Raw genomic sequence first — 116,324 nt, 5'->3', positions numbered from 1 at the left:
TGTAACTGCATTTTCACTAGTAGAATTTCACTATGATCTGTCATCCACTCCTATTCAAAATGCTATTACAGATATCTAAAATTAATTTCTTACTAGTTGAGATTCCAATTTCACATATCAGCACAGCACTTCTTACCAGTAAAAAGTATAATTTTTTATATCGATAATTACATTGTTACTAGTGCAAATATCCATTCCAATTGAATTACGACTGGTGAAAATGCTCATTTTTGATATCTGTAATGTGTATTTCAGCATGTTAGATTTGGTATTTCAGATATCTGGAAATGGATTTTGGATAACAATAAATTGGAAAGTAATTAAAGATATCTAAAAAAGGCTTTCTTACAATCACATTACAGGTATCAGAAATTAACATTGCGACTAGTGACAATTACTGATACCAAAAATGAGCATTTTTACTAGTTGTAATTAGAGCTGTCAAAATGAATGTGTTAACGCATGCGATTAATTCAAAAAGTTTAACGCATTCATTTCTCTTAATCACGATTAAAACATTTACCATTAATACAGCATAAACCAGCATAAACACTGGTTGGACCAGGGCGGAACCTTTGGGATGTGTCGATGTGTCTGCCAGAGTCTTTACACTGACGGACACACCACATACAAAACAATCCCAGATGGGTGACGGAAATCAATTACTTTGCAGCCACTTTTATGTGCAATTTAATTACCACAAAAGCAAGTCAAGTCTTTACTATCACCCAAACGTTGTCTGCAGTGCTTTTCATGTGAAGTTCAAAGCGCTTATGATGCTGGCATTGACGCTCTCACGCAAATCATGAATGCGGCTTTACGACTGCTGTAGCAAAGTGGATAGCCACAGTCTGCCAGCTGATTAGTATTATGGATGATGAGAGTTTGTGAGATTTAATGCCCATTGCAATGAATATGCAACCTTTGGAGGGGCTAGTTCTTTCAATTAGTCAAACTCCCACTTAGACTTTGGAAAATGTTTAATGTTACCCGAGTAGCGCTATTTTAGTGCATTTCTTGTGGAAGGCTTTGATTGGAAAATGTTAATAAAGCATTATATTGTTGCATATTGTTTTGTTTTCTTTCCAAAGAAGCAAATAAATGCATTTTGACAGCAAAAAAGGTATAGATAGAGTCAAATTTCACTGCTTTCAAAATCGGATTAATCATGACTAACTATGAACAATTATGCGATTAATCACAATTAAAAATTGTAATCGACTGACAGCCCTAGTTGTGGTCAAATTTAAGATCCCAAGAATGGACATTTGCACTAGTAACAATGTAATTATTGATTTCAAAAATTAGCATTTATACTAGTAAGAAGTGCATTGCTGATATGAAAGAAAATAATTTTAGATATCTGTAACTGCGTTTTGAACAGGAGTGGATGACAGATCATAGTGAAATTCTGCTAGTAAAAATACAGTTACAAATATCAAGAATTACAGTTTTTATAGTTTACATTTAATTATTGATACCAAGAATGTGTATTTCTGCGATTGATGATGTCATTTTTTTATATCAAGATTTAACATTTTTACTAGTGCAAATGTAATTACTGACATAAAAAATTCATGTTTTTACTAGTAGTAATTCCTTTCCTGATATCAAAAATGTGCATTTTAACTAATGAAAATGTAATTGTTGATATCAATAATTCATATCCTGCATGTGATTTAAAGTCCATTCCGATTGCCATACCTTTAGAGATGTTATTTGGCTAGCACTGCATTATACGTACCTGAATGAAAGTGTCTGAATGTTTATCAGCATCCTAAACAACTATTCTATTTTTTGTTTTTTGTTTTGTTTTTTATGACAAAGATTAGAGGCTGATGAGCATAGACACTAATTGATGTGAATGTCTCTGCCTACTGTCTATCCTCTTAGCAAAATAATAGCCTGAGCAGACTGATGTTACGAGAAAGTCTGCAACAGGAGGTTGAGTTTTTGTCTGCTAAAACTGTATGTGCTTTCTGAATTTCCGGAGGTGGCAGATCAAGACGCAGCCATCTTTGCTTTTACATTATTCCTTATGGTTTCTTCAAAGAGCTTACTTCATCAACTGAAAATCTAAGTGCCCTTGTAAATGAGTACTTTCTTCTCTCCCTTGTTTTTCACCCTTCAGACCATTATTTGAGGAGCATTTATACCCTTATTCCACTGCAGCAAAAGGAGGAAAAGCATTGTTGAATCTAAGATGGAGGAGGTCATTGTGTTATTTGGGTGACGTGTTTGGTTGGTAGGGACTCGTAGCGAGCCAGAGGCTCCGTAATTTCATTTGCTTCAGCTGTGATTCTTTATTATTGGTGTGTTGCCTAACATCCATGTCCCCAGCCACACCAAAAGAGGATGCTGCTTATTGCTTTTTGAAGTAGAATTCAATAAAGTGAGATTTGGATCTGAGGGAATAGTGACATGGAAGGACCTTGCAGGTCATGGACTAATGAATGTATCTCCTCTCATCTTGAGGGTTGTAAGTGCTTTTGCATCCTGGTAAGACTTGTTATCTGCCCACACAGTGAATGCTTCATGATTCAGACCTCCAACACCTCACTCCACTGCTTATCTTTAAGGAGTATAAAACATCAACATATCTTAGTAAGGTTTGAATTTCTGGGTTTGAGAACTATCTCTGGTTTCAGAAAAATACATCTGAGATGTATGCTTTCTTTACTTTTTCTAATCCTTCATTAGCTTGCATTTTTGATTTTTCCAATAAACTCTTCAATTGCATTATAACAGTGTGTAATATGTTGACTTAAACTTGGACAATTATGAAGCCTATCCAAGTATTTTAAAACATGTTTTCTGCATTATATATACAAATGCATGTACTCTTGAGTTCTAGCTCAACAGTAATGAAGAAAATATATCACCTCGCACCCTCATGTATTGTCCTGGGATGTCTGTATTGAGTTTACTTATTGATTTAATTAGTTCTCCTTGCTAATTCAAGCATTACTATTAGTACTGTTCATACTTAGGGTTAGGGATTTTTCAAAACCCCTAAGCCTAAGTATTAAACTTTGCAGTATAATTCATCCTGCACATATTTTCTACGGACATGAATGATACCTTAAATCATGCGACTAGTTAAGGAGGGGTGTGCTAGTATTTTTCTAGATGATCTGACTTAATATTTTTGCCTGGCAGATAATAAAACCAGCAAAAATCCAATCAAATTACATTAAAGGAGTGAGCCGAGCCATATCTAGGCACTAGAATAGCAGTGAGACCTGGGAGTGGGTTCTTTTGACTTGAGCCAGTAAGTAATCACCTAGTAAATACCCAGAACACTAATGTGACTGCATTGCAATGCATTAACAACCAACCAGAACACCCTAAATCATAGCCAGAGTGTTTTGCACAACAAAACACCACTTAAATTTTCTTCAGAAATTCTCAAATTCTAGTTTTTGTGTTATTCTATCATATAGCTGTGATCTCTGAGAACTTTTGATATATGTTCAAAATGGAAAACAAATTTAGTGACATATCATTATCCGGAGCTCACAGAATCTTAAATTAACTGCATTAATTATCAAATCATTTAGCTTTACAGTAATGCAGATGTGTTGAAAGGACATATCTTGTAGAGACATTGTAGGCATCTCAAAGCCAAAAGCATGCTAAATTTGGTTTAATTCCAGTAGTACTCTTATTTGTCTTTATTTATAAATGTATTTTTTCATTTCTAGATTAATCTAAGCTTATCTTATTAGCCTTGACATCTGATGCGTTTTAGAGTGCAAACTGGCTTTCACACAGCGCAAGATAAATGTAATACAAACTGTCACACTCTCCAAATTATATGCTCATGCTATGCCAAAAATATCTTCAGTCCGTAAGTAGCAAGAAAGTTGGCACGCATTCAGAGCAAACATAATTGGCCAGTAATGCACTAATGATACTGTAAAAAAACAAAAGAAGGGGAAAGTGGAGGGGAGGAGAGAAAAGGAGAATTCTCCTTGTCTTTCATCAGATGCCTCACACGGCTGCAGAGTTTCAGCTAATCCTGCTCTCTGGAAACTGGGGGTCGATGCAATCAATGCACGATGCCTCAATGCAATCAGAAACAAGCAGGGCCTTCGCTTTAAACATGCAGGGAGTGCTTTATGATTACACTCTCTGACAGCTGCTGTGACAACTCACTGCCTCTGAACCAGGCATCTGAAACTTGCGCAGTATGTACTGTCCCACACAACATGTATGAGACCCACACAGTACAAATACAAGCTTCTTTCAAGCCTACTTCTGAGGTTTACATTTATAAGGTGTAATCTTTGCACCACTTGTGGCACCAAATGGAACTGCAAAAAATAATGACTGTTTTCTAACAGGCTTCCCGAACAGTACTATCAAGCTTTAAATAAATTAAACTTACCTCCCTATCCTAAACCTAAAAGGTGCAATCATAATTTTTTCCTCATTAAAAAAGTTTAACTCCTAAGGACATGAATTGTAATTTTGCAGTATATGTAGGAAATCATGAGCACTCACAATAAAATGAAGACTCCAGTCATATCAGTAACCTTATAAAAGCTGTTTTATTCTATATGGGGAGGGTCCGCACATGGGGGCAGCCATGTTGGAATCACATGACCAGCCGAATACTACTGGCTCAATGTCAGTAACTGTCCCGTTATTGGACACTTTCACTCATTGATTAAAGTAAAAGATTAAAGGCTGACTGTGTATATTACATTTCTACAATGGCATCTGAAAACTATTGATTTAAAATATGCTACATCCAAGCCGTTAGGTGTCAGTGTAAGTCCAAGATGACACAAAGACAAAAGTTACTGAGTGCAACTTTAAAACCTAAAGCTAACCGATAGTGTCATAAAAGCAAATATATGAGATGAAAAATGCAATTGATCATTTTGACTCATGTGTCTTTTGACTCACGTGCTCTTCAGGACTCCTACACCGTTCCTTTGCATCACAAGTGCAATGCTCTATCACTTGAGCTATGGTACAATTGCACTGCATTTGAACAAAATAAATGTAGTGGGTTATGTAATGCAAACTTTACAATGGCCTTACAAGTCATGCACTATTGTAAAAGCCGACTGATCTCATGAAATTTACGTGACCATCAGGGCTGGATTGCTAATCTGGCATACCGGACATTTTCCCGGTGGGCCGACGCACTTTGGGGCCGATCAGGGGCTGACTGGCCATCGGAAGAACCAGGCGGGCCGGCCGCGAAATGGGCCAAATGGGCCGCGATAAGCTGAAATGAGCCACTGCGTTATGCAGAACGGGCCACAAAACAGTGCCGTGATATGCCGAAGGGGGCAGCGATATAAAGAAAAGGACAGCAATCCAACCGTTAAAATGTATCGTTTTTAAAAGACGCATTAGAGCAAAAGTGTTTTGATATAATAACATAGCAGGGTGTGTGTAATAGAGTGAAAAATAAGTGTTTATAAAGTCATAAATAGTCATTCTACCCGTGATTTGAATAAAACGCACAGTTGTTGAAGCTACTCTAGTGTATATTTCACCAGGAAACTGCAGTAAAATAGTAGAAAGCTGCATGTAAAACTCAGTTTGAAAAAATGTAGTTATAATAACATTCATTCTATGAGACTAGGTTGTGGAAAAGTGTTTTGATGTCATAAGATAGCATTGTGTGAGGAACAGGGTAAAAACTGTTTATGAAATGATAATCTACAGTAAAAGTCTGTTGTTGTTGTTGTTGTTGTTGTTGTTGCACCTCTAGTGTTTCTTTCACCAGGAAACTGCTGTAATACGTACAATAAACCATATGAAAATTATTTGGCGAAAATGTGGTACGTGATTCCGTGAGGCCAGTTTGAGATTTTGAAATTGTTTTAAGAAAATGTGAGCGGTGCTTGCCCGTGTAAACATCGCTGCCATGATGCTGGGGTGTTGTAGATGGTTGCTAGGACATTGCTAGTTGGGTGCTTGGGTGTTTATACTGTAGCTGTTAACTTACTGGCCCAAGTCAAAATATACCTTGTCCAAGTTTACTGTATATGATATTCTGGTCCCTAGATATGGCTCGGCTCCCTCCTTCAATATAAGTTTATGGGATTTTTGTGCTCATCTTATCCACCAGGCAAAAACTGTAAGTCTGAATGCTTATAAAAGTAACTATACTTCTATACAAGCCAGAAGATTTAAGGTATTATTCATAAACCATTAACAGTGCAGTGTGAGTTGTAAAATCCCTAACCTTAAGCATGAGCAATCTTGATAGTGATGCTTGCCTTAGCAAACACCACTAATTATCTTATTTTAAGATAATATACCACCCACTGTTATACCACGCACCAATTATTTTTATTTGTCATCATGACAGACAACACTGATACTTTATGAGTGTATCCGTGTTGTTGTCAAGACAGGAATGTTCTCACCATCTCAGGGCCAATGTTCCTTCATGATTATGCCAGTTAATGCATTTTCAGTTGAACGAAACCTGCATCCCTGCCTATCCGGGAGATAAGGAAATGAATTAGTAGTAGGGGTTTGGGGCACATCATTAACGGAGTTCCTAGAACATATTAAACCTGAAACATATCTGAGTCGAGTGACCTGGGTGAGAACAGGCTCAGAAATCCATATCTCTCCCGGTCTGAAGTTAACAGTGCACAGACCCTCAGGGTCTCTGCTCATAATGAAGAGCCACCTTTTTATCTCCCAATGCTGAGACATATTAAAATGTCTGCTGCATGCACTCTGTCTTGTAACTCATAAAATGCTTGTCCTCAGTGGTGGTTTTGTTACATTTAAGATTTTGAATTGTAATTTATTTTCTAAAGGTAATGAGAATGAGGTTAGTTGAAAGGATGGTTTGGAGTTTATTTAATGAAAAATCAGTATTTTTATTTTGCTTTATAGTAAAATATCTGAACATCCTTAAAACAAGATACTGTAAATTTATTTGAAATAGTAAAATGAACTTCAGAGAATATATAGTATCTTGGGGTTTGTTTATTTTTCTTCCCCATTGACAACTTTTTTAAAAATAACTTGTTAATACTTTACAATAAGATTGTATTTGTCAATATAGGTTAATGCAATAGTTAACATGAGCTAACAATTAACAATATTTTTACAGCATTTATTAACCTTGTTTAATGTTCATTTCTTCATATAATAATATTTTTTTACATTAAAAGTTGCATATGTTAACATCAACTAATGTAATATGAACTAACATGAACAGACAATGAGCAATAGTATTTTTTATAAATGAACATTAACCAAGATAAATAAATGCTGTAAAAAAATATTTATTGTTAGTTCATGATTCCTAATGCATGAACTAATAACACAAGTAAGTGTTACCATAAACTTAATTAAAATGTATTCAAAATAAACTCATATATTCTCTGAAAGCAAGTCTTATTACAGTATCTTACACAATTTTACTTCTAAAATAATTTTCCTTGCTGCACCTTTTTTTTTTTTTTTTTTTTACTGGGAAACAATGAAAAATATTAATAAAATATTTTTTTGCAGTATAGATAATTTATAAATGTGCATTTTCTACAACCATGAAATCTGTAATTTTTTTCTTTCCACAAGGAATAAATCACAGCTATAAAGTGAGAATTATATTTTGTACCCTCAGACAATAAATTACTCTAACATTATGAAATGTATATCTGACAAACTGGTAAACATTCTTGCTCAGATAAGCATTTCACTGTCAAGATTTCATAACAGAACAAAATACAGTTTTATAAATAAATTCATCACTTGCCCTTTGCTGAAGATAGTAATCACACTTGAGAAATGACCAGCATTCTAAAAGCACTGGCTGCAGATGACACCAACTACAGATGCTCAGATAATTGCCCAGTGGAGGCCTTGCTATAGCAGGGTGCCTAAAATTGAGGCATAATATGTCATATAACTTATGATCTCACATGCAGCACTAATCCTATGATTCAGAATAATAATATACTTGGATGTGTGAGCACTTCAGTAAATTCGCAGACCTACATCCTGAAATTTTTTCCGATGAAACTAAAGACAACCTCAAAGTCTATACTAAATTACTATTGATTGTAGTTTTTGTTCCTTTGCAGCTTTTGTCTATTGATGCAAAAGGGAACAGATGTTTGTATTGAGAGATAAATTAATAAATAAATACCTGAGCCCTGGGATAGGCTCTGTTTAAGCATTCAAGTTATTTTTAGTATATGCCACCAATCTCTCTCTCTCGCTCTCTCTCTCTCTCTCTCTTTCTCTCTCTCTCTCTCTCTCTCTCTCTTTCTCTCGCTCACTACAAGGTGTGATTTTCTGGCAATGTGGTGTGCCTGGTGGATTAAATCTGAGCCGAGCAACTTATTCCACAAGGCTGTCACTTTATCACCTCCCGTATACCACATTTCAAGCTTTTGTTCCAGATTTTTAGCTGCAGCTGTTAATTTGTACAATCAGAGGTGACAGCTTCTTCAGCGAGAGCAGTGGGACATAGCGACAGGAGAGGCTTGGAAACTCCATTGCTTGTAACCCATCACAGGAGCACTATTCAAATGTCACAGATTGTAAGCTCTATTGTATAGCTGCAAAAGTGGTCTGATTCATACTATAATCAGTTATTCTCTAACAAAAAGACCAAAGGATTTGCTGAGACTAACGTCTTTGACTATTAGCACAAAGTTTGCTCCACTTTCAGGGTCGGAGTGGCTAATCGGGAAGATCGGGAGAATACCCGCTGGGCCGGTGTTGTGTCAAAGTCTGTTCCCCCTATGTTTCCCGGTTAGTGTTCCTCGTAGCACCATTAAACATTAAACATAGGGGGAAACAGACTTTGACAAAGGAGAAACAAAGGGGGAACAGACTTCGACAAAGGGGAAACAGACTTTGACAAATGGGAAACATAAGAGGAACAGATTTTGGCAAAGGGGAAGCATACAGGGAATAGACTTCAACATAGGGGAAACAGACTTCGACAAAGGAAAAACATAGGGGAACACTCTATGACAAAGGGGAAACATAGGGGGAACAGACTTCGACAAAGGGGAAACATACAGGGAATAGACTTCAACATAGGGGAAACAGACTTCGACAAAGGAAAAACATAGGGGAACACTCTATGACAAAGGGGAAACATAGGGGGAACAGACTTCGACAAAGGGGAAACAGACTTTGACAAAGGGGAAACACAGGGGGAACAGAATTAGACAAAGGGGAAACAGACTTGACAAAGGGGAAACATAGGGGGAACAGACTTAGACAAAGGGGAAACATAGGTGGAACAGACTTAGACAAAGGGGAAACAGACTTCGATAAAGGGGAAACATGGGGGAACAGACTTAGACAAAGGGGAAAAAGACTTCGACAAAGGGGAAACATAGGGGGAACATACTTTGACAAAGGGGAAACATAGGGGGAACAGACTTAGACAAAGGAGAAAAATACTTTGACAAAGGGGAAACATGGGGGAACAGAATTAGACAAAGGGGAAACATAGGGGGAACAGACTTTGACAAAGGGGGAAAAGACTTCAACAAAGGGGAAACATAGGGGGAACAGACTTTGACAAAGGGGAAACATAGGGGGAACAGACTTTGACAAAGGGGAAACATAGGGGGAACAGACTTAGACAAAGGAGAAAAATACTTTGACAAAGGGGAAACATGGGGGAACAGAATTAGACAAAGGGGAAACATAGGGGGAACAGACTTTGACAAAGGGGGAAAAGACTTCAACAAAGGGGAAACATAGGGGGAACAGACTTTGACAAAGGGGGAAAATACTTCGACAAAGGGGAAACATAGGGGGAACAGACTTTGACAAAGGGGAAACATAGGGGGAACAGACTTTGACAAAGGGGAAACATAGGGGGAACAGACTTAGACAAAGGGGAAAAAGACTTCGACAAAGGGGAAACATGGGGGAACAGAATTAGACAAAGGGGAAACATAGGGGGAACAGACTTTTGCAAAACTCATTTTATTTATTTGTGAATTCACTTTATTTTTGTGAAATTCCTAACATATATTTGTAAATCTCATATTTATTTGTGATTTCATTTTTGTGAAACTCCTTACATTTATTTGTGGATCTCATTCAATTTATTTGTGAACAAAGTTTCTATTTGTGAATCTCTTTCCATTTGTATATTAATCTGCAACAATTCCATCTCCATAGAAAACCTGCTTATGGGCTACTGAGGATATTCACCAAATGTTCCTGTAGCTCAACTGTTAGAGTATGATGGTGACAATGCCAAGGTCATGGGTTCAATTCCCAGGGAACACACAAACTGATAAAATTTGAATTCACTGTAAGTCGGTACATTCAATAAATACCTTGAGTGTTTTTATTATTTTGTTGTGATGTGAAAGTACCAGTGGTTTGGTATCAAGTTTATGCTAAAATATTATATATTTGAATATTAAGTAGAGCTGTGAATTGTTGAAATTTTTGTTTACTAATTAATCACACAGTTTTCTGTGGTTAATTGTGATTTATCATGTTACTGTACATTAAAATGAATTGTAAAATATAATCATAAATATATTTAATTTATAGTTTGTCTCAAAGAACTTGCAAGAAATTAGTATGTCACCATTTATTTTAAGTTAAAATGTTCTGTTTGTTTATTGTTTTTGCGGATAGAGTTTATTAGACACATTTTTACAGGTATAAATCCTTGATATAAGTATGGGTTTACATATGATAAAATCAGTGGGTGTGATGTAATTAAAAGTTTGTCAAAATCTTCTGCCATTTTCCAGTGTACTTTTTAAATAATAATATCAAATGGGCAGATTCAGTGTTTATCAAGCTTTACTGATAAGATAAACTTAAGTGTATATTCCCAATCTCTATCATGCACATGCTGGGTCTCTCTCATGCAGTTTCGCTTTTGGCATTGGTTCAAGATGACAGAGTGAGCGTTTTTGATCAGTGCGAAGAGATAGGGCAGCTTTCCCAGCCCAGACAAATGTGTACCATGAAGAAATTTAAATATGACAATTTTAGCCACAGGAAGTCAAATCAAATCAATCAAATCACTTTTATTGTCACACAACCATATACACAAGTGCAATAGTGTGTGAAATTCTTGGGTGCAGTTCCGAGCAACATAGTAGTCGTGACAGTGATGGGACATATACCAATTTACAATAAACTTCAGATTTACAAAATTTAAAATCTAATATACACATAATTACACATAACACAATATACAAATAATGACATACAATGTACAGTATACAATACACACAATATAGAATACACATTATACAATAAAAAAGTGTATATAGTATATATAAAATGTACAGTAGGTTGTATTGTACTGTATTGACATTCAGGCTGTCGGTTGATAGTAAGTTGCCAGTGTGTTGTTAAGAGAGAATATAATATAATAATAATATAATTTATGACAGTCCGGTGTGAGATATAAGAGTAAAAAAGTGCAGTGCTGATGTATTTTGATCGTGGGAGATCAAGAGTTCAAAAGTCTGATTGCTTGGGGGAAGAAGCTATCATGGAGTCAGCTGGTGCGGGTCCTGATGCTGTGATACCGTCTGCCTGATGGTAACAGTGAGAGCAGCCCGTGGCTCGGGTGGCTGGAGTCTCTGATGATCCTCCGAGCTTTTTTCACACACCGACTGGTATATATGTCCTGGAGGGAGGGAAGCTCACCTCCGATGATGTGTCTGGCAGTTCGCACCACCCTTTGCAGTGCTTTTTTCAGTTGTGGGCGGTGCTATTGCCGTACCAGGTGGAGATGCAGCCAGTCAGGATGCTCTCTACAGTGCAGATGTAGAACCATGTGAGGATGTGGCGGTTCATTCCAAACTTCCTCAGCCGTCTCAGGAAGAAGAGGTGCTGATGAGCCTTCTTCACAATGGCTTCAGTGTGGATGGACCATGTGAGTTCCTCAGTGATGTGGACACCCAGGAACTTGAAGCTGCTGACTCTCTCCACTGGTGCTCCATTGATGGTGATGGGACTGTGTTCTCTATCTCATCTCCTGAAGTCCACCAGAAGCTTCTTTGTCTTACTGACGTTGAGGGAGTGGTTGTGCTCCTGACACCAGTGTGTCAGAGTGTGCACCTCCTCTCTGTAGGCTGTTTCATCATTGTCAGTGATCAGACATACCACCATTGTATCATCAGCAAACTTAATGATGGCATTGGAGCTGTGTGTTGCCACACAGTCATGTGTGTACAGGGAATACAGGAGTGGGCTGAGAACACAGCCCTGCGGGGCTCCAGTGTTGAGGGTCAGTGATGAGGAGATGTTGCTGCCCATTCTAACCACTTGGCATCTGCTTGACAGGAAGTCCAGGATCCAGCTGTACAGTGAGCTGTTTAAGCCCAGAGCCCGGAGTTTCTCATCAAGCTTGGAGGGCACTATGGTGTTGAATGCTGAGCTGTAGTCTACAAACAACATTCTCACATAAGTGTTCTTTTTTTCCAGGTGGGAGAGAGCAGTGTGTATTGTAAATGCAATGGCATCATCAGTGGAGCGGTTGTTGAAGTAAGCAAACTGCAATGGGTCTAGTGTTCTTTTTTCCAGGTGATGGAGGCAGCACAGAGCAGATGTAATCTCTGATTAATCTCTCAAAGCATTTGCTGATGATGGGGGTCAGAGCAACAGGACGCCAGTCATTTAAGCAAGTGATTTTGGATTGCTTTGGAACAGGCAAATTGGTGGACGTTTAAAGCATGTGGGGATTACAGACAAAGAGAGGGAAAGGTTGAAAATATCCGTAAAAACACCAGCCAGTTGGTTCGCGCATGCTCTGTTGAAATGGCCCTGAATGCCGTCTGGACCCGCGGCTTTGCGGATATTCACCTGTCGGAAGGATTGGGTTACATCCGTTACAGAGACGGAGAGTGAACTAACCTCTGTAGCTTCGGCCGCGAAAGCTCTCTCCGCGAGGGCGGTGTTATTTCCCTCGAAACGAGCATAAAAAGTATTTAGCTCATCCAGGAGAGAGGCAGCGGTGTTCACGGCAGAGTTTTTATTCCCTTTAAAGTCCGTGATGATATTAATTCCCTGCCACATGCTTCTAGAGTTGGTGGTGTTGAACTGTCCTTCAATCTTGTTCCTGTACTGACGTTTCACTGTTCTGATAGTTTTGATAACTGGCTTGTTTATGCTCCTCCGTGTTCCCGGAATTAAAAGTGGAGGTCCGCGCATCAAGTGCCGTGCGAACATCGCTATTGATCCAAGGTTTCTGGTTTGGGTAGATCCGTATTTTTCTGGTCGGAACGACGTCCTCTACGCACTTTCTGATGAAACATGTTACACTATCAGCGTAAAGCTCGATATCGTCATCAGAGGCGGACCGGAACATCTCCCATTCCGCGTGATCAAAACAGTCTGTAGCATAGAGTCTGATTGGTCTGACCAGCACTGGATCGTTCTGAGGGTGGGTGCTTCCTGTTTCAGTTTCTGCCTGTAAGCGGGCAGAAGCAGAATGGAAGTGGTCCAATTTGCCAAATGGTGGGCAGGGGGAGGGATTTGTTGCCGTCCCGGGAGAGTAGCAATTGTCCAAAACCCGGTCGCCTCGTGTGTTAAAACTAATGTGTTGGTGGTATTTTGGTGCAACTGATTTGAAATCACAATGAACGCGGCCTCAGGGTGCACGGTTTCCTGCTTGCTTATAATCCCATACAGTTCCTTGAGTGCCCGGTCTGTGTCGGCATGTGTTCCCTTGATAGCCAGAATGGTCGATACAGTAGCATAAGAAATTCCAGATCAGGAGAGCAGAAAAACTTGATAGAATGTACGTTCCTCTGATCACACCAGGATTTGTTGATCATAAAACAACACCTACACCTCTGCTTTTACCTGAGAGGGCTTTTGCTCTGTCCGCTCGGTGCACAGAGAACCCCACGGGTTCAATGGCTGAATCTGGAATCTCAGCAGACATCCAAGTTTCCGTAAGGCAGATAATGCAGCAGTCCCTCGTCTCTCGTTGGAAAGAGATCCGCGCTCTCAGCTCGCAGAGCTTGTTGTCCAGAGACTGAACATTTGCCAGTAGAATACTGGGTAGCGGGGGTCATTTGCATGACGTCTTACTCTGATGAGAACGCCGGCTCTGTTTCCCCTTTTCCTTTTGCGTTTTTGTGGCCGGGCTGCCCAGACAAAGGGCTCCGCTGGTGTGTTTGTAAACAGCGGGTCGGCATTGAGGAATTTGAAGTCCGGTTTATGGTGTGTAATTGCAGAACCAATGTCCAAAAGTGTTTGTCTGTCATAGACAATAAGGCAGGCAACATCTAAGACAAAAAACATAAGAATTGTAAACAAAACAAACAAAACACTACAATGTTGTGTCGGAGCTCGCAACGCAGCAGCCATACTCAGTGCCATCTTGAGTCCATCTGAGCGGGGAAAGTGGGGAAGTGGGGAAAACATAAGTGAAGTTTCAGGAAGTTAAAAAAAAATGCATACAGTTATTAATCGCAGAAATTAACACATTAAATTTCTCATATATATATATATATATATACCCACGCGCTATCTAACTGGCAGCTGCTTTCCAGCACTCACGCGTATGTGCATGCTTGCACCTTGCGTTTGCAGCTGTGTGTGAACCATCAAAATGCCTGTCTTGGTGAGATATTGAAAACTGTGTTGACTTGGTCCATTCAGATGCAGTCAGTACCAACTATTTAGATATACAGGCCCAACTCTGAAAAATGTAATTACTGTATATGCATATGTGCTCGAGGAATTTGCCAACTTTAATTCACGAGTCAGGACATTAAGAAACAATGCCATAAACCTGACAAACTACGCCAAATCTAGCAACTATTTCTTCTCAGAAGCACCTATTTTAGCCTATTTACAGACTGCTAGCTTCTAAACTAACTTAAAACACCTGATGGATCACTAAAAGTCTACAAAACTGTCAATTGTACACAATGTGGTTGAACAATGGAAGGCCGAAAGGGGATTTTTTTATCACATTTTAAAGTACATGGTGTAAAAAGCATGCAACTTCTGATCTTTGACTGTATCTGAGGCTGACACAAAAGTTAGTGAGACCTTTTAGTTTTAGTTTCAGTAATATTTAAAGATTTAAAATACAAATGACACTTCACAGATGTAACATTTAAACTTTTATTATGGGGTGGATGGCCCCATACAGTACGTATCCACAGGGGTCTGGGCTAGGCCCCGAATATCCACTGAGCCAAGAACCGCCCCTGCCACAATAATAGACCAATGTAGGGGGGAAAACACATATTCAAAAAGGCAAGAAAGAAATAAGCAGAAAACTGTTGCTTTTGTAAATAGAATTTCTGCCCACCCAAAAGTAATTAGTACTGACTCAGAAGACAAAGCAGAATATACAGTTCTGCTCTTGATATCTAGTTGGTGTATCAAGAATCCTTACATTTTTACAATGATATACTTTTTTCACCAATCTTTTAAAGATTTGATAATGGCCGCATAAGTGACAATGGCATTTTAAATGACATGCATAAGATGGACAGTGAAAGGACTGTTTTCGCGCCATCCATGAGACTACTTCAGTACTTTCCACTTTCATGTGCAAAACTCATAATGCTCCATAACATTTAAACCAGTTTTCTACCATCGGACCGAACAGTTACTGTTGCAGAACCGTGCCATTCTGTACAATCCGGGCTCATTTGCACATATACAGTTTCTTTTTCCATTGTGGTGCTGTGAAATCAGAATTAGAATGGACTGACTGAGTACCACTAGAGCCGTTCCACCAGCACGGTTCTCTGTCCTGAGTATGGTTAGCTAACCATGCTGAGAAATCCAGGCTGGGAATGGTTTTTAATCATGCCATATCGAAAACGTGTTCAAATGGAAATGCGACTGGAACTATTACTCACTGTGCTCAGAACCGTTTGGCTTGATGGTGGAAAATCGGCTTTAGAAACCCTAGAATCCCCTTTTCCAGTATATCACATCTCTGGAAGTCACCCCACCATGCAAGCCACATGACCTTCCCCATCAGGGAGCATCTGCTAGTGCTACCCCATAAGAAGAAAACCAAGCCAAATAAAACGAATCCCCAGTGACAGATTTAAAACCTACAGCATCCCTTTTGTCTGAATTACTCCTGTTACACACACAGTATACCGATTTTAATGGGTGAACTGTGTAAGGCTACTGGTCTTTATGTCCACCTGCCTGGAAGATAAATACAGGCCTTTAATTCTACCCAAGGCTCCCTCTCTCACTGAGTCAGCCCACTTTCTGCGAGGAGAGACCACTCTAAAGTTTCCAATGGGTTTTAAAATAGCAATTTTACATTTATGTGTAAAATAAGATCTGTGGTAAACAGTTATTTGAAGAGACTTTTAGGTTTTGTTCTAACACAAATTACACACAATTATACCATAAACATGAATATTGAAGCCACTGTGTTTTTAAAAAAACATACAGTAAGTTGGATAAACCTCTTAGTTTGAAGTTTACTAGAGACTCTTAGTTTGAAGTTTTGTGTCTTCCTCTTATGTCTGTCTTCCTATCCATTGCCCTAACTGTATTCCAGGTGTTCCTTGTCTCCTTGTTAGCCCTAGTGTATATATATCCTCTTGTTCCTTGTTCCAGTGTCGGTTCATGTTTGTATGTAGTGCATTGTAAGCCAGCATACCGCTGTTGAGTTTATGTTTACTTTCTTCGATGTATACTCTTCTTTTGTTTATATTTAAAGTTCTGCGTTTGGATCCTCACTCTCACGTCTCTTCCCTTCACAAACTCTGACAGAAGCACCGACCAGGATTATGGATCCAGCAGTACAGACTGAGCTGTTCTGCTTTGGACTTAATGGCCCTGTGAGGAAGTTTTTCAGGATTTCATTGCTAACATTATAGGGGTTGAACTTCTGCTCTCAAATCAAGTGGTCCCTTCCTCGGTGGTCCCAACCACGCTGCTCCTAGCTCCGGTGGTTCCGAAGACCCCCTCAATGGAGGCACTGCTGCTTCCCGCTCCTCCTGAGACTCCTTACACGGCTCCGCCCGCTCCTTCTTCTGAGACTCTTCCTCCTGTGGCTCTGCCCGCTCCTCCTCCAGCAACTTCATCCACTCCTCCTGAGACTCCAGCAGCTCTGCCCACTCCACCTCCAGCAACTCTGCCAGCTCCTCCACCTTCCACTCTGCCCACTCCTCTACCAGCCGCTCTGTCCGCTCCCCCTTAAACTCCTGCGGCTCCACCCGCTCCTCCTACAGTGGCTCCGCCTCCTGCGGCTCTGCCCGCTCCTCCTCCCGAGTCTTCTGTGGCTTCGCCCTCCAAGCCCTCCGTGGCTTCACCCGCTTTGCCTTCTAGGACTTTTGCAGCTCTGCCTCCTGAGCCTCCTGTGGCTCTGCCTCCAGTGGCACCGCCCCCTGAACTTCCTGCAGCTCTGCCTCTTGAGCCTCCTGTGGCATCGCACACTGAACTTCCTGCAGTTCAGCCTCTTGAGCCTCCGCCTCCTGCGGCTCCACCCCCTGAGCCCTTTCCTCCTGTGATCTGCCAGTTCCATCCTGGTATCCGGATATTCCACCAACTCCGACCAAACCGCCAGACCCACTCCCTTCATGGAGCCCCCTCCCAGGGTGCCGGACACCACTCCCTTCCAAGATCCACCTCCCTGGCCTCCAGACCCCGCTCCATTCCTGGAGCCACTTTCCTGGCCACTGGCTCGACCCTGGTCCCTTAGTCTATATATATATATATATATATATAATGTGTGTGTGTGTTTCTCATGATCTTAAAAATCTTTTGATCTGAAGGCATGTGCTTAAATGTTTGAAATTAGTTTTGTAGACAAAAATATAATTGTGCCACCATATTAATTTATTTCATTATAAAATTTAAATTTAATAAAAATTTTAAACAAAATTGAAATTGATGACTTGGACCAAATAATAAAGAAAAGCAGCCAATAAGTGCCCAAAATAGATGGGAACTCCTTCAATACTGTTTAAAAAGCATCCCAGGGTGATACCTCAAGAAGTTGGTTGAGAAAATTTCAGGAGTACATGTCTGAAAATTCTAGGCAAAGGGTGACTACTTTGAAGATGCTAAAATATAACACAGTTATGATTTATTTTGGATTTTGTTTAGTCACAACATATTTCCCATAGTTCCATTTATGTTATTCCATAGTTTTGATGACTTTACTATTATTCTAAAATGTGAAGAAAAAAATAATTATAATAAAGAATACGTTTTTCAAAACTTTTGACCGGTAGTGTATATATCATCTTGTTCCTTGTTCTAGTTTTGGTTCTTGTTTGTATGTAGAGCGTTGTAAGCCAGCATACTGCTGTTGAGTTTGTTTACGTTCTTTGTTGTATCCTCTTCTTTGTTTATAATTAAAGTTCCACGTTTGGATCCCCACTCTCTCGTCTCTTCCCTTCACAAACCCTGACAAGAATGTTGATAAAGGTGTTTACATGCAGAGCAAAATCTGGGTAATGGGCGTGTCCCTGTTAGCCCCTGTTGGTAAATGCTGGAAGAACACCATTAGGTGCCAAAAAGCATGTTTCACTTTTGATGGCCATTCAAAAAATCTGTGTATTCTGCCAAAACAATTTTAACAACGTAACATAAATCGCAAGATTTTCATTATATTATAACAGATGTTTTGCCAGTAACAGATTGTTTTGGTGTGAAACTGACTTTTTCTTTACCTGTTGCTATTAATGAGCGATCAATCACGTGACACCAGGTGCCAAAACTAAGTGCCCATTTCAGCTTTCAGATCGCATTGTTTTGAAGGGTCTTGTGCACTGCCATAGAGGTGACTGGAAATGCTAACAAATAGCTCTCTCCAGGTATATTAGAATTGGTATCTATAGTTACAATGATGACAGATTTCAAGTAATGGCAACTTGACATGACATTTACTTTTAAATAAATTAACTAAACCAAGAAAAAGTCAGGCAAACCATTTACTTATTTTTTTCTCCCCGATTTGGAATGCCCAGTTCCCAATGCCCTCTAATTCCTCATGGTGGCGTAGTGACTTGCCTCAGTCCGGGTGGCGGAGGATGAATCTCAGTTGCCTCCACATCTGAGACATCAATCCACGCATCTTATCACGTGGCTTGTTGAGCACATTACCGCAGAGACATAGCACATGTGGAGGCTTCACGCTATTCTCCAGCATCCACGCACAACTCACCATGCGCCCCACCGAAAGCGAACTACATTATTGCAAACATGAGGATGTTACCCCATGTGAATCTACCCTCCCTAGCATCCAGGACAATTTGGTTGCTTAGGAGACCTGGCTGGAGTCACTCAGCACGCCCCATTTACTTAATTTTTGAAGTTCTACAAACACCTAATTTTTGACAATTCCCAAAAATTTGGAAGCATATGTTGTATAAAAAGTTGTACAGAGCAAGGAACATGTCTGCAGGATGTCTGTTTGAAATAAAAATATTCAGACTAAAACAAATTAATAAAAAATACTGATCAAATGCTTTTTCTTACCACAGCTGAGACACTGCAGCACGGTGCACCTTGTTTGAGAAGGACCCAGATCATCTTGCCTCAGGTTCACCTCTGAAGGATGCACTCTGTTGTCCAATAAGGCGTTCTGCGAGGTGAAGTCCCATAACTAGAGGAGAAATAGGTCCAGAGAGAAAATGTGGCTGGCTAAAAATGTGCCGATGTGTCCAATTTCCCGCTGCCTACGAACCAGTCAGCCAGGTGACAGAATGATGTTCTTGCTGATGAGAAAGCTGTTTAATGAGATTTTTCCTCAGTATGCTGTTATAGTGAAGATTAGTTTTGGACAATAGATGGTGATGAAAAGTAAATAATTGATCATCCTGCTGGCACATAGACAGAAATTAAGGTTTTGTGTGAAGGCTGATGGAAGACCAGTGGATAGGAAAAGCAACTGAGACCATATTAATCTGAAAATACCAGTAGAGTGTCACCAGATAGACAGACAGAGAGACAGACAGACAAATAGATAGACATATAGACACATAGACGGACGGACAAACGGACGGACGGACAGATAGATAGATAGATAGATAGATAGATTTGTATTTACATATGAATACTTTATTGTAGGTTTTTTCACTCATTCCTGAGGCGGCAAAGGAAGCTTGACAGTAAGTTAATGACTGGACACAGTGGAAAATTACTTATTACTTAAATTATTTTCACCTATCAACAGAGCTGACTACTAAATAAAGTAGCTTCAATCAGAAAAATGTCACATCATTAACACAGAAATATCTGCATTTATGTACTGAAGGCAGTTAAAGTCTTCATCAGATATCTAAGGAAATCTAAAGTAGGCCTATAAATGATGAGGTATAGAATCCAAAAGTATGTGAATTCTGAAATATGTAATATATTATTAAAATATTGCCCAGTACTACTGTCAGTTCCATTGTTATCTCTTTACCATCAAAGTCAGTGAATGGGATTGTATGTTTTATTTGTTTCATTTATAAATTATGTACATTATATGTGTACACATATAAATCAATATGTTTCATTTTTGTATCAACTTTGAATGGGATTCTTGAATTTGAATATATTTCGCAATCCCAGAAGAAAACCATATTGCTCAGAGCTCAGGAGATATAATGGAGATCTCAGTTATGTTTAATTTATGTATCAACTTCTTCGAGTTGCTTAGGAGAAATAAATGACACTTGAGACAATTGTTGAGTATAGATAGCACAGATCAGTAGTTCTCAACTGGTTTTGCTTCCGGACCCAGATTTTACATTGGACATCAAGTGGCAACCCAACATAATAAAAAACATGACCTCTATTTTATGTAGCCTGGGTTGCATTTTCTTTTATCTTGCATAGTTTTGTTCATGGTTTTCAAATATAAGTGCATATATCAAGTGACATTATTTTTGTTGATGTCAACAAAGAAAAAATATTTGCCTAAACACAGTTAGAAACTTTAATTGCAACTGCCACAGTTGTAATAAAAATGAGTTCAAGTAGATTCTACCAAAAAGATTATTTAATCTGAAATTATACTTTTTTGTCAAAAGATAAATTTTAGTAAGTATGATGATGTATAATTTGAAAAAACTTTATTTTTTAATAATGTTTGTATGTAATTAAAAAAATAAAGTATGTTTTCAAACAACCTTTGCCAACACCCCTTACTCATCACACCCTTTTGCACTCTCTGAACAAATAGTCCATACTAAATAAAAGGTGGTAAACGTTTAACATCGTAATCAACAAGACCACTATAACATATACACACCGGACAGAAAGTGTGGCAGAGGAATCAGGTCACCCATTAACATCACCGGATTGAATGGCAGTTGGTGTGCAGGGGATCCAGCACATGAGATAGAATGGTTCTTCTGGTAACTAGTACACGTAACAATACATATTTAGAGTATCTTATTCATTTTTCTGGAGCTCGACTGTAATAAGCTAGCTTGTGTGGTAATACCTTGACTGATGCTTACCTGTCGAGAAGCAACTTGGCAAGTTTGGCATCTTCATCAATCCACAGAAATTCCCTCAAACCTTGTAAATGCGATGCCATTGTTCACTCTAGTTTTACTCTGTTCTATGTCTCTGTGTCTTTTAGCAAGTCTTAAATTTTGGCAAGCTATATTTCTGTTCCTGTGTACACATCTGCCATGGATGTTAATATTTCCCTGGCTGAACTAGTAGCCATGCCCCAAACTCATGCTATAGGTTGAGCTTCAGGTCTCTTTTGACATTTTAAAGGCATTTAACAAACTATCAAAGATAGTTTTTTTACTTTTCTAAAGTAATCTCTGATTATCGACCAAAAGTATTGTTTAATACAGTTGATTCTGTTTTAAACCCTACTAGAAATGCTTTTCTGGATGCCACTCAAGAGACCTGTGAGACATTTTTAAACTTCTTTGCTCATAAAATTGAGCAGATTAAAGGTGCTATTGTTCCTTCACAATTTGATCAACCACTAATACCTTCCCCTTCCAGCTCCCTGACTCACTTTCAACCAGTTTCGTCAGCACAGTTAGCAGATGTAGTCTCCAAGATGAAGTGTTCCAGTTACAAGCTGGATATTTTTTCTCCATGCCTTCTTAAAGACATTTTCATAACTATCAGTTCCAGTGTGACAGCAATAATTAACAGCTCCTTAGCAAGTGGAGTTGTTCCAAGTAGTTTTAAACAATTCTACATCTTTTGTTAAAAAAAACATTTTTGGATCCGGCACTACACAACAATTATAGACCAATCTTCAAACTGCCTTTTATTTCCAAGATTTTGGGGTGAGTTGTCTATTCACTGCTTTACTCCTATCTAAATACATTTGACATTTTAGACACATTTCAGTCTGGCTTCAGACCCTTGCAAAGCACTGAATCTGCATTGCTCAAGGTTACTAATGATATTTTTCTCTCCATGGATTCAGGTTCACCTGTTGTCTTAGTTTTTTTAGACCTCAGTGCCACGTACGACACTATCGACCATAATATTCTTCCCACTCGTCTTGAGTGTATGGTTGGCATCCAGGGTATGGTCCTCCAATGGTTTGCCTCCTATCTAAACGATAGGACAAACACCAAGAATAAATACAGTAGTTCAGTTACAGTAAGGCAGCTGTTCTCATTTTGATCACAATTGGTGTCTGAGTGCAGTGAGTGGTCTTGTAAAGAGTGTGACGTGTCCACTGCGTTAACTGAACTCACCGATAAATCCTATTACCTCCTCAGCAAGTAATATGCTATGATGGGTTTGGGTTCAAGAGGCCTAATCTTGTAATGGTGCCACTTTTAGGCGTTTTCTGCTTGCCGTGACACTTGGTCACCCCTTCTCATGGACGAGAGTGTGACGGTTCCGTGGCATTGCCCAAAAAATTAATATGTTTTTGAAAGTTTTACGGTGAGGCTTAAAGGCATAGTTCACCCAAAAATGAAAATTATCTTTTACTCACCCTCATGCCATCCCAGATGTGTATGATTTTTAGAAGAATAGGCCCTTTCCCACTGGCAGTACTAAAGCCCGTTTTAGGTACTTTTCCCCGGGACTAGTAATTTTCGTTGCTTTCGCACCTAAGGAACTATAGTTTCTCAGAGCCATTTTGGGGGAAATTTAAGCTCCTACTCTGGAGTAAGTACTTTGTGGGCGTATAGGGACTGTGCGAGGCTGTTGGAAGTGATCCAGCCTGTGATTGGTCAAAAACCTATGACACACAAAGCATTGAGAAAGGAGAGGAGTCCACAACCTACATTTGTAAACAACTAGCTGCTAGCATACTACTCAGAGGATTTTACAATTCCCTTAACAGAAATAAAATAAAACCAACAAAGTATACCAAGAGCATCACCCATTTCACATATTCACATTTTCACATTAACTCCTTTTCAATTCATGAGTTGGAATTCAAATTGAATTGGCCGCACCCCACAGGAAGTTGAATTGGAATGAAAGGAAGTCGAATTACTGAATTGCAATTACATTAGTTCAAGACACATTTTGTGACATAAATAATAACATTATTATTTTTGACAAAGTATGCCTATTAATTCCCTAAAAGGTAAAATTATGATTTTACTTATAGACATAACATTTTTTTCTCTAAAAAAAAAAAAAAAAAAAAAAAAAAAAAAAACATTTCTTAAACTTTGTCAACTTAGTCCTGTGACAATTTCTTCCAATATTTATATGGTTTTAAACTGTTCAATATTCTAAGCATCTCACACACATTTCTATAAACATATTTCTTGCATGTGCTTGCTGTCTTAAACCAATTATATAAAATGTACTAATTTGATGGATACTGTATGTATTTTAAAATGCCATGCACAGACCTCTTGGTACATAAAACACTACAAGTTTAACAATCAACAAATTAATAATTTTATTAGAGAAACAAACTCATCCTGACATCACAAAACAACAAGTTACCTAACAAGACAACAAAGTCAACTACAACAATGTAAATAAAACCGTGCAAATGGCCAAACAATGCAACCATATTATTCATTTCCCAGTGCATGCTGGGAAGTGGGTAAATGGGACTGAACCACATAAACATTTTGTGTAGGCCAATTTGAACTCTCATTACTTGCATCACTTGCGTTCCTGAAAGTTGCCAAGTTGAAAAAACTACAGTAATCAAGTTAATTTTGTAATGTTTTTTTTTTAGCATTGTTCACTTGATCTAAGAATTTTTTTTTGTTTGTTTTTTGTTTTTTGGTAATGATTCTGGAAATACCCCATTTGTTATACATATGATAATATTGTAACATGTTTCATGTTATACAAAAAAAAAAAAAAAAAAAAAACAAAACTTAATAACAGTCATATGGATTTCTTTGAATTTCATTCCATTTTAATTCTACTTCCTTAAATTCTAATTCGAATTGCAATTCTACATCCTTTTTGGTACCTCAATTCAAATTCAGTGTAAATTCAGGAATTTAATTGGCATTCTTCATTCAATTCTGAATGGTGCACAACCCTGGTGTGTAACTTCATCAGGAGATACCCTTTGAGTTTTCATCGCATCCGTACTGTTTGTACTGTTGACTATACAGAAAATAAAGTGATTTCTGGATTACTACATCGACTTTGTCCTGAGATGTTGGATATAAACAATCAGATGTTTATCGAGAGTGGGTAATTGAACTCTATTATACACTAAACCGTCATGAATTTTAGTTAAATTGAGGGAAGTATTGCATCCCTGTTACTGTGTGTTAACTTGCATCAAGACAGTAAATGAGTGTTTCAGTACAGTAATTTATATTGAGTCACAAAAGCCTTTATTGCGCAAGATTGTGTTGATAAATAGGTTTATAGTGCTTTCAACATGCTGTCCACTAAACTCAGCGCATGCTGCATAGTGGTCTGACCGCTCGTCTCATCTCTCACTATGGCTGCAGCACGCACAGCTCTCGCACCCAGAAACTGTAATCTGAAGACACAGACTGCGTCCGAAAATGGGAAAATGCTGCCTTCGGGGAATGAGGTAGGATGAAATAAGGTGCTTTTTAAAGTGTTCAGAGACCAGTTTCCGTTAGAGTTCCATTCATCCAAAAATGCTGTCATTTAAACCATTAACTGATTAGGCAGCTGCCTATGTTTTTGGATGCAGCCAAAGCGCTTGTAAAACAGCCCAAACAAAAGTGTAACTCTGATCCCGGCGTCCTCCATCAGTGTTGTTGATTTCATTGTTGCTCTTGAATTTCGCATTCCAACCATGTCAGAAGTAAAATGGGCGATTCTGTATTACGTCACTACAGTGATAACTTTTGGCAATGCAAATGCAGCAGGGGAAAAGTCTCTTAGGGTGTTCCATTCCTCATAAGAGTTCTCATCTAGAAAGTTACTAAAGGAAAACTACCAGGACTATAGGTGGGAAAGGGCCTAATATCTCAGCTCTGTAGGTCCATACAATGCAAGTGAATGGTGATCAGGCCTTTAATGCTCCAAAAAGGAGATAAAGTCAGCATAAAAGTAATCCATATGACTCCAGTGGTTTAATCAATGTCTTTTGAAGCAATGTAGTTGGTTTTGGGTGAGAACAGACCAAAAATAACTCTATTGCAGTCTCTAGCCACAATGATGTCAAGCTCAATTACACTTTCTATAGCGCAATCTAGCACTCTGCGCAGGCGTCAAGCACTAGGAAGTATAATCTTGCTTGAAATCATGATCGCCAAGGAGACTGCTGTCAAGATGTACAGTGAAAAAGGAGTTACATTTTGACCTGTTTTCAGCCAAAACCAACTGGATTGCTTTAGAAGACATTGATTAAACCACTGGAGTCTGATGGATTACTTGTATGCTGACTTTATCTCCTTTTTGGAGCTTCAAAGACCTTATCGCCATTCACTTGTATTGTATGGACCTACAGAGCTGAAATATTCTTCTAAAAATATTTGTTTGTCTTCTGCAGAAGAAAGAAAGTCATACACATCTTGGGTGGCATGAGGGTGAGTAAATGATGAGAGAATTTTCATTTTTGGGTGAACTATCCCTTTAAACTTCATGATTTATAGCTCATGCAGATAGACATCTGCAGTGAAAATGTCAGCCTTCATGGCCTGAAGGTCTAGACACATCCTCCCCGAGTAAGACGGGGGAAGAGACGGCCAGGAGACACTGATGAGCCCCTGTGGATTCGGGGATTTTGAAAAGGGAAAAAGGACCTTTAAATGTACATTTGAATGCTGAATATTTGAAAACTAAGAATGAATGAGCAACACAGAAATTATATTTAAAGTCACACTATAAGCAAGGATCTTTTGTGTTTGTTTGCAGCTAACGAGCAGTCTAGAGTTCATTCTAAAAACTAGTATTTATTCAAAGCAGCATAAATTATTTTGTCAAACTGTTTGAATTGGAGACAGCACTTACATTTGTATTCTGTTCAAAAGTCTTAGGGATGAAAACTTAGAAGTTATAAGAATAAATCTCACTGCACACCCTTTTTTTGGACGTTCGTTGAATAAAAAATAGTTGGATTTTACATAAGATCGTCACTGCCTTTTGTACTAATAAAAATAGCCTGTTTCATTATATTTATGAATGCCCTATGGGTTTGCGTATTCTCTATTTGTGCTCCACTCATTTACTGTAGGATTAAAACAAAACAAATATTTTCTAAAGGACGCATACTGGTAAATTCTGTTCATATTTAGCAAAACAGTGCCACCCAGAGTTTATGAAAGGAATTGCATCTACTGTTGCCATATCAATAGATGGCGCTATTGCATGAGGCATGTAAACATCATTCTCATTGAATGTTTGACATAAACAGCTTGTTTGATGACATTCATAAGGACTTTAGGATTTATGCCCTGAAGATGGACTTAAATGATTTCATCACCGATATATTGGAGACCTCTGTATGTGTTTCGTCAAAGACCATAAAATTGCTTATCTGTTAAATTGAAATAACCCGAGATAAAAAAAAAATACCACTGGCCAGCATTTGAGACTGTTAATTTAAGAAGTGCTCTGTGAGCTATGCAGATTTTAGCATGATTTACTCATTCTAATGGCCCTTTAAGGAACTAATTGGATCTAGAAGCTCTATAAGACCTAAATCAAGCCCAGTGCTTTAAGACAACCAGAGATGCGGTTGGCATTTGTTCATCTGCTGAGAAATGGAGTTTAAAGAGAGGGAGTTTCAGCAAAAGACATCCTTTCTCTCTCTCTCTCTCTCTCTCTCACACACACACACACACACACACACACACACACTCACACACATACACACAAACACACATACATACATATTCTACTACTCTTTCTCTGTCTCTAACACACTCTTTGTCATTTCACAGATATTGCTCATGAGTGAGCGATTGCCTGTGGATGTGATGGATATATTAGTTTGGCTGTAATTCAAGGCAGAGGATTTAATGTGTGCAAGCGGTGTGTGAGTCATCAGGTCACATAATAATTCAGCAGCTGTTTCCTCTCGTAGATGTAGAAAGGTTGCAAAACATTAGCCTGTGGCGAAGAATCCCTCCTTGACTGCTTGCATCTCCATCTCCATATATTATATTTGGCGTATTAATAATGCCATTACACAAAAGAGCTTGTTCCAGTTGGAGGGCAGGACTGTACAAGTCATAACCACATTTGTAGGTTGGGAACATTTCTGTTTCCAGCGCAAATGTCTTTATTTAAAGCATCAAACCACACTAATGAGATGACAAGATACAAGTTGTTGCTTCACTGATTCTTAAGAAATGTGACAAAAATTTTTTACAGTTTTAAATGCCAATAGTTTTGAAAATAGCAATATTTCCTCTTTGAAACTAATCAAAGATGATCACTAGAGTGTTCTTAACACAAATGTGCCATTTCATATTATTTGCTCTTTATTTATTGACATTATGACAATACATTATCAGTCACAAGGTCTACCCCTAAAACCACCTGTCCTCAGACCATAACACTACATTTCATATTAATAAGAAAAACACAAACATAAAAATGTGTCTTTAAATAAAACATTACAACTATTTCCAGACAGAAGGAAGACATTAATTTTTATTTATTTTTTTATACTGTATACCTAGTTTCAAGGTTAACCCTCTGGGGTCTGAGGGTGTTTTGGGCCCTGGAGAAGTTTTGACATGCCTTGACATTTGTGCTTTTTTCAGTTGCTTAAAATCATATTAATAGCTAAAGTCTGATAACACTGTATTCAGCACAAACTGGGCTACAATAATATGTGAACAACATGTATGTACATGTTTTTATTTTTGAGAAAATAACGTTTATGCGTGGTTTTTGAAAAACAAAAATTTTAAGTCACTGAAATAAGGCGATATAACACATACTAAACATTTGTTCACAAGACTTTTGAGAGCTGGATCTTGTAGCCTAGAGTTTTTGCTATAAAATGATGTGAAAACCATCCTGATCACTCATTCATACAAAACAATATAGTCATTTAACTTTTGTAAGACACTTTTAGTGTTAGAAATGCCAAATGCGTGGAATGAATATTGATGTGATTCACACCTGAGAAGACAAAGACCCCTCCCCTGAGAGAGAATGAATGTGAGGAGACTTAATGATTGAATGTATTGTTTGTAGCTTATTCACAAAATCAAGTTTAAGTTAAAAGAAGTAATCTGACTATACATTTTCTTTACATAAAGACTTTACTTAAAAACTTTAGACCTACATTACCGTTAAAAAGTTTTAGATCTGTAATATTTTTATGTTTTTAAAAGAAGTCTCTTCTGCTCACCAAGGCTGCATTTATTTGATCCAAAATACAGCAAAAACAGTGATTTAAAATAACTTTTCTACTTTAATATATTGTAAAATGCTATTTATTCCTGTGATCAAAGCTGAATGTTCAGCATCATTACTGCAGTCTTCAGTGTCACATGATCCTTCAGAAATCATTCTAATATGCTGATTTTCTAATATGGGCATATTTACAGCACATTTTACACATTTACACCCGAACAGATATTTGCGAGCACAAGCTTTGTTGATGATAATGAGGCAGCATAAACACTTGTTAAAATATCATCTAAACATTCATTTTATTTTTATATCATATTACATATCATATTTATATCATACAGCATACAATTTAAATACCTGCTTTAGCCGAAAGAACATTTAAATGTAACTAAAACTTGCCTATTAGGACATATTTCAAATTTCAATACTCTGAATCCTGGCTGGCAAGTCTGGAAATAGTCCAACTAGTAAAATATGTCCATATTTATATAAAATTGTATCCTCAGCTGGATCAAGTTGCTCTTCAAAATGCAAACGTTCCTCGTCAGATTCCAGCTCTTCTTCTGAGGAAAATGTGAACTCTTCATCACTATCCAGGAGCTTCCTCACCTGTGTAGCATGCCATCTTCCAAATGCGCAGAAAAGTGAATGAACTTGATGTTTTTTAAGGCATTGTCGGGGGTGTTTACCATTTGCATAGATCGCCTCAGCACATTACCGTATGAATAGCACGCTCTGCTGGTGGGTGTGATCACATTAGCGATAATTAGCTGAGCCAGGAGAAACTGTACATCACTTTTATTACATTGCAGGAGAATATTTGTTTTAATTTTGAATTGTTTTATTTAAAAGTAGATATTTTAAGCTTTCTTTAGACATATGTTTCATGTTTGTCTGATAAGTATTTGCGGAGTTTCAGAGGTCATTCCCAAGTCTAATCCCATGTACACGACCATGGAGGTAGTTTCCGAGTCTCCTCCCATGCCCACGACCACAGAGGTCATTCCTGAGTCTCTTCCCATGTACACGACCACGGAAGTCATTCCCGAGTCTCATCCCATGTTCACGACCACGGTGGTCATTTCCGAGTCTCTGCCCATGCCTGTGACCATGGAGGTCGTTCTTGAGTCTCTATACTCACACATGCCTCTTAATAGTGCCCTTTACCTCCCTTTTAATTAGGTTCTGAAAAATAACGAGATGTTAATGAATAGTCTAAAAGCATCACTCCTCATTGTTAGATAGCCTTTAATTACTCTGCTCTCTTCTGGCTTCCTTCTCCTCCAGAAAAAAAATCCAGCTGTCATTGAGGATGCTGAACTTTCCTTCCGGGAATTTGATAAGGGTAAATAACCCACCCCACTCACAACACTTTTTCTACCATTATACAATGAGCTGGAAAATGTATACATTTCTGTATCTACACAAGGGAATCAAGCAAGTGCTAATGCAGTATCAGTACAGACCTCCATGGCAGTGATAGTGCCTGTGCATTCCTCAAATGAGCTCACAGAAGAAGGCCAAAATTCCCATTTTATACTAATATCTGCTGTTAGTTGTCTTACACATGCTACATGTTAAAGCTTATTTTTCAGTGGTTACATGATGTTGAGATAAAGCTGTGTTCTGTTTTATCTATACACTGTGGCCAAGTATTTTGAAAACTCCTAAAAAAAATTATAGATTTGATGTGCCATGTGATGTCCACACACATTTTTCATTTTTCCAATTACTTGTAACCAACCATTGACCAAGATCATTTTAACCAGAAATTGGCTATATACTTTTTGTCTTACAGTCATTTTAAACAATATATACTCAGTGCTGGGTAGTAACGGATTACATTATGTAATCAGATTACAAAAATCAAGTACTTGTAATTGGATTAAATTACATTTGAAAATACTCTTAATCGGACTACACACTGTAAAATCTAATTAGTTGACCTTACTTTGGTTTGCATGCTATTCTAAGTAAAGATAATTATTTGGTTCAAGTAAACTGAATTAAATTTTTTAAGTAACGTTAACTAGTTACAAGTAAGCTTAACTCATCTGTTGTGAGGAGGCAGGTGAGGAATGAGGATCTAAATGCATCTTTTAATGGAAACCAAAGATAAATAAAGTACTCAGAATAAAACGAAACAAAACACGATAAACCAGGCACAGAACGTGACAACACATGTGCCTGGTTTCCTGTGTTTTGTTTCATTTTATTCTGAGTACTTTGTTTATCTTTGGTTTCCATTAAAAGTTGCATTTAGATCCTCATTCCTTGCCTGCCACCTCACAGAAAGACTGACCAAGACATAGATCTAGCGGCCATCAGGATTCTACTCCTTCAGCAATGGGACCGTCCAGTTGAGGATCACGCCCATTAGTTTTTTGAGCTGGCAAATGTAGTGCACTTTCCAGACCGCTCTCTGGTGGTTTTCTTCCGGGCCGGTCTGAATAGTGCACTGAGGGAACTTATACCTTCGGCTGATCCTCACTGGATGCTCGGCGATTATGTGGAGAAGGCTCTGGAAATTAGCGGTTCCCCTTATACAGTGGATTATGGCAGGAAACCCAGGCCAAAACCTGCGTCCACGGCCCCTGTCTCGAGGCCTTCCATGGCCCCTGTTTCGAGGCCTTACACGGCCCCTGTCTCGAGGCCTTCCACAGCCCCTGTCTCCAAGTTGTATGATCTGCCACTGATGTCGGTGCGTAGGTCCATGAAGACCCTACCTCATAAATTGTCTGCGCCCACGCCTGCCACGGTCAACAAGCCAGCACCCACACCTGCAACGGTCAACAAGCCAATGCCCACGCCTGCCACGGCCAACGAGTTGCCAGCCTCATCCATCCCAGAGCCAGCATTGCCAGCCTCGCCCATCCCAGAGCCAGCGTTGCCAACTTCGGCCATCCAGAGGAGGAAGAAGAGAAGAAAAGTTTCTGTTCCCAAGTCTCTTCCCATGTACATGACCATGGAGGTTGTTTCCGAGTCTCTGCCCATGCCCACGACCACGGAGGTTGTTCCTGAGTCTCTGCCTATGTTCATGACCACGGAGGTCATTCCCGAGTCTCTGTCCATGTTCACGACCACAGAGGTCGTTCCCGAGTCTCTGCCCATGCCCATGACTACAGAGGTCGTTCTCGAGTCTCTGCCCATGCCCACGACTACAGAGGTCGTTCCCGAGTCTCATCCCATGTTCACGACCACGGAGGTCGTTTCTGAGTCTCTGCCCATGCCTATGACCACGGAGGTCGTTCCTGAGTCTCTGCCCATGTTCTCGACCATGGAGGTTGTTCCCGAATCTCTGCCCATGTCCACGACCATGGAGGTCGTTCCCGAGTCTCTTCCCATGTTCGCGACCATGGAGGTCATTTCCCATTCATCCAGGACTCTTTGTCTCGAGCCTCCCACGGCTCCGTCTTCCACGGCTCCACCCCCAGAGACTATTTTCCCAGCGGCTCCGCACCCAGAGACTATTCCTCCTGCGGCTCTGCCCGCTCCCCCAGAGACTATTCCTCCTGCGGCTCCACCCGCTCCCCCAGAGACTCCTCCTACAGCGGCTCCGCCGCCTGGCACTGCCCCTGTCCTGTGGCCACCTCCCAGGCCTCCTGACCCTGTCTCGTCCCTGCGGCCGCCTCCCAGGACTCCTGACCCAGTCCCCACCTTGGTCTCCTGGCTGTCTCTTTTCTGGTCTCCTTGGTCTCCTGGCCGTCCGCCTATTCTGCTCTGGTCTCCTTGGTCTCCTGGCCATCCGCCTGATCTGCTCTGGTCTCCCTGATCTCCCTGGTCTCCTGGCCATCCGCCTGATCTGCTCTGGTCTCCCTGGTCTCCTGGCCCTCTGCCTGATCTGCTCTGGTCTCCCTGATCTCCTGGCCGCCCGCCTGATCTGCTCTGGTCTTCCTGGTCTCCTGGCCATCCGCCAGATCTGCTCTGGTCTCCTTGGTCTCCTGGCCGTCCGCCTGATCTGCTCTGGTCTACCTGGTCGCCTGGCCGCCCACCTGATCTGCTCTGGTCTACTTGGTCCTCCGAGCCTGCAGCATTGCCCTCAACTGACTCCGGGGGCTCAAAGGGAGCATCCTGTAGACCCCAAAGGACTACAGAGAGGTCCCACAAGGGCATGAGGTGCGGTCTGGAGGTATTCAACCTCCTAGCGCCTCTCAGGAACCTGATGATCAAGTCGTGCTTCCCCAAATACTTACCATCCATTGCCTCGTGATGTGTCGAAATGGCAGCTACATACAGCCTCTCATGCAGGAAGGAAAGCACCGATCTGACTGCACATCTCTGGGTGTCTTCATGTCGGGCAGAACACCACTTAGTGAACAGACGCCACTTCAAGGCATACAGGCGCCTCGTAGAGGGAGCCCTATCCTGAGTGATTGTGTCTACCACCGTGGGTGGTTGGCCACTTAGATCTTCCATGTCCTGTCCAAGGGCCAGACATGGAGATTCCAGAGGTCTGGTTGCGGGTGCCAGATGGTGCCCCGTCCCTGAGAAAGAAGGTCCTTCCTCTGGTGAATTCACTGGGGTGGGGGGGGCTGTTGCAAGGAGCGTGAGGTCTGAGAACCACATCAGTAGGGTGCTACTAGGACGATCTGCTCCTCGTCCTCCCTGACCTTGCACAGGGTCTGTACAAGTAGGCTCACTGGGTAAAACGCATATTTGCGAAGTCCAGGGGGCCAGCTGTGTGCCAGTGCATCTATACCGAGGGGTGCCTTGGTCAGGGCATACCAAAGCGGGCAGTGGGACGATTCCCGGGAAGCAAACAGGTCTACCTGTGCTCGACCGAATCGACTCCAAATCAGCTGGACCACCTGGGGGTGGAGTCTCCACTCTTCCCTGTGCATAACCTGTAGTGACAGCGCATCGCCCGGGATGTTCAGGTCACTGCGGTGTTCAGGTCGCCCGGGATGTGAGTGGCTCGTAGTGACTTGAAGCGCTGGTGACTCCAGAGGAGACAGTGGACGAGTTGTGACATGCAACAGGACCATAGACCGCCTTGACGGTTGTCTGTCCGGACCAACACGTGCTTGCCCTGGATCAACGGCCGGAACCTCTACAGGGCGAGCAGTACTGCCAACAACTCGAGGCAGTTGATGTGCCAACGCAGCCGCAGGCCAGTCCAGGAGCTGGCGTCTGTGTGCCCGTTGCAGGTGTCCGTTGTAACCATGACGCGCCTGGAGACCTGCTCTAGGGGAACCCCTGCCCGTAGAAATGCAAGGTCGGTCCAAGGGCTGAAGAGGCAGCGACAGATCGGCATGATGACCACATGATGTGTTCCGCAGAACCATGCCCATCTCGGGACTCGAGTCTGAAGCCAGTGCTGAAGTGGTCTCATATGCATCAACCCGAGCAGTGTGGCAACCGCTGAGGATGCCATATGCCCCAGGAGCCTCTTAAAAAGTTTCAGTGGAACCACTGTCTTCTGTCTGAATGCCTTCAGACAGTTCAGCACCGACTGCGCGCGCTCGTTCATGAGGCGCGCCGTCATCAAGACTGAGTCCAACTCCAAGCTGAGAAAAGAGATGCTCTGAACCGGGGAGAGCTTGCTCTTTTTCCAGTTGACTTGAAGCCCCAGTCGGCTGAGGTGCGTGAGCACCAGGTCCCTGTGCGCACACAACACATCCCGAGAGTGAGCAAGGATTAGCCAGTTGTCGAGATAATTGAGGGTGCCTATGCCCACTTCCCTTAGCGGGGCAAGGGCTGCCTCTGCGACCTTCTTGAAGATGCGAGGGGACAAGGACAGGCTTAAGGGGAGGACCTTGTACTGGTATGCCCGGCCCTCGAAAGCAAACCGCAGGAAGGGTCTGTGTCGAGGTAAGACAGAGACGTGGAAGTACGCACGTCTACCGCCACGAACCAATCTCGCTAAAATGCGTTTTTGCATCAGCATCTTGAACGGGAATCTGTGCAAGGCCTGGTTCAGTACTCGCAGGTCCAAGATTGGCTGCAACCCACAGCCTTTCTTTGGTACAATGAAGCAGGGGCTGTAAAACCCTTTCTTCATCTCGGCTGGAGGGACAGGCTCTATTGCACCCTTCCGTAGAAGGATAGCGATCTCCGCATGCAAGGTAGTGGCTTTCTCGCCCTTCACCAAGGTGAAGCAAACGCCGCTGAACCTGGGCAGGCACCTGGCGAACTGGATCGCATAGCCAAGTCGGACGGTCCGGGTCAGCCATCTCGACGGGTTGGAAAGGGACCAAGGGGATAATCACGTCGGACATACCGGCGGGTGCAGCCTCTCGGCGGGGCGGAGCCTGAGGTGCCACGTCGAGGGGGCTCGAACCCCGTGGCCATGCTGAGTCCAGAGACATCGAAGCACTTACCTGGCTCCTGACGCCCACCATAAGATTGGTCGAGAAGGGGGGAGGAGGAACATTGTCCCTGCAGTCCGTTGGAACCAACCCGGTGTGGGAGTGCCAAACCTGCCAAAATGGGACGGTGGATGGCGGTCGTGACGATGGCCATGCGCACCTGACATGTGATCCAGAGAACAAGGAAACCACTCTTTTGTTGAAGTTTTGGGTACCGCAGCCTCTTGGGCATGCGCCGAAAAATGAAACAAAAGATTCTCCTCCCGGCTCTCCACCGGGGGATGGAGTGGTCTGTCTACCAGCTCTGTAGAAGCGGGTCTCCTCATCCCTGGGTCCCCCACCTGGGGGATCACCGAATACCCCTTTGCTGCCCCACCATCGAGGGTAGTGAGAGCGGAGGAGCTGAAAGATCGGGACCGGATAGTAAAAGGTGCCCCCCACAATCTTGTCAGCTCCTCATGCTCTTCCGGGAAGAAAGGAACCGGGGCGGGGTGTGGCTGTGAGAGGCGCTCTGGGCCCAGGAACCAATCATCGAGCCGCGAGGGTTCAGGGGAGAGTAGAGGCTTCCACTGTAGCCAGACGCTCACGGCTGCCCGGGAAAGCATGTCCATCATCTCCGCATCGGCCTGAGACTGGGCGACCACACCTGAAGGGGGAAGCCCAGCCGAAGCCTCCGCATCAAAGTGGATGAGCCCGCTCTCCGATGCTGCGCTCGATAGCTCATCGTCTTCCCGTGCCCCGAATAAGAGGTCGAACACGCCCTGAGACGAGCCAGCGGACTCATCCGAGAGCTCAACCGGGGCAAGCGAGCTTGCTGAGGAATGGGAGGTCCGTGGGGGGTTCCCCGGCGGAGGTGGTCCCATTGGATCGCCCCCAAATCACCCCCAGTGCTAACCGAAGCGGCCTCATACCCGTAGGTAGAAGGACCGAGGCGGGGAGCCGCTGGGGTGGCTTGCTTTCTTACGAAGGCAAGCCGCGACCGCAACGTTGCCATGGTCATTTTCTCGCAATGAGAACAAGACCCATCCACGAACGAAGTCTCCGCGTGGGCAGCGCCCAGACACGTAAGACAGCGATCGTGAGAGATAATGACCGCAACCAGGAATAACACACAAGCGGAAAGGCATCTTTAAAAAGACGTTCCATGTGTGCCGCTCTTTTAGAATTGAAAATATACTCTTTTAGAATATACTCTTTTTTGTTGTTGTTCTGCCGAAGCGCCCAGGGGCATTCTCTGCACTCCACGGGTGCAGAGGGGGAGAAGCCGCTGAAATGCGCCGTAAATCCAGCAGAAGAGGTGAATGAACTCGGCGGATGAATTCAGCTCAATGAATAGAACCGATCAGCTCCAAAGAGAAAATCTGAATGAGTGGTTGCATACCAGCTCCTTTTATAGCTGTATGTCGGGGGGAGTAGCATGCAAATTCCACTTACCAATTCCCGTTGGCCTTTTTTCAAAAAGCAGAGGTGTTTGGGGCTCCTAATAGTGACCCCTAGTGTCACTACATCGACACAACGTCGAGTGAGTGACAGATAGGGAACAACAAATGAAGTAATCCGGGCTGGGGAAGAAAGTACATGGGGCACAGGACCGACCGGAACGAAAAGGACCAAGGTAGGGGAACAGGACCGACAAGGAATGACCGAAAACACATACAGATACAGAAACAAAACAAAGCCGTGTGCTCTCACAAGACAACAAAACACCCGAATGGCATGAGCACACATCGACAAGACAATAAGGCAATATATCCATGGCTGAGAGCACTGGCAGCGACTGTAGAACGGCCTATGTGCCGTTCTGTGTGCATGCGTGCATTCCTCATTAAGGGATAAACCAGGAACTTGTTACAAGTGTATAGATTACAGTGGCTATGAAGTGCAAAACAAAACAACAAATCTAAAAACACAACAGCAAATCCAAAGACAAAATAACAATTCAGAAACACATCAACAAAAAAGAAAACACAACAACAAATCAGAAAACACAACAGCAAGACAGAAAACACAACGGCAAGACAGAAAACACAAGAGCAATTCAGTCGAAACGGAAAGGGTAGGTACCATAGATTCTCACTTGATTGGCTGTGAATGAGACCTAGTCCTTTCTTCAGGATTGGTTCACTGATTATATCAAAATCCATGCCAAAAGGTCACTGACTGAAAAACTAAATAATTTGGAGTGTTTTCTAACTATTTGGTAAAATTTCAGCAATTTTCTTTCTAAAATAATTTAACACTGTACTCATAATTGGGCATGCTGTCTTCAAATGTAGAAAGTGAGCCATCACGCCAGCAGTCCACTGCAACCTTTAGAATGAGAAAATGCTTTTTAATAACAGTGTTTATTATGTAAAAATATGCAAGTCAACTGAAAGAATGCTTGGACACCGGCATTTTAGCTCAGTTTGTCGAATTTTTAGACGGTCTCTTATACACTGTAGTTTTTCCCACTCACTGTTTTTGCTCTCTGTGTTATAAAATGCCCCATTACTGTTTTACTGAGTGACAAACCACTCACAATTTTCAGTAACTGAGCATTTGGAATGAATTTTGAAATAATCGTGCAAGTGGGCAGAGAACAAATCCTGAAGAAAGGACCAGGTATTCTCCACACAGCCAAACAGGTGAGAAGCTGTGGTACCTACCCTTTCCGTTTCAACTGTCTTGCCGTTGTGTTTTCTGATTTACTCTTTTGTTTTCTAACTTGTTGTTTTGTTTTCGGATTTGCCGTTGTGTTTTTAGATTTGTTGTTTTGTTTTGCACTTCACAGCCACTGTAATAGATAGACAGACAGACCGCTGCCGCACCCCCTGTCAGTGTTCCAGCCCACCCTGTGAAGTGCTGTCAAAATAGTGTATGCATGAAAAATGTATGATAATTCATTAATGTTATTTGAAAACTGTCGTATTCTGTATTAATCTCATTAACGAAAGGAATGATGACTATGGGGTATTTTTATTTCATAAACGATAACGTCAGATGACAAGAAAAATTAGATTATGACAAACATTTTATGATTTTAATTGAAACTTTTTTACTCTTTTTTACTTTTTTACCAAAATGTGAGAAAAAAATTATACTGTATGACATTAACAGTGCACTAACAATGTTTTCAAAAAGAATAATCAAGAAAGAATTTATTAAATAATCCAGACATAGTGTTCCCCGCTTGAGCTGCGTAAACTGAGCTGATCACCAATCATCTGTCTAAAACACGGAAAATTAATAACAGTCCCTAAAACTGTTAACAACACCATAACTACTAAAAGATAATACTAATACTAGCTAATACTTGGTACTTTTTGTATGCTATTATTTCAGGAGTGCAGGTTTTCACAAGGACAGTTTTCATGGCCTATGTTATTTATTTTATTATCATTAATCTAAATCTTTGTTTAGATTATGTTTATGTTCGTGGAAATGTTTCAATAAATGTTTATACATTTTTAGAAATGTATTAATAATTGGTTAAAGTTTTTAATATTTAACTGACACGTTTTTATAGTGGTTTAAGAGCTCTATAAGGTATTATAGTGCAAGTTTGATTTTATGTCTCCAACACAGCATCCCCCCACCAGTCCGCAGCACCTCCTGTTCTAAAATCATTCCAGCGGCTATAGACAGATAGATAGATAGATAGATAGATAGATAGATAGATAGATAGATAGATAGACAGACCTACAGACAGACAGACAGACAGACAGACAGACAGATGATAGATAGATAGATAGATAGATAGACAGACAGACAGACAGACAGACAGACAGATAGATAGATAGATAGATAGATAGATAGACAGACAGACAGACAGACAGACAGACAGATAGATAGATAGATAGATAGATAGACAGACAGACACACAGACAGACAGATGATAGATAGATAGATAGACAGACAGACAGACAGACAGACAGATAGATAGATAGATAAACAGACAGACAGACAGACAGACAGACAGACAGACAGATAGATAGATAGATAGATAGATAGATAGATAGATAGATAGACAGACAGACACACAGACAGACAGATGATAGATAGATAGATAGATAGACAGACAGACAGACAGACAGACAGACAGACAGACAGATAGACAGACAGACAGACAGACAGACAGACAGACAGACAGACAGATAGATAGATAGATAGATAGATAGATAGATAGATAGATAGATAGACAGACAGACAGACACACAGACAGACAGACAGACAGAGAGATAGATAGATAGATAGATAGATAGATAGATAGATAGATAAACAGACAGACAAGTATGACAGAAAGACAGACAAATAGACAAATATAAACAGACAGACAGACAGACAGACATTAGATAGATAGATAGATAGATAGATAGATAGATAGATAGATAGATAGATAGATAGATAGATAGATAGATAAACAGACAGACAAGTATGACAGAAAGACAGACAAATAGACAAATATAAACAGACAGACAGACAGACAGACAGACATTAGATAGATAGATAGATAGATAGATAGATAGATAGATAGATAGATAGATAGATAGATAGATAGATAGATAGATAGATAGATAGATTAAATTGTAATTTAACAACTGAATTGACACAATACAGCTCACATTATCATCATATGGTTGCATACTTTCATCAAGCGTTCATTCACGCGCAACAACGCGCGTGCGCGTCTCATATTGTCATGCTCTGCTCGTTGAGTCATTACGGTAGCGCACGCCTCTAGTCCTGAGCGAAACTCTGCTTTCTTGCTAGAAGTTAAATGCTCTTTTCCTGGTAAATGTGTGCCAGTCATGACTGGGTATCTCCAAATTGCTGAACATGGGCTTTGATCTGGAACGTTTTGAGAGTCCCGTGGATCCTGATTTCATCTGTAAAATGTGTGGGAAAGTTTTAGAGGATCCTCTTACCACTCCTTGTGGACATGTCTTCTGCGCTGCCTGCGTGCTGCAGTGGCTCACCAAAGCCAACAACTGCCCTGTCCGGTGTCAGAAGATCTCCACCAAAGAGCTGAACCACGTCCTGCCCTTAAAAAACCTCATTCTCAAACTGGATATCAAATGCGATCACAGCGAACGAGGCTGCAACAGAGTGATGAAGCTCCAGCATCTGCCGGTGCACGCAGAAACGTGTGACTTCTCTCCGGTTAGATGCAGGAATAAAGGATGCGACACAGTGCTCAGTCTGAAGGATGTGGCGGAACACATGCGGGATAAATGCGAGCACAGACCGGTGGAGGTCTGTCAGGATGGATGCGGGCTGATGCTCACCCTCAAGGAGAAGTCGGGGGACCACTGTTGTCTTCCAGCGCTTAAGACGCGCAACGGGTTTCTCCAAGCCGAAGTGCTGAGTTTGGAGAAGAAGCTGAAGCACCAGTCCTTGAAGTTCAGTAACAGGGAAAGATCTCTCCTCTCCAAACTCTCTGCGCTTCACTGCGAGCTGCACATGACGGCGCTGAGATTTCAGAAGAAAATCACCGAGTACAAGAGCAGGATTGAAGCGCTGTCAAACAGCCGGAGCCCTATGAATCAGGTAAATATATCATGTCTGGAGAGGAGGCGTTAATGGAGTGAGACCAACGACCTCTTAGAAGTGCAGACTGTTGACTTAATGGCAAGAGGGGAAAAAACATGCTTTTGTTTTGTGCAGAACAAAGACAAAAAGGTAAAAGATTGCCAAATTTTGTGCTGTCTGTTTATAGTTTTTATAAGTTTAAGTATCATAGAACTCTGTTTAAGTATATCTGTTTAAGTAAATAAACAGTGAGTACAAAAAAATAGAATTAAAAATAGCAGAACCTACTGTAAATCTGATAAGCTTATTGTGGTAAGACTTTACAGCAATGATCCCTTTATTAAGGGTTTATAGATGCGTTTATTAATGAATTATAAGCGTTAATATGAAGTTATAACAACAACATGAATAAAAAGGGTAACTTTCATGGAATTGTTGCCAAAAAGTGAGCATTTTTACCTCACATGTTATAAATGCTTAATAACACTTATTCAACATTAGTAACATTAGTTGGAGTTGCGAACATCAGAAACCTATGGAAATAAAGTTCAGTATGGTTTAATGGTCATGTGATTGAAAATAAAGACATGAAATGTGTTTTGCAGAATAATTTAGGTAACTAGGACTATGTAAGTTGAGGCACCACTCAGAGTACAAACCATTCTTTTGGCATCAATGTGACAAGGAAAGTGACAACACAAGTGACAACACAAGTGAGTCAAGACATTACAGTAATTAATATAAACACAAAGTGGACTGTAGCAAAATGACATAATCGCTCCTTTTAATCTCACTATAATCAGTGTATAATAAGTGTATTTATTAAGCATTTATAACATGTAAGTTAAAATGCTCACTATTTGCAAAGTATTGCATGAAAATTGCCCTTTTTTATGTATGTCACCATAACCACATACCAGTGAATTATCTTGCATTTTTAATTGTCTTATAAGTCATTAATTAACCCCTTTATAAACCCTTAACAAAAGGAACATTCATGGATACTGTTACCATTATGTGTAATAAGATTTTTCGAAAAGCTTTCAATAACCTCCACTGGACCAGAAATCTGCATTTCAAAATGTTTTTTCTTTTACTCTGAGATTTCTCTCAGTATTCTCTCCCTAAATACTCCTTCACCTTCTCCAATGTCAGTTCATTTTCACAGCAACTTCACACATGATCCAGATCTGAACAAGAGACATAAAGCTTGATCATCCTCATTCTATTTGTATTTAAATGTTTACGCATGGTTGTACTGTCTCCCATCTTATCTATCTGCCAGGGAGTACATTGTGAAGACAACAAACGTAATACACTGTATGTAAGTCTAATTAAGTTGACAGGAGGAATGCCCTCTGGACTTAAGTACAAAACAAAAGAGTCAGTTCTTATGTATGTCTCTGTTCACTCTGGTTGAAATACACTTGTACTTCACTAATCGAGAGCTCATGATGCCGTGCTCAGTCAATGTGACACATTTCTGCCTGCAGCTGCTGTTGCAAAGGGGAATGATACTAGTACTACTAGGGATTTCTGATAGATAACTCACTTAAGTTCAATTGTTATCTGAAGTCTGTCATTCGTAAAGAAGAGAAAAGTCACAAGCCTCTCCTTGCTTCTCATCCGGGCACATCTGCTTTATGACAGCTGATCAAACCCAGCTGCCAAGTTGTAGAACAGCAGGATGTGTGCAGTCCACACTGACATTTTCATGTCTGTCATAAGGAATTATTACAAATATGAATTTAATGTTACTGACTTTTTCTTCTGTACATAATAAAATCTCACAATGCAATTAACTTCATAAGTGGACAATCCTCCATTGTCTGAAATTTTAGTTGAGTAATAGAGTGCAACAGGCTAAAGGACATAAGCACATAAAGACATCATAAACATAATCCATATGACTCCAGTGATTTAATCCATGTCTTCTGAAGCGATCCAATCAGTTTTGGATTTTACATCTTGATTTCAAGCTCGATTACACTTCCTGGCACCATCTAGTGCTCTGCACATGCCTCAAGCACTAGGAAGTTGTGTCTAGAGACTGCAATGGCAAGATGTACAGTGTAAAAGGAGTTACATTTTGGTCTATTCTCACTGAAAATCGATTTTACAAAAGAAAGAAAGTCATAAACATCTGGGATGGCATGAGGGTGAGTAAATGATGAGAGAATTTTTGGGTGAACTAACCTTTTAAGGGGGGTCTTTACCCCCATTATATCCTACCTATAAACATGAGTTTTGCCAAATTAGCTGATGTTATTGCATTTACACTGATCAGCAGGAAAGAAACTGTTCATTCTTCTACACACTTCACTGTGTTCTGAATTTTGTAAACACCTGGCCACATTGCTTTTGGGATATTTTTCCAGGCGTCTCTGAGGGTGCAGTTTTTCTTCTTTAAATGTCATTACCCTGATTCTCATGTGGCTTTGCCATTTCATTAGGTAGCTAATGGAGAGAGTGAGTCCCACCTCTCAGAGGGGAGATGGTTAGTTAGATCAGTGAAGCTGTGTTGAAACCTGCAGTCTGTTGCAGGGTCTGAAACAAGTTTTCTCCTTTTTTATTCTCTTTCTGTTTTTCTCCTCTTCTCTGCCTCAATTCTAGGGAGAAGAAACAAGGAGCTTTAAAGTCACCCTTGACAGAGCATCAGGATCTCTTGGATTAAGTATTATTGGAGGAAGATTGTGTGAGGTATGTTGGTGTATTAGGCACTTAACATGCCAGGCTTTTGACAGGCTTTTGACTGAATGCAAAATAAGCTTGCAGCATAATTACATTGTTATGGCACAGCAGTAGCCATAAGGGTGCAGATGGGTTCCAGACGTTTCCATTTCATGATTTGCTGCAGAAGTCCCATCATTAGATTCAGCTCTTAGGTCTTTGTGTGGTTTGGTGGCATCTGCAAACAAATGATTCTAGGGTGAGTTTTTCTTAAAACTACCTACACTTTTTTAGCCATATTGAAATTACTTTAAAACTAGTGCTGTGAATCAATTTACAAAATTGCACAGTTTTCTGTGATTAATGAGTTAATCAGTTATTCCCAATAGACTCAATTTTGTACTCAATAGTTTGAGTTATTAACACTTAAAATCTTATGTCTATAGAGTTTTTATTTTTCACCCAATTTGGAATGTCCAATTCCCAATGCGCTTTTAAGTCCTCATGGTCGCGTAGTGATTCGCCTCAATCCGGGTGGCGGAGGACGAATCCCAGCTGCCTCTGTGTCTGAGACCGTCAACCCGCGCATCTTATCACGTGGCTTGTTGAGCGCGTTGCCACGGAGACATAGACAATGGTGGAGGCTTCACGCCATCCACCGCGGCATCCACGCTCAACTCACCTCGCGCCCCACTGAGAATGAACCACATTATAGTGACCACGAGGAGGTTACCCCATGTAACTCTACCCTCCTTAGCAACTGGGCCAATTTGGTTGCTTAGGAGACCTGGCTGGAGTCACTCAGCATGCCCTGGGATTCGAACTAGCGAACTAGCGAGCTCCAAGGGTGGTAGCCAGCGTCTTTCTTTACCACTGAGCTACCCAGGCCCCTATGTCTATGGATTTTTAAGAAAAATAAGTTCAAGGAACATAGATATTTGAGAGCCCAAAACTTGACATTTCAAGTAATGTTTAATTAAGACAACTTGATTTTTCCAGTATTAACAACATTAGGGATTACCGATGCATAATAAGACACTAAACATACAGATTGAATGAAATTTGATTTGAGCTTGTACCTCCTTGAAATTTAAATATGCCAATTTTAGACACATGAATTGGGAAAAAACTTTAGTGAACTTTCAGGAAGTGGAAAAACACAGATACTGCATTAACTGAGTAAAATTTTAGATTTTTAGTGAATGTATATAAGGCCCCGTTGCCACCTGGTATTACAATGTGTCTTGCGTGATCCGATCACATGTGGTTAGGTGAAACACATTGCTGTTTACAGGTCACTTAAATGTGTCTCCTGTGACCACCTGTGTTCGAATTTGTAGGGGAGGGTCTCTGTTTCACGACGACATACATCAATCACTGTGTCAGTGTGTTACTGAATGATAATAAAGCACATCAATTAAGTAAAGTGACACGAAAAAAACGATGCATTGTTTCTCCCAGTTGCGGTTTAAATTTTATCTATGCGCAAACGCAACATTTCGAGCACAATTATCAGTTTTTTAGTGGATTACCTGTAATAAAGGAGCTTCAGGTGTTCGTGCTTGTCATCTGTGTTGATATCAGACACACTGAAGAAGATCCATGAAGCTCTCGTGTTTGTGTATGTATCCGCTTTTTAAAATTTTCCAATTGGACGGTTAATTCCTTTTTAAATCACTCGTAACTGCCGAAGTTTAAACTCTTGTTTTAGCGCAGTGGTTGACTGACAGGTGAGGGGCGTTGCTTCACTTCTGCCGGGACGCATACAGGACGGATTAGCGTTTACACCTCAAAATGTGATGTGGTCACAAGCGTTTTTGACCACATTCGTATGTGGTTTTTGTGATCCGATCATATATATATAAATAAAAGATGAATATAGAATATATGTAACATTAGAAGAAAGAATAATGTCATGGAAAACATGGATAAAGTGGGTTAATTGGACTTTTAGCTTTAAAAGGCACTTGCACAATCATTCCTAACTCAATCAGCCCCTCCATTGTAAGCAAGAAAAACAAAATCAGCAACTGAGCCACATGTAAAGAGATAATTGCAGCTCGCACAGTATGAACTCCACACATTTCTCTCGAGAACGTTGTGTGAAATACAAGCGTGGGAGGCTTTAAATTCTCACATAGATTATGTCCAAGAAGAGAGGAGAGGCCAAGCTGGGGGTTTGGCTTTCACTAACATTGCCTTCTCTAATCTACTGAAGAATCATCACAAGCTGTTTGTCTATTTAGCACCTGTTCACTTAATTGACAGCCATAGTTAAAAATTGTATTCATATTCACACGTCTTATGAATAAAGGCATAGAGTGCCCATAAAGACCCCATGAAATCAACATTGGAGTTTTGTAGCTATTAGGCTATGCGTATTAGCTTAATATAATACAGTATGATGCTTGTATATTTCTAAAAGTTGACGAATTATCTTTCAGCGCATATAGGCCTACAGCAATTAAAATTGTGTTCTTTTTCTTCAAATAAAACAGACCAAAATATTGATGCCTCATCTTTTATTTTTTTCTAAGGAGCTGAAGCATCTCAGTGATGGGATCTATATATCCAAGGTTGTGGAAAATGGACCAGCAGACAAAGGAGGACTATTGGTTCATGACAGGATCCTAGAGGTTTGTCAGTGACAGTGAATAGAATTTTCTCTTTTTTTTTTCTTCTTTTTTTTTTTTTTGTGAAATTGTGCTCACCTTGAAATGATGAAGCACCAAACCTTTGCACAAATAGTTGAAAGCTAGAGTTTTTTTTCTCAGACAGGATGAAGGACAAAATGTTGGATGCAATAAAGCTCCAGATATCGAAGAAAAGGGTCACCAAGACAACCACTAGACAGATGAAAGCCAATGAGATAGACATCATACCGTTAGTCTGAGCTCCTCAACTGGTGCCAACGGTTTCACAGTCTGTCTGTTGGATTTGTCAGATCTAGTCAGACTAACAATGTTGGCGCCATTGTAGATTGATTTCACACTGGGCAGACTCCTTTAAAAAGGGCGTTAGTCTGTTCATACTGCACTGCTGTTTCTTTTATTCATATCTAGCATTACCTAATACTTTCATCTAACAATAGAGAAAGCTGTCTATAAAGGCACATAAGAAGCACTTTCACAGAACAATGTTTTCCCTAAATTGAACAGAATTTTCTTCCATGTGTGAACTGGACCCGTTGTCAGCTCCTGCAATTTGCCATCATAAGAGGTTGTAACTTTGCAAAAAAAGGTCTATGTTGTTCCTGCTATGTGTTAACAAAGCTGCAAGATTAACGGTTTGAGCATGTATGAGGTTAGGACGTTCTGACAAAAGAAGTCAATCACAAAGTTCTGAATGAGTTGACGCAATTACTCCAGACCGTTTAGTTGAAAGCCTTAGATGCAGGAATCAATTATCGTGATTATCTATGTTGTGGAAAGAAATGTCATCAAATTGGAGGGACGCTGAAATGAAAGCGCTTCTTTCCATTTGAGCGGATAAAGAAATTAGTTGACATAACTGGAACATTTAGACTTATGACAAAATAACTAGCCTCCTTTCATAGCAGCTACTTATTACTTAAGGTCATTTTCGGCAAATGACAGAGTTTTAACAGCATTTTGATGCTGATGTGTGAATGGTAGCAATACATATAAAAAACTGAAAACTATTGCATTTGTGAATAGCAGATGTGGTGGTTGCTAGCAGATTTATTGGAAAATGTCATAAATACAGCAATTTTACTGCAACTTAACAGGTTTCATGTGTTAAAAGTGATAGCATGTGACTTTCAAGATTTGGTAGTAGGATTGGACAGTATAACAGTAGAACTGGGTCAACCAGATTTTTCTACACAGTTTATTCCACGGTATATGTGTAATTGAAAAAATAAAGTTTGTCTGAGGTGATACAAATTTGAAATCTTTTCAAATTTAGTTTAAAATATGTGTTAAGTTTGGAGAAATGTAATTTTTGTGTCCATGTTGGTTTCATAAATGTTTTAAAAATATTTATAGCATTTAAAAAATAAAAAATAAAAATTATCGTATTTAATGACTTTAAAATGTCCAGGGGTGTAACCATCAAGTAAAAGGTATTAAAATACTTTCGGTAACACTTTCTATGAAGCCCATATTATGCATTGTAAAGGCATTATAATGCATTAGTAATGTCTCATAATACACCTTATAATATGTTATAATTTCTCATAAATAATTGTAACCACAATTATAATACATAATAATACTTCATAGTTCGTAGTTATACCTTAGAGTATATAACACAAGCAACATAAATTTTATCTGCAGAAGTTAGAATGTATTATATATATATATATATATATATATATATATATATATATATATATATATATATATATATATATATATATATATATATATAATGGGTATGTTTTAAGTGACAAAAGCAATGTCTTATTATGAACATCCATAAGATATTAAGATAATAAGATAATAAGTGGTTATAATACATTACAAGTCATGCTGGAAGTTATTTACAGTACTCTTGCACAAAATACAAAATAACACACATTCAATGTAAATTTTGAGATATTACGAAAAACACTTGTAAAGCTACAAGGTTCAGATATATCAGAAACTCTCTTTCTATGTTATATGTTGATCACACATGTAGCCAATCTTCTTGGGTGTAAACACACCCAAGATTAAAAATAAAATAATCAAACTGATTCTATACTGGACTGTTTTTAATAAACTTTAATGTTTGTGCATCTTATTTGGAGACTTCATTTATAAATAACTTCCATTATATAAGTTTGACTTGTGATGTATTGCATGTTACAAGTTTATGTTATGGCTGTTTATAAGAAGATATTGCTTTTGTATCTTTACTTAAAGTGGGCAAAGACCATTATATGACCAGGTCATAAAGCTTACACTATGCTGCTTTTGCATGACAGCATGTATGTATTATAACTGTAGTTATAATTATTTATGAGAAGTTATAACTTATTATAAGGTGTATTATGAGGCATTATGAATTCAGTATAATGATTTATAATGCCTTTACAATGCATTATAAATATGGGCTTCATAGAAAGTGTTAGCATACTTTCCTTGCACCTTGAATACATGAGAGTGTACACAATTTAATCAGTTATTTCAAAAAGGTTTTGCAAACATATATATATATATATATATATATATATATACAGGTGCATCTCAATAAATTAGAATGTCGTGGAAAAGTTCATTTATTTCAGTAATTCAACTCAAATTGTGAAACTCGTGTATTAAATAAATTCAGTGCACACAGACTGAAGTAGTTTAAGTCTTTGGTTCTTTTAATTGTGATGATTTTGGCTCACATTTAACAAAAACCCACCATCTCAAAAAATTAGAATACATCATAAGACCAATAAAAAAAAACATTTTTAGTGAATTGTTGGCCTTCTGGAAAGTATTTACTGTATATGTACTCAATACTTGGTAGGGGCTCCTTTTGCTTTAATTACTGCCTCAATTCGGCGTGGCATGGAGGTGATCAGTTTGTGGCACTGCTGAGGTGGTATGGAAGCCCAGGTTTCTTTGACAGTGGCCTTCAGCTCATCTGCATTTTTTGGTCTCTTGTTTCTCATTTTCCTCTTGACAATACCCCATAGATTCTCTATGGGGTTCAGGTCTGGTGAGTTTGCTGGCCAGTCAAGCACACCAACACCATGGTCATTTAACCAACTTTTGGTGCTTTTGGCAGTGTGGGCAGGTGCCAAATCCTGCTGGAAAATGAAATCAGCATCTTTAAAAAGCTGGTCAGCAGAAAGAAGCATGAAGTGCTCCAAAATTTATTGGTAAACGGGTGCAGTGACTTTGGTTTTCAAAAAACACAATGGACCAACACCAGCAGATGACATTGCACCCCAAATCATCACAGACTGTGGAAACTTAACACTGGACTTCAAGCAACTTGGGCTATGAGCTTCTCCACCCTTCCTCCAGACTCTAGGACCTTGGTTTCCAAATGAAATACAAAACTTGCTCTCATCTGAAAAGAGGACTTCCCACTGGGCAACAGTCCAGTTCTTCTTCTCCTTAGCCCAGGTAAGACACCTCTGACGTTGTCTGTGGTTCAGGAGTGGCTTAACAAGAGGAATACGACAACTGTAGCCAAATTCTTTGACACGTCTGTGTGTGGTGGCTCTTAATGCCTTGACCCCAGCCTCAGTCCATTCCTTGTGTAGTTCACCCAAATTCTTGAATCGATTTTGCTTGACAATCCTCATATGGCTGCAGTTCTCTCGGTTGGTTGTGCATCTTTTTCTTCCACACTTTTTCCTTCCACTCAACTTTCTGTTAACATGCTTGGATACAGCACTCTGTGAACAGCCAGCTTCTTTGGCAATGAATGTTTGTGGCTTACCCTCCTTGTGAAGGGTGTCAATGATTGTCTTCTGGACAACTGTCAGATCAGCAGTCTTCCCCATGATTGTGTAGCCTAGTGAACCAAACTGAGAGACCATTTTGAAGGCTCAGGAAACCTTTGCAGGTGTTTTGAGTTGATTAGCTGATTGGCATGTCACCATATTCTAATTTTTTGAGATAGTGAATTGGTGGGTTTTTGTTAAATGTGAGCCAAAATCATCACAATTAAAAGAACCAAAGACTTAAACTACTTCAGTCTGTGTGCATTGAATTTATTTAATACACAAGTTTCACAATTTGAGTTGAATTACTGAAATAAATGAACTTTTCCACGACATTCTAATTTATTGAGATGCACCTGTATATATAGATATAGATATAGATATATATATATATATATATATATATATATATATATATATATATATATTTTTTTTTTTAGGATATATAAAAAAAAAAACATGAATATCAAGAAGTGTTCTCATGGTTGCTCATTTGACCAGAACAAAATGTGCCTTTTCATAAAAATGTCAAAATATCTGATATTTATTTAAAAACTTAACTTACAGTCATGAGGGTCTATAGGGGTCTTTTTCTTTCTTTTATTTATTTTTTTTTGGTCACATGACAACAAAATGGCTACCTGCATGTTGGACTGCCTGACTTTGATTTGGTGAACAAATGTTTTTCAAATACTAGTAATATTTTAAAACACAATTGTTCCACTACCTATATTTAAGGAATAATTAGTTAAAAGATTATTCCAAACTACTAAGTCCCAGAAAAAATATCAAAATTACTTTGAACTCCGAAATTGAAAACATGTTCATCAGAGTGAGGTCTATTTAAGCGGTGCCTGGTTTCCTCCAGACATGATGCTTGCCATTTAGGCCAAAGAGTTCAATCTTTGTTTCATCAGACCAGAGAATTCTGTTTCTCATGGTCTGAGAGTCCTCCAGGCGGGCTGTCATGTGTCTTTTACTGAGGAGTGGCTTCTGTCTGGCCACTCTACCATACAGCCCTGATTGGTGGAGTGCTGCAGTGATGGTTGTTCTTCTGGAAGGTTCTCCTCTCTCCACAGAGAAATGCTGGAGCTCTGTCAGAGTGACAACCGGGTTCTTGGTCACCTCCCTGACTAAGGCCCTTCTCCCCCGATCGCTCAGTTTGGCCGGGCAGCCAGCTCTAGGAAGTGTCCTGGTGGTTCCAAACTTCTTCCATTTACGGATGATGGAGGCCACTGTGCTCATTGGGACCTTCAATGCTGCAGAAATTTTTCTGTACCCTTCCCCAGATCTGAGCCTCGATACAATCCTGTCTCGGAGGTCTACAGACAATTCCCTGGACTTCATGTCTTGGTTTGTGCTCTGACATGCATTGTTAACTGTGGGACCTTATATAGACAGCTGTGTGCCGTTCCAAATCATGTCCAATCAACTGAATTTACCACAGGTGGACTCCAATCAAGTTGTAGAAACATCTCAAGGATGATCAGTGGAAACAGGATGCACCTGAGCTCAATTTTGAGTGTCATGGCAAAGGCTGTGAATACTTATGTACATGTGATTTTTTTTTCAGTTTTTTATTTTTAATAAATTTGCAAAGATTTCAAACAAACTTCTTTCACATTGTCATTATGGGGTATTGTTTGTAGAATTTTGAGGAAAATAATGAATTTAATCAATTTTGGAATAAGGCTGTAACATAACAAAATGTGGAAAAAGTGAAGCACTGTGAATACTTTCCGGATGCACTGTATATACATTACTTAGTTGAATTTCCAGCAAAAATAACTACAGCATATCATGATATATATATTGTTACTATGATATAAAAATAACATAATATAAGAATCTGGTCATACCATCCACCCCTATAAGTGATGTAATTTACAATTCTGTGCTCATAAAGGATGCTGTGAGTAAAACCAGGAAAATATCATCATTTCACTGAATGTGTATGATAGTTTGTGTGTTCATTGAGTGGCCTCTTGTACAAGCAGAGAATGAAGATCTCTTTGCTATCGGTCTGACGTGATGAACATTACAATAACAGTGGTGCCTTTTGAAATCTGTGCAACGCACTCAATGAGTTCCCCAAAGAATACAAGCTACAAAAGCTCCTTTCAAACAAGAAGTCAGACATGTAGCTTTTGTGATGGTCTCAGGACACCTCTTTATAAGCAAAGAAGCTGTAGAGAAACAACAACAACTGATTCAGACTCAGATATGTTAATGATATAAAGAGAATTCTGTCATTATTTACTCACCCTCATGTTGTTCCAAATCAGTATGACTTTCTGTTTTCCATGGAACACAAAAAGAGATCTGAGGCAGAATGTTAGGAACTGACAGCCTCAGTCATCATTTGCCTTCATTGAATCTTTTTTCCATATAATGAAAGTGAATGGTGACTGAGACTGAACATTCTGCCTCACTTTTCCTTTGTGTGTTTAATGTATGAACGAAAGTTGTATAGGTCTGGAACAACATAAGGGTGAAGAAATGATGACTACATTTTAATTTTTGGGTGAACTATCTCTTTAAACGTGTTTGTGACATCCTGTATTTGGAAACACAAACTATCCGAACTATTCGAGTTAGTATGCACTGACATGACAGCTGCAAGCACGTTATTTTCGTACCTCAGGTTTTGGGGTTATGAAAGCATTCCTTCAGTGAAATTTTCATTTAGAGCACCGTTAAGCAGTGAAAACAATCGCAGTGTGCCAAATCAGAGGTTGAGACCACCAGCCGAGGAGGTCAGTGTCTGCAGGACAGGGGTGAAATCTTAGCCAGCTATGTTTATAAAACACGCTTTGAACTCACATCTCACATTTGGGGGTCTGTTGCATCCTACAGGAAATCTCGGCTGGAAAAAGGGAATTTAGGAAGGAGGAAGTTATGAAAGAAATAGGAAATTCCTTATGGAACTAGATTTTCTAGACTTCTAAAGAAAATGTGAGTGGTGATTGATGATGTAAAACTCACCGCCACTATACAAAGGTGTTTTGCCGGTAGGTGGTTGCCAGGGCATTGCTATGCAGTTGCTAAGGTCTTCTGAGCAGTTTTTGCAGGTTACTTTGCAGTTGCTAGGGTGTTCTGGGTGGTTGCTAGGGTATTGCTACTGACTCAAGTCAAAAAAAGTCCCGTCCCTAATTCTTTGATATTCTGGTCATAAGAAGTGGCTCGGGTCCCTCCTTCAGTGCAAGTCAAAGGAAGTTTTTGGACTTTTTATCATCCACCAAGCAAAAATTGTGACTCTGAGTGCTTAGAAAAGAAATGTCAAACCTCTCCTCGACAAGTCATGCGATTTGAGGTATCATTGTTGCAGAAAGTGTTATGTGGCGATGTTTAATAAATAGGGCTATAGAGGTTTGTTTCAGTCCCTAAGTATGAGCAGTAGTATAGTGATACTTGCCTTAGCAATGTTAGTGAATTTTAGTAAAGTTTTTATTGATGATCAAAGATGACTGGATGTTCAAATGCTATGATATTTAAAAGCTGTCTTACACCTCCGGAAAGGTGTTATAGGTGCCATTTGTTATTCTCAGGGTAATTTATAGGCTGTATATAACTCAGGTGCTGTCTTTTAACCTAACAGACCCCCATATTGTGAGAGTGTGAGCTATGGTCCGCCTCAAAACTTCTCAAGAGTACAATTCTAGATTGTGCCTCTTAAAGGAATATATTTGGTTAAATTCAAGTTAAGCTTGTAAAAATTAACATAAAATGTGTTGTACAGAAATTAATGAGTCTATGGGGTAACTGTTGTGCACTTGACATACTGATCTCCATTGTAAGTGCATAACTATCAACACGTTTGTTTTTACAATCTGATGTAAGAGTCTAAATTGTTTTTGTTTTGTTTTTTGTCTTGTTTTGTTTTGTTTTGTTTGTTTTTTTGTTTTGTTTTAGCATGCTGTCAATAGAACTTAAAGAATAGTTACATTACATTTACATGTTACATTTACACTTTCGGAACTTGAATGAAGTCAAGCAAGATTTTTCCGAGTCAAGCAAGTCTCATTTGATCTTTCAGCTCTGTTTATACAAGGTAAGCCCTGAAACCAGCCTTTCTCGACAAATCTTAAACTCCTGCTTAGAATAATCACAGCACATGGTGAATGAGATTAAAGATACAGGAAAAATCATCAGAAAGTATCATAAAAAGATTAGAGGAATAAGGAAATGGGCTGCTGACAGTGGTCACTGAGCCGAACAGGAAGCTCAGGCAATGAGATAACTCAAACTCATATAGTCTGCTATGTTGGATTTTAGGATGCAAATAATATTGCATAATGCACTTTCAATTGTTATTTCAAGTCAGTGGTCTTGCCTATGGCACCATGTTTCATTGGTTTTTAGCTGATTGTCATGATCTAAGATTGAAATATCTGATTTTGCATGGTTCAGATAACGTGTCCATTGCCTTTTTTATATCGACATTAAGATTTTAGGTTAAAATTCATATGAATGTATCAGGGAAAGTATATCTTAGATAATGGGACAGATCACCGTTTCTTGTTTTCTCTTTTCTCTAGTTTTTCCACTTTTTTATGTCCAAAAAACCTTTACTATAAATGATCCTGCATTGTGACAAATACAGTACATTTTGAAAAGAACAAATATTCCAGGTAGTCTCTTTATTCATGAGGTCACAAAAGCAGCATTTGTAATAATTATAAAATGATTAGTAATATGCTGTTTAAAATTGTTTTAGATGGAGTTAAGTTAGACTTTGTCACATCAAAGGACATGTCAACTTTGCAAAATTATTCCTTGTCAGCTATCCACATACATACAATATTTTAGCCCTTCAGTAATTGAGTTGTGTTATTTGTGAAATGTTGTTGTTATGGTTATGTGCAATACACTTAATTATAGTTAGGTATGTGTGGAACTTTTTCATGTTTCATTTATTGAGATGAATTTAATCCGCTTTCACGGACACTCAACAAAGACAGCATTAGGACGTTTTCTTGAAATCTGATGTGCGACTTCACACAGCTGCGGTGAAAGTTTTACTTGACTCACACAGCAATTCATTCAGTCAGTGCATACTCAGATTTTTCTTCTTAAATTAAATCTGAAGTTATATCATTAGAAACTTCACAGGAATGAATTGGTATTATGTGATTCTGTTCTGTCCACTTAGTCAATCTCCTGACTGTAAACAGAACACAGTTCTGTTCTGTGTGTGTGTGTGTAGAGTGTATAGCACCTGTGGTCATGGCAAAAATGGCAACATCCACTCAAACTAAAGGAGTAAAATATATATATTTTCACCCCTATGCTCACTTAATTGTGGTATTATGATGAAAAAAACAAACTAGTATGATATCCACCTTGTAAAATTGTGAGTTTAATATTTTATGCAGTATATTAAAACACAACTACAAAATGTACTGCATAACAGTAATGGCCATGTCAATAAAACAACTCCTGACTCTCGGGTTTTTCCATTATAAATCTATTTTCTTGTCATTTATCCAGCTTGGTGACAGATTTTAAGGGTAGACCTCAGATATTAACATTTTATACCGATGAAACACAGGGATAACTGACACAGTTACATGTGGAAATTGGTGTTTGTGTGGCACTTTGGAGATTGATTTGAGTTGAGGCACAAGAACACTTCAGAGTTTTTTTTTTATTTTGTTTTGATGTCAATATCTAATGTCAATATATTACATTAAAGCAAGGATTTATTATTATGAGTGGTCAGCCACTGTTGGCTGCCATTGTGTGCCTTTTTGTGTTAGCATTTGCACAGTCTATTCAAGACAAATCTGAAAACCAGCGCACTTTTGTCAAGGAAATTTAATGCTGATTTTAGCCAGATCTCTTTTGAGAGTAGTATTAGAGTAGAATTAGGTTTTCAGCTATGGAGGAATGGCACAACTGGCACCTTTACCTTAATTTGTGTCATTGCATCCAACACTTAAATCCAGATGCGGATTAGGTGATTAGTTCTAATGGAAATCATTGACATTGCTAATTTGATATGATAATCTCAAAACAACCATAAACAAAACAGGGCCAAGGAGATCATCAGTCACGTGACCCCTTTATGTCTTCCCAGCAGATTTAAAAACATTCCTCTGTAATTCATCATCAAATTATGCATGTGTTTAGTTAATGCTGTCACATTTAAGAGATTATCTAATCGTATTATTATGTGTCACTGGCCAAATGCACACTTAAATGTTTAAGGAGTGACAACTGTGGGATTTAAATGTAAATGTGGGAGTGAATCCCCTAAATTATCCTTCCATGTGTGTACAAAATACAATAGTCACTCCCAAAACTATAGTGATTTACATAGCAATAATTTTAAGCAACACTTCATTATCTTTAAATATAGTAGATGTAGAATGTGGTTGTCACTCCCCTAAAATACCCCAACTCTGTGTGTACAAAATGGGATTACACACTCAAAAGAGGAGCAACAACCTTTTTTAGCTGCATGTTTATGTGACCATTATGTACCAGCTCTGCTGCATTCTGCTACTGTCATACTCAGTAATCATAATAATTAGTAATAAGATACTTAAAATGTAATATATCAATTAAATAATAGAAAGTAGTTTTCTTTCTTTTTATTTAATATCAGAAAGTAGAAAGTAATACATATTAAGATCTGGTAGTATTTATAATGGTTATTTTAGACATGTGTTTATTGGACAAGAACTGTATTGCTGTCCTTGGCTAGCTAACTTTGAAAAACCTGGAACAGTGTAATCCTTGTACTTCAGATTGGATTGCTTCTGCCTTTCAAGGAAAGAAATATGTGAGAAATCTCCTCTACTGTGCAGAGCAAAATATTTAACTTAAAATTCCAGGCATGTTTAGACTCACAATACAGTTGTGCTCAAAAGTTTGCATACCCTGGCAGAAATTGTGAAATTTAGGCATTGATTTTGAAAATATGACTGATCATGCAAAAAAAACTGTCTTTTATTTAAGGGTAGTGATCATATGAAGCCATTTATTATCACATAGTTGTTTGGCTCCTTTTTAAATCATAATGATAACAGAAATCACCCAAATGGCCCTGATCAAAAGTTTACATAGCCTTGAATGTTTGGCCTTGTTACAGACACACAAAGTGACACACAGGTTTAAATGGCAATTAAAGGTTAATTTCCCACACCTGTGGCTTTTTAAATTGCAATTAGTGCCTGTGTATAAATAGTCAATGAGTTTGTTAGCTCTCACGTGGATGCACTGTGCAGGCTAGATACTGAGCCATGGGGAGCAGAAAAGAACTGTCAAAAGACCTGCGTAACAAGGTAATGGAACTTTATAAAGATGGAAAAGGATATAAAAAGATATCCAAAGCCTTGAAAATGCCAGTCAGTACTTTTCAAATAAGAAGTGGAAAATTCGGGGATCTCTTGATACCAAGCCAAGGTCAGGTAGACCAAGAAAGATTTCAGCCACAACTGCCAGAAGAATTGTTCGGGATACAAAGAAAAACCCACAGGTAACCTCAGGAGAAATACAGGCTGCTCTGGAAAAAGACGGTGTGGTTGTTTCAAGAGGCACAATACGATGATATTTGAACAAAAATTAGCTGCATGGTCGAGTTGCTAGAAAGAAGCTTTTACTGCGCCAATGCCTCAAAAAAGCCCGGTTACAATATCCCGAAAACACCTTGACACGCCTCACAGCTTCTGGCACACTGAAATTTGGAGTGACGAGACCAAAATAGAGCTTTATGGTCGCAACCATAAGCGCTATGTTTGGAGAGGGGTCAACAAGGCCTATAGTGAAAAGAGTACCATCCCCACTGTGAAGCATGGTGGTGGCTCACTGATGTTTTAGGGGTGTGTGAGCTCTAAAGGCACGGGGAATCTTGTGAAAATTGATGGCAAATGAATGCAGCATTTTATCAGAAAATACCGGCAGACAATTTGCATTCTTCTGCACAAAAGCTGCGCATGGGACACTCTTGGACTTTCCAGCATGACAATGACCCTAAGCACAAGGCCAAGTTGACCCTCCAGTGGTTACAGCAGAAAAAGGTGAAGGTCCTGGAGTGGCCATCACAGTCTCCTGACCTTAATATCATCGAGCCACTCTGGGGAGATCTCAAAGATGCGATTCATGCAAGACGACCAAAGACTTTGCATGACCTGGAGGCATTTTGCCAAGACGAATGGGCCTGCAAGAATTTGGGGCCTCATAGACAACTATTACAAAAGACTGCATGCTGTCATTGATGCTAAAGGGGGCAATACACAGTATTAAGAACTAAGGGTATGCAGACTTTTGAACAGGGGTCATTTCATTTTTTTATTTGTTGCCATGTTTTGTTTTATGATTGTGCCATTCTGTTATAACCTACAGTTGAATATGAATCCCATAAGAAATAAAAGTAATGTGTTTTGCCTGCTCACTCATGTTTTCTTTAAAAATGGTACATATATTACCAATTCTCCAAGGGTATGCAAACTTTTGAGCACAACTGTATAGGACATGTGTGTTTATTTACAATCCAAGTATTTTTATGATTAAATATACAATTTTCTATGGGAATGTTAGGACTAAAGCATGTTCAAAAAAAATTTTTGTGGAATTTTCAGTAAAATATAATTAGAAAGCAGGGTGTCAAATAGCCAATATAATGAGGTAGGTGACACGAAATACCTTTGTAAATTTGACAAGTCCTGAGGTGTGGCATACAATGCTTCATATGAAACTATTTTAAACAGCATTTTGCTAATTATTTTATATTAATTATTTATGCCATTTTTTGACCTCATATTAATTGAGAGACATGGAATATTTGTACTTTTAACAATTAATTTGTTACACCATAGGACCATTTCAAATGAACTGGTGTAGGCAAAAAAAATTAATAGTTAAAAGAAATGAGGGGTGGGGGGGGGGTGTCAAATAAAAATGTCACTTATGCATCAGCTACCCAATTACAGTATTGAGCAACCAGCCATTAAGTTAAATTAGTGTGTGTTAATAAGTCACATGCCTTTAATAAAAAATGTTACTCAGAGGTCCTTAGAGGACAAAAATGTCTGCATTAAAAAACTGCCATAATAATGCTATATATTAATATTCTTTTCCACTTTCAGTTAGTTAATTTTATTTAACCAACATCAGTCCTGATCATAACTACCAAATATTCATTCATTTTCAGGATTTTAGCCCTTTAAATTCCAGTTTGTTTATATAATGCCACTGTTGTTTTTTTTATGAAAAAAACAAAACACAAAAAATTAATTATTTTCCATATACTAAATGCTAAGGGGAATTTTTTTAGGGGGGATTATCACAGTCTGGGATATACCAATGATTAGCAACAACATTGATTTTGATGCATTATTATTTTTTTGTGCAGTGTCAGATTAAAAAAACAAACCTCACACTCAGGACCTTAGAGGACAAAACTGTCTGTGTCAAAAAACTGCCAGAAAAATATTAATATATTCATATATTCATATTATTTTCCACTTTCACTGACTTAGATTTTTTAACCAACATCAGTCCTGATCATAACTACCAAATATTCATTTTCAGGATTTTAACCCTTTAAATGCCAGTTTGTTTACATAATGTCACTGTTGTTTTTTACACACACACACACACACACACACACACACACACACACACACACACACACACACACACATTTCTCAATACATACATACAAAACTCACTCTGACATCCATACCAACACACCCACACAACTGTAGCTGCATCATTTATTCAGCTGACCCGCAGTGCTCTATAATACAGCAAACAGAAAATAGGAAAAAAGTATGTATTTGTTCCATAGGCTAAACATGAAAACGGCGCCATCTGGTGGAAAATATTAAAAATTTAAATTTTGAAGCCAGGGCTCCAGAATGAAAGCATTACATCATATAATTCATGATTTTATGCTTTAATGGCACTGGGATCAAATATTGCAGATTTAATGGGTTTCAAAGACTCTGAAATATCAAAATTCCCCCCAAAATACACACCTTTGGCAAAATGTATGCCGTTGGCATAACACAGCCAAAATGATAGAAAAAAATAAATTAAAAAAATGAAAAAGACAAAAATATCCCGAAGGTCACACAAGGATTAATACCTTAATTTATATTTAGGCATTGTCTAATAATATAATTATAGTAAGTTATTTGATGTCGGCTCAGAGAGAACATTCCAAGTGCCTTTGTGACATGCCTTTTAAATTCCAATTAAATTCTGGAATTGAATTAAAGTGTCCAACAGATGCAGAATTTGAATTTAGGAAGTAAAAAAGTAACACAATTCAAAGAAATTTAGTAATTGTAGTTTTTAATATTACATTTAATTTTTCAGTCTGAATTACCTGAAAACGTCCTGGTTACTTGCGTAACCTCCGTTCACTGATGGAGGGAACAAGACGTTGTGTCGATGTAGTGACACTAGGGGTCACTCTTGGGAGCCCAAGATACCTCTGGTCTTTGATAAAAGGCCAATGAAAATTGGCGAGTGGTATTTGCATGCCACTCCCCCCGACATACACTCATTCAGGTTTTATGCTGAGGAGCCGAGACAAGGTCCGGCCATTTCAGCGGGTAGTTCAGCGTTGTGGCAGGAGGGACACAACATCTCGTTCCCTTCATCAGGGAACGGAGGTTACGCAAGTAACCAGGACGTTCCCTATCTGTCACTCACTCAACGTTGTGTCGATGTAGTGACACTAAGGTTCCCTATACAAAATGCCGCAACTGGCTGAACTGTGTTACATGAACTGGCGGTGTGTGACGGACAGACAACTGTGTGCCTCGTATCCAGCGCACCAGGCTGACACGTAACCTCCCCCAACATAGTTATGAGTGTCGAACTCCAAACCGAGAAAAGAGGTGCTCTGAACCGGGAGGAGCTTGCTCTTTTCCCAGTTGACCTGAAGCCCTAATCGGCTGAGGTGCGAGAGCACCAAGTCCCTGTGTGCACACAACATGTCCCGAGAGTGAGCTAGGATTAGCCAATCGTCGAGATAGTTGAGAATGCGAATGCCCACCTCCCTTAATGGGGCAAGAGCTGCCTCTGCGACCTTCGTGAAGATGCGAGGGGACAAGGACAGGCCGAAAGGGAGGACTTTGTACTGATATGCCTAACCCTCGAATGCAAACCGGAGGAAGGGTCTGTGTCGATGTAGAATTGAGACGTGAAAGTACGCATCCTTCAGGTCTTCCGCCGCGAACCAATCTTGATGCCGGACGCTCGCCAGAATGCATTTTTGCATCAGCATCTTGAACGGGAGTCTGTGTAAAGCCCTGTTCAGTACTCGCAGGTCCAAGATTGGCCGCAACCCACCGCCTTTTTTCAGTACGATGAAGTAGGTGCTGTAAAACACCTTCATCATCTCGGCCGGAGGGACAGGTTCTTGCGTGCAAGGTAGCAGCATTTTCGTCCTTCACCAAGGTGAAGTGGATACCGCTGAACCTGAGCGGACGCCTGGCAAACTGAATCGCGTAGCCGAGTCGGACGGTCCGGACCAGCCATCGCAACAGATTGGAAAGTGCACGCCACGCATCCAAGTTCCGCGTGAGGGGGACCAAAGGGACAACGTCGTCGGACGTACCGGCAGGTGGGGCCTCGCGGCGGGGAGGAGCTTGAGGTGCCACACCATGTTGTGGCCGTGCTGAGTCTAGGGACATCGAAGCACTTACATGGCTCCTTGTGACCACCCCCGGAACAGCCTGGGATGGGGGAGGAAGAGGCCTGTCCTTGCAAACCGTGGAGACTGTCACATCGGGGGCGGATGTGTGCCACAGCTGGGCGTGCAGGGGCGGGAGACCGCCGCTGGAGCGCCAATCCTGCAAGGGAAAAAAGGTAGACGGTGGTCGTGATGACGACCATGCACACTGGGTATGTGACCCAAGGAAGGAGGAAACCGCTCTTTTGCTGAACTGTTGGGTACTGCAGCCACTTGGCCATGCGGCAAAATCAAATGAAAAGGCAACAAAAGATTCTCCACCCGGCCCTCCACCGGGGGATGGAGTGGTCTTACTACCAGCTCCAGTGCAGTGGGTTCCGTCGACCCTGGGTCGCCCGTCTCAGGGGTGCTTTGACAACCTTCATGGGTTCTTGGCTGCCGGCCATGAGACGGGTGGCATCTGCTTCCTGCGGTGGGCTCCACGCCGGGGCTGGGCCGAAGGGGCGGGCTGCGGCAGAGCCGGTGCAGTCACCACAGGGGGACGCCCTTGGCAAGGAGCAGACGGGGTGCGGGATCTTGAGCCGCGCCGGGGTAGGATATGCCGGATAGCCTCTGTCTGCTGCTTCACCGTTGAGAACTGCTGGGCAAAGTCCTCGACGGTGTCACCAAATAGGTCAGCCTGGGAGATAGGGGTAGTAAGGAACCGTGTCTTGTCGGCCTCACCCATCTCGACCAGGTTGAGCCAAAGGTGGCGCTCCTGGACCACTAATGTGGACATCGTCCGCCCGAGAGACCACGCCGTGACCTTCATCGCTTGGAAAGTGGGGTTGGTCGCCGAGCGCAGTTCTTGCATCAGATCTGGGGCGGAACTACCCTTGTGCAGTTCTTTTAGCGCCTTGGCTTGGTGGACCTGCAGGAGAGCCATGGCATGCAGGGCAGAGGCTGCTTGTCCAGCAGCACTGAAGGCTTTGGCCATCAGGGACGACGTGAACCTACATGGCTTGGATGGGAGCTTTGGGCATCCGTGCCAGGTGGCGGCGCTCAGCGGGCATAGGTGCACTGCGAGCACCTTATCCATCGGGGGAATCGCCGTATAGCCCCTGGCCACCCCGCCATCAAGGGTAGTGAGGGTGGGGGAACTGAGAATTCGGGACCAGGCAGTAAAAGGTGCCTCCCATGATTTTTTCAGCTCCTCATGCACTTCCGGGAAGAAAGGCACTGGAGTGGGGCGCGGCTGCTTTGAGCAGTGCCGCGAGCCCAGGAACCAATCATCGAGCCGCGAGGGTTCAGGGGAGAGTGGAGGGTTCCACTCTAGCCTGATGCTCGCGGCCGCCCGGGAAAGCATGTCTGTCATCTCTGTATCAGCCTGTAACTGGGCAATCGTCCCTGAAGGGGGGAGCCCAGCTGAAGTTTCTGCGTCTGACTGGACAAGCCCACTCTCCGATGCTGCGTTTGAGAGCTCATCAAGAGGCTCCGAACAAGAGGTTGAACTCACCGTGAGACGAGCCGGCGGACTCATCCGGAAGCCCGATCAGGGGCAGACAAGCATGCTGGGGAATGGGAGGTCCGCGGGGGGATACCCGGCGGAGGCGGTCACATTGGGGTCCCCAAATCGCCCCCAGTGCTAGCTGCGCTGGCCTCAAACCCATAGGTAGAAGGACCGAGGCGGGGAGCCGCTGGGGTGGCTTGCTTTTTTACGAAAGCAAGCCGCGTCCGCAACGTTGCCATGGTCATGTTCTCGCAGTGAGAACATAAACCATCCACGAACGCTGCCTCCGTGTGGGTCACGCCCAGACACGAAAGACAGCGATCGTGACCATCTGAAGTTGAGAGGTAACGACCGCAACCGGGAATAACACACAATCGGGAAGGCATCTTTAAAAAGACGCGTCTTTAAAAAGACTTTCCGTGTGTGCCGCTCTTTTAGAAAAATATACTCTTTCGGGAAAATGTACTCTCTTTTTTCTGCCGAAGTGCCCAGGGACGTTCTCTGCAGTGCACCAGTGCAGAGGAGGGAGAAGCCACTGAAATGCGCCCTCAGATCCAGCAGAGGTGAATGAACAGTCAGCTCAGTAGACATCGACCGTTTGGCTCTGAAGAGAAAATCTGAGTGGTTGCATACTCAGCTCCTTTTATACCCGTATGTCCGGGGGAGTGGCATGCAAATACCACTTGCCAATTTTCATTGGTCTTTTATCAAAGACCAGAGGTGTCTCGGGCTCCCAAGAGTGACCCCTAGTGTCACTACATCAACACAACGTCGAGTGAGTGACAGATAGGGAACTTGTAATCATACAACATGTAGGGTATTTCCAGAAACATTAGATCATAATAATAATCAATGTTTGAAATGACATCTATCGCATATAAATATATAATTTCTAAAATTCTGTATTACATTTTTATATATATATACAGTATATACTGTGTGTGTGTGTGTGTGTGTGTGTGTGTGCATAATTATATATATATATAATTATTATTATTATTATACTATTAACTTTCATTTTATAGCCCATTGTGTAGGAACACTTAATTTACCATAATGCTCTAATTCACTGTAAAGTCTTCCAAATGGAATAACATGAAGCAGGCTTATAAGATGGAAACCTTAAAGGAATAGCTCACCCAAAAATGAAAATTCTCTCATCATTTACTCACCCTCATGCCATACCAGATGTGTATGACTGTCTTTCTTCTGCTGAACACAGACAAAGATTTTTAGAAGAATATTTCAGCTCTGTAGGTCCATACAATGCAAGTGAATGGTGGCCAGAACTTTGAATGTCCAAAAAGCAGATAAAGGCAGCTTAAAAGTAATCCATAAGACTCCACTGGTTAAATCCATGTCTTCAGAAGTGATATGATAGGTGTGGGTGAGAAACAGATCAATATATATGTTCTTTTTACTATAAATTCTCCTCCCCGCTCAGTAGGTGGCGATATGCATGAAAAATGCTAATCGCCCAAAACAAAAGAAGAAGAATGTGAAAGTGGAGATTTATAGTAAAAAAGGACTTAAGTACTAATCTGTTTCTCACCCACACCTATCATATCACTTCTGAAGATATACTGTAGATTAAACCATTGGATTGTATAGATTACTTTTATGCTGCCTTTATGTGCTTTTTGGACCTTTAAAGTTCTGGGCACCATTCACTTGTATTGAGCTGAGATATTTTTCTAAAAATTGTTGTTTGTGTTGTGCAGAAGAAAGAAAGTCATACACATCTGGGATGGCATGAGGGTGAGTAAATGATGAGAGAATTTAAATTTTTGGGTGAACTATCCTTTTAAATAGAACAGAGGTTATCTATTCTCACCCGTCTTGGCTGTTGTGTTAGACTAATGATCTTCCTCGGTTGTTTGACTGTGTTGAATTTCAATTCAGTTCAATTGCAATATAGTAAATTCCTCTTCCTGTCATTTCAACATCCAGTGGGGCATGGCCAGTTCAATTCAAACTCCAACTCATGAATTGAAAGGGAGCCCGTTCAGATTTAAATTCAGAATTTTGCCCAACCCTATGTGGAATCAATGTCTTGCTAACATAAAATATGTTATGTGTGACATGACATTAAATTACCTTCCAAGGTATTTTTTATATTTTTGTATTTTTTTAGCTGTTTCTGCTCTGCAAAAAGATATAGAGATACTGTTGTTCTAATGGTATAACGTGAGTATACAGTGTCCCCTAGAGATCCACAAACCTAGTTTTATTGTGAGTTCTACGGTTCTCCTCATATGAATGGTAGCACATGCATGCTTGGAGCTAATCCCAGAAGATGACTCCAGTAAGTGTCTTTTACTGTCCCAGACATGGATAGTAATAGAGGTACTGGAGAACTGTGAATGCAGGGCCCTGTAGAGTCATCCATTAAAGGTTTAAGCTTCCAGAATTTCCTCTGCATTCTCCTTCAGTGATATCGGACTCGGGTCTGAAGTTCAGGCCTGCTTTTCTTGGCATGAGCTTTTCTCTTGCGGAAAAGAGGCTGGGCGGCTTTGTACTATTGTTTATACCTTTTGTTCCTTTTCTTCCCATTTTAAAACCTGAAAGCATGATTAGATTCACTTAAAGGTTTAGTTCACCCAAAAATTACATTCTCTCATGATTTACTTACCTTTGCCATCCCAGGCATGTATGACTTCCCTTCTTCAGCAGAACCGAAGTGAAGATTTTTATAAGCACATTTCAGCTCTTTTTGTCCATACTGCAAGTAAACAGGCGCCACTAGACTGTTGGCTATTTGACAGTACAAAAGGCATATTTAGGCAGTATAAAAGTAATCCACACGACTCCAGTCGATCAGTTAATGTCTTCTGAAGCAAATCGATAGGTTTATGTAAAAAACAATCTATAATTAAAACTTTATTAAGTTTGTGATTAGATTTTTTGAACCAAAACAGTCATAAATTAGATTTACACGACCAAATTTCTACTCTCTCTTTGACCCTTAGAATTAAACTGTCTGTGTTTAGCTGTTAAAGACTTCTTTGTAAAAGCCCTGTACACATGTGAAAAGACCAACAGCACTTTACTGCGCTCACACACAGGCTGTGATTTTGCTGTTAAATCCAGTATAATTTGTGCTGAGCCATCCATCAATAACAGCATCTTTACAAAGTCTGCATTCAGATTGTGACAGGTTCACAAAACAATGTGCTGTAAAAACTTCAGCTACTCTTTCCTAATGTTGGATTTCTTTGGAAGAATACCCTTATTTGTACAAACTGTAATAATAGTATATTTTTCTTCTGGTGTTTATAAATATGTCCTAAAAACATGGCGCCATAGATGGCTGCTTCGGTGTGGAGCTCTCTAGCGTTTTTGTTACTTTTGTTTGTTTATCTTGTTTTTTGTCACTCTTTCTCCTGCCCACTCTCTCTTTTCACCAGGGATGAACTGCTGAATATTTGGCAGAGCATACCTGATAATTTTTTGCCGGTGTTTGATTATTCAGACATTTTATTAGACATCTTATTTGGAGGCACAGCGGTGCTCTACAAGCGATCCAAAAGACGCACGCAAGGGAAGCATGCCGGCGTGCTTGTGAAGCTTTGTCAACGCGGCTTTAGGACTCCGCTGCCGAGTATTCATCTGGCAAATGTCCACTCCCTCGCCAACAAAACGGACAAACTGCTTCTGCTCACTCAACAAATATGGACTTTTCTAACTCTGCTGCTCTGTGTTTCACGGAAACCTGGCTGAGTGAAGCCATCCTGGACACCGCGTTACATCTGCCAGGCTTTCAGCTGTTCAGAGCGGATCACATCGCATGAGTTATCAGGGGAAACGAGAGGCAGAGGAACATGCTTTTACATCAATGAAAGTTGGTGTACAGTTGTAACATCATTGAAGAAGATGTGCTTTCCTAATTTAGAGGCGCTCTTCATCAACTGTAAGCCTTTCTACTCGCCACAGGAGTTTTCCTAGCTTATTCTGGCTAGAGTGTTATGGAGTGTTTATATCCCACCACAAGCATGCGTGAACGCAGCATTGCAACAGCTGGCTGATCACATCACAGACATGGAGCAACAACACATGGACTCTGTTATCATTATACTGGGAGATTTTACACAACAACACATCACATGCCCCACCAGAGAAAGAAATATATTGGACCACTGCTACACCACTGTAAAGGATGCATATCGCTCTGTCCCACGTGCAGCTTTAGGACTCTCTGATCACTGTCTGGAAACTAAAATCAGCTATGCCTGTAGTAAGGACTGTAAAGAGATGAACCAATGAAGTAGAGCTGGAACTACAAGCCTGCTTTGACTGTACTGATTGGAGTGTTTTTGAGGCTGAAGCCACAGACCTGGACGAGCTCACAAATGCTGTGACATCATATATCAGTTACTGTGAGGATGTGCATCCCTACTAGGACATTTTTATCATTCAATAATGATAAACCATGGTTTACAGGAAAACTCAGACAGCTTCATCATGCCAAATAGGATGCTTACAGAAGGATAAAACATTGTAAAACCAGGCCAGGAACACACTTACTAAGGAAATCAGAGTGGCTTTATAAAATAACTACTCTGAAAAGCTGAAAAACCAGTTTTCAGTCAACGATCCTGCATCTGTGTGGAAAAGCCTAAAAAGCATCACCAAGTACAAGACACCTCCCCCTCGCTCTGTAGAGGGTCAACTAATGGCTGATGAACTGAATGTGTTTTACTGCAGGTTTGAAAAGCCCATTCTCACATGTCTCCCCCGCTCTGATCTTCACTTCATACACACACCAACACCTCCTGGAACTCCCCTCCTCCCCCCTCCTGCTACTCAATCTGCACTTATGATCTGTAAGGAGGATGTGTGCTGGGTCTTTCGGAAACCATAGACTAGGAAAGCTTCAGGCCCAGACGGTGTTTCACCTGCCTGTCTGAAAGTCTGCGCTGACCAACTGGCCCCCATCTTCACACAGATCTTCAATAGATCACTGGAGCAGTGTGACGTTCCCTGCTGCTTCAAATGCTCCACCATCATTCCGGTCCCCAAAAACCCCAAAATCACAGGACTTAATGACTACAGTCCTGTCGCTCTCAAGTCTGTGGTCATGAAGTCGTTTGAGAGACTGGTTTTGGCCTACCTAAAAGACATCACTGGACCCCTGCTGGACCCCCTTCAGTTTGCTTACCAAGCAAACAGGTCTGTGGGTGATGCTGTCAATATGGGATTGCATTATATCCTGCAACACCTCGACAGACCAAGGATCCTATTTGTGGACTTCAGTTCAGCCTTCAATACCATCATGCCTGATCTTCTCTCAACCAAACTGAGTCAGCTGTCTGTGCCCACCCTAATCTGTCAATGGATCACCAGCTTTCTGACAGATAGGCAGCAGCTAGTGAGACTGGGAAAACTCACATCCGGGACCCTCACTATTAGCACTGGTGCTCCTCAGGGATATGTTCTCTCTCCACTGCTCTTCTCCCTGTACATGAATGACTGCACTGCAAAAGACCCAACTGTCAAGCTCCTGAAGTTTGCAGATGACACCACGGTCATCGGCCTCATCCGGGACGGTTACGAGTTTGCATACAGACAGGAGGTTGATCAGCTGGCTGTCTGGTGTGGTCACAACAACCTTGAGCTGAACACACTCAAAACAGTGGAGATGATAGTGGACTTCAGGAGAAATCCTCCCCTCCATCCACCACCACCACCATCCTGAACAGCACTGTGGCAGCAATTGAGTCATTCAGGTTCCTGGGCTCTACCATCTCTCAGGACCTGAAGTGGGACACCCACATAGAACCATTGTGAAGAAGACTCAGCACAGGTTGTACTTCCTTTGCCAGTTGAGGAAGTTCAACCTGCCACAGGAGCTGCTGACACAGTCCTACTCGGGTGTCATTGAGTCTGTCCTGTGTACATCTATAACTGTCTGGTTTGGTTCAGCCACAAAATCTGACAGAAGGAAACTACAACGGACAGTCAGGACTGCTGAGAAGAATATTGGTGGCCCCCTGCCACCCTCCAAGACTTGTACATCTCCAGAGTGAGGAAACGTGCAGGTAGAATCACTCTGGACCCCACACACCCTGCACACTCTCTCTTTGAACTGTTGCCCTCTGGCACTACAGAGCACTGAGCACCAGGACATCCAGGCATGAGAACAGATTTGAACCCTCATGATCAATTAAACTGCCTCAGGACTTCCCCATAGTGCAATAATGTAAATACATATCTCATGTACATATGTAAATTCACATATTTAATTCAATAACTGTACATACCTTGCCCATACATTACCACTTGTACATGTACATATGTGATTCTGTTATATGTCCTATTATTTGTATTTGTATGTGAATGTATTCATCTGTCTAATATCAGTAAAACCCTGTTTACACCTGGTATTAAGATGTGTCTCGGGTGATCCAATCACATGTTTACACCTGGTCGCTTAAATGCGTCTCCTGTGACCACTTGTGTTCTGATTTCGAAGGGGAGGGTCTCTGATTTTATGACGACATACATCAGTCACTATGTCAGTGTACTACTGCATAATAATACACCACAAAAAGTCATAAAAGAAAAAGAAAGCATGAAAAACCTGTACTGCACCAGATGCAGTTAAAATTTAAGCACAAATGTAACATTTCGAGCAGAATTATCCATTGATTTAGTGGAGTACCTGTACTCTAGTAGGCGTACATGGACTCTTTGATTTTAGAGTGATGGATGCCGGTTGGCACTGTCGTGCGTGGGGTTAATGCACACGTTTTTCTTTTTTCTATTTTTTTGTTCTGGAGGAAGTTCTGAGTTTGACTGTTGCACTAATGTTGGAATGTGGTCTTTATAATTGTATTTTTGACACACAATCTATTTTTTCTAATATGTCAAAATGTCAAATGTTAATATGAATGGATTATCTCTCTCCACTGGGAAAGTGAATGGGTTGGGACACCCTATAAAAAGAAGGTTATTTCTTTTCTTAAATGTAAGAAATATGATATTGTGTTTCTTCAAGAAACACATCTTTCCCCGCAGGAAGCTGAAAAATTTGGGAAGATATGAGGTGGACATATTTTCTTTAGCGCTGGCTCAAGTAAGAGCAGGGGAGTCATTACATTGATAAGTAAGAATCTACAATTCAAATGTCTCAAACAGATTAAAGATAAATTAGGAAGAATTTGTTTTAGCAGAAATTCAGGGGCAAAGGTTGATTTTGGCTAATATTTATGCACCTAACGCTGATGATCAGGGCTTTTTTATAGATCTTGAAGGGATGTTGCAAGCCGCTGGCACCCCTCACAATATAATATCGGGAGGAAACTTTAATCTATTGATGGACTCAGTCCTTGATCATAGTGAAGCAAAAGTATGTAAGCCCCCTAGAGCAACACTGATGCTTCACAGGATGTATAAAAGTCTTGGTCTTACAGATATTTGGAGACTTTTGAACCCATCTGGTAGGGACTATATATTTTTTTCATCAGTCCATAAGATTTATTCTAGAACAGATTTTTTTCATATATCTAAGTCCCTCATTTCATCTATTGTGGATTGCTCAGTTGGAAACATCTTAGTCTAAGATAACGCCCTGGTGAGTTTAGAGGTGTTGCCACATTCGAAGAAAAAGAAATCATATAGTTGGCACTGTAATGTATCCCTTTTGCAAAATCCTGATTTCCAACGAATGTAAAAAGGCTGAAATCAGTGTCTATATGAAGACCAACTGGTCCTCAGTATCCTCTGTAGGCATGGCTTGGGAGGCACTTTAGGCAGTTCTTAGGAGTCGGATCATACAGTATGCCTCATTCATCAAGAAATCCAAAGCACGAGAACTCGTGGAGATGGAAGGGAATATTAAAAGAGCCGAGGCAGAGCTGAAGCGCCGATTGTCGTCTGATGGCCTCAGAGAATTGACCCAATTGAAATACAGATATAATACTATTTTGTTGCGTAATGTGGAGTTTTGGCTATTCAGGGCAAGACAGATGCTTGGCTAGATATATAAAACAGAGAGAGTCTTTTTCTACCATTCCCTCATTTAAATCTTCTGGTGGTAATATATTTACCATGGCCATTGATATTAATAATGTTTTTAAAGAATTCTATCTTGATTGCTATAGTTCCAGGTCTTCGTCTACTGGTGAGGATATTAGAAATTTTGTGGAACCATTTGAACTCCCTAAATTGACGATAACCTTGGAGGAGCTTGGCGAGTTAATTAAGGCCTTGCCTACAGGCAAGGCTCCGGGGCCGGATGGGGCCGCAAAGTTTTTAGATCTTATGCTACAGAACTGGCTCCACTTTTGTTAGAAGTTTATACAGAATCATTAAAGAATGGAAAGCTTTCGCCAACCATGACACAAGCCCGGATCAGTCTGATTCTTAAAAAATACAAAGATCCAAGCGAGTGTAAGAGTTACTGTCCAATTTCCCTGATCCAGCTAGATGTTAAAATGTTGTCAAAACTGATTAAGTAAAGTTATGACATCCCTTATACATACAGACCAGGTGGTGTTTATTCGGGGCCGCAGCTCTTCTGATAATATTAGGCATCTCATCAATATCATGTGGTCAGTGGCGAATGATCAGACTCTGGTCGCTGCCATCTCACTTGATCCTGAAAAGGCGTTTGATATGGTAGATTGGGATTATCTTTTTAAGATTTTGGAAATATGCGGGTTCGGGAATACTTTTATTGGATGGATTAAGTTACTTTATAGACATCTGATGGCGGCGTTACAGACAAATGGATTAATTTCAGATTATTTTAATCTGGATAGGGGCACCCAACAGGGTTGCGTTCTTTCCCCATTATTGTTCTGTCTTGCCCTGGAACCATTAGCAGAAGGGAAGATGATTTTCCAGGGGTGGTGGCGGGGGGTGTGGCGCATAAGCTTTTGCTTTACACAGATGATATTTTATTATTTGTCTCCGACTCCACTAGATCTATGCCTTGCCTCCACAGAGTTATTAATTCCTTTTCTAAATTCTCAGGATACAGAGTCACTTGGTGTAAATCCGAAGCTTTGGCTCTGACAGCGTGCTGCCCAGTAACGACTTTCCAGCTGGGTGCCTTCCAGTGGCCCAAACAGGGCATTTAGTCTGTCTGATTAATCAGAGTTAATTTTGATCTTAATAAAAAGTTTTTCGAGCGATGTGTGCAGGTGGGCTTCATTACATTTATCTATAATTGGGAAGGTTAATGTTATTAAAATGAACTGTATTCCAAAATTCAAAACTGTTACTATCTCTCCCGGTAGATATCCCCCTCTCTTATTTCAAGCAGTTTGATAGCATAGTGAAGTCCTTCATTTGGAATGGAAATGTCCCAGATTACATTTCAATAAATTACAAAGGCCGATTGACAAAGGTGGGCTAGGCCTACCCAAGATTTGTTTTTATTGTTATGTGTTTGGTCACAGACATTTGGCTCATTGGTCGCTTCACCTGTGAGAGCCCCTCCCTGGTTTTGTATTGAAAAGGAAGTTCTTGCCCCTATTTCGCCACTGCAAAGCCCTTCTATCAAACTAATCTGAAAAGTTAAGTTTTAACATTATCTCGCATTTGCACTCGGTATGGACAAAAGTGTCCAGAGTGTTTAATTCTGACATTTTTTTAAATGTTGCCTCGAGCATATGGCTGAACCCTAAACTATGTATGAATAAGTCCCCTTTCTGTTGGTCAGACTGGATTGTGAGGGGGTTAATACACTCGGTGACCTATATGAGAGTGGAGTATTGAGATCTTTTGAAAATTTGGTTCAACATTTTGGGATTCCCAGATCTCAATTCTATAGATATTTACAGCTGCGCCACCTGCTCTGTATTGTTTTTGGGAGAAGCAAACACCCCCCTAAAGCGGCAGATACTCTGGGAGTGGTGATTACTGCTTTTGGAAAAGGTCATGATGCATCAGTGTATTACTCCCTGCTAATTCAGAGTCTGGGGGACGGAGCTTTAACTTCTCTCAAAAGATTATGGGAGAAAGATTTAAACTTGGTATTGGAGGAGGGAGTGTGGGCAAGGATTCTAAAAAACATCAAGTCTGCATCTAGAGATGCAAGGGTGCACCTTATGCAATTTAATATTTTACATAGATTTTATTGGACCCCCTCTAAATTGTATAGGATTGGTCTTAAAGACACATCCACCTGCTGGTGATGCCATTCAGAAGATGGAGACACAACCCATGTTTTTTGGGGGTGTTGTGAGATCCAAGAATTTGGTTGAAGGTGCAGAGTTTTGTATGTGATGTGTTGAGCACTCAAATTCCATTCTGCCACAGACTCTGTATTTTGGGAGATGGGGAGGTCATAAATTTGGAGGATAAGTACATAAAAAATTGGGTTTTGACCAGTGTGATGATTGGTATGCAGGTTATTTTAAGGGGTTGGAAGTCAGATGGAGCACCCTCGTTCCCGAAGTGGTGTGCGGAGATGGGGAGGGTGGCTGCTTTCGAGAAGGGGTCGAGCAGGAGGATGGGAGTTGGGAATTTTTTAGATAGGAAATGGGGCAACAATTTAGTGTTTTTGGGGGACTCTCGAGAGAGATTAGTTTAGTTTTAATTATACTTGATTATTGTATTTTCTTTTCTTTTTTTTGTGTGTGTGTGTGTGTGTGTGTGTGTGTGTGTGTGTTTGTGTGTGTGGGTGTGTGTGTGTGTGTGTGTGTGTGTATATTTGATTGACCACAGGGGTGTTCGTGGGGGGTCAGGGTGGGCTGGGAGATTGGGAGGGGGAGGGGTTATAGTGGGGGTTTAATGTTAAAAGTGATTGATTCATTATATATATGTTGTTTTTTTCTTTGTATTAAGTTGTTTGAAAAAAAAAAAAGAAAAAAATTAATTGAAAAAAACAAAAAAGAAAAAAAATGGTATAGGCATTTCAAAATATAAATGTGGAAATGGGGTCTGTAAGATTTGCACCAAAATAGGTAGAGCAGCTGTGAGTGTTTGAATGGGTATTTACGATTTCATAAGCTCCATTGACCATATTCCACTTTCAAAAACATATCCATGCTGAATTTGGAATATTCTGCAAGGCAGCAACATCCGCCCTGACTCTGGAAAAGTGATGGGTTTATTTATGGTCGTTTTTGTACAAATTGTTCTTAATGTACACAACATGGTGTCTGTGTGGCAGGTACTTTCATGTCAAGATGTTGAAACAAGTTTACAGCCCTGCCTTCTGTCAAAATCTAGAGTGAATGAACTGCAGCGGCAGTGCGGGTTTGTTATTATGATAATTGTGTTTATGTTGTGAAAAAGCTTCATATGGTGGCAAGGGAGAAAGGGATTTTGAAGTGTGTGGCTCCTCTGCAAACAAGAATAGTAACAGTTTGACTGAAATGGAATAAAGCAATAAGCCACAAGTGGGCTTGTGTTACAGTGATTTTACCTCAGGATAAAAAGGGGGTTAAAGAAATATTGCTGTAACACAGCCTCAAGTGATTTATTGTTTTTTAAAAATGGTAGCATCAGGACTATTTTGAACATACAATCAATGTTCAGTCGTTTTTGTGAATAATAACAATAATAAAAACTATTCATTTGCTGTAATATAGTAGTAATATAGTTCAGTAGCTACAATAATAATAATAAACCATTCTTAGTGGCTATGGTTGCCAAGCAATGTACCAACATGGTGCTTTAATATATAATTATAATTGGCTTAGAACACAGCTCATTCAGTCATATAGAATAGAATAGAATAGAATAGAATAGGATATTTGATTTCAAACCCTGTGCAATGAAATCCTCAAGTCTATATAACCCAGTAAAAGTGACTGGCATTTCAGAGGTTAAAGTGATAGTTCATCCAAAAATGAAAATTCTCTCATCATTTACTCACCCTCATGCCATCCCAGATGTGTATGACTTTCTTTCTTCTGCAGAACACAAATGAAGGTTTTTAGAAGAATATTTCAGCTCTGTAGGTCCATACGGTGCATGTGAATGGGTGCCAAAGATTTGATACTCCAAAAAGCACATAAAGGCAGCATAAAATAATCCATAAGATTCCAGTGGTTAAATCAATTTCTTCAGAAATGAAGTGATAGGTGTGGGTGAGAAACAGATCAATATTTAAGTCCATTTTTGCTAGAAATTCTTCTCTCTGCCCAGTAGGGGGCGTATGCATGAAGAATGTTAATCACCAAAAACACAAGAATATTGTGAAAGTGAAAGTTGAAATGGAGATGACTGAGCAGGGAGGAGAATTTATAGTAATAATGGACTAAAATATTGATCTGTTTCTCACCCACACCTATCAAATCGCTTCTCAAGACATTGATTTAATCACTGGAGTCTTATGGATTACTTTTATGCTGACCTATATGATTATTGGAGCTTCAAAATGTTGGCACCCATTCACTTGCATTGTATGGGTCAATAGAGCTGAGCAATTCTTGTAAAAATCTTCATTTGTGTTCTGCAGAAAAATAAAGTCATATACATCTGGGATGGCATAAGAGCGAGTAAATGATAAGAGAATTTTCATTTTTGGGTGAACTATTCCTTTAGGTTCTGTTCCAGGATAGGGCTGAGTGATAAAGAAAAAGCAATATTATCTCCATCAAAATATATCTTGATCTTTTTTCTTTTTTTTTTTCAATCGGTGGAACCATTATTTTGACCAAAATGTCATTACAGATCTGTATATTTTGGCTGTTTTATGGTCATCAAATCAGATTTCAGGGACTAAATATCTTTTTTATATTGGGTATTTTACAACAGCTTCGAATATGACTCATCCAAACAGATTTCAAAGTTGGAACTATTTGGAATAGACTAGCCTAGACTAGAATAGACTAGAATAGAATAGAATAGAATAGAATAGAATTGAATAGAATAGAAGAGAAGAGAATATTACACAGCTCTCTGGAATACTTGATTCTCATTGGTCAATTGTGGGATAATGCGGTCACATATTTTTGTATAATGTGTATCCCTAAAGTGCATCAATATATAATTTCCATTTATTTGTGTATTTAGCATGTTAATGTACAGTCAGCCATTCATTATTGCAAAATAAACACCTTCAGAGCAATCCTGATTACCCTATTAGGGTTTATTCTGATATAATGGCCAACTGACTGTACATTATCCTTTAAATTAGAATAGAATAGAATAGAATAGAATAGAATAGAATAGAATGTGTTACACTCTCAGAAAAATATACAGGTGGATTACAATATAACTATTAGGGTTTATTCTGATATAATGGCCAACTGACTGTACATTATCCTTTAAATTAGAATAGAATAGAATAGAATAGAATAGAATGTGTTACACTCTCAGAAAAATATACAGGTGGATTACAATATAACAATACAAAACAGGGCAGAAAGGTTTTGGCTGACTGTCAGTGTCTGGGTCATGATTTTACTGAGATGTTGCTGTTGAACAGAGAAGTCGTCACTCTCAACACAGTCATACATGCACGGCGACTCAATCCTGACACTATGTTCTTCCATAAACCGAGTCATCGTTCCTTCTCAGTTTACTGCGCTGCAGCAGAGCTTTTCAAAGAAATTATGAATCTCTACTAAACATATAGCTGATAAAGCACTCTATTTACATAATTATTTGGTTCAATTATGGGTCAGTCCTGCTAATTATAATTAATGATCATTTGCTGTCATGACATAGTAGAGAGCCCTGCAACACATAATTTTTAAAGACCCCATGTAATGGCTTGACCAGTATAGTTTATTTCCAGTGTTGACATACTGTATTTCCTATTGTTGTACAGGGCATACCCGCAAGACCGTGCGGTTAACGAGATGTAGCTGGTGAAGCACTCCCAGGTTCCTGGCTGTTCTGGTTGGCGTTAGTATTGTTTAACCAAGATGTTTTGTGAGGTTGTTGTCAACGGATGGGTTGGCAAGGATCACCAGAAGTTCTGTCTTGGCAAGGTTCAGCTGAAGGTGGTGTTCCTTCATCCAGGCAGAGATATCTGAAAGGCAAGACACGAGCGGAGACAGTGTGGTCATTAGGCTGGAACAACAGGTGGAGCTGCATATCATCTGCATAACAGTGATAGAAGCCATGTGCCTTTATGATCAGTCCAAGTGATGTTGTGTAGATCGAGAAGAGGAGATGTCCAAGCAGTGATCCCTGAGGAACACCAGTGGTTAGCTGGTGTGACTTGGACACCTATCTTCTCCAGAAGTCATTGAAGGATCTGCCTGTGAGATACAACTCGAACCAGCCAAGCGCAGTTTCTGTGATGCCCAGGTTAGACAGGGTGGGCATGAGGATCCGGTGGTTCACTGTATCAAAGGCAGCAGAAAGTACTTTTAACTAAATTAACTACAAAATCCACATTAAAACCAAGGCAACCCACATTAATAATAAAAAATTGCATAGTTAGCTAGGCATAGTCTTTCTCTTCCAGGAAAATGGACCAAAAATATTGATGACTTATCTTGTTTGCAGGGGTGTATCCAAATTTTTGAATTCAATAAAATGCTCTCTAATATGAGAAAAGTGACAAGCCTTTGTCCCATCCCAACATTCATCAGGAATATCAGACCTTTCCTGCCTTAATATGCTGCGCAGCTCTTGGTCCAAGCTCTTGTCATATCAAGACTTGACTATTGCAATGCTCTGTTGGCCGGCCTCCCGACGAGCACAATTAAGCCACTGCAGATGGTCCAGAATGCAGCAGTGCATCTGGTCTTCAACCAATTATAGAGGGCTCACGTAACCCCCCTCTTGATTTCACTCCAATGGCTACCTGTTGCTGCCCGCATCAAATTCAAGGCTTTGACTCTGGCCTTTAGGACAGCCGATGGAACAGCACTCTCATACTTCAAATCACTCCTTCAGGTCTACAGTATGTCCCCTCTCGCTCCCTGTGAACAAAGAATAGGCGGCACCTGGTGGTTCCATTGCAACGAGGCTCAGAGTTGCTTTCAAGATCATTCAAATTCTTTGTTTCTCATTTGTGGAATGCCCTTCCAATCCCCACATGATCTGTTGAGACCTTTTCAACATAAAAAAAAAAAAAAATCTCTTCCATGAGCACAAGCATAAGGGACTTCTGTATTAAAAAAGAAAATCTCTGTGTCTGTTTCTTTCTGCTTTGTCTTCTGCTCTAACTTCTATATTACTCCAGCTACGATTAGAACTCGGGAGTCGATACTGCAGATATTGTTGGCTTTTGTATGAAGAATTGCTTATGTTCCTCATTTCGTAAGCCACTTTGGATAAAAGTGTCTACTAAATGAGTTAAGGAAAATATAGAATCACTGCACTCTACCAGTTCAGAGCACAAAGATACATGGGCATTAGCAATCTCAAGAGAAAAATTAATCGCACTTCTTTTTCAATTTTTTGTCATTTTATTTTATTTTTCACAAGTCAGGGAACACATATGTTTCAGCCTCGTGACCTTCCTTTGGTAGTTACTGCAATTTTTATAATCATTTTTCTCTGAATCTGAGCTTACTTGAGCAAAACCCGTGTGTCTCAGGACAGATCACAATCTAAGAGAGTCGATTATGGTCACAACTCATTTATTTTGTGACAACATGTAGGCCTTTAGTTACTGAATTTTATCTTTGCTTACCAGTATTTCTGCTAAAAGTATAATTTGTCAACTTTTAGGAGTACACTAGCATATAGATGGCCTCAAAGCTAACAGACATGGACTAAAATCCAAACAACTCCAATCTTTAATCAATCTGTAAGTGCTATCATTAGGTGATGTTGATGTGTACCTTATTGGCTGCGTGCACTGCAGCAGACGCTACAGCTCAGTAAAACGCAACCCGGAGCAGAGATTTTCATTAGCTTGTTGGAGCAGTGAGCCATACGTGGAAGGGGATTATACTCAGTGTTTGAATACAGGCCCTGAGGACAGTCTTAATGATCTGGATATCAACACACATTGCTGTAACAGGACTTTGATTTCAAGCCTTCCACTCTTACTGCATGCCTCCTCAGCATGAGGTGTGTTTGTGTACACACATGACGTGTGTGAACCAAACATACTGTATGAAATAATTGATCTGAAATTGACTGGCTGTTGCACTTTCTTTCCCCCAAGAGAGCTACGTATCTGGTTGTTATGTACATTTCTATGGAGCTTCTGAGTTTAGAAGGCATCTACTAGCTAGACCACTCACCAAGCAAAATTTAACGGCAAAAGTGTTGTAAAGTGTCCAAGACTGTTCATTGTTTGTCCTCTAAATTGTCAATGCAACACAAGCCTCAGCCTCAGACGGCATGACCACTGATAAACCAAAGTCTGTTCAGTAACCATCTTATGCAAATTGTACACATAAATGGTTCAATGACGTGACGATCGTGTTTTTTTTTTTTAAATACATCATGTTTTTTTTAAAATACATTAAAAATGCAATTCAAACAAAACAATTACTTGAATACACATTTCTATGATGAACATACCTTCAATTTATGAAATCCGTCATTTTAATATTTTTTTCTGGGGCTTGAAGTCAAAAATGTCTAAGTGGTGTAACTGTCTGGAGTCTCAATAAAAGCTGAGTTTGGAATAATCTTTTATTATTACTTAAAAAAAAAAAAAAGAAACTGTGAAATATGAATCCACCAAATCCAAGTGTAACCAATGTGTAGGTAGCCATTCTGTTGTCATTTGGTAAAATAAATTAAAACATATTTGACATCTGTATGAAAAGGCACATTTTGTTCATGGAGTAAACCTAAAAAAATTCTTGATGTTTGTAAAAAAAAAAGTATATAGAAGTTTCAACAAAAACATTTTGCGAAAGAAGTTTCCAGTCGACTTGCTTGTGGCAGTTATTGAAAAAGTTAGCTTTTTAATTGGGCTAATATAAAATAAAAAATAAAAAAAAAAAAAAAATAAAAAAAAAATATATATATATATATTATTATTATTATTAATTTTTTTTTTTTTTTTTTTTTTTTTTTTATCAGCTTGTTTCCACATGATGGAACTCTTTTAGCCACACCTGAGGAACGTGGTTATTATTATCTTTGATTTCGGGTTGAATTGTTTTTATGATGATAAAAGAACAGTTGAGGACACAGACAAAACTTTCCTTAAATTAGAGAGAGAGAGAGAGAGAGAGAAAGAGAGAGAGGGCTTGTTTCATTGAATGTGAGGAGGGAACATGCTCTGCTCTCACATGTATGTATAATGTGTTACAGACAAACACACACTCATGCTGGAGTTGTTGTGTCTGTGTATATGCTTCTGTTTCAGTCTCTGTAGACACCTGCCTGTGTGTAAGAGAGAAACCGGCTTTGCTGTCATTCTTTCTCTTTATTTATGATCGCTTTTGGAGTCATTGTACTATTTGCTGATGTGTTTCCACCATGGGCTGCGGTCTTTGTACTATACAGCAGTCAGATGAGCATTACAAACTACTACAAGGCATATATCAGGTAAAAAATGCACCATTGTTTTGTTGTGGTTCAGCTGACTTTTGTCTAAGTGTCATTTGAGTTTGTTTACATGCACTGTATGTAATAGTCTTGATAGCTTGATTAAATTCAAATTCATTAAGAAATGTCATTCATTCTTATTGTTTAATCATCATCTGAGTCTTCACACGCTTTTGAGGTTTACTGAGTTTGCCTCTGGAGTTTATTTTGCATGATGAGAGGTTGCAAAAGGTTATTTTGCTGGAGGAAAGAATGTGTTTTGGAGACTGTGTACATTTGACAGGGTCATGATAGGGTCACACTTTCATGAAGAAGAGCGAGTAATGTTTGTGATCCTGTCAAAATCCTTGGTGAGTGTTTGTTTGTTTATGTGGTTTGGTTTATTATAGAGTAACATTCCCACAATCCCTGTGTAATTAGCTGTTGCTGTAATTTAACCTCCAGTTGACCCCCCTGTATGTTAGAATATGTTCTCAATTTTTCAGAAGCCAAAATATTTTCTACAAATACTTTTTCAAGCTCACAAAACATACAGTCGGGGCTGATTGGTAAAAATGATAAAACTAATTGATACAATCCATAAAAATCAATAATGAAAATAGTTGACAATGAATGTTGCTATAGATTAGTTGGGTCTACTGGAGGCATTTTAACCCTCCAGATTCCCCCGGATCCAGGCCTAACCAAGAATGACACCACAATACAGTCTTCAACAAATTTGGCTATGTAAACTTAAAATTAGAATTTTATAGTTACACAAAACGCAAAAAACATATCGCTAAATTAACAAAACATTTACAGTATGTAATAGATTTACACTGAAGATAGTATGGAAAACCATTCTTAAATTGTTGCATCGATGTGGTTGTAATAAGATGGTGGATGTCTCTGTGAATTACTCTCAAATGTATGTAGTGTATTTTCTGCCTCACGTGCCAAAATGCATAAGTGAAACAGTAGAGGAGATCACGAGTGAATTTAAAGTAGTTTGTCAGCTCATGCATGAAAGGGCGCACTGACCAAGTTCCCATGTGTGTTATTGCCACCAAAAGATTCCAGAGCAGACAGCAGATTGAGTTGCTATCCCTAAGGACATTTGCTTTGAGATTTGAGTCTCACAGTGCTTTGATAAATTAGGATCTTTCTCGTTAGTTAGCTGGCACATTTCCCTATGTGGAATTCAAAAGCTTGTACACACCCTATTGGACTTTAACCAATGAATGATGAACTCAATGACTGTGTGAAAAAGTTCATGCTTACTGAGTATGCTGTGATACATATACAAAACAGGACAGTGTTGAAATATTGTTTGTATGTCAATTATTTTGTACAAAAACATTCTTTCTTGGTCATCAAATAATTAATACACACTCACTGAGCACTTTGTTAAGTACACTATGGTCCTAATAAAGTGCCCAATGTGGTCCTCTGCTGTTGTAGCCCATCCGCCTTAAGGTTCAACAACAATTGTCTGATTAGATAATCGCATGAATAAGTAGGTGTACAGGTGTTCCTAATAAAGTTCTCAGTGAGTGTACAGTAGCCTATGTCTTTGCAGGTTGTTGGCAGTTTTTCTAATGGTGTCAATACTGTATGTTCCTCATTCCAAACATCTAATTGGTAAAGATTTTAGAAATACGCCAATTTATTGAATTACAGTTGACTTGACGGAGCTTTTTAAGAGCTGACTTGTCTTTCTTTAGCACATGCCTACTTGTGTTGTTTGTAGCTTTTTTAAAGATTCATATAACATAAACATAATTTCTCTTCCATGATTTAGAATTAGTTTGTTAAATTAGTGTAAAACATTTCTTATTTTAATGCTGTCCCACTTGCTTTGCATTACAGTACTCTCCATTCTTATAAAAATCATATTTCTTTGAATGTTGGGTCCCTTCTCAGAAATTACCAGGTTTTTGGATTTTGCTCTCACCTCTGGTTTTATGGTTAATGGACAGCCACACATACCACTCATGTTCAAGATATGTTGTAGGGTTGGAATGACAGTACATATAACACATTTACATATGCTGATTTTTAAATTAATTAGTGGTAAAATGTATAAAATGAAAAAGACGTTTTAGAATGTGAGGTTTCCATGCATTCGCTTATATTAAATGAACTGAAGGCCTCTTCCCAGTCTTGTGTTTCATAGAACCATGAAGCAAACCATGGAGGAAAAGCAGATCCAGACATCAAAAAAATTAGTGCTCATGTAGAACACAAAAATGACTAATGTTAAAGAAAAAGGGATAGTGAGAATGTACTAATTAAACATTACATTTATGCATTAGGCAGATGCTTTTATCCAAACAACAGTGCATTCAATGTAGGCTAAAAAAATTTAATCAGTACTGTATCTGTGTTCCCTGGAAATCGATCTCATGACCTTGCTGTTGTTAGAGCTATACTCCACCAGTTCACCAACTTGTGAGGGGTTCTGCATCATGTTGGATTGGCTTATTAAGAAAACAGAATGTTGACCCACACTTTAATAAGTTGTTACAATGGTATTTTGTAACCATGATGATAAGCCATATTGTTATAGGCTACTTTTTATGTGGAAATGTTTCCCATGTTTTCGGCTATAAGAGGTTATAAGCAAGCATTCTGTACTTTTCTTTCACATTGTTAATTCTGAAATTATTAGACAAAGTAGCATCTCTTACTTTTTCTTATTTTGTGTTGTGTAGGTAAATGGAAGGAACCTTTCCCTTGCCACACATGATCAAGCAGTAGAGGCCTTCCAAACAGCCAAAGACCCCGTTGAGGTTCAGGTACTGCGCAGGACGGCCCATAACAAGACTTTCAAGGCTCTTGCACCAGCCCAAGGAGTGGACAACAGTACTCAGACTAACATTACTCTGAAATATTTGACACATTTAGAGGCTATTGGCAAGTTGCCCTTGCCTCCAACGAAACTAGGTTCGGCCATGCTGGACAATTTTATTTTACCCACAGAGTAAGTGCAAGTCATTGCTTTTTAAGCATTTCTTTAATCAGACTTATCACCACTGTAACAACCATGACATTTAAAAGCACTTTCTATATTAAAATCAGTATTGCTGTGAATGGAGCTTTAATTAATGTTACTTTTTTATTTATTTATATTATTTGTATTATAGGTCTCAAATTGTAAGACGTGATTATCCTTACCCCCCAGACTTCTTCGAGGGCATACAGAAAGACATTGAAAGCAGAGGACTGGAATATGAGGTGTTTGCATAGACTGTACTTACTCGCTCTGTTGAATGATGTATAGATTTAATCTATTCGTCTCTTGAGGTTATTTTCATTTTGATTTCATATGCCCTCTATTATTTTCATAAGACCATTTTTGTTGGAAGTGGATTTAGCATGATAATTAATCATTATACATTTAAGCAAGTACTACAAATGTTCAAACTGACTTTGACTATGAATAATGTTAACAATGACTGTCTGTAAATGACACCCTGAAGGAAGCATTTGTCATCAAAACAATTATCTGTGTTTTAACAGGAGGTAGATCCTCAGAGGATAACAACACAGGATAAGCTCAGCCTGACGTTATGTTGCAAGACAGGCAACGAGACAACTGCGATTTATGTTAGAGAGGTAGAGTTCTCTTCTGCGAATTTCTCAGGACAATTGCTCAGGCAATTTTTGCATTAACATGGAATTATCACATTAAAAATTAAAATAAATTTTTACCATTTGGACTATCAACAGTTCCTTCAGTAACCCCATCATAAGGTAAAGGATTTGAGGCTCTTGAAATGTATCTTGCAGTTACTTGAGTATTCATATAGGATATTTGAGGCTGATTTAAAGGGTGTCTGGAGGATCTTCAGAGGGTTCCACCAGTTTGGCAGCTGAGGAACCCAAATGGTGCCTCGAGTATCTTTATTTTTACAGTGTACTTTGCATCAAGTACACCTGTTCAGTATTTCTTTTACCAAACTTGCTAAATGCGATGTGCTTGCAGTTCAAATGTAAAACTAAGTACCTTGTACTTACTTTGCTTAGACTGATCCAGAAGGTATTGCAGCAAAGGATGGCAGAGTCCAGGAAGGAGACAAGATTATCCAGGTAGAATTTATTCTATTATGTTTTTGGTTTGGCAAATTTTGATCAAAACAAGTATCCTATCCTCAAAATCCTATTTTGCATTTCACATTTTTAAGATCAATGGAGTGGACATCCAGAGCCATGACAAGGCAGTGACACTTATGACCAGGATGGAGAGTAAGAATGTGACCCTCGTAGTGGCTCGACCAGAAAGACAGGTCTGCTAACTGTTCTGTGACCAACACATTAAAGATTTAGTAGATTTCATTTGGTTTAGGTAAAAGAATGAAGTACTATTTGGATTTGGATTTTAGGATGATGGCTGGTTGGAGGAGGACAGAAACAACTTTCTGGATGACTTGCACATAGACATGCTTGAGCAACAGCATTATCAGGCCATGCAATTCACTGCCAGTATGCTGCAGCAGGTAAGTAAATGAAGGTCATGTTTTAACAGTAAGTTACTTGCAGCATCCAATTGGCTAGCAACCTCCCTCAGTTCCAATCATAGTTTATTTCTATAACGTTGCAGCCATTTTGATCCTAGTGGTCTTAACCAGCATGCTGCACAAAGTTACTGGTTCAGTGTGGAAAACTGAAGCTGATGCTGGGGTGTCGAACCCTGCTACTGGACGGCCACCTTTCTGCAGAGTTTAGCTTCAACCCTAAACAAACCTGAACAAGCTAATTAAGTTCTTCTGTATTACTTGAAAATTACAGGCAGATGTGTTTGAGCAGTGTGCAAGACGGTGGCTTTCCAGGAACAGGGTTATCATGTTATCATGCTTGGTTGTTGCCTGAGAAGGAATATTTTCTTTAAATCTGTTCAGGTTAATGCCTTCATATCCTTGTCAGTCCATCAGCCAAGGAGGCCAGCTTCATTGTAAGCATGTTCAAGGTTGTACCTCATTTATGCCTTTCTTCCCACTAACTTTAACAGAGCAGACAAGATGATGGAGGCACTACTGATACAGCAACCATACTGTCCAATCGTCACGAGAAAGACAGTGGTGTGGGCCGCACAGATGAAAGCACTCGAAATGACGAAAACTCAGAGCAGGAAATCTTGGGGGATGACCAGACTTCTGCTTGCGACACTCTCCCAGGAAACCACAAGTTCAACTATAGCCAGGAAACTGTGGGAAGTGGGGACATGCACCTAAGCAATGACTCCTTCCTGTCTCTTGACAATGGAGACAGTGGAAATTTCCTTGGTATACCTGACATGGCATGTGAACACTTCCAGAAACTGCTTGAACTTAAATGCTTGGTAAATGGCAACAGTCCTTGTGGATTTCTGGAGCACGATACCAGGTTATATGAAGGAGTTAGTCTGGAATGTGATGAACAGGAGATTCAGATGCTCAATAAGGAATTGCTGAACATTGAACTGGAATGCCTGAGCATCATACAAGCACACAGGCTTCACACAGAAGTAGAAGGGCAGCAACCTAGTAATGAGTCCAATAAAATGCACTTCACTGAGCAAACAAGTTCAGACAAAGTCCATCAAGACCTCATCAATAAGCAAGTGGAAAAGGACAGCTCTAGCGCTTACTATACTGGAGAGAACTGTTGGAGCATACATCCAGCTCTCGTGATTTCTCCAGACACCCAAAGCACAGTTACTGAAGACAGAGATGGACACAACTTAACGACAGCATGCTCCAAGCATGCTCTTTCTCATATTCAGGAGACCAGCCCCACCAAGAGGCATCCTTCCCTAGGAAATTCAGAGGTCATGAATGTGGGAAAAAGAAAGCAAAGCGAGAAGAGGAACCCCAGGAAGAGTCTTTTGTCTTCCTCTCATCATTCCTCATTTAAGCTTCACAACATCCCAGCCCATGCGCAACATTACCAAAGCTACATGCAGCTTATCCAGCAGAAGTCAGCTGTGGAGTATGCCCAGAGTCAGGTCAGCTTAGCCAGCCTGTACAAGAACCCAGAGACTTGCCCCACTGATTCCAGGCCCAAGATGGAGTGGAAGGTAAAGATCCGTAGTGACGGAACCCGGTACATCACCAAAAGGCCATCTAGGGACCAGATGCTGAAGGAGCGTGCTTTGCGCATCCGAGAAGAGCGCTGCAGCATAACAACTGACGATGATGCGGTGAGTGAACTGAAGGTGGGTCGATACTGGAGCAAGGAGAAGCGCAAGCAGCATGCAGCGCGAGCCAAGGAACAGCGACAATGGCGGGAACTCCTCAAGAAGGGCCGTACGGAGAGCAAGGAGCATGCAGGAGCTTTAGATGACAAGAAGGAGCCTGATATTATACAGCTCAGCCACAAAAAGATGATGAAAAAAAGGAACAAGGGGATTTTTGACAACTGGATGACCATTCAAGAGCTGCTGACACATGGTGCAAAGTCAACAGATGAGACGAGACTATGTAATTCCTTCCTTTCCGTAACTACAGTTTAAGGGATTTATTGGTTTAGGGCACTTATAGTTTACTGTGTAAATTAAAGTTGGTGTGGGGAAATCTTGCCTCATTTAAGGAGGGAGTTCATTTAGGGATGTATGACGGGTTACAGAGATTTGTAACACCACAATTGGAGTGCATAGCTCCATTTTCAACTGTGGTATATATACACATAAAACGCTTTTCTACCATCGGGCCGAACAGTTCCAATAGCAATTCCATTTGAGCATGGTTCAGCACAGTTCGATTACAAACTGTTCTCGGCCAGGAATTCTCTGCATGATTAGCTAACCGTGCAGGAGGAACACCTGAAGTGAAGTAGCAACTCAAATTGGTCAAATGCCCAGTCAGTCCATTCTAATTTAGATTTTGCAGCACCACAGTGGAAAAAACCATGCCAACGACCATGGATCGGTAAATAACAGCACTTTTCTGCAGTGAAAACCATTGGTCCAATGGTGGAAAAGTGCCTATGCTTGAGTAATTAAACAAAAGGCAAATCTTTGTCATTTTTTTTTTTTTTTTTTCTTTTTACAAAGTGCTGATTTCATATCTCAATACTTTTTGGAGAAACTATGAATAATTTTCCACTGAAATATTTTATTGAAATTGACAGTAGTAGAATAACTAATGCAGACCTATTTTATGTAAATTATTAGCTCTTAATTGTAATAACTGCCAATTACTTGCATATCACCCACTTATTAAACCTGGTGGCTATCACAGTACCACTGAAAATACCTGAATAGTTCAGATTTAAATATATATAAAACATTTGCTCTGAAGATGTACCATTCATTGCATCGATGACCTGAATTATGATTCCAAAGTGTTTTATTGAGATGAAAGGTTAGAAATGTCTCCAGAAATTCTAGAAATTCAGCATATCACTGCTTTTAATGTGAACTTTTATTGCTCTTCAGGAATACTGTTCAAAGCCCAAGCATTCAGTTCACATGGATATCATACAATTTCACTTTTCACAAAAGCAGTGAACACTTATTACAATCTACAAAATCTACTTTAATTTAAAAATTCTAAATATCAAAAAGGAGCTGTGGAAATAGGTAAGGGCTGGGCAGCCTGTATACATGTCTGTAAGAAGCATACAGTTGTAAGAGATGTTGGTGTTGACAAAGTGTTGCTTATTTTAACCTTTATACAACTGTTTGCCATTTCCTGGTGAAAAAGAAAATGAAAAGCTTACAACAAATAAGGATGGCTCAATATTGGTTAAGCACATTATGTCTTGTTTGAAAAGACAGGCTCACTACATTAAATCAGCATTACATCGCAACCAACAGCACTCAAGTATCTAATGCATGGAAAATTACATTAGTCAATTTTATAATCCATTTACCTGCATCAGTGGATTAAATCATTTTCAGTGAAACACTGGGAAGGCAGTTAAAATCAAAGGTTCTAAAAATAAATGTTAACACAAAATTTGCAAGGAGAGAAGAAATAAAGGATATCTGTATAATGCTGCTTGAGCACTTTGTGCCACAAGCGAGTAGATAAATGCAGAAGACATTATAAGAAAAAGTGTGTTCTTTTGGAATGTTTAGACTCTGCTCTGCCAGTAAAAGGGAATCCTGGGACCTGGGATCTCATTGACAGGACACCTTTGCCACATTTTCACGCTTAGAAGAGTGGTAAAGATATTGTTGGTGAAGTGAAAGGTATTTTCCAGACAGCTTTAGAAGGTGTTGATGTGGTATTGATGAATGCCCATGATTAGAACAGGATTACAGAAAACCGCCATGGACAGAAGGCTTTCGTGTCATTCAATGGCAACCGCTCCACTAAACCACAGAAAAGGTGAGCTTCCAGTTTTTTCATGGTGTTCTTCAAAGAATCTATATACAGAAGGGTCATAAAAAGGAAATCTGTCAAAAGAGGTCTTAAGGGATGCCAGTAGAATGCCCTCCTGTCCTGTTCTGGATCTGCTTATGCTGCAGGATCAGTGATTTGGGGATTTGTACAGTGCACTGTAAAAATCAAGGACATGGGGCTGTACTTCAGTCTTGCTCCATGTTGTCATCCGCAGTCTCTGAGCTGTCTGAACTGATGTCTGCAGAGCTACTGCCCTCTGCTGGCAGCTCTGTGGAACTGCTGGGACTTGCAGATGGAGTGTCCGCACTGGACACTCCCTCGTCACTGCTATTATTGCTGCTACTGCTCACTGGGTCATTTCTCTCCTCTGTTTCCAGAGCTTCTGCACTCTCAACACTCTCTGGCTGCTGCTCCTCTGGTAGGTCTAATTCACTGCCAGTCTCCTGACTGTGGGAAGGGCTGGGTGAATCTTCACAAGCAGATTTGTCAACCCCATTTTCAAGGGACTCTGATTGTGTGCTAGAGGGTTCTGTGGAGAGAGGACAAGATATGTAAAATTTGCAGACAGATCCTAAACAGTTGCTGATATGCATCTAAAAAACAAGATATAAATACATTAGCACAACAGCTGCTCATATGACCAAGCTGGTTGGAATAAGACAAGAAAAATTTATGCTTGAACCAAAATAGTATTGAGATTTTCAAAACACATCTATAATTTGGTTTTCAGTTTCAAGCCATCACCTGCCAGGTATATTCAAGAACATCTCTCTGTTTGTTGAAGGCATTTGCAATTCATCCAACTGGCATCATTAGTTATCTGATGATGGAGACCTCGCTGTTTTTAAATCTAAAAGGGGAAAAGGCAAACACTCCAGCTACCCAGATTGTGGCTTTATAAATGTCCAGTTGAAACACCAGGTTGACAATCATTTCCATCGCAATACATCCTTGTATACCAATGTTCAAAAGGATATCTTCACACTATAGTTTTGTTGTGGATCCAAGTCCATCTGACATCATTTGTTTAATTTGGTTGCCGTAAAAGCTGTTTTTTGAACTTGGAAGCGCTTAGAACCATATTCCAAGGATGTGACTTTAAATTGGGTAAGTGAACTACCACTGATGATGATGTATAATTTACCTATTATGGTCTAATACCTTCCTCATTGCTGCACATGACTACAGAAATTGCCCCCGGAAACAAAAACATGAGTAAAAGTGAGAAACAGCACTTTCCATTTTTGGTGCGTTCTAAAGAGTCATTACCTAGCTAAAGTGGTAAACAGCTGTTGCTAGTGCTCAGAGTGGTGCTCACACTGATCACACAAACTGTTGTTAGGAGCAGCCAAACAACGAAAAGTGAAAAGAAACTTGATCTGCAAACTTGGGTTCGGACAAAGCAGTCAAACCAAGTGCGAAAACAGATTTGTAAACTGTAATAATCCAAATAATCTCTAGGATAATAATAATAATTTTCATTTTTGGGTGAACTATTAATTTATGAAATTATAATAAGGATGTACCTTGGTCTTCAGTGCTGAATTCATCAGGTTTATTATCCTTCACTTCTGCACTGACGTCTGACGTGGGCTCCGGCACATCCGATGAGCTCTCTGCGACTGACGTGCAGGGCGAATCCTTTCCCTCCTGCTCTTTCTCTATTCCATCTTCATCATCGTCCTCTTCATCAAACTTGAGCCTCTTTGCTTCGTGCATCTCAGCATTCGTCTCATCATCTTCACGATGTTTACTCTTCACCGGACCACTGTGTGTACCTTCTGATTCCGAAGACTCACTGGAAAAAGAGATGCTTTAGTCCAAATACACACATTTAAACTCTCATTTTTAGTCGGACTAACAGACCTAGATAATGCGACTGTAGCTAGACTTCGTCCAGCAAGTATACACATTACTCAGACCACAACTGGCCTCTGTATTGTGTGTTTGCTCCAAAAGACAGAGGTGACACACCAAATGTATTTAACCAGGAATTCGGATGCAAAACGTGTGCTATCATGGCAAACGATAAGAACATACATTTTTGGATGGATAAGAGATGGCATTCATGTAGCTGCAGCTAAAGGAGCTAAACACTGTTAAATACATGGACAGACAAAAAACTTGTTTGGTTTTGTGTGCTTTTTGTCTTCAAATATTCGATTACAAATTCTGTTATGTACACTTTGACAGACAGATGAAAATTGTAGCTTGACTACGCAACCCGCTGTTGCTTGATTTTTTTATACTGTGCATGTAAACGTACCGAGTGGGGCTACACACAGTGTGTGCACATCGGACTTACTTGGCTGTTCTCTCTGATGACTCGGAAGCTTTTTCTTTGTTTTCTGTGCTGTCAGGAATGCCGTTGGTAGCTACACTGCAGGACAGGGAGAGTTTTGTTCTGTTCAGTGGCCTGGGTGTTCCTGGACCATTCACATTTCTTTTACAAATAATCAGAAATCAGACAGTTAAATGAAGTTCATCAGCTAAGAGATTTTCTTCAGTCAGACGGTCATTATCACAAAAATAACCAGACAGGGTGATGAAGACATTTTGCTATAATGACCAGCTACTTCTCAAATAAACACATAAATGGACACAAAATATTAATTTGAATTAGTTCATTAGGGAATAGAATGCAGAGCGATACGAGGGACATGAATCTGCCACAGCTACGTAGAAAACAATCAACATTAAGAAACTCAAAAATGATTTTCAAAGTCAACATAATGGTGGGTTAAGTGATAAACTCACCTATCAGGAAAAGCTGAAGTGTTGCCAGGAAACATGACCCCATTCATTCTTCTCACACAACCTGACCCTTTTTTCCTTCAAAAACAAAACATGCATAACAGTCACAGACTGTGGAACAGTCAAATCTAATATTCATGTTTGCATGGACAGGCAACGGTCTACTGACACCACAGACTAAAACACAGTAGAGAGAAGAGAAAAACTCACTCTGAGGTAGGATACACACAACTGACCACCATCACATTCTGAAAAAGAAAGGTACATTTCATTCAGAAGGAAGATAAATGGTAATGGTTGATTTGATTTTCAGGACACAGAAACCACTGCACAAATTTCACCTTTTAAAGAACACATCATACCTTCTCCACGCCCCTGAGGAACTTGTCTGTTCCTGTGTAGTTTCTTTTTGGCTCAGTAAGAAGCTCACAAAGACGCTGAATAGTGAAAGGAATCCTAAAGAAAAAAATTAAAATAAATACACCATTCAACACAGGAACAACTGTCAATTTATCTTACAATGTAGCAATATCCATTTCTTGGAAATATTTCCACAAGGGGACAAAACAACTTATTGGTAGATCCACATGGAATCTGCACTGGGTTTTTTTTCTCACATTTTCTAATTGTTGGGAAACAACTGTGTAATCAGTGTTAAATTGAGCACTACTTTTTTATTGGTACCAGAAATAGTCATTACATTAACCTAAATATGCTAAAAATAAACACGCATGGGCTACCTTTTGGCAAAATGTTCAATGTTGTCACGTACCCGTTGTATCCATTGACAATTTTGAGAATCCTCTGCTTCATCTCTTCAAAGGGAATGTACTCTACGTTTGGATTGGCAGGTCCTCGTTGCTCTGGACACGAAGCTATAAAATCATCCATCACTTTCTCTAGTTTGAAGAGGAAGTAGCTTTTAAACTGAGACCACTGAATCCTGTGGATGAAGAATTGCATGTTGTGAATCATGATGAATACATTGAGATTGCATTGATTTCATTATGAAATGAATCATTCACATCATGTTAAAATTACTGTAATTCCGAGTTTTCCACTAATAAAAACTGTTTGCGTCTTTGAGTCTGAGGACGCGAACAGCGAGTAGAATTACTACTCTCCAAGTTACCATTTCTTAATTCAAACATGACATGAAGGCAGCATTATGTGCAGTTGTAAGGCTGGGTATTGATACAGTTTTTCCAATACGATTCTGATTCAAAAGCTCTCGATTTGATTCATATCAGTATATTTTAGTAATAATGTCAATTTTGCATACATATGAAAGAAATTCTCTCTCAGCTAATGCTGTTAATTTTACAGGGAACCTTTTTACTTTACGAAAATATCAATTTAACAAATTATATATATTAAAAAGAAATCATCACTTTGGTCATATTTTAGCACTATAAAAATTTACAAATCTATGTATTTCATCAATAAATATGATTTTATATTGTATATATTATATTTTGTTACATGTTTGTTTAATTGCATAATTTGTATTATTTACATTGATTTGTGGAACACTAAAAATCGGTACTGTCTCTTTAAGAAAACCGGCAGTTCTGTAAAGAGCGTCTGTAAATTAGTGCATATTAATGAGAGGACTTGAATAGCTTCTTTACCTCATCCGTGCTATTTAAGATAAGAATTAGCCTTAATGTTATGTTTGTATATGGGTTGTTTTTGATCAAAAATTGACCGTAAAGAACAAAAAAGTTATTTTTTAAAAGATATTAAAAATTTTTTTTAAAAAAACCATTATCAAATGACAAATGGATTGCATGGATCTCGTCTTTGGACACACACTACAAAGAACGAGTCAAATCAAACTTTAACTATCAACACGCAGTAAAAGGATGCTTAAGTTCTTTGTAAATATACAACTTAATTACTGGTGAGTGAAATCTGCACATTTTCTAGCCAGTGGCTTATCAAAGACATTTTGATTTGGACTCATATGCGAGTGTTTAACTCACATTTAAGAGCGTTGCACATACAGTAAAAAATTCAATTTTGGGATTTAAGAATCGATATTGAGAACATTCAAATGAAGATCACGATGCATCTGAAAATCGCTATTTTTACCCAGTCCTATACAATTTTAAATAGTCTCGCCTACTGCTGCATCACAACCCCTAACACCAAATTACTCTTAATGACAAAAGCCTGTTATTAAAATAAACTTCAATTAATGCATGAAACCAGACTAATGCCCTCTGAAATAGCAATTAATAAAAATCAAGATTATCCCCAGAACTATTGTTCGATTCCAGAAATTTTGGAAGCTACTCCGATTCCAAGTTTTTGGAATCGATGTTATTTATCCCAAGAGTTGATTTCAAACAAATTTTCTTGATTGTCAAGAAAAAACATGAGGCAAAGTGAAATATTACAATAAAGCATACTACTTAACACTATTTACGATCGATTTCCCCGAGCGCCTTGGAATAAAAGAATCCATTCTTTTTGGAATCGACTCCCAGCCCTAACTGACACTGAATCAGTATGCAAAAGTGGTGAACATACATGGTCTCTCCTGTTCTTGCAACATGGGACAGAAACTGGTCCAAGATTGGGCATGTTTCCTTTTCTCCTTTCTTCTCGAAATCTACAGTGAAAAGCAAAGAAATCAATGATGCTGCAGCAAACATGTTGGTGCAAACATGGTTGTTCAACATGCACATGGAGTAAAATAATGTCTATTGGTATTTAAAAATAAAGTGCATTAATTTTGACAGCTTATCGTACACAAGATCACAAAATGACAGTTTCATGGCATCACTCAGTCAGTAAACTACACTGCTGCTTCTCTAATACAGTATAAAACTCCTACACTCTTATTGAAGGGGTTCAGCCAAGCAAATAAGCACTCAAAAAACTTTTATGCTGAGTCTGCTTGACGTGAAGTAACTTGGCAGTAAAGTTATTTAATTAAGGAGTTTCTGAATCGCTCAGACAGTAAATTAGTTATTATATAAGAGTAATCTATGCTCACACACAGAGAGAGAGAGAGACGACCATAATAACAGCAATGTAGCTCGCTGCTAACCGGCTTTCAATCTGTAACTACATACTTTGGCAATTTATTCACTTCTGACACGCTGCATCTACAAGCACCACTCATACACATTTTCTGTGTACTGATGAGAAACCAGTGGACAGTTTTAGTGAGATTTTATCTTTTTCGGCAGGACCAGCAGCTAGCGTCGAGTGCTAGTTTGATGTCCGAGCTTAGCTCTCAGGTTATTGAATCTACCAAACCTTTTCTGTTATTCAGAAGTTACAAGTCAAATTCTGATTGGGTTACCTCTAAAGGCTCCCAGAAGTGTGTCGATTTCCATGGTGAATGTATGTTTGCTACTCTCGGGTCTCTCTGAGTCCAGCTGGAGACAGAAAACAGCAGCAAATCTTTAATATGGCGCCGGTGACGTAACGAGCTGCCTGCTGCTGCTGAGCACGCGCCAAAAGGCCTCAAATCAAGCTCTTACTGGCACATGATCCCAGTGTACCTTACCTGTCTGTAATCTAGCGTTCAAATATAATAATTAATTTGTGGTATTTTGGACAGAGACTGCAGTGAAAATGTTATACACTCATCCCCATGTTGTTCAAAGCCCAACATATGACTTTCCTTCTTCCATGGAACACAAAAGGCAAATTTTGATGAATATCCTGGCCACCAATTTCCATATCAAGTGAATGGGGACTGGGGGTGTCAAGCTCCAAAATAATAAGTAGTCCATACAACTTGTGCGCTATATTCCAAGACTTCTGAAGCAATGGGAATGCTTTTTGTGGTAAACCCAACTTTAAGTCATTATTCATCATGCATTGCATCAGTTTTGACTTCACTGACATCATACGTCATTGGTTGGTTCTGACAGGGCCTTTTCTAGGCAAAGGCGAACTAGGCAGTCACCTAGGGTGCCACCTGCTGGGAGGGCGCCAAAGAGGAGGCCTCCGCCTACTCAAACCATCCCGTCTGGCACCAACAATCATGCCACGGTCCAAATCACTGAGATCAAATTTTTTTCCCCCCATTCTGATGGTTGATGTGAACATTAACTGAAGCTCCTGACCCGTATCTGTTAAACTAGAATTTACTCAGAATGGTGCCAAAAACAAAAAACATCCAGTGAGGGGCAGTTCTGTGGATGGAAATGCCTTGTTGATGAGAGAGGTCAACAGAGAATGACCAGACTGGTTCGAATTGACAAAGTCTATGGTAACTCAGATAACCACTCTGTACAATTGTGGTGAGACGAGGTTGGCGCTGTTTTGGCGGCACGAGGAGGACCTACACAATATTAGGCAGGTGGTTTTAATGTTGTGGCTGATTGGTATATATATATATATATATATATATATATATACACACACACACACACACACAGTGGCAAGAAAAAGTATGTGAACCCTTTGGAATTATCTGCATTTATGTATAAATTTGTCTTAAAATCTGGTTTGATTTTCATCTAAGTTACAATAATGAACAAACACAATCTTTTTTATCAAATAAAACACAAATATTTGTATTGTCCTTGTACATACTGAATACATCATTCAAACATTCACAGTGTAGGTTGGAAAAAAGTATGTGGAGCCCTAGGCTAATGACGTCAACAAAAGCTAATTAGAGTCAGGAGTTGGCAAACCTAGCATCCAATTAATAAAACAAGTCTGGTGGTGTGAGTTAAAACTACTTTGACCTATAAAAATCACTCAAAAATTATGAATTTGTTATTCACAAGAAACATCTGCTGACGTGGACCATGCCTCACAAAAAAAAAATTTATCTGTCCAGAGTTAGACAAATTGTCTATAAATGGAGACGATTTAGTACTGTGGCTACTCTCCCTAGAAGTGGCCGTCCAGCCAAGATGACTAAAAGGGCACACCGCAGAATGCTCAATGAGGTAAAAAAAGAACCCTAGCGTGACTGCTAAAGACTTGAAGTAATCATTGCTACTGATTAAGATCTCTGTTCCTGAGTCTACTATACGGAAAACATTAAACAGCCATGGTGTCCAAGGCAGGACACCACGAATGTAGCTGCTGTTTTCCAACAAAAACATTGCTGGACGCCTAAATTTTGCCAAAGACCACCTTGACTCTCCACAACGCTACTGGGAAAATGTTTTGTGGACTGATGAAACTAAGGTTGAATTGTTTGGGAAGAACAAGAATCACTGCGTATGGCATAAATAGGGCTCCGCATACCAACATGAAAACATCATCTCAACTGTGAAGTACGGTGGAGGGAGCATCATGATTTGGGGCTGCTTTGCTGCTTCGGGGCCTGGACTGATTGCCATCATCGAGGGAAAAATTAATTCTCAAGTTTATCAAAATATCCTGGTGGCTGTGTGCCAGCTGAAGCTCAGTAGAAGTTGGGAGATGCAGCAGGACAATGACCCTAAACATTGAAGTAAATCCACTACAGAATGACTTCAAAAAAAGAAAATCCACCTTTTGGAGTGGCCCAGTCAGAGCCCAGACCTTAACCCAAGAGAGTCGTTCACAGCAGACATCCCAAGAATATGGCTGAGCTGAAGCAGTTCTGTAAGGAAGAATGGTCCAAAATTACTTCTGAGCGTGGTTCAGGTCTAAACCGCAGCTACTGGAAACGCTTAGTTGAGGTTATTGCTGCCAAAGGAGGATTTCCAAGGGTTCACTTTTTTTTTCACAGCACTGTGAATGTTTAATGGTATGTGTTCATAAAGACAGGAAAGATTATAATTGCTTGTGTGTTGTTATCTTAAGCACATTGTTTTTGTCTATACTTGTGACTTTGATGAAGTTTTGTTTTTGGACATCCATTTGATTCCATCACTTTTGTACATAGTGCTTTTGTAAGGGTTTAGTTAACAACACCGTACAATGAACCATGTCAGAGCAGGATTATGGTAACTGTGCGCAAATATGTAATTGGGTCATTCCTGGAACTCTGTAATATTTCAATTTGGAGAAAAAACAAATGTTACATTTGATTAATTTTCTGAATACTCCACAACATTAGGCACATATTAAACCTCTACAAATCATATTTTCCCACCTCAGGCATTAAAGCCCTTTTATTATTTTCTGCATTTTTCTGATTTGAACTTTTGTTCTCAACCCCGTCACGGATACACAATAGGCTATTTGTTGAAAAATAAACTACCTACTGCTCATGTGTCTCTCAGTCTCAGATTTTAGTTCATTACAATGGAATTATCAACATCTTTTAAAAAGCTTTTAACATTTCATTTTAGTGAACCACCGCTTTAAAAAAAATCTGGAGGATTGAAATATTACCAATCCCAGAAATGACCCAGTTCAGTAAAAATTACAGTCAGTGTATGTTCCTAATTTTAAAGGCTTATACCAGAGAGAGGCAGTGTTTCCCTCTTTCAGGTAAAGACTGATTACACACATTTTATCAGTGGCAGTTTTCTTCCCATATGATTACTGATTTCAAATTCATTATATTTGCCTACAATTTTATAAATAAAAACTATAACTAACATACCCATTTTGTAATTACATCTTCTCACCCCAACACTGTGATATGCTCCAGTATTATTCTACAAACAGATCTTCTGGCCTAAGTCATATTTTTTTTATTTTATTTTTTTATCTTCTTTTTGATTATTAGTCATAAATACACATACACACCTTTAGTCATTTACACGCTCACTCTCATATAGTCACTCAGTTTGGGATTTAAAGGAATAGTTCACCCAAAAAATGAAAATTCTCTCATCATTTACTCACCCTCATGCCATCCAAGATGTGTATGACTTTCTTTCTTCTGCTGAACACAAAGAGATTTAGAGTAAAAAAAGGACTTACATATTGATCTGTTTCTCACCCACACTTATCATATTGCTTCTGAAGACATGGATTAAACCACTGGAGTGTTATGGATTATGTTTATGCTGCCTTTGTGATTTTTGGTGCTTCAAAGTTCTGGCCACCATTCACTTGCATTGTAAGGAACTACATATCCAAAATATTCTTCTAAAAATCTTCATTTGTGTTCAGCAGAAGAAAGAAAGTCATACACATCTGGGATGGCATCAGTGCGAGTAAATGATGGGAGAATTTTCATTTTTTGGTGAACTATCCCTTTAAAGATTTGTTAAAAATAATTTTGCATTATAACTCTTGTGGCTCTTATTATTATTTAATCATATTTATTACATTATACATTCCAAAATCGCTGCCTGCAATGGCCCACGTTTTCCAAAGATCAATTTCTATATAAAACATCTTTGACTTTTAAACGTGGTGAAGTTGTGATTGGCTGCAGACGCGGTCACGTGACGGACCGACGCCTTGCGCTGCAGCGGTCAGCGAGCGCAAGTGTGCGATAACAGCAGCGACGGCTCTGTCTGGAGCTCACACTGTAAATTACAGAAGCCCCCTCCTCTGGAAGACGGTGTTTCTCCCATTATGGGCGACAAGAAAAGCCCATCAAGGTATAGAAACATCCCATTTGGTGTGTCTTTTCGAAATGCGTCTGGCATGTTTGTGTCCTTTGGACAATAGCGGTGCAGTGTGGTTGAAATCTACTTATTTTTCCAGCTCGGATTTAACAGAAAAAGCGCAGCCATGGCGGATACAGAGCCTTGCATGACTCCCGGTATCCACTGTTAGACAAAGGGAATTCAGGAAACGCCTCCTCTGTTCTTCTCTCTCGTCTTTCCTTTCGACGTGGAAGCCCTTTTTGCCGTTTAGGCATGCAAAATAATCAAATCGAGACATTAATGGGGTTATTGTGGAGGATAGGCGTCTTTTAACTTGCTCTTATGCGCTATACAGCGCATAGCATTATGTGCACATGATGACAATTGCACTAATTAGGATCCAGCATGCTATTTTGATAACGTGACAATGTTTCCCTTTAAATTTTGCAGGCCAAAAAGACAAGCCAAGCCCTCTGCAGACAACGGATTTTGGGACTGTAGCGTCTGCACCTTCAAAAACAGTGCAGAGGCATTCAAATGCAGTATATGTGATGTGCGGAAAGGTACATCAACAAGGTAAAGTGTCACCTATCAGGAGTTCTGTATTCAAAATCATTAGAAACATATTCCAGATGCGTGCAGCGAGGATGTCAACACTGATATATTCTAACTTGTTGATTTGTATCTTTAGCCACACTGTGACGTCATATGATTCTTGTAGAATTTCAATGACACACGAGGACAGGCAGTAGGACTGTGATAAGGCATACTGATCCGTGCCCCAATTATGAACCTATAGGAAAAGATGCATGCTATGGAAATCTGCTCGACAAAGGCATTAAAACATCTCAGATTTGTTAGCCCACTGAGCTATTTGTCTTTTGCTTGATGCTGCATTATTGCTTGAAATGGAAAATACAACACGTGGCTGTTTTTTTGCTGCTTGCTTTATTGTTTTGGTCCCTAATGCACCAATACCATCAGTTACTTGCTGGAATGTAGAGTTTGATTGACACACCTTTTAACTCGTGCAGCCAGCATTTAGTGTACTGACTAGGGCAGTGTAGTGCAGTTGTTCTCAAACTTCTCAGGTACCATATTAGATCAGATCAGAACACGCAAGTAGCCACAACAATGTTCCCTCTGGTTTTTGCAGCATTGAGCAAATTGACATCTCTTTAAGGACTGTAAGTAAAGATGTAACCAAACAATCAAGATTGGGGGAATGCATAGGTAACAATTTTAGAATCGGTCTTATATTGACCACTAATCTGAATATTGAAAATGCAAATTTTGCTATCCAAACACATTAAATATATATTTGAAATGTGCACCAGAACACAGCTTGAGAAAACGTCACCTGTCTATTCTGCTGTGTAAAGGCAAAATGCAGTAACAACATTTTTATTTTTTGAGTTATGACTAAAATCAGGTGTCTTGGAATATGATCTGTCCTGTGACAGACAGGTGTGAAAATGTCATAATTCAAATTTGGCTGGACAATCAAAACTCAAAATCACTGTTGGCATAGTTATTGCATTTTGCCTTTATAGAGCAGTATTCACATCCCAAATGCGCTATATGCATTAAGAGCTTAGATGCAATATGCTATATTCAAATTTCAGATAGATTAAAAAAAATTGTTTTTAGCATTTACCACCGTTTGAGAACCACAAAACTAGTGCAAGCAGCTTGTACATGCAGCCAGAACAATTGAAATGATATCAAAGTGAATTAAATGTAATTAAAGGGATAGTTCACCCAAAAATGAAAATTGTCTCATTTACTCACCCTCATGCCATCACAGATGTGTATGAATTTCTGTCTTCTGCTGAACACAAAGATTTTTAGAAGAATATCTCAGCTCTGTTGGTCCATACAATGCAAGTGAATGGTGATCAGACCTTTTGAATGTGTCCAAAAAACACATAAATGCAGCATAAAAGTAATCCATATGACTCCAGTGGTTAAATCCATATCTTCAGAAGAGATATGATAGGTGTGGGTGAGAAACAGATCAGTCCTTTTTTTTCTATAAATTCTCCTCCCTGCCCAGTAGGTGGCGATATGCTCAAAGAATGCAAATTGCCAAAAACAAAAGAAGAAGAATGTGGACGTAAACTGAAAGTGGAGATTTATAGGCTGTGTCTCGTTTGGAAGGATGCATCCTCCGGAGGTCGCATTTGTCGGCCACATACGTCATCGAGGCTGTTTCGTTTCAGAAAAGTGAGTTGGACACTTTGAATGCAGCCTTCGAATGCAACCTTCTTTCACGGGAATCCGGAGTATGCATGAGGTGTATCCTTCGTGGGCACTCACAACCCACAATTCTTTGCTTCAACGGAAATGTCTAAAAAAATGACGCCAATTTGCCCGTAAATATGATGTTCAAATGCAAGTAATATTAATTCACAAGTTGAAGTACCTCAGTAGATGGGTGCAGAATATATAATATGTATAATTATATTAATATATAGTTAAAATAAAGTATTAGACTAAAAGTACACCTGTAAAATCTATTTTCTTTTCTCTTTACATCATTATAACTCTCCTAAAATGTACCTCATGCATTCCCTTCCAGAGGGACTTTGTTCCCTTCTCACTCAAAGCGCTCACACTTGTTAAAGAGTGACGTGCTGTCATAGCAACCGTTTGTCCTACGAAGGCCATCTCATTTAAACAAGGCTTGTTTAAAGGAGGACACTCGGTATACCGTAGCCTTCAAAGGACGCGTCCTACCTAGCATGCAGCCTTCCAAATGAGAAAAAAAAAAAAAGGACTTAAATATTGATCTGTTTCTCACACACATCTATCATATCGCTTCTGAAGATATGGATTTAACCACTGGAGTAAATTATGAGATGAGAGAATTTTAATTTTTTGGGTGAACTATCCCTTTAAATTGGTATGTTGCTCATACTGATATATTGGTCCACTGTGAAAAAATACACATTGAGGATCTTATGTATCAAAATTGTTTTGCCAGAGCAAATTATGATTATGCAGGTGTCCAAATTTAATAGTAAATGAAGGAGTGGTCTTGAAATTATGTCAGACCAAAACTATGTATTCTTTGACGTTTTGCTCATTTGCGAGTGTGTACTGGCTGCATCGCAGGTGTTCATATCTCTCCTAGAATTACAGTCTTTTCATGTATTGTGTACGGTGTGATCTCCTCTCAGTATATATGGCTTGCTTGAATGTTGACTTTCTAGCTTTGTTAAAACAACAGGATCAGTCCCTGCTGCCTAGTACAGAGCTTGTTTTTATTCTGCAGTGTTTATTAGTCTGTTCCGAGATCTGCTGCTAGCTTGAGTGAGTACCGCTGGTTTAGTATCTGTGGCGTCTGGTCACTGTTACACTCCTTAGTAGCAACAGCTGGGGGAATCGGCTGGGCACCATACAGACAGAAAAAAAAAAAAAAACTTTTTATAAACCCTCTCCCTTTCTCTTGTTTTCAGCCAATCTCACACTGTGCACCACACACACTAATAATACTGAAGAAAATGCCAGCCAAAGTAGTTTTTATGTTTTCAAACTAACCAAAGGGGGCTTTTACTTAAAAATTCGACCCTGCTGCTCTTTAATGTACTGAAATTTTGGAACACTTTATATAACCTTAATTAAGTAATATTGCAGATTAAATACAACGTCAGCATGCCACAACTACTATAGCTTACCATCAGCCCAGAAAATAGATTTGACTCATTTCTAGTTTTATAAAAACAAACAAAACGTATTTACAGTAATGCCCTTAAATTAAAGACTATTAAAGTTATATTTGTATCTAAAAAATAAAAATTATGTCTTCATTTACTCACCCTCATGTTGTTCCAAAACTAAACAATTTTCATGTTAGGTGACTGTAAATAAAAAAAAAAATAAAAAAAACGTTCGAAATACTCAGTTAATCAGTGCTATGACAATGCGTATTTACCAGTCAAGATATTTTATCAGAAAAGTTTTACAGTTTTTAAAAGTGTAATATTGCATGTTTATGAGTATGACAGCAGTGCAATATGATGGACGCAACCTCTAACACTTTAATAAGATTAGGGAATGCTTAGTATGTGCTGTCAGTATAACACAGATGTAGTAAAATCTGGAACAGTACACAGATAATATAATTAAAACATCATAGAGAACTACCATTCAAACGCAAACAATCAGCAGGGTATTATTAACTTAGATCAATGAGTATTTACTGCAGTTTTCTACTTGAAATGTTCTTATTTATCACTGAGAGGTAATGTTTCAAACCTAGAATTGTTCAAACCCCTTGAATAACATGATTGCCCAGAATCTCACAATGCTCTCTGCCGGGCCAGTATATACAAAGGTGTTGGAATTAGTGATAGATTGATATATTGGCAGGGGTGATTAATTTGTCTATATCTGGCCATTTTGAGATGTTCAGCATCAGCCGATAACCATGTCATTTGATAATAAGCATTTTTTTTTATTTGTCAAATTTGAATTAATACTGTATTAAGCAATTCTTAAATGCTATACCTTTAAATTGTATTATATACAGTTGTGCTCAAAAGTTTGCATACCCTGGCAGAAATTGTGAAATTTTGGCATTGATTTTGAAAATATGACTGATCAGTCAAAAAAACTTTTATTTAAGGATAGTGATCATATGAAGCCATTTATCATCACATAGTTGTTTGGCTCCTTTTTAAATCATAATGATAACAGAAATCACCCAAATGGCCCTGATCAAAAGTTTACATTCCCTTGAATATTTGGCCTTGTTACAGACACACAAGGTGACACACACAGGTTTAAATGGCAATTAAAGTTTAATTTCCCACACCTGTGGCTTTTTAAATTGCAATTAGCGTCTGTGTATAAATAGTCAATGAGTTTGTTAGCTCTCACGTGGATGCACTGAGCAGGCTAGATACTGAGCCATGGGGAGCAGAAAAGAACTGTCAAAAGGCCTGCGTAACAAGGTAATGGAACTTTATAAAGATGGAAAAGGATATAAAAAGATATCCAAAGCCTTGAAAATGCCAGTCAATACTGTTCAATCACTTATTAAGAAGTGGAAAATTCGGGGATCTCTTGATACCAAGCCAAGGTCAGGTAGACCAAGAAAGATTACAGACACAACTGCCTCAGGAGGAATACAGTCAACCTCAGGAGAAATACAGGCTGCTCTGGAAAAAGACAGTGTGGTTGTTTCAAGGAGCACAATATGACGATACTTGAACAAAAATGAGCTGCATGGTCGAGTTGCCAGAAAGAAGCCTTTACTGCGCCAATGCCAAAAAAAGCCCGGTTAAAATATCCCGAAAACACCTTGGCACTCCTCACAGCTTCTGGCACACTGAAATTTGGAGTGACGAGACCAAAATAGAGCTTTATGGTCGCAACCATAAGCGCTATGTTTGGAGAGGGGTTAACAAGGCCTATAGTGAAAAGAATACTATCCCCACTGTGAAGCATGGTGGTGGCTCACTGATGTTTTGGGGGGGGGGTGAGCTCTAAAGGCACGGGGAATCTTGTGAGAATTGATGGCAAGATGAATGCAGCAGGTTATCAGAAAATACTGGCAGACAATTTGCATTCTTCTGCACAAAAGCTGCGCATGGGACGCTCTTGGACTTTCCAGCACGACAATGACCCTAAGTACAAGGCCAAGTTGACCCTCCAGTGGTTACAGCAGAAAAAGGTGAAGGTTCTGGAGTGGCCTTCACAGTCTCCTGACCTTAATATGATCGAGCCACTCTGGGGAGATCTCAAACATGCAGTTCATGCAAGACGATCAAAGACTTTGCATGACCTGGAGGCATTTTGCCAAGACGAATGGGCAGCTATAACACCTGCAAGAATTTGGGGCCTCATAGACAACTATTACAAAAGACTGCACGCTGTCATTGACGCTAAAGGGGGCAATACACAGTATTAAGAACTAAGGGTATGCAGACTTTTGAACAGGGGTCATTTCATTTTTTTCATTGTTGTCATGTTTTGTTTTATGATTGTGCCATTCTGTTATAACCTACAGTTGAATATGAATCCCATAAGAAATAAAAGAAATGTGTTTTGCCTGCTCACTCATGTTTTCTTTAAAAATGGTACATATATTACCAATTCTCCAAGGGTATGCAAACATTTGAACACAACTGTATATATGTTTACATGTCCTGTGGTGTGACGTTATACTCCATCTAAAAATATATTAAATCACATTTTTCTAATTCTTCTATGATTATTATGAATTGGCTTTTTATGACCTTATTTGTCACAACACTAGACCATTTAAAATGAACTAGTGAAGGCTAAAAACTGGTAAAAATGTGTAACCAGTCATGGTATCTAAAATATAGTGTTCCTTAAGGCCCAGGTATACTTCCTTTTGCCTCTTTCCGGATCGCCTCACGCCCGGTCAACCGTGTCACCTTTCTGAGTATACTTTTCTGACCACGAACGAATAGGATCGCGTTCGCTGCATGCGCATTACAACTGTTTGTGACACTCTTTTAGTACAGTCAGTGGCCAGCGCATGTGCAAACGACACGCACAGACAAGGGCTGCGTGTGCAAATCAAGAAAATCTAGGCCGTGTGAGGTCAAGCCACGCAGCTGTGCTGGTGACACAATTTGCGTCACACATACTGTGCGCGGAGGGATCCGCAACGCGCACACCCATAGTATACTTTGGCCTTTATACTTACATGTAAATTTTAACATACAGTAAATTCTTGATGTTGATTAAAAAACATTAATGAACAATTTATCCAATATTATATTGGCCAACTGTCACCTTGCACTCCAGATATTGGCACTGGTATAATGCTTTGTTCTAGGCTCACAATCAAATACAAAATAAAATAATCAAACCCCTTCAGTTCAATAGATTTGATATCATTTTACTTTTCCAGAAAACCTAGGATAAACTCTCAACTCGTGGCACAGCAGGTCGCTCAACAGTACGCCGCTCCACCCCCAACTAAGAAAGAAAGAAGAGAGAGGACAGACAGAGACCTGCCTGACGACGAACACTTTGACATGGACAACTCCGATTCGGACAGACTCAGCAGTCTCCACCCTGACTCCGACCATCCAGAGAGATTAGGTCTGGACGGGGGACAGCCAGACAGAGGACATTCTCATAAGGAGCAGAGACAGGAGCGTGGGCTGGACAAGAACCAGCAGCTCAATACAGACAGACAGCCTGAGAGAGCGGAACTGACCCAGGACCTGCTGCAGCACAACACAATAGACAGAGAGCACACGGTTGGAGCAATGCTGGACAAACTGCAGCCTGATATAGAGCACATGGATAAACAGCATCTGCACACAGCAGGACCTGGGATGCAGCCGGCAGAGAGGATGGGCGCAGCGAGAGAGGAACTCAAAAAGGGAAAGATAGAAAGAGCCATGATGGAGAAACACAAAGATAGACATAAAAGCCTCACTCCATCTAAAAAACCCACTGTAAAGAAGATAAAGTGAGTATTGTTAAGAGCTGTTCATACCGAATGTGTATTTGTGTCTTTCTGTGCTCGAGAAACCAGGTCTGAATGGCCCCTTATCCAGCCATGTTTTAGACTTAATTTGTGGTGTGTAATGTCTGTGGCTATTTACATTTTGGTTATAACATCCATCTTGGGTAATCCAATCACAAGTGGACAGGCAAGACAAATTGCTGTTTACACCTGGTAGGAACATCTGTATCCTGTGAATATTTCTTTTTGTGACTAAATACACTCACTATATCAGTTTTTTACTGCATATTGATACTGCACAAAAAGTGAAGAAAATGGTAAAAGCACGAAACAAATTCTGCACACTGTTTTTTTCCTATATTTGAAAATCTAATTTTATAATTTTCATTTCACCCACATATGCATGCTTCACGTGATTGAATCACTCGAGACAGATCTTAATATTAGATGTAAACGAGGTCTGTGTATAAAATATGCACATAAAAAGGTCCTCACTTGATATTTTATCATGAACAGTGATGGTCTGGTACTAACGGCATTTTGTAACAACATTTACAGGCCTAAACTCATTCAAAAAGGCCCAGCTGGTGACAGTAATATCATGAAGCCTGGCAAGTCTGTCACGAAGAAAAACAAATCCAGTATTTCACGGTAAGTTCAGAACTGATCTGCTTCAGCAGTTTTCTTATAGAAGGCAGGATTCTACCTGCACGGATTTGTGATCTGTTGAAGGATTCTTGATTTGTGCTCATGACTCCAATGTATAAAGAGTTATTTTGGGGGAATCCAATGAGCAGCTAAACGTTAAGTAATAGTTTAGCTAATAGTTAGCCCCTGCAAAAGGGGGGCTTTTTTTTTTTTTTTACCCCTGCAAAAGGTTTATTTTTTTTATTACCCCAAATGCTATTTTTTTTTTTTTTTTTTTTCACTTATTGGACAGTTATTAAAAACTTTTGATTAAATCACCTTGAACAAAACTGAAAATGGCAAATAAAGGGCCTTAAGCCCCGTTGTACCCTACTTATAGTACTATTAATACAAATGTGTTTAAAGGAATATTCTGGGTTCAATACAAGTTAAGCTCAATCAACAGCATTTGTGGCATAATGTTGATTCGACTCCACCTCATTTATATATATATATATATATATATATATATATATATATATATATATATATATATATATATATATATATATATATATATATATATATATAAACAGTTACAGTAAGGCACTGACATTGGAAGTGAATGGGGCCAGAATGTAAACAATAATTCCATTACTGGAATTACAGGGTTTCGTTTTCATCACAATAAAGTTGTAATATTGGATAGAACTTTACATAGATAAGGTTTGTAAGCAATTTTATCACACTAAAATCATGTTAACGCATTTAATTTTTACATCTTGTGGCTATACTTTTGAATTGATGTCTACTGTAGTGCTTATGGACTGGCCCCATTTACCTCCATACAGAATATTCCTTTAAAAGGATGTACACTGCATTAGATGAAGACCTCAGTTGTATCAGTGACCTAGAAAAAGCTGTTTTTCCACCCCCTCAGGGTGGCTGACATGTTGAGATCATATGACAAGCTCTGAATACAACTCACTTTCTCTATAACACTTTCATTGAGAAAAATGTATCACAACTGATCAATACACCTTTGAAATAGTGTATTTCTACTATGCCATTGCATTAGTAACTGAAAAGTTTTGCATGATGTTAAATCCATGCTGAAAATTGTCAGTAAAAGATTGCACCTTTAAAGATTGTTATTGTGAGCAATATTGTGAGCAATAAACTGTGCATGTGTAATTCTTTGTTTTACTCTTGCATTTCAGACCTAAACTGAAGAACGTAGACAGGAGCTCTGCTCAGCAGCTTGCTATAACAGTGGGCAATGTGACTGTCATCATCACAGACTTCAAGGAGAAGACTCGCTCCTCATCCACCTCCTCGTCCACGGTCACCTCCAGTGCTGGCTCTGAGCAGCAGCACCTGAGCTCCAGCTCGGAGAGCACGGACAAGGGCTCCTCCCGCGCCTCTACCCCTAGAAGAGACCACTCAACTGGCCATAACGAGACCCTGTGAAATCTCTCTTCACAAGAGCTGGAGCTCCTACAGCCACACATGTAACTGTTATAGTCACCTTATGTGGATGAGGGATCTTTCCAACCCATTTAGGCAATGCCCATCCTGACATACAGGCAGACGTTACCTGTTTAAATCCCTCATGGAGCACCTATTAGATTGATGTGTTGATGTTTATGTGAGTCACTTTCACGCCGAGACCCACTGTATATTCTGTGCCCTACTCTTACAAGATATAATCCCGATTTGTGCATTACAGAAATTGGCACTCCATGTTTGCATTATTATCCTTCATTGTCATGAAATCGTGCAGACGGCTGTTTTGACTTTGTGTTTAGAGCTTAGAATTGTTTATGCTAAATGTATCTGAGCTTCTTTCTCCAACTCAGAGTCAACAATTTGTTGCCGCAGATGTTTGTAGAAAGTAAGGATTCAACAATAAGATCATGCTGTATACCACCTTGTAAAGGGAGATTTGTTCCCTTATTATTTCATACGACAGACTCTTGTGTGTTTACATGGTGGAAACACAAAGTGTGATTATGTGAGTTTACAGTATTATAAATACAAGGCCAACTTTGAAATCCATACAGTGTACCATGTAGACATGTTTTGGGGTTCACAAGATAAGAGAGTATTTAGAATATTGTTCTTTATCTTTCTCTGTTTTTAGACTTTAAAACTTTGCATATTTCTTGTAAAATTATATCAGGATTCACAATACTGTCTATTATTCAGTGTAATGGGAATGTAATGACTTTTAAAGTGTGCAAAGAAGTCTTTTTTGACATGTTGAAGAGTTCACAAAGCATATACATCACGGTTAACTGTACTTAGTGAAGATCAACAAGATCTCTACTGAAATTGGTCAACTCAATCACAAATACTCTGGATACTCAAATGTGTTTTATGGGACTCGAGTAGTCTGAGAGTTGTGATTAAACCATTATACAATTGGCTTCTTGCCCATACGAAAAGTTTAGCACAGGTTTATTAATTCTAACTTTTGTTAAAAATCTAAAAGCTTATGAAGCTAATAAAAACCTTCTTAAACTCACTATTGTCTCAGAGCATCTTACGAATGTCAATGTGAAATTTGGATTTTATGAAAACATTCTTAAAGCCATTCAGTTGATATACCAGAAGCCACAAGCAAGGATTAAAGTGAATGGGAGCCTTACAAATACTTCTAGATAGAGAGGGGCACAAAGGAGGGATGTCCTCTTTCACCCCTCCTATTTGCCCTCTATATTCAATTGCCCCCATGTTAGGGGGATAAGGATGGGGGATGACTCATGCCATCACTAGAAATGTTTGGCACCTTCTCAGGATATAGGTTGAATGTACAGAAAACACATCTTATTTGTTTTAACTATGCACCTTCGGAGGAAATTTAAGTTAAATATAAGATGAACTATAAATCAGAAGTAATAACATATTTTGGTATACAACTGCCAGAAGATATTAGTAAATTATCAGATGTGAACTATAGACCCTTAAATAGTAAGATGCATTCAGATATGAGGTGGAGTATAATCCCTTTCTTAAATTTAGGGTCAAGAGTAGACGGCATCAAAATGAATATGTTACCGAGACTTTTGTATCAACTATTTAAAGAATGGGATAAATGGGTCAAAAGATTTATTTGGCAGGGTAAAAAGCCTAGAATTCGTTACGGTACATTTCAGTTATGAAAGGAAAAAGGAAGATTCCATCTTTTAAAGATTATTATATAGCTGCTCAATTAAGACCGTTGTTGTGTTGGCTTAATCCAAGATACGAGGTGGAAATAGATCAAATGACCACTTTCTCCAGAAATACCCATACAAGTGGTAATAGCAGATGAAAAACTATTAAAAAATGTTATAAGTGAAACATCTATGGATCACTGTGACTCTGGAATTGTGGAGCACTGTTATAAAAACATATAATTTAAGAGATCTTAAATATACTGATATGGTGTGCATATGATTCAGATTTTAACCCAAACAAATTGTATATGACATTTAAAAGATGGACCATGAAAGGTATCACATCATACCACAGTATCACAAAGAATAAGGCTTTAAGTTTTCAAGAATTAAAAGATCAGTTTGGTTTAGAAAACCGGAGTTTACATAAATATTTTCAGGTAAGACACTACTTTGATTTAATAGTGAATAAGAACAAGAACTAGCCAAAAAATGATCTGATTACGATATTTCTGTCAGCTGAGAAGGCCCAAACAACAAGTAAATTATTTTCTAATTTGTACCAAGGTATCCAAAAGGGCAGGTCAGAATCCATCACGAAGGTTAGAATGAAATGGGAAAATGAAAGTAATGTAATTATAACGGATGAGGATTGTCTTAAAATATGTACTGTAAATACCAATGGGAAACTACTGGATCTCAACAGTGGAGGATATTTGCTTGGAAGAATGTAATGTGATTTTTTTGTTACCCCGGCACAAAAGAGTTATGGTTCTTCTGGAACTCAGTGCTGGAGACTTTGTTGATCCGAGGTGGCAGATCATTACCACATATTCTGGGCTATACATTTATACTGGACAGACATTCATAGAAATTTAGAGACTTTATTTGAAATGAAGATTCCATTTCAATATATTGTGTTGTACCTGGGAGAGATTGATCAACAGGAATTCAATTTTAGATATCTGTGGAGAATATTTTTGGCTACTAGCAAGAAAGCTATCACCCGCAAGTGGCTTCAGCCTGGACCGCCAACAATAGATGACTAGAGGAATATAGTGCATGGGATACTTAGATAGAATGGAATCTTTGTCTTTCTTACTGAGGTTGAAAAAATGAAAGGGTGGCTCGTTGTGTGGAAGGTGGAAGGAATTCGTGGACTCAATTTAATAAGATTATAGGTGTCAACTGTAATAGCTACATGTGAAATAATTGATCCTGCTGCTATGTGAACTTGCTTCTCTTTTGTGTTATCCCCTGTGTAATTTTCTGAATTTTTATGTTTTTTTCTTTGTTTGTTTGTTTGTTTCTTTCTTTTCTGTACATAGTTATTGTACAGAATTATGAAAACCATAAGAAGTAATTTGGTAAGAATGTCTCTACCTAAATGGACAACATTGTTTTGAACTCCTATTTGACTTCTAATAAAAAAATAAATAAATAAAGAATGTCGATGTGATCATTAACAGTGTTGGGTAAGTGACTCAAAATAAGTAATCCACTACAAGTTACTAATTAATTCTCCAAAATGTAATCAGATTACTTTACTGATTACTTAATCTAAAAATGTATCTCCTTACTTATTATTTTACCTTTAAGCTACTTTCTAAATCATTTTCCTAGAAAAGTTTTTGGTTTTCCGTTCAAATTCAAAGTGTCTATATTTCCTCATTTACTGTCGCACACCCTTCAGCTGTCACAGAAATGCTAACAGACATATATATGAACTCATATTTTAAATAGATTATACATTTTACTTTAGCGCAAGTGAGTTACTTAAAAGTAATTACTCTAATTGAAGGTCAGTAACTGTAATCTGATTAAAATGCACTACCTTTTTGACTAAAAAGTAATTTGATTACAATAACTAATTACTTTGTAATCGGATACACCCAACACATTTACATTTACATTAAGTCATTTAGCAGACGCTTTTATCCAAAGCGACTTAAATGAGACACATAGCAAACAATTTGTCATACAAAGTTTAACAACATCTGCAGTATAGGACTGCCAAGTTCTCAGTGGCTGAAGTAGTAAATTTGCTAGCACAGAAGAGACAGACAAGGATTTTTTTTCTTTTTGTACATTAAGTGCAGGTTAAGTGCAGTATTAAGTGCAATTTGTGTGGGTTGGTTAAGTGCTCGTGGAACAGATGTGTTTTAAGCTGGTTCTTGAATGTTGAGAAGGTAACAGCAGATCGTGTGGAGGCTGGAAGTACATTCCACCACAGAGGAGCAGAGAAAGTGAATGATCATGAAATAGACTTTGAGCCTCTTTGTGATGGGACTAACAGGCATCACTCATTCATAGACCGCAGAGAACAAGTTGGAGCATAGACCTGAAGAAGTGACTTGAAGTAAGAGGGTGTGCTTCCATTGGCTGTCCTGAAAGCCAGAGTCAAAGCCTTGAATTTGATGCGGGCAGCTACATGTAGCCAGAGTGAAATCAAGAGTGGGGTGACATGAGCCCTTTTTGGCTGATTGAATACAAGACATGCTGCTGCATTCTGGGCCATCTGCAGTGGCTTAATTGTGTTAGCTGAAAGGCCAGCCAACAGAGCATTGCAGTAATCCAGTCTTGAAATGACCACAGCTTGGACCAGGAGCTGTGTAGCAGATTCAGACAGGAAAGGTCTGATTTTCCTGATGTTGTAAAGCGCAAACCTGCAAGACCGGGTGGTTGATGAGATGTGTACAGTAAAATTAAGCTGGCCATCTACCACCACTCCCAGGTTCCGAGCTGTTCTGGTTGGTGTTAGTGTAGTTGGACCAAGATGAATAGTGAGGTTGTGGTCAACAGATGGGTTGGCGGGGATATACATTTTACATTAGCGCAAGTAATTTACTTAAAAGTAATTACTCTAATTGAAAGTCAGTAACTGTAATCTGATTAAAATGCAATGCCTTTTTGACTAAAAAGTAATTTGATTACAATAACTAATTACTTTGTAATCGGACACACCCAACACATTTACATTTACATTTAGTAGAGGAGTTCTGTCTTGGCAAGGTTGAGCCGAAGGTGTCGTTCCTTCATCCAGGCCGAAATGTCAGAGAGGCAGGCAGAGATACAAGCTGAGAAATTAGGGTCATCCGGCTGGAACGACAGGTAGAACTGTGTATCATCAGCGTAGCAGTGGTAGAAAAAGCCATGTGCCTCAATGACCGGTCCAAGTGATGTTGTGTACCTCGAGAAAAGGAGGGGTCCAAGCACTGATCCTTGAGGAACCCCAGTGGTCAGCTGGTGTGACACCTCTCCTCTCCAGGAGACCTTGAATGATCTGACAGTGAGATATGACTCAAACCATCCAAGCGCAGTTCCTGTGATGCCCAGGTCAGAGAGGGTGGGCATGAGGATCTTGTGGTTTACTGTGTAGAAGGCAGCAGACAAGTCAAGGAGGATGAGGACAGATAATTTGGAGTTAGCTCTGGCAAATCGCAGGGTTTCAGCTACTGACAAGAGGGCAGTCTCTAGTGAGTGTCCTTTTTTGAAGCCAACACTGATCATTGAGTTGGGCAATTGGTTGGGCAAAGTGGTTCGTTTTTGTGTAGGACCAGAAAGTACAATATGATTTACTGTGTTACATACAATTAAATTTTTTTAAACAACTTACTGTTGATTGAAACATCCTTTCTGGGGCAGTTAATCACTCATTTTTATTTAAAATATATATTGTGACTTCAGTTTGCAACCTCTATTTTAGTCCAAATGACTGATTTACAGAAGTAGAACATGCTACTGGATCAAAATCATTTTATTGTTCCTTGAACAACATTAATCTATGAACCAATCAGAAACCTCCAACTAAATCAAAGGGTTTCTGGAAGGTTTCAGGGAGTGTCTAAGAATGGGAACTCTAAAGGCCTTAAATGTCTTTTGACTTATACCTATGATACCATCTGATGAAGACGATGGAGAGGATTGAGCACTGCACTGGACATCCTTTAATTTGCCTCTTGCAAATTTTCAAGTTTCAATAAAGATTAATACAGTTTTGCCTTGTATATTATTCCTAACCCTAAACACACCCCTAAATTCAAAGGGAAAATGATTGGTTGAAATTTATATTGTTCAGGGCTCTAACCCTAACGCTAAGCCTATGTCTAAAGTCTGAGGAGAGTGATAGGAAAGTCATCTCAGTTCCTAAGCTTAAACCTACACCTAAAACCAGATGGCAATGATTGATTCATATGTAATTCCAGGTTATAAGCCTATCCCGATCCCTAAAGTCAGACAGCAATGATTGGTTCCTTGGCTTATGTTATTCCAGGGACAGAAAAGGTTATTTATTCAGGGACGGGTGCTTCTTCAACTTTGGGCACTTTTAGCACTGTGGACTTCTAGAAATCAAAGTCTTGTTAAAACATTTTTCATACTAGTTTATTAAAAAAATTGTCCATTAACAATGTCCATCAGTGCATGCACATGCATCACAGGAGATTTATGTCATATGTTTTTTTCTGAAAGCCATGAAAATTCCCACCGCATAGTCATTTCCAGCACATCTCAAATTCTGTATTGTGTTTAAAAGAATTTTGTGGTGGAAATGATGCTGATGGAAATTATATTTTTTTTTACATTTTTTAATTTATATGGCTGGCTGCCTTGTCTTGCTAAGGCTAATTTCATTACCAATGTATTATGTATCCCAAATATGCACAAATTATTAATATTTTCACACTTTTTCTATAATTTGGGAAAATTACAGCTGGATAAAAAATTACACCCAATAAAAGATATTCTGAATGATATCTTGTATTTTCTTTGTTTTCTTTAAACACCACTTGTCTCATATTTAATCTCAAGCATGCTCTATTCTTTTGTTGACTAGGTTAACAAGTACACTAATAAAAAAAACTACAAAAAAAAACTATTATGGTTAAAATGATGCCTCAACTGTGGGACAGTCATATTTTTTAAACAACTGACAGAAATTATTTTCACACAATGGATATTGAAATGGTTTATGTTTATTTCACTCTTTATTTAGATCAGGAACCAAAAATCGAATGTTTTTTTATGTTTTTTCTGATTCACTATTATTTTTTTTATTTTAGTTTTGAGTTATGTATGTAAGTTATGTATTACATTTATATGGGAGGGAGTCGCATGGCACCATGCGGGGGTCGGACATGTGAACGGCCAGCTCTGCGCACTTTGCTAGCTTTTAATTCGTTTTGTATCATAAACCGGTGAGATTCGATACACCCTGCTACATAACTGTTCTAAGCAATCTTCATATCAAAGAATTCAAAATCCTCGGGCTCTGGAGATATTAAAAGACACTAACGTGCTCAAGCTGATACCCTAGACAGGGCCGCAGACCAGGGACTCAATTTGGTTGGTGCGGCAGGAGAAATTCAACGGCAGCTGTCAAGCATGTCTGTAATGCTGGCGAAGGTTGTGGCGGACTTGGAGGATCTTGCTGTAATACGTCAATTGATTACGGCGATGGAGGCTTAATTCTCTGAGTTGGTTACAAGAAACAGGGAGGTTGAGAAACGGTTCGATTATCTGGAGTCATCGGAGAGGGTATTAGCTGCTAATCCGCTAGTGACCAAAGCAGATTTTGAACGTGTTTGGGAAAAGCTGGAAGACCTTGAGAATTGTTATCAGTGAAACAACATCCGAATTGTTGGAATTCCTGAGCATGAGGAAGGCCGAGATATGGTGAAATTCCTAGACGAGCTCTTCCCGAGTCTGCTCGACATAACAGGCCATAAGCTGGAAATTGAGTGAGCTCACAGACTCCTGGCTCAGAGATCCCCCAAGTAAGCACGACTCGTTGAACATACACTTCAATGTCTGTGGAAGCTGGGTGCCTTTTTGTTCCTTTTTGTGTTGGTTTCACCTAGCAGCTGGAGTTTGTTTTGTGGAATAACACTCCTTCAAGAAACTTTCGTGTCAACGGAGGGTCGCATTTGCACTGATGTTCCCGGCTAAATTGAGAATGGATACTAAGGATGGCTGCAGGGTATTTGCATGCCCACAGCAAGCGATGTCTTTCATAAAATTGATGGACTGAGGAAGTCAAGGTGTGTTTCTCACGTTGCCTCCAAGTGAGCTTGTCTCACTAAACATACACTTGACCATCCGAGGAAGCTGGGCGCCTGTTTTGTTTCTTTTTGTTCTGGTTCCGCCTAGCGGTTGGAGTTTGTTTTGTGGAATAACACTCCTTTGGGACAGTTGTGAATTTATTTGCAGGTCATTGGAAGGATTAGGTCATCTGCTGCACTCATGAACAGCCGGCTCACTGAACATTCGTTTAATTGTCCGAGGAAACTGAACAGCCTTTTTTATTTTTTTGTGCTGGTTCTGCTAGCAGCTGGAGCTTGTTTTGGGGAGGAACACAACTTTGTGAATGAATCTACATGTTCTTTGTGTTTGTCTTTGAGTTTGTTTTACAGAGTATTTTCTGTTATGTAATTTTGTCTCACAAAATTTGTACAGAAGCACCGGACTCTTGTAGGTGTACATGGACTGTTTGAGTTTAG

General features: G+C 39.5%; 3 protein-coding genes across 4 annotated transcripts; 2 read left to right on the top strand and 1 right to left on the bottom strand.

The window, feature by feature from the left end:
- The first annotated feature begins 39,785 nt into the window (after positions 1 to 39,785).
- pdzrn3a (PDZ domain containing RING finger 3a) lies at positions 39,786 to 87,318 on the top strand. The gene is made up of 10 exons (XM_051662219.1): positions 39,786 to 40,496; positions 43,092 to 43,178; positions 45,686 to 45,784; positions 82,751 to 83,019; positions 83,183 to 83,273; positions 83,559 to 83,654; positions 84,066 to 84,128; positions 84,224 to 84,325; positions 84,422 to 84,535; positions 85,048 to 87,318. The coding sequence occupies exons 1-10, from the start codon at positions 39,786 to 39,788 to the stop codon at positions 86,527 to 86,529; spliced, it is 3,114 nt and encodes a 1,037-aa protein (XP_051518179.1). The 3' UTR covers positions 86,530 to 87,318.
- Positions 87,319 to 87,421: 103 nt separating this feature from the next.
- On the bottom strand, positions 87,422 to 94,583 carry ppp4r2a (protein phosphatase 4, regulatory subunit 2a). Of its 2 annotated transcripts, none has more exons than XM_051662220.1 (9): positions 94,437 to 94,583; positions 93,656 to 93,737; positions 91,893 to 92,063; positions 91,483 to 91,576; positions 91,331 to 91,368; positions 91,124 to 91,198; positions 90,672 to 90,809; positions 89,893 to 90,164; positions 87,422 to 88,895 (listed from the first exon to the last, which is right to left on the bottom strand). In XM_051662220.1, exons 1-9 carry the CDS (start codon positions 94,468 to 94,470, stop codon positions 88,552 to 88,554), a joined length of 1,248 nt encoding a protein of 415 aa, XP_051518180.1. In that variant the 5' UTR covers positions 94,471 to 94,583; the 3' UTR covers positions 87,422 to 88,551. The 2 variants fall into 2 exon arrangements, with proteins under 2 accessions (XP_051518180.1, XP_051518181.1); XM_051662221.1 differs by having other exon boundaries at positions 90,672 to 90,746.
- A 3,877-nt stretch (positions 94,584 to 98,460) lies between these two features.
- Positions 98,461 to 109,193, top strand: rybpa (RING1 and YY1 binding protein a). The gene is made up of 5 exons (XM_051662222.1): positions 98,461 to 98,592; positions 99,031 to 99,156; positions 105,473 to 106,042; positions 106,598 to 106,690; positions 107,887 to 109,193. Exons 1-5 carry the CDS (start codon positions 98,567 to 98,569, stop codon positions 108,134 to 108,136), a joined length of 1,065 nt encoding a protein of 354 aa, XP_051518182.1. The 5' UTR covers positions 98,461 to 98,566; the 3' UTR covers positions 108,137 to 109,193.
- The last annotated feature ends 7,131 nt before the right edge of the window (positions 109,194 to 116,324 follow it).

Source organism: Myxocyprinus asiaticus, chromosome 29, assembly GCF_019703515.2.
Source record: "Myxocyprinus asiaticus isolate MX2 ecotype Aquarium Trade chromosome 29, UBuf_Myxa_2, whole genome shotgun sequence".
NCBI classification, from domain to species: Eukaryota; Metazoa; Chordata; class Actinopteri; order Cypriniformes; family Catostomidae; genus Myxocyprinus; species Myxocyprinus asiaticus.
Note: the sequence above shows the minus strand (reverse complement) of the source record. Positions and strands in the feature narration are given on the sequence as shown.

What these genes read in the sequence shown, in the direction of transcription:
- ppp4r2a (XM_051662220.1), bottom strand. Translation starts at nt 94,470, where the DNA reads ATGGAAATCGACACACTTCTGGGAGCCTTTAGAG. An exon ending in TCCTCAGGGGCGTGGAGAAG is followed by an intron (nt 91,369 to 91,482) that starts GTATGATGTGTT and finishes TTTCTTTTTCAG; the next exon opens with AATGTGATGGTGGTCAGTTG. An exon ending in ACTTCAGCTTTTCCTGATAG is followed by an intron (nt 90,810 to 91,123) that starts GTGAGTTTATCA and finishes TATTTGTAAAAG; the next exon opens with AAATGTGAATGGTCCAGGAA.
- pdzrn3a (XM_051662219.1), top strand. Translation starts at nt 39,786, where the DNA reads ATGGGCTTTGATCTGGAACGTTTTGAGAGTCCCGTGGATCCTGATTTC. An exon ending in CTGCGATTTATGTTAGAGAG is followed by an intron (nt 83,655 to 84,065) that starts GTAGAGTTCTCT and finishes TACTTTGCTTAG; the next exon opens with ACTGATCCAGAAGGTATTGC. An exon ending in CTGCCAGTATGCTGCAGCAG is followed by an intron (nt 84,536 to 85,047) that starts GTAAGTAAATGA and finishes TAACTTTAACAG; the next exon opens with AGCAGACAAGATGATGGAGG.
- rybpa (XM_051662222.1), top strand. Translation starts at nt 98,567, where the DNA reads ATGGGCGACAAGAAAAGCCCATCAAG. An exon ending in CGGAAAGGTACATCAACAAG is followed by an intron (nt 99,157 to 105,472) that starts GTAAAGTGTCAC and finishes TTACTTTTCCAG; the next exon opens with AAAACCTAGGATAAACTCTC. An exon ending in CCCACTGTAAAGAAGATAAA is followed by an intron (nt 106,043 to 106,597) that starts GTGAGTATTGTT and finishes CAACATTTACAG; the next exon opens with GCCTAAACTCATTCAAAAAG.